The 135,072-nt window shown below is 46.2% G+C and overlaps 3 protein-coding genes and 1 long non-coding RNA gene across 7 annotated transcripts; 2 read left to right on the plus strand and 2 right to left on the minus strand.

The window, feature by feature from the left end:
- Positions 1 to 2,674: 2,674 nt before the first annotated feature.
- On the plus strand, positions 2,675 to 42,474 carry P2RX7 (purinergic receptor P2X 7). The gene is made up of 13 exons (XM_004429996.3): positions 2,675 to 2,867; positions 14,243 to 14,411; positions 15,547 to 15,615; positions 16,608 to 16,680; positions 17,689 to 17,785; positions 21,077 to 21,157; positions 21,799 to 21,928; positions 25,891 to 26,027; positions 32,588 to 32,678; positions 34,015 to 34,080; positions 34,168 to 34,317; positions 36,383 to 36,484; positions 39,712 to 42,474. The coding sequence occupies exons 1-13, from the start codon at positions 2,743 to 2,745 to the stop codon at positions 40,207 to 40,209; spliced, it is 1,788 nt and encodes a 595-aa protein (XP_004430053.1). The 5' UTR covers positions 2,675 to 2,742; the 3' UTR covers positions 40,210 to 42,474.
- Positions 42,475 to 62,785: 20,311 nt separating this feature from the next.
- P2RX4 (purinergic receptor P2X 4) lies at positions 62,786 to 78,818 on the plus strand. The gene is made up of 12 exons (XM_004429997.3): positions 62,786 to 62,966; positions 66,720 to 66,867; positions 70,010 to 70,081; positions 70,199 to 70,271; positions 70,722 to 70,818; positions 73,873 to 73,953; positions 74,055 to 74,196; positions 74,295 to 74,431; positions 76,916 to 77,009; positions 77,158 to 77,223; positions 77,570 to 77,665; positions 78,202 to 78,818. The coding sequence occupies exons 1-12, from the start codon at positions 62,833 to 62,835 to the stop codon at positions 78,226 to 78,228; spliced, it is 1,167 nt and encodes a 388-aa protein (XP_004430054.1). The 5' UTR covers positions 62,786 to 62,832; the 3' UTR covers positions 78,229 to 78,818.
- LOC147912475 (uncharacterized) lies at positions 66,690 to 67,759 on the minus strand. The gene is made up of 2 exons (XR_015549820.1): positions 67,576 to 67,759; positions 66,690 to 67,395 (listed from the first exon to the last, which is right to left on the minus strand). It is a non-coding gene; the product is annotated as an uncharacterized LOC147912475 (long non-coding RNA).
- A 1,999-nt stretch (positions 78,819 to 80,817) lies between the features above and the next one.
- On the minus strand, positions 80,818 to 114,372 carry CAMKK2 (calcium/calmodulin dependent protein kinase kinase 2). 4 transcript variants are annotated; one of them, XM_004429999.3, is made up of 16 exons: positions 113,864 to 114,372; positions 110,069 to 110,116; positions 109,317 to 109,370; positions 108,523 to 108,574; positions 106,360 to 106,493; positions 103,991 to 104,027; positions 98,858 to 98,879; positions 98,625 to 98,713; positions 97,274 to 97,473; positions 96,227 to 96,280; positions 94,089 to 94,162; positions 93,908 to 93,995; positions 92,656 to 92,784; positions 87,577 to 87,677; positions 87,002 to 87,044; positions 80,818 to 83,972 (listed from the first exon to the last, which is right to left on the minus strand). In XM_004429999.3, the coding sequence occupies exons 1-16, from the start codon at positions 114,305 to 114,307 to the stop codon at positions 83,808 to 83,810; spliced, it is 1,734 nt and encodes a 577-aa protein (XP_004430056.1). In that variant the 5' UTR covers positions 114,308 to 114,372; the 3' UTR covers positions 80,818 to 83,807. The 4 variants fall into 4 exon arrangements, with proteins under 4 accessions (XP_004430056.1, XP_014642608.1, XP_004430058.1 ...); XM_014787122.2 differs by lacking the exon at positions 92,656 to 92,784; XM_004430001.3 differs by lacking the exon at positions 87,002 to 87,044.
- Positions 114,373 to 135,072: the final 20,700 nt, after the last annotated feature.

The following is a 135,072-nucleotide window of genomic DNA, read 5'->3' on the forward strand; positions in this document are numbered from 1 at the left end:
TTAAGGGGAGAAGAGAGCCATAGAAAGAAAAGACAAAGATTCGTAGAGGTAAAAATGAGAAACCAGGAGAAGATGTGACCCACAGGAGTCATGGAAATCAAGGGAAGAAACTTCTCCAAGAAGTAGAGACTGGTCAATGGTGTTAAATGCGTCCAAGAGGTCAAGTAAAATAAGGAATAAAATACATCCGCTAAATCCAGCAACTGAGAATTCATTGGTAAGCTTGTTGAGGACAGTATCCGTGGAATGGCGGTAGTGGGGAAAGAGTGGACGGAGGGCCGAGGAGGTGGAGAGGGGAGAGCCTGAGGGATCAGTGTAAGAGTTTAGCACAAAGACTAGGAGGAAGTATATGTCTTTGAGTGGTGGCAAGGGGAATACTGAAGTGATCTGCCTATTCTGGACATTCCCTATAAATGGAATCATACAATGTGTGGCCTTTTGTGTCTGGCTTCTTTCACTTAGCATAATCTTTTCAAAGTTCATCTATGTTGTAGTAGGTATCAGTACTTCATTCCTTTTTATTGCTGAATAATATTCCAATGGATGGATATACTACATTTTGTTTATCCATTCATCTGTTGATGGACATTTGGGTTGTCTGCCTGTTCACTTCTACATCCACTAGTGACTGGTGCTTTTGGGAATGAATAGCTGTCCAAGGTCACAGAGGTGGTAAGATGGGACATCAGAAACCAGGCAATTTGTCCCTCAGCACCGATGTTCTAACCATGAGGCTTTACTGCCCTGTAGATCTCTTCTTTGATCCACATGAAGATTACTGTATCACTCAGAGTGCTGGTAGGAAAGCGATGGTGTACTCCAGTGGGGTAACTAACGAAGGAACCATTTACAAAGGTGCTGGCAGTGTTAAGAAAAAGTAATAAAAGGGGCCGGCCTGGTGGCGCAAGTGGTTAAGTGCGCACGCTCCGCTGCAGTGGGCCGGGGTTCACCAGCTCGGATCCCAGGCATGCACCGACGCACTGCTTGGCAAGCCATGCTCTGGCGGCATCCCATATAAAGCGGAGGAAGATGGGCATGGATGTTAGCCCAGGGCCAGTCTTCCTCAGCAAAAAGAGGAGGATTGGCAGATGTTAGTTCAGGGCTGATCTTCCTCACAAAAAAAAAAATAAAGAAAAAGAAAAAGTAATAAAGGATGATGAGCTGCCAGGACTGGCAACAGCAGGGGGCTCTTACCACCCCGAGGCCTGAAGGAGGGATTGGTGCTCAGAAGCCCTGCCATGTGCAACTGGGAGGAGAGGAGCCAGGAATATTCACATCCAACCTCACTGTCCTCCTGTTCTCCAGTCTCCTGAACTGGGAGCCAGAAGGTAAGGGAGCCCCTGACGCAGCTCACATGGGTGAGAATGTCAAATTTAGCTTAAACTGGAAAAGTAAAAAATGGAAAAGTAAAGAAATGGATAAAGTCCACCACAAAGAGAACAGGAAAAAATATTGCTCTGTAGCTGTAAAATGATAATACCCCCATTTTTTGTAAAATGATAATACCCCCCATCTTTTGAGTGAGAGACTGTTGCTTTCTTACTTACCGAGAAATGTTGTCCTCTAAAATCAAAGTCTATCAGAAACTTTGCTATTTGAAATTGCATCGGTAAGAATGAAATATTCCATTTTTGCCTGGAGGACCCAAGTCACCTTCACACAGAGAAGCGAGAAGCAGCTTCGATCTGCACCTAAGGTGCAGAGCTTCAGATAAAGGGATTCTGGACGCAATATTCAACATCTATTATAGTTTTATTGCTTCCAAGGAAACAAGGCCCTGGATCCTCTTTGCTATTCAGAGCTGAAGCTGACTGTTTTATACAAACGTGCTTTGCTTTGAACCTATCAAAACTGGGTTTCATTTAAATTTAATCTAAACTCCACCATCCCCCAGAATCCTCTGATAACTCTGTCCCTTTGTTTGATGATGCCCCACAGCTCCTCTGGCGCCCGTGCTCTCTCTCACTGAATGGGTCAATAAACCTAATCTTGTTGGACGGCAAGTTTGTTTCTGGCAGTCTTAGGCTGATTGGCCTAGGTCATGGGTGGTCCTCCTGGGACACAGAACAGGGCGGAGAGTGGACCTAGCAGGTCACGCAGGAAACATCTGGCATAGAAATAAAGTCCTCCTCTCCTCCCACCCCCCAGCAAATCTGATTCCCCCACCATCTACAGACCTGAGTGTTGTGAGGAAGTCGGGGGAGGGAGGAGAGAAAGAAACCTTCATTCACTCAGTGTTCATATACAGCTGGGTCTGAATAAAGGGTTGTAGAAATGAATCAATCAATCTCTTGAGTGGGGCTTGAGGCAATGGAAAAATCTAGGCCCTTTACTAAGGCACGAGGGAAGCACTGGGTCTCCTGACATTTGAAGGGCTGCCCCTTTCCCCCAACTGAAATGAGTCCAAAAAAGTGAAAGGAAAAAGGGGATAGGCAGAATTCTAAAAATGCCCTTCCTTTGAACACCATCTTTGTGCAGGCATCCGGGGGAGGCCAGCTGGGGCGGGGTCATCTGCCAGGCAGGACTGTAAGACTTGGCTTTTCTTGTTTATCTCCAGCCACATCTGGGGCAGTTGCCAGGGCCCGCCCCCACTCTGCTGTCATTGGAGGAGCTCAAACTTAAAAGGCTCCTGCTAAGAATCAAGTCGTTTCATTTCCTTCTTACTGGTGGTCCTGTTGTGGCCCTTGTGTGAGGGTTGAGCCCTGGTCCAGCCCCCAGTGAGCAGAGAGCGAGCATTTCACCATGGCAGCCTGCTGCAGCTGGAGTGATGTTTTCCAGTATGAAACAAACAAAGTCACCCGGATCCAGAGCATGAATTATGGCACCATTAAGTGGATCTGCCACCTGATCGTCTTTTCCTACGTTATGTAAGTGGGGTGTGGGGATGACCCCAAATCTCTGTAGTGTTTGACAGCACAGAAAATCCCAAGGTGCAGCTTCTGGTGCACATCTTGAATTTCCACGTGGTTTTAAAATCTGAGATGTGCATTTCACAGCAAGCTGGGGGTGAGCTGCGGGGGGAGGAAGCAGTAGGCGGGAGGAAGCAGTGCCAGTCTGCTGCAGAGAGAAGCCACGGGAGATGAGTGTGACACTTTGGGTTCTACTCCAGGCCTGCTGGGGCAAGCCAGGCAGGGCGTGTCTGGGGAAAGTGGGAAATGCAGGGCAACCCTGGATTCCCAGGAAGGAGGCGAGGATTCAGGGCACGCCCGGTGATAATGCTGGCATCTCTCTGAGTCATCACTGCTTAGGGGAAGGAATAGGACCAGACTTGTAAATGTAACTTTAGGTCCTCTTCAACGTCAAGAAGGCTCCCCTTGCTCTTTTTTTCCCCCAACAGCTTATTAAGATATAATCCACATACTATACCACTTACCCATTTAAACTGTACAATTTAGTGGTTTTTATTATATTCACAGAGTTGTGCAATCATCACCACAATTTTAGAACATTTTCATCACCTCAAAAAGAAACCCCACATCTCTTAGCCATCGTTCCCAATCCTCTTATTCCCCTGCAACTCCAGGTACCCACTGATCTCCTTTCTGTCTCTATGGATTTGCTTATTCTAGATATTTCATATAAATGGAATCATGCAATATGTGGTCCTTTGTGACTGGGTCCTTCCACTTAGCATCATGTTTTCAAGGTTTATCCATGTTGGAACATGTATCTCTACTTAATTCCTTTTTATGGCTGAGTAATATTCCATTGCATGGATATAACACTTTTGGGTGGACATTTGAGTTGTTTCCAACTTTCTGCTATTATGAATAATTGTGCTATGAACATTCATGTACACATTTTTGCATGAACATGTTTTCAGCTGTCTTGGGTATGTACCTACGAGTGGAATTGGTGGATCATTTGGTAACTCTATTTTCAACCCTTTGAGGAACCATCCAACTGTTTCTCACAGCAGCTGCACCATTTCATACTCCCACCAGCAATGTATGTTCCAATTTCTCCACATGCTCACCAACACTTGTGATTGTCTGTCTTTTGGATTATAAGCATCCTGTGAGTTGTGAAGTGGTATCCCATTGTGGTTTTGGTTCACATTTCCCTAGTGGCTAATGCCCCCTTGCTCTTTGTGATGATGGTGATGATGATAACTTGCATCTATGTAGAAAGACAGCATAGTTTACTAGCTAAGGGTTAGAGCAACCTATTCTATCATCCTGGCTAAGCTTCCTTGGCCAAGTCACTTAACCTCTCTGAGCCTCAGTTTCTGCATCTGTTCATAGAGTTGTTGTGTGATAATCAAACAAGAAAAGGCATGAAGAGCCCTTATCGATGCCTGGCATAGGGTAAGAGCTCCATAAATGGTAGCTATTTTTTAAAATAATCTTTTTTAATATAATAGGTACTTTTGTATACATCCTCTCTTTTGACCATCAGAGTAACCACACCCAAGCTTGTGATTTGAGATCTGCAAACATGGATTCAAAAATTCTTTACCTCTTTGAGCCTTGGTTTCCTCATCTATAAAATGATAAATATTTTTCTTTCATATGGTGAAGTCTTATCTTATTTTACATGCGTTCAATGCCCTCAAATTCAGTTACACATGTTCCACGGGAGCATGGAGCGAGAGCGCCATTTAAACAGTGCAATGATTCAGTGATTGGGCTCTGGAGTAAGTGTGAGATGGATGCTTTTGAGTTGGGATTCCCTCGGTCAGTCTCTGTTCTCACATGCTTCTCACCAAGTGAGCATCCTGCCGCCCTACCTATGAATCTAGATACAGATTTTCCACCCAACATATACCTTAAAATAAGCCAACTCCTTCACTTTCACCTGGAGCAAAACTGGAAAAACAGCAACTTGTTCCAGAGCTGGAGGAAAAATTGGGTCTGATGAAATCACTGAGAGGTGGAAGGTCTGTTTGCTATGCTTTGTGGAAAATTTAAGGGTTTACCAAAGGCAATTTTGACGAGACACAATTTTTACCTTAAGTGCTGACTTTAGAAGATAACCCCCATGTAAAATGCTTCTTCATTGTTTATATCTTAAAATATAAAATTGAAGAAAAAATATTGCTAACTTTGCTTTTTTCTTCTGTGTTAATGGAAAATCTATTTACATCTCACTGAATGGAGTCCCATGGAACACAGCTTGGGAAGTGCTGCCTTAAGTTGTACTGTGAGGTCTCATGTTGATGTAAGCGTAACTTGGCCACCTGTGAAATGGGTAGACCCACAATTAGCATCAAATAGGACTGGTATGGACCATAGGTGGAAGTCTAGACTAAGATAATATTCAGGATATACGGCAGCAGGTGATGGTTCTGGCCATGGGGTTCTGGGTTCAGATGTGTCCATTCTAGGGCTGAAAAGGCAGAGATCCAGGATCATCAAGTGAGATAGGGCCTCAGTTATTGAAACTGGGGTACAAGACAGGGACTGGCAATAGAGGAAGTAAGACAAGAGGCTGATTGGCTTCTCATAGTCCCTCACAACCAAGTTCAGATCTGGAGCTAAAGGCAGGGGAGGCAGCTACAGGTGGGGTCAAGTGGCTCCAGCTTCCAGGGTGGCGGAAGTGTATGGACAGGATGCTGAATAGTCTGTGTTAGTCAGAATTGTTTGGATAGTAAGTGACAGAAACCTAACTCAAGTTAGCCACCAAACCACACAGGGAATTCATTGCCAAGTAACTGGGCAGTGGAAGAGATCAGACATGGATGGTTATAAAAGTTCAAACTGTGTCATCAGGGCTGGGTCTCTTGGCTCTACTTGGCTTTCTTCTTGAATAGGCTCTCTACGTAGTGAGACAGCGCACTCATATCTTCCCCTTTTAGCAATCCCAGAGGAACAAACAAGTCTTTCCTGATAGCTCTGGCAGGAAAGTTCCAGGAAAGACTCTGATTGGTTGGGCTTGAGTTACGTATCCATCCCTGAGCCAATCACTGTGGCTAGGCGCTTGGTGTCACCTGCCTGGCCAGCCCTGGGTCATGTGCTCCCTCTTGTGGCAGGAAGTAGGGAGAGATCAGCAGAGCAGAATGAGCCCGACCTGAACCACATCCAGTATCTTTTCCTCAGGAAAGAAGAATTCAGTTGCCAGAGGAAATGGGAAAAGAAAGTGGGGAATGGGGTGAGAGAGACAGACAAAAACCAAGCATCCATTACAAGGTCTTTCCAAAAGCCAGAAATTCCAGGGACTTCTGAAGGCTACTGCTCTATCCCTGGCTTGTCTCAGCCCTGCACCTGGGCTGTGAAGACTCGGCCCCAGGTTATTGCCAAGGCTGGGCCCTTGGTATTCTCAACAGAAATTTCCTCTGAGAATCAGTTCCTGGAATTCCATAGAGTTTTCTAACCTATGATTCTGTTTTATCCTCTGGCCTCGATGAGTTGGGATAATGATGATTATACTCCCAGGAAAAATGAGATTCAAAAACCTGAATGACGGGCCGGCCCGGTGGCGCAAGAGGTTAGGTGCACGCGCTCCGCTGTGGCGGCCCGGGGTTCGCTGGTTCGGATCCCGGGCGCGCACCGACGCACTGCTTGGCAAGCCGTGCTGTGGCGGCGTCCCATATGAAGTGGAGGAAGATGGGCACAGATGTTAGCCCAGGGCCGTCTTCCTCAGCAAAAGAAGAGGAGGATTGGCAGATGTTAGCACAGGGCTGATCTCCTCCCCCCCAAAAAAAAAAAAACCTGAATGACAATAAAAATAACTTCCTTTTTTGTTGGCTTTATTTATATCATCTCATTTGATATGCTGGGACATAGGTATTCTTTTCATTATTTTACAGATAAGGAAACAGAAGCTATGAAAGATGGAGTTAAATTCTAAAAGATCATCCAGTTAGAAAGTGGGTTTTGAAAGGGATTCGAAGCCAAAGCCAATGCTCTTAACCCACAAATCACACTGCTGAATTGGTTACCTGTCAGACTGAGAAAGCCCAGACACTGGGTCTTCTCACTCCTTGGCCAATTGTTCTTCCTTCTTCACCATGATCTTCTTCGTCTTTCTGAGTTGGCCAGGGCAAGTGAAGAACAAGGAGGGAGGCTGGGATGAGCATCCCATGAGCTTGTCCTTCTCCATTACTCATTCATTCCCCAAATAAATTTTAGAGTATCTGCTATGAGTCAAGCACCGTTCAGTGGCGCCAGAGATTATAACAGTGAGTGAAACAAAGTTCCTGCAACTCATGGGGTTATATTCCAGTGGAGGAGGGAGACATGATACAAAAATGCAAAGAGACATCATAAAATGTCTGACGGTGATAAGTGCTATGAAGAATAAAGCAGGGTAGAGGAAAGAGAACGATGAGGGGCAGGTGTAAACATATGTGTGGTAGAGAAATTTGGGCTGAGAACTGTACTAAGAGAGGGAACAAGCTATGAAGTATCTGGGAGAAGAGGGAACAGCAAGTGTAAAGGCCCTGAAGTGGAGATTTGATAGGCTGTTCAAGGAAAAGCAAGGAAGTGAGTGTGGGTGGAGCAGAGTGAACAAGGTAGTGAAAGAGAGGTTGTAGGTGAGTTGGAGAAGTAACATAGGTGGGGGAGAGAGGGCAGACCATTCGGGTCCTTGAAGGCCACTCTGAGTTCTTTGGATTTTATTCTGAGTGAGTTGAGAAGCCATAGGAGGATTTTAAGCAGATAAGTAAAAGATATTTGCATTCTCTTGTGAAGATTTCCCTCTCCCTGGAGACTAGTCCTCTCAGAAGCTTTTCCAATGAATACGGAAGACTAGGGAAGGTTGAGAGAGAAACAGGAGAACAAACTCCACTCACAACTGCTTCTCCCTCACCTGGTCAACCTCCACTAGGCCAACAGCAAACTCAATATTGTCCTACACAGCCTCAGGCTGTCTGTCACCATGGCGACGGTGCTGTTATGCTAGTTTGTGGCCCTTAAAATGTAGATCCTGGCTGGCTGCCTGCTTCGTTGGAGGGTAGCCACACACCTGTGAGGCTGGGCCTCCTCCAGCTGAGTGGAAGTGAGTTCACCATGGAGGTGGGAGCAGGCACGAGAGGCTGGGGAGGGGCAAATCCAACCTTGGCATGGCCCCTATGGCCCCTGCCACTTCAGGGCAACAGAAATATGAAGAGATTTGCCCCATTCTCATCCCTCCCTGGACCCCTGGGTGATGTGATAGAGATGGCAGGGTCCAGAGAAGACCCACTTCAGGAGGAGACTCCCCCTTTAGGAGGAGAAGAATCCAGCCATTTGACACGTAGGACCAAAAGAATAGCAAATGCAAATGTCTGGAAGCAAAAAAAGGAACAGCCAGAAGGACAGCATGTTCCAGAACCCCGTGAGACAGGAGGGAGGAGTAGGAGCCCAGGTCAGAAAGGTAGGCAGGGGCCAGACCACGGGAAGAGTCGGGATTTGTTTCTCAACGTCATGGGAAGTCACTGGAAAGTTTTATACAGAGGAGTGAAACTATTTGATTCATGTTTCTAAAAGCGTGTTCAGGCCACTGTGCAGAATGTACATTGTATGGGGCAAGGGTGATGGTCGGGGGGACCAGTGAGAAGGCTGCTGGAGTCACCCAGGTGAGAGAAGATGGTGACTTGGTAGGATGGTGCAGCTGGAGAGAAGTGGGAAAAGTTGGGATATGTTTGGACATAGAACTGATGGATTTGATAGGAGGTGAAAGATGACTGTAGGTTTCTTGGTAGATGATGATGCCTTTTACTGACATGAGGACGACTGAGGAGAGGTAAGCTTGCCAACTAACATAGCATTGTTAACGATGTCAAGCAAGCTATTAAAATACCCCGACTACGACCATCTAGCAGCATCCCTTCATTACTGTCTAAACCAAAGCATTAAAAAAGCTGGAAGCACGTAGTCTAAAAAAAATAAGCACGATCCTTTCAAACGAATGAATTTAGCTTTATGAAGAGCTTGCCTTGTTGTCCTGGTTTTCTCATTTCATTGTGGAGCGGTGCAGGCTTCTCTGTGGACCAGCTCTCACGCACCCACAGGCTTCCGGGCACCACCACTCTAGCCTAGCCTCCCACCCGGGGCAGGAATCTTCCAGCCCTCCTGGGTTCTTAGCACAGTGCTGGGAAGAGGAAGGACCAGATTATATGGATTGTTCACAGGACTGCACGTGTGTCAGCTGGCTGATGTGCAAAATGCCACAGAAGGGGAGGCAAAGGTGGGACTGGAGAAGCCAGCAGGGATCAGATTGTGAACAACCTCGAACTTCATCCTGAGGACACTGGGAAAGCATGAAGAGTCTTCCCCACCCCACCACCAACACTTTATTATGAAAATTTTCAACCATATGGAAAACATTAAGGGTTTTATGCTCATATTTTTGTTTTAGAGAGAGCTTTCTGTTTTCAATATGGTAACACCTACTGAGTACTTAGCATGGGTCAGGTTCTGTTTTTAGCTTGTGACATGTATTAGCCTGTTTGATCATCATAAATAATCCTACAAGATTGGTTCTCATGGTGGGTAGTCATGATTTGAACAGCATAACTATGGGGAAATTCCCATGTTATGGGCTCCACCTCTCGACTACATGTCACAACTTAATTTCCCAGCCTCCCTTGCAGCTAGGACATACGCATGAGACCCAAGCTTTTCGAACACATGTGCTGTGCAACACTTTGGTATACAGGGAATGACATGGGGTCGTGGGCATGAGCAGAATTCATCTTTAGGAATGCTTGGAGGCAGTACCATCCTTGACCCACACAATAGGGACCCCTTCCCTGGACCCCATGCTTTAGAGACCCTGCTCTGGCCCTCTGCTGGCTGTGAGCTTCCCCATGGAGGAAAGGGCTGTATTAGTTTTCCAGTGCTGTGTAACAAATTACTACAAACTTAGTGGCACAAAACAACACCCACTTATTAGCTCACAGTTCTCTAGGTCAGCAGTTTGGGCATGGTGTGCCTGGGTTCTCTGCTCGGGGTCTCACAAGGTTGAAATCAAAGTGTTGGCTGGACTGAGTTCTAACCTTGGGACTCTGGGGAAAAATTCACTTCCAAGATCATTCTTGTTGTTGGCAGAATTCAATTCCTGACAATTATAGGACTGAGAGGTCTGTTTCCTTGCTGCTTGTAAGTCAGGGGCTGCTCTCAGATCCTAGGGGCCACCTGCATTTTTTGCCATGCCCTTTCCCTCTTCAAGCCAGCAATGACACAATGAATTGTTCTCATGCTTCAAATCTCTAACTTCTGGGATCAGCCAAAGAAAACTCTCTGCTCTTAAACAGCTCATGTGATTGGGTCAGGCCCGCCCAGATGATCTTCCTGTCTTAAGGTCAACTGTATAATGTAACCTAATGTTGAAAGTATATCCATCATACTCAAAGTGTGGGGGATTAGGCAAGATGTGACTACCAAGATACAGGAAATATTGCAGTCATCTTAGAAGTCTGCCTGCCACGGGGCAGAATGTGATTGACAGAGGCTGCCCCGTGTTTGTGACTTCCCACTTTAGAGCTCAGCAATGGCTGGCGGTGTTTTCTCTGTTCCCTGGAGGTTGTTCCTAGCTATGTAGTGTCTAAGTTAGCCTGGTTTTTGGTCCTCCAGGAGACTGTATGAATGGCCTAACATCCTTTAAAAATCTCTTTCTTCCTTTATTTTTTAAATAATTTTATTGAGATATAATTTGTCTAGCATAAAATCATCCATTTTAAGCATACACTTCAATGATTTTTAGTAAATCTGCTGAGTTGTGCAACCATCACCATAATCCAGTTTTAGAGCATTTCATCACCCCAATAAGATCCCTGATTCCCATTTGCAGTCACTCCTCATTCCTACCCCCCAGACCCAAACAACCACTAATCTACTCTCTGCCTCTACAGATTTGCTTTTTTCAGACAATCTTTCTTCTTAAACTCAGCAGAGTGGATTCTGTTATTTAGAATTAGAAATCCTGCCCAACATAATAGTAACATCACCTTATTATAGAAGAAGTGATGACTCAGTAAGGTTAAATGACTTACAAAAGGCCACGCACCTAGTAAGTGGTAGAGCGGTAGTGGTAACACTGAACCCAAGCGTCTCGCTCTAGAGTCCAAGCTCTGACTAAAGTAACATAGAGAATGGAGGAGACAGGAGTGCAAATGGAGGGAGAGAGACCATTTAGGCAGCTATGGGGTACTCCAGGTGAGAGTTGATGGTGACCTGGACTGAGAAAGTGACAGTGGTATACAAGTAGATGGATTTGAATTTAGGAAGATAAAACAATAGGATTTGACAATTGAATGGATGAGAGGAAATGAAGGAAAGGATGAGTTAAGGAGTGCGCGATGTCTCTGGCTTGGGCAAGGAGGAGGAACTTACTGGGATAGGAAATGTGGGAGAAAAAGCCCATTTGGGGTGGAAGATGAGTTTAGAACTGAAGGCATTGAGTTTGAGATGTCTACGGGACACACGAATGTAGATGCTTAGTGGGTAGTTGGATATATGAATCTGGAGCTGGAGAAATAGATTTACATATCACCAGCATATAGATGGTAACTAGCACCGTGGAAGTAGCTGCAACTGACCAGCAAGAGACGATGTAGATGAGAAGGCAAGAGGGCTTTGAACAAACCCTGAGGAATGCTAACCTTTAAGTGATGGGAAGCACAGAAGCCCCCGAAAGATTATCAGAAGGGATGGTCGTGGAGATCCAAAGAAAGTCAGGAGAATGTGGATTCCAGGAAGCTAAAGGAAAAAAGGGAGGGAGGGGGTGCATGGTCATTGGCGTCAAACGCTGCTGAGAGTTCCAGGAAGATAGGTCTGTGACGTGTCTATTGCATTTAGTGATGATGACGTTGTTGTTTACTTGGCAAGAGAAGCTTTAGAGAAGTGGTGGGGGCGGGAGCCAGACTGGAGTGGGCAGAGGAGTGAATGGAGATGTGGAAATGAATGTGGTGACTCACTCTTTCAAAGGACTTGGTTCCTTTCTGCAGAGACCCTTTTCCCAGATAGGGTAACATTTACAAGAAGAGAAGAGAAGAGAGGCAGCAAGTCGTGGTAGAAGAATGTGGGGTTCAGAGAGGGTTTATTTTTAAGTTGGGAAATGATGTTAAAATGCAGATGGAGAGGAGACCAGAGAGCGAGAGATGAGGAGATAAATGGAAATTATCATCATCATCATCATCACTGTCACTAACTAGCAACCACAGGAAAGCCTGTTCTGTTAGACATTTCCTCCTTACATTGAGCCAAAATCTATCTCCCCATAATTTTCCCCTTTGGTTAGAGTTCTGCTCTGTGGTCTCTTTTCTATTTGACACTCTTCAAATGGCTATACCCTGCTATTGTATTTCTCCTCTTCAAAAATAAGAGCTCTGATCCCTCCAGCTGTGTGCCCCCAACACGGTGTCCAGACCCTTTGCTATCTCAGCCAAGCCCGTACAACCACACTCTTGTTTGTCAAGGCCCTCTTAAAAGGTGGTGTATGCACTCTTGCTTTGCTGGTGGAAGTGTGAAATGGTTCACCCTTTTGTGGTTTGGAAAAATAAATTGAGATATAAAATGTGTACATCCTTTGACCCAGAAATTTATCTTAAGGATTTAACACCTTAGATGTGAAAAGATTCTTGTGCAAGTACATGCCTGACCACAGGGAACAGGAGGGTAGAGAGGAAATGAAGTATAGTGCTTAAGAGAATAAACTGAGCCTCAAGGAGGAAGACTGAATGCTTCCCCCCGAAGATCAGGAATAAGACAAGGATGCCTGTTTTCACCACTGCTATTCAACATTGTACTAGAACTTCTAGCAAGAGCATTTAGGCAAGCAAAAGAAATAAAAGGCATCCAAATTGGAAAAGAAGAAGTAAAACTATCTTTATACTCAGATGATATGATCCTATATATGGAGAAACCCAAAGAACTCCCAAAAAACTGTTAAAGTTAATGAACCAATTCAGTCAAGTTTCAAGGTACAAGATCAACACACAAAAATCAGTTGTGTTTCTATATACCAGCAATGAGCAATCTAAAGAAGAAATTCAGAAAACAACTCCATTTACAGAAGCATCCATAAGAACATAAGCTGTGGGGCCAGTGTTGCTGCTTACTATGTGCCTTAGCCTGTCTGGGCTGCTGCAACAAAATACCACAGACTGAGTGGCTTATAAACAACACACATTTATTTCTCACAGTTCTGGAGGCTGGGAAGTCCAAGATGAAGGTGCTGGCAGATTCGGTGTCTGGCGAGAACCCGCTTCCTGGTTCCTAGATGGCCATCTCTTTGCTGTGTCCTCACATGGCGGAAGGGGTGAGGGGTTTCTGGGTCTTTTTTATAAGGGCATTAATCCATTCATGAGGCTCCACCCTCATGACCCAATTCCCTCCCAAAGGCCCCACCTCCAAACACCATCATACTGGGGGTTAGGTTTCAGCATATGAATTTTGGGGGGGTCACAAACATTCAATCTATAGCACTCTGTGAACATAGGCTCACTTCATCTATGGCACAGTTTGCTCAGCTATAAGGTGGGAGTAATACCAGTACCTTCCTTACAGGGTTGTTTTGGGGGGGATGAGAATTGAAAGAGTTAGTATCTTATTAAAATATGCCTAGAAGAGTGCTTGGCACATAGTAAGAGCTATATCATAATTACCAAAAAAATGTTTATGTTTATATGTTTATAATTGAGAAAACCGAACAAAAGTTCCAGTTAAGTATCCATCCAGTTAAGTAAGAGCCTGGCTGGTGAATTATCACAACTCGCCTCCTAGGTGGAACTGCCAGTATCCTACTGTTTTGCACTACAAAACAGGCAATTTCTTATGTTCCAATCTGTCCAATCTGAACACTAGTTCAGGTTTTACTAGAATACTCTGTAACCATTAAAAATGATTACATATCATAGATCTATCTCTATCATACATTTATCATTACTATCCTGGAAAGAATTAATAACATGTTGCTGAGTAAAAATAGCAAGTTACAAAGCAGCGTGTGGAGTATGGTCACGTTTGTGTGTCCAGCTGTGGGCATAGAGAGATCTCTGGAAGTTACTCTCAAAGTTTCAAGTCTAAGCTCTGGGAGGGAGAAGGTTGGAAGCTTTTCATGTTCTTTGTGCTTTTCTGTGAAATTTACACTTTTACAACAACAAAAGGGATTTGGTTAAAAACTATTTGATTCATGTTTCTAAAAGTGTGTTCAGGCCACTGTAAGCAAAATGAGTTGCAGAGAAGGCAAGTCACTTGCCCAAAGTCACCCAGCAAAGCTAGGATTTGAACCGAGGCAGTCTTCGGACCCTGCATCCAAAACCACTGCATTGTGCCTCCCTGGAGAAAACCATTGATACTTTTTTGTGTCTGCCATTTAGCTTTGCCCTGGTGAGTGACAGGCGGTACCAATGGAAAGAGCCTCTAATCAGTTCTGTGCACACCAAGGTGAAAGGAATAGCAGAGGTGAGAGAAGAGATCACCGAGAACGGAGTGAAGAAGGTGGTGCAGAGTGTCTTTGACACCGCAGATTACACCTTCCTCTTGCAGGTGAGCACTTGTCAGCATCCTCCCAGGACTTGCCCCTGGTTACTGTTACCAGGCCTCATCCCCTTCCCCTGGGACCTAGAGCCTCACTCCAGAAAAACATTGGCCCTATTTAAAAAGCTCTGTGAAAATCCCAACTGAGAAAACCTAAAAATTGCAAAATTGGGTCAGATCCAGCAGCTCAAAGGAGATGATTCTTTGCTTTATCAAGTCCTACAGGGTTTCTCAAAATAGCAGTGTGCCCTGGTGCATTTAAAACACGATTTGATTCACTCACATTTGATTTATACACAGCTTTTTAGAAGCAGGGCCATCAAGTCTGCCTAGATTCAGAAGGGCAAAGAACTTTCTGCCTAGAAAGGACCAGCCATTCCATATTGTTTGTGATGCATTTTATCAACAAAAACGTCTCTAGGAAAACACTCTTGGATAAGTTTTTGCACAAAGGAAGGATACAGACGACAAAGAAAGGAAGGGTGTGGATCGCAGAGAAAGAGCACGTGGCTGTCTAAAGTTGCAAAAGGGAAAATTGAAAGTAGAATTATCAAAGAGGAGAAATTAAAGTGGGACTGAGAACAGCCAAGAACAGATGGGGGGGCGGGAGGGACAAAAGGGCACATTTGCAGCCCCTGGAAGCTGGAAAGCTTTGCAAAACCATAAAACCCAAGCTGCTATCTGTTTGTTTCTAGCAGTGGGTCATTAAAACCTCCAGCCATTTCCCAGGTGGTGGGATGCCCTCTTGCCCTTTAATTAAAGTCCTGGATAAGCTGAGGAGTGTTCTGATGAAGCCCACACCCCCACCTTCGCCTCCCCAGGTCTCTTGAGTTTCAATTCAATGGGATTTTACTGTGTCCAAAAAATTGAAAAGGCTGCTTTTGAGGCTGGAATGGGAAATGAATACTCAATCAGTTTGAATGTTCCTTTGCTCTCCCTCGGCTCAGCAGGGCGGCTAGTCCAGCCTTGATATTAAGCCCCCTGCATGGTCCGAGTTGCTCCAGGACCCTGATTTCTAGACTGAAGCTCAGAAGAGTGGGAAGGTTCGCCCCCAGGCACTTAGCAAACTGCATTATTATGATTAAGTAGTTCTTTCCAGCTTCTCAAAGGCCTTGCATTTGCCTTCTCTCCTTTTTCTCTGCAGGGGAACTCGTTCTTTGTGATGACAAACTTTCTCAAGACAGAAGGCCAACAGCGGGGGTTGTGTCCTGAGGTAAGGAGGGGACCCGGAGTGGTTGGATGAGTGATAAGAGTTCTTGCGGGAGGCACAGGTCAGAGGAAGATAGAGAGCAGAGGCTATTTTCACATCTATGTCACGTTCTGGTTTCCCTAGCACTGGCCGTTAAACCTGCTCCCTGGGAAACGGGCAGTCGAATAACGCATAAACCAAGTCATCTCGTTTCTCTTCTCCTTATTCTGTCCTCAGCCCTGAGACCTGACTGACATCGTTTTCTCCGCCAGGAGAGAGCACTGGCTGGCATCCCTTATTTCCACATTTCCTGCAGAGCCTCTGTGCCTGTCCGCTTCGCTCAGCTCTGCAGCCACAGGGCTGCTCAGAGCAGGGCCCCTGCTCACCACCCCACGGGCCCTCCCTGAAAGTGGTCCCTGGCTGCCCTGACATCCGCTTTTTAGATTTTTATTTCTTATTTTTTATCGAGATATAATTCACATACCATAAAATCCACCACTTTAAAGTGTACAGTTCAGTGGTTTTTATTATATTCACAATGTTGTGCAACTATCATCACTATCTAATTCCAGAATATTTTCATCACCCCTAAGAGAAACCCCATAGCCATTCGCCGTCACTCCCCATTCCCGCCTTCCCTCAGCCCCTGGCGACCACTGATCTACCTTCTGTCTCTATGGATTTGCCTATTCTGGACATTTCGTATAAGTGGAATCGTACAATATGTGGCCTTTTGTGTCTAGCTTCTTTCACATAGCATCATGTTTTCAAGATTCGTTCGTGCTGTAGCGTGGATCAGTACTTTATTCCTTTTTATGGCCAAATAAAATTCCGTTGTATAAATGCGCTACATTCTACTTCTCCATTCACCGGTTGATGGATATTGGGGCTGTTTCCACTTTTTGGCTGCTGCGAACATCTACATGCAGGTTTTTGTGTGGACATAGACGTCCACTTTTCGGTATCTTAGGGACATACATTGCTTACTCCCCACTATCCTGTCCTCCTCCCTGCAGTATCCCACGCGCAGGACGCTCTGTTCCTCTGACAGGGGTTGTAAAAAGGGATGGATGGACCCGCAGAGCAAAGGTACGTTCTGTTTTTTTTCTGGAATCCTGGGGATGGATGGTCTGGCATCTTAATGACATTCGCAATGCCCTAAAGTTCAGATCTTTAGCTCTGGCTCTCAGCTGCCTTCTTCCACCATCACCAGGCTGTGAGACAGCCTGTTTCTCCCCTAGGCCTCAGAGCACAGAGCTGCTATGAATATGACTCTAATTCCCCAGTGAGGGTAGCTCCTGAAAACCTCGAATTAGCACCTACAGGGTTCTAATTGTTAGAAAAATTGAATGGTAATCGAAAATCTAATTCATAAAAAATACTCATTTGAGTATTCTAAACTTTCCCACCTGGGTGCAATACCCGTATTAACCTGCAGAATTTCCATATCTTGTGTTTTAACTTGAAGAGGCACATGACAATAAAAAAACTACCACGAAAAAGAAAAAACCATCAGTGGTTATAACACACACATACACAAAAAGGCATATGAATGTTATATTCTATTCCATAACACACGTGTGCCTGAGCTGGTACAGAGATCATTTTAATGTTACTTACTATTTAATTTTCTCCTCGGAAATCTGTTAGTGACACTGATGTTCCAGGAAGATGTGCCATGTTTATTCCATGGTTTTGCACCTCCCTGGTACGTACTGTATACTCTTAGAAGGACTCAGATACCCATTTAGAAGCCAAGTTCTAGCCCATTTATACAGGCAAGTGAATACACCCTGTTCATCTCCCCTCTCAGGCATCTTTTCTTGCAAAGAAACCAAAAGAACCGACAGCATCCATGGTCTTTCTGTGTTCTCTGTGATGCTTTTTTAATAAAAGCTTACCGCTTGATGTGTTGCTTTGTTGTTTTGCCTTGTGTAAGTTTGTGGTTCAGATTGGGATTCACGGAAACCAACATTGCTTGGGTTGAAAAGTATAGTCTCTTGCTTGGGTTGAGTTAATCACGTGCCTCCTGGAGAGTTTCCTCCCCACAGTTTTTTCACACATCAAGGTGCTTCTATGACCCCTTGACCCTCACAGGAATCCAGACTGGAAGATGTGTACTGTACAAAGGGAACCAGAAGACCTGTGAAGTCTCCGCCTGGTGTCCCATCGAGGCAATGGAAGAGGCCCCCCGGTGAGTTGCAGGGTGGGGACAGACACCATGGCCCTCAGCAGTAAGCAGACGGGGCCTTGCCAGGCGCTGCTCTGGCTTCCCTTCTCAGCGAAGCCCCCAAAGTCCTGGGTCCTATCAGCATGGTGATCCTCTTTGCCAGCCATGCTAGTGGTGGTCTCTGGGAGGACTACACTAGTTAAAATATTGAACTAATTTTGTACCAACTGGTAAATAGCTATCACCCTAAGCACCCTTGGGTGCCCCTGCCCCCCTGGCTGTTCCGGCACCTCCTGGGGCACCTCCAGTGCTACAGCAGGGTCTGACTGGTCAGTGTCCCTACTGAGTGATTAAGAATAAGAAGGTGGGAGGGAGGAAAGGAGAAAAGGAAGGAAGGGGAAAGGAAGGGAAGAGAAAGAAAAGAAAGGGAAAGGAGGGAGGGAGGGAAGGGAAGTTTTCTTGAATGGTCACAGGTAACATACAGATTTGGTGGTCCCCTGTATTGATTCTTCTCTTTAACACTCAAGATCAGGCCCAGAAGGCAGAAATTGATGTTAAATCTCAGAAACCACAGGGACTGATTGCATTTCTGCAGAGAACAGAGAGACCTAGATTCAAATCCTGGCTGTAACACATCCTTGCTGTGTGACCTTGGGCAAGTGGCTTAATTAACCTCTCTGAGTTTCAGTTTCCTCATCTGTAAAATGAGGATAATAATTGCACCTACCACACTGGGCTGTTGGGAGAATTAAATGAAATGATACTTTTACAGTGATTGCAAAGTGAGCCCCATGCCTGGCTTATAGTGAATGCTCAGTAACACACACATATGCACACACAGACAGACACAGACACACAGACACGCACACAAATGATCTGCCCCTAGAAGTGTGATGGTTCTAGACCAGCACTGTCCAGTGGAACTTTCTGCAATGATGGGAATGTTCTGTACCTGTACTGTCCAATACGGTAGCCACTTGCCACATGATTGAGCACTTGAAATGCGGCTACTGCAACTGAGCAACTGAATTTTTAACTTACTTTAATTTAAATAGCCACACATGGCTAGGGGCTACTACATTGGAGAGTACAGCCCTAGATGAATGTGACTCAGGACCACACCATCAGCATCTGTGGGGCAAAGAGAAGATTGCCCCAAGCTGACTTTTTAGAAGGTTCAGGCAAAGGTTTCCCACGTCAGAGTGGGAAGCACTAGGCAGTGTCAGCCTGTCTGGCCCTCAGTCATTAATGGCACCACCCAGGTTCATTTCTAGGGCAGGGAAGTTTCTTTGTCGCAGAAGGAATTGCCCAGTCAGCCTACACTCAAATAGTCCCTGTTTCAAGGCAAGGGGCCTCTTGATTGCCTCTGGTTTTCAGTCCAGGCTCTGTCACCAACTTATTCATCAGATAAATACTATGCATCTCCATTGTGCTGGTCATGACCTTGGGCAAGCAACTCCCTGAAGTGCGATTTCCTCGTATATTATATGAAGGGATTTAATCATTCTTTCAACACATCCATTACTACATAGTGGGTGTTAGATATTTATTTCACATGTAACTATGCACAAGATATTGTGCTAAATTTTATGTAAAATACAAGAAGATATGGAGCAGGTCCCAAGTCTCTTGCAATCTAACCGAAGAGATAAGACGTGCCCAGAAAGCTGTAATTCCAGACAGAAAGGTATAAGCGTAATGAGAAAGGAATAAAAGGGATCTTGTAGTCGTCTGATTCTTAGAGTGTTGTCCAGGAAGCGTGAGATTTAGAACGCTCTACAGGCAAAGGTTCCCGCACATAGCAGGCATTTGTCGTAAATGAGATTTTTTTAAATGCAAGTGACAGAAAAAAAAAAGGAATGTTATTTTTTGGCTTGTGTTTTTGACTCCTGTAAATGAAGAGTCCAGAAGTACTGGTTTCAGGCAAGGCTTGATCCAGGCCTCAACTGATGTCATTAAGATTCCCTCTCTCTCTTCTTTTTCCGCTCCAGTTATTCTTTCTTCTATTTTGGCTCTCCTCACACTGTGGTCCAGGGAACTCCAGGTTTACACCGTCCTTACTACTAACAATCCTAGAGACATGGATTTTTTCTTTTCCAATAGTTCCTACAAAAGTCCTAGAAGGTTCTCATTGGCCTAAGTCATGTGAAAATCTACAAACCAATCGCTGTGGCCAAGAGGATTGGATTACACTGTTTGGCCAGCTCTGGGTCACTTGCTCACCCTGGGAGCTGTAGGGATGGGCAGGAGATGGACTCATCCTCACCCAACCCTCTGGACTGAGAGTGGAAGAAACCTGGCTTCCGCAAAGGGAGAAAATTGAGGAGCTACTTCCAGAGGGGAAATGGATGCTGGACTGGCAAAAAATTACACTGTTCACCATAGCTATATCCCAAATAGACCCAAAGCTGGGCTCTGGAAGTCCCGGAATAAAAAGCAAATCATTTTTGGTGCCCTCTTCCAAATACCCTCCATCCTCTCCCTGTGCTGCTCTCAATATATACCCGCCACCTACTCAGGCATGCCAAGCAACAAGGTAGCAGCTGTATCTTTTTATCCACAGCCAGTTCTCTCCATCTTTAACAGACTGTCAACTGCATAAGGACAAAACCTTGACTGTCTTGTTCATCACTAAATATTCCCAGGGCCAAGCCCCATCCCCAGTATAGTAAATATTTATTGAATGGATGGATGGATGGATGGACAGTGAGTGGACCTTCCTGCAGTCTAGAATTTGTGTTCCTCTAACTTACAGAGGCTACTCAGAGCCTCTAGAGAATGGCTGATAGAGTCAACTATATGTGTGTGGCCCTCTGCTAAAGGCTGAGGATGCCAAAATAAGAAAACTATAGTCCCAGCCCTGAAGGAATGCCAAGCCTATTGGGAAAAATACAAACAAGGGCATGCTGGAGCTGGCTTGTACCAGCTCCGAGCCAATTATGCTCATCCCTTCACAACTCCAAATTCAGTGATGTCCCATTAGTAGCTTGAAATCAGCCACAGTGGGAGTATTTATAACACAATAATCAGTAAATGCTACATATCAGGGCTTTTTTTTTTTTTCTTGGAGCTCTAGTTGTTAAACATTTACCAGCACACCACTGCACATACCTAAACATATAATTACATCAGAGTGTGAGAAGTGTTATAGTAAATGCTGTGGGGTCTCAAGAAGGGAGAAATTATTCCTAGAGGAGCTGGGGAGAATTTTAGAAGGTTTGGCCCACTAGATTGCATTTCTCTTCACTCGTCGCAGTGACCAAAGCAAGAAACCAGAAGCCTCTGGTCCTATTGGCCCACTGTTCTCTCTCTTAGGCCTGCGCTCTTGAACAGTGCTGAAAACTTCACTGTGCTCATCAAGAATAATATCGACTTCCCTGGCCACAATTACACCACGTAAGTGCCTAGAATGTCTGGCCATATTAGTTATCTACTGCTGTTTAACAAATTACCCCAAAACTTAGAGGCTTACAACAACAAACATTTATTATGTCACCCAGTTTCTGTGGATCAAGAATCTGGGAATGACTTTGTTGGGTGGTTCTGGCTCAGGGTCTCTCAGGCTGCACTCAAGCTGTCAACCGGGGCTGCAGTCATCTCCGGGCTCACCTGGCCCTGGAGAATCCTATTCTGAGCTCACACACCTGGTTGTCCGCAGGAGGGCTCAGTTCCTTACCACGGGGATCTCTCCCTAGGACTGCTGGAGTGACCTTAGGACATAGTGACTGGCTTCCCCCAGAGCAAATGATCCAAGAGAGACAGCGAGCAAGCAAGCAAGATAGTAACTAAGATGGAAGCTGCAGTCTTTTACAACCTAATCTTGGAAGTGACACACCACCACTTCTGCCATATGCTATTGGTCACAAAGAACGACCTTGGTACAACGTGGGAGGGGACTACACAAGGGTGTGAATCCTGGGTGGTGGGGATCATTGGGGGACCTCATGGAGGTCCAGCTACCACACTGGCTCACACCTATGAAAGAGATGGATCCCAGTTTTCAATAGTGATGTTTGTTTGCTTTTCATTATGTGCAGGAGAAATGTCTTGCCAGGTTTAAACATCACTTGTACCTTTCACAAGACTCAGAATCCACGGTGTCCCATTTTCCGACTAGGAGATATCTTCCGAGAAACAGGAGATAATTTTGCAGATGTGGCAATTCAGGTTGGTGGTGCCTTTGTACTGTGAGGTGTGGGGGTGTGCGCTGGGAGATGGAAGATGTCAAATGACCAAGAGGTTGGACTACTGGGTGTTAATCATGTGGTTCTCGTTATTGAGCATTTAGTAAATCCACACACAGTGCCAAAGACTTTCCCTGCATTATCTCATCTAATCCTACCACAACCCTATGAGTGAGATACTTGGTGTATTAATTTCCTGTGGCTGCTGTAACAAACTACCACAAACTTGGTGGCCTAAAAACAACACACATTTTTTTATACTTCTGGAGGTCAGAAGTTCAAAATCAGTTTCACTGGGCCAAAATCAAGATATCAGCAGGTATACACCTTAAACTTATACAGTGATGTATGTCAATTATTTTTTAATAAAACTGGGGAAAAATGAAAAATAAATGAACCTCAGCAAAACATTCATAAATTCTAACCTAAAATATTAAAACATGTTAATAATATAAAAAGATATTAGCAGAGCCATGCTCCCTCCAGAGGCTCTAAGGGAAAATCCATTTCTTTGCCTCTTCTACCTTCTAGAGCTTCATTCCTTCCAGTTCTTGGCTCATAGCCCCTTCTTCCAGCTTCGAAGCCAGCAGCACAGCATCTTGCTTCAGTGGTCACACTGACTTCTTATTCTGCATCAAATCTCCCTCTGCCTCCTTCTTATAAAGAGGGAGAATTTAGGGCCCACCTTGATAATCCAGGATAATCTCCCCATCTCAAGATCCTTAATTTAATCACATCTGCAAAGTCTCTTTTGCCATATAAGGTAACACTTTCAGAGGTTCAAGGGATTAGGACCTGAGATTAGGAATATCTTTGGGGGCCATTATTCAGACTACCATACTTGGATTAGTTGGGATTCTTCCAGTTACAAGTTATAGAAATGCAACTCAAATGAATGGGCAAAAAATAAATAAATATAAAAGTAATTTTGGGGGCAAATAACAGAAACCAAACTCAAGGCTTAAGCAAAAAAGGAACCATATTAGCTTATGTAAAACAACCAGGGGGAATGGACCTTCTAGTACACCCAAGGCATGTTCGTAGCTTGAGCGTTTTCTCTTGCTGTTCCCTCTGCCTGGAACAATCTTGCTCTAGACACAGCAGTAGCTATCTCCCTCACCTACTTCCAACATTTGCTCCAATATAAGCTCATTGAAGCTTTTCCTTTACCACTACATTTAAAATGACAATTTCCATCCCTATCCCAGCATGTCCTATGGCCATTCCTAGGTTTATTTTTATCCTTGGCACCTAGCATTATCTGACACACTATATATTTTACATATCCATTTGTTAGTTTTCTGTCTTCCCTGACTAGAATGTAAATTCCACGAGGGCAGGGATCTTTGTCTTTTTTTTTGGTTAATTATCTTGTAACGCTCAACACATAACGGACACTCAATCAATATTTGTTGACTGAATGAAGGGTATGATAGCTTTAAGCATAGCTCCATCCAGAAATTCAAATGATGCCCTCAGGAATCTGACTCTTGGTTGTTTCTTTAATGATTATGTCATTCTCAGGCAGATTCTCCACAGGTTGAGGCAAAGCCAAAGCTCTAGAACTGTGCTGTCCAATATGGTAGCCACTAGTCACATGCAGCTATTTAAATTAAACTTAAATGAAATCAAAAATTTATTTCTTTGGTCATACCAGCCACATTTCAAGTGTTCAATAGCCACATGTGACCAGTGGCTACTGTATTGTGCAGCATGAATATAAAGTATTTCATCATGGCACAAAACTATATTGGACAATGCTGCTCTGGACTTTCACACTCTATAGCTAGTGGTCCCAGCCAATAGAGGACGTCTTTTCCTATAGTTCTGGCAAAAAAAGTCTCAGGGAGGGCTCTGATTGGTCTACCTTGGGCCATATACCTACCCCTGAAGCAATCACCAGGTCTAGGCACTATCCTGATTGGTCTGGCCTGGGTCATGTGCCTACTCCTGGAGCTGGGTGAGGAGACAGCCCCATTCAAACTACTGAGAGTTGGGAGAGGTGTTTCCCCCCCAAAATTCCAGGTGCTTTTACCAGAAGAAGGAGAATTGGATGCTGAGTGACAAAAAATTAGATATTCACTATAGTACGTAGAGTGCTTGGCTTAATACCTGACAATAAATGGCAGTTGTAATTATTCTGTATTATATCCCCTTTCTCCAAGTCAGAGCCTGCTTGTTACTCATCTCTGTATCTAGCATACTGTCTTAAAATGCCATATTTCATTGATTCAAAGATACACTTTTTTTTCACATTTTAATAGTTTTGAAATCAGGAAATGCTTTCAATTGATAGAGTCTCATAGTTTAATCGATAGCGTTTTTTCTTAGAGGAACATAAAAAAAATGTGTCTTACAAGCAATGGTGTCTAAGATTCAATAAGGGCCCGGCCCCGTGGCTTAGCGGTTAAGTGTGTGCGCTCCGCTACTGGTGGCCGGGGTTCGGATCCCGGGCACGCACCGACGCACCACTTCTCCAGCCATGCTGAGGCCGCGTCCCATATACAGCAACTAGAAGGATGTGTAACTATGACATACAACTATCTACTGGGGCTTTGGGGACAGAAAGGAGGAGGATTGGCAATAGATGTTAGCTCAGGGCTGGTCTTCCTCAGCAAAAAGAGGAGGATTAGCATGAATGTTAGCTCAGGGCTGATCTTCCTCACATTAAAAAAAAAAAGATTCAATGAAATATAATAGTCAGTGCTCAAAAAATGTTTGTAGAAAGAAAGAAGTACCAAGTACAGGTAAGAGATTAAGAGTCCTTGGAAGTTCAGAAGAGATAAAAGTCACCTTGAATTGAGGAGGATAGGAGTGGCTGAGTGGATGAGGAAGGAGGTAAACTGGGTCTTGAAGGATGAGGAGAATTTAGCTAGAGAGGCAGATGGGAGAAATATTTTACTGGAAGAAAGGGCAAAGGCCAAGATTTAAAATTTCAAAGTACCCAGCAATTCCACTCCTAAGGATATACCCAAGAGCAATGACAACATATGTCCACACAAAAACTTGCACATAAATGTTCATAGCAGCATTATTCATAATAGCCCTAAGGCAGAAACAACCCAAATGTCCATCAAAGGATGATGAATGGATAAACAAAATGTAGTATATCCATACAATGGAATATTCTTCCACTACAAAAAGGACTGAAGTACTGATACATGCTACAGTGTGGATGAACTTGAAAAACATTATGCTAAGTGAAAGAAGCTAGACACAAAAGATCACATATATATGATTTCATTCATATGAAAGTTCAGAATAAGGAACTCTATAGAGACAAACAGTAGACTAGTGGTTGCTTAGGGCTGAGAGGGGATAAAAAGGTGATAACTAAAGTTTACAGGGTTTCTTTTGGAGGAAATGAAAATGTTGTAAAATTGATTGTGGTGACAGTTGCACAGATGCATGAATATACTGAAAACTGTTGAATTGTACACTTTAAGCAAGCAAATTATATGGGAACTATATCTCAATAAAGCTGTTAAAAAAAAGAAATGCAAATGCCAAATGTGTTTAGGAAAAAGTGTAGACAGTTTGGAATAAGAGCTTTCTCTAGGGTAGTATTGGGAGGTAAAGCAGAGAAGATATGTGATGGAGTGCCCCGAATTCCAGTCTAACAGATTTCAACTTAATTTTTATGGGGGGGTGGGTTAAGGTGTTTGATTATGGGAATGGTTTGTTGAAAGTTATATTTAAGGAAAATAAATCTAACGGTGGTTTGTCCCAGACTGGAGGAGCAGAGAGATGTGTCTGCAGCTGCCTCTGTAATACTTGTGTGAGTTAAACAGGGCTGTGCTTATGGCTCTGAAACCTTTAATAGGCATTTTTCCCCTAAAAAGAAAACCTCTCCTTCAGTGATCGTCACTATGCAGGGAGATGTCTGGTGGCTGCGTAACCCACACCCCACAGGACCTGGAGACTGTCTCTCATTGTCTTCCCCAGGGAGGAATCATGGGCATTGAGATCTACTGGGACTGCATCCTGGACAGTTGGTTCCATCGCTGCCGTCCAAAATACAGTTTCCGCCGCCTTGACGACAAGACCGCCAGCAAGTCCTCGTACCCTGGCTACAACTTCAGGTAACAGCGCGCCAGGTCAGACTGGCCACCCTTGGCTCCCCAGGTGCCTTTCCGGCTGAATTGCATCCCCAGCAGCCAGTAAGATTAGTTTTGGTTCCCAAGGCAACAAGATGAATGTAAAAGACTTCTTCTAAGAGCTAGGTGGTGACTGGATTTTTGCATGAATTTTTTTTCTTTTTAATTATTAAAGAGATGCACACTCTTTTTAAAACAAAAAAGAAACTCGGGAAACAAGAGAAAAACATAGAGAAGAGGATAAAAATCACCCATAATTCCTCTATCCTGAGATAATCGAGGATAACCCTCTGGTGAATTTTCCTTTGTCTAACCAAGTCTTCCATGAGGTTTATATGAGATCATATCATATAATTTGGTATATATAATTTGGTATTCTGTGGGTTTTTTCATACCCTGGTCACTCAAAATTCTCTGTGACCATCACATTAACGATCCCATTGTGTGAATAATAACAATAGCTACAGATGAGGGAGGGTCTTCTATATACCAGGCAGTCTACATCATCATCTCTACACCTCACAACAACCCTGGAAGGAAGATATTAGTGCTCCAGGGTAGAGCTGAGAAAGGTGAAATGATTTGCCCGAGAGGCTCCATAATCCTTACCTAGGTCACTCTGACCCCAAAACTCATACCCTTTCCCTTCCATCTCATGATTTTCTCATCCACTCCTCCATTCTTGGACATTTGAGGTGTTTCCAGTTTTTCTATTGTAAATAACTCTGCTGTGTATATCTCTTTACGTAAATCTTTGTTGGAATTCCAGATTATTTCCTTAGGATCAATTTCTAGAAGAAGAATTATTAGATCAAAGGTTATTATCATTTTACCATATGCTTTCAGGTTTAAAAGAAAACTTCTATGGCTATATTTTTCATTTCTTGGATTTATATTTGGTTCTTTTTCATAGCCATCTGTAATTGTTTCAATGAGTTCCATTCTTACCTTATGGATCCTACTTCTTCTGTCCATATATATACAAGTTACACAGTAGAAGTATAACCCCTTTTACACTGACCAATTATCTGTAGTAATCTGGATGGGATTTCTCCTTGTGGGGCTTTGGAATATTTGTTGGTGGGCTTCAGAAGGAATGATCCTGTGCAAAGTCCTATGTGTGCCATGGGATATGGAGACATTCCTCTGGGGTGATTATGTGATTTTGTAGCCTCCCGGGACTGTACGACATCTATCAATTATGAACCAGCTTTTAGTTTAATTTCTGGGTGCTGGATGATTTCACTTTGCTAAAACTATCCCGTTCTTGCTCCCTTGCTATGTATGGCTTCTGCAGCCTCAGCTCCCCTTCCCCAGAAGTATAAGACTCTAGCTCCTCAGATACAGATCCGGTTTGGGTACTCCTAGGGGTCACATGGCTTCAGTCCCCACTCACCACTCATCTCTAGCACCTAGAAAATGCCCTTCCTTGTTTTGAGCTCACTAATATATTGATATGACTTAAAAAAATATTTCATCTTGCATTTCTCGGTGTGTGGGGTAGGAGGTGGTAGTGGAGGTGGTGGGGTGTCCTGTGCTAGCTCAGGCTGCCAGTTTGACGGGAAGTCCTTTTGGTAAGAACAGCTTAAAGACTCTTGATCTCTTGGGCCACGCTGCTTCCTCACTGCAACCTTGTCTTACTTAAAGTTCTTTGTAGTGCACTGTGTATGCTTCTGGCTTCTGGACTTCAACCCTATAAATTTACTAGAATCCCGGTTCATTTTCACTCTTAAGCTGGCTGGTGCTAGTTTGGTGCTGATCTACTCTTGTTTTAACCCTCTGCACAGCTCACTTCTCTGCTCCTGACTTTTGCCCACTGGTGATCCTGTGCCATCCTAACCTAGTTTCCACATTACCTCCTCTGTCTGGATCATTTTTTCAGCATCTTCTTGCAACTCTGTCCCAACACTAACTTGGCCCTTCAGTTTGAGGCTTACAACACAGTCTCCATGACCCATCGTTGCCTGTGGGAGCCAGGCAGGTTTCTGTGACTGTGGTTATGGGCATTTTGCACCCGGGTTCCAGACACAAAGTAGGCTTATGCTGTTCCCTTTTCAGAGTTGCCAAGTACTGAATAATGGTTATACAATTTGCCTATGAAGCCAGTAGGAAACTGATATTGGCATTCCTCATTCATTCATTCATCACATATATATTGAAGAAAAAAATATTGTGCCAATTGGCTATATATTGGTAAACAAAATAGACAAAGTTACTACTTAGCTTATATCCTAGTAGGACATGAATATAAGTATAAGTAGAATATATATGTAGAATATAAGACAAAAATATAATATAAAACTCTGACAAGTCAACATCATTAGTCATCTGGGAAATGCAAATTTAAACCACAGTGAGATACAACTACATATCCACCAGAATGGTTAAAATTTAAAAAGACTGGCAATTCCAAATGTTGGCAAGGAGGAGGAGCAACTAGAAGGCTCCTATTTTCTTGGTGGGAGTGTAAAATGGTATAACCGTATTAAAGAACTGTTGGGAAGTTTCTTATAAAGTTAAACACACATCTACTCTATCCTCCAGAAATCTGACTCTTAGGTAAAGAAAAGAAACATATGTCCACACAAAGATTTGTACATGAATGTTCACAGCAGCCTTATTCGTAAGAGCCAAAACCCAGAAATAACCCAAATGCCCAACAACAGGTGATTGGAGAAACAAATTGTGTGTATTTATACAATAAAACACTACCAGCAGCATGGGCCTCACCTGGGAGCTTGTTATAATGCAGAATCTCAGGCCCCACTCTAGATTTACTGAATCAAAATCTGCATTTTAAGATTCCCAGGAGATTCATGTGCACATTAAAGTTTGAGAAGCGCTGGTCTAGACTATATCATCTAGCATCCCAAATGTACATTCTTCTGAGATGTTTCACTGTACTACATTTCGTCTCTATAACCAGGTTGTAACAGAAATGAGTGATGCAGGATGCTTTGAGTATCAAGGTTCTAGATCAGTGGTTCTCAAACTTGAGTGTGCATCAGAATCACCTGGAGAGCTTGTGAAGCCACAAGTCGCTAGGCCAGCCCCCAGAGCGTCTGATTCAGTAGGTCCAGGGTAGAGCCTGAGAATTTGCATTTCTAACAAGTTCCCACGTGATGCTGATTCAGAATAAAATGATGTGTCTACTTAATCTGTGCATGTGAGTGCATGCAAAAGTGCAGGTGTGCACACACACACACACACACACACACACACACAGTCACTGCTTCCTAACCCTTCTGCTAGCATTCTTACTGACTTGTAGAGAGGTCTGCTCAAGCAAATGGGTCTATTTCTATTTTACTTAAAGCAGCATCATAAACTGGCAAGTAGCCTTCAACTATATTTTTTTGTTTTTTTGTTTGTGGCCTACATAGTGTTTTGAAAGTTGAGACATTCTACACAAAAATCTGGACTTTCTATTTTTCTTAAAAAATTAAACTATTTAAAAAAATTAAACCATTTGACAACTCTGGGTTCATATCTTACATGGCAGCATTCGGCTAGAGCTGAACATCAGTGGTTCCTTTCAGGAAAGTCGTGTCTTTTGGGTTTGCCACTGTCCTCACCACTCCTTGCTGTCTTATACCTGGCTTGAATAACTCATTTCTGCTCTATGCCTGGCCCCTGTAGGCATCTGAGCTTGAAACCCTTGAAAAAAGCCAGCTGAGATCAAAACAGAAGAGGCTTTTTGCCTCCTGGGTCAGTGGAGTTTCATCCAGGGCCCTAAAACCAGCTCCTAGTTTAGGTAACTTTTTGATCATCCCCCGCTGCTCTACTGAATAAGCTATGGCCATTAGCAAGAAGAGAGGACCAGATCAGTGGTCCCCTGACTGCCCTCGCAGGCTGTTTTTTTAGCAAGCAGCAGAAGCTTGCAGGGCAATGTACCAACCAGATGTTAGCAAAATGTCCTTCAAGTTGCTGAGGTAAGACTGAGAACAACAGCTCCTGGAGAGATCTGAGCTTTCTGAAGAACTGAGGTGGTTATGATGTTAATATTCTTTTAGAACAAAGTGTGAGATCATTTGTTGTCTGGAACGAGCATCATAAGAAATCTTTGGCCAAAAATAAATTGTCGAGATCTGACGGGTAACCGGACAAGTTATCTTCAAATAGCCACACAGAAGAGAAGGAAATTACAGGTTATATGAGGTATATGAGAAAATATAACTTTCCAAAACATAGGATGTTGAAGAAGTTGGTCACATTACAAAATTTTGTCCTTTACCAAAAGATCCATGGCACGAGGTCCTTATTCAGAGAATATGTAATTCAGTTTAGTACAGCATGTGTAAAGGAGGGCACGTGCCTGATGCACTTCTCTGGTTCAGAATGTGTATGTATTAGATTCCTGTGGCTGCTATAACAAATTACCACAAACTTGGTGGCTTAAAACAATAAAAATTTTTTCTCTCACAGTTCTGGAGGCCAGAAGTCCAAAATCAAGGTGTCAGCAGGGACACGCTTGCTCCAAAGGCTCTAGGGAAGGATCCTTCCTTGCCTCTTCCAGCTTCTGGTGCCTCTAGGCATTCCTTAACTTGTGGCTGATCACTCCAATATCTGCCACCATCTTTACATGGCCTTCTCCTCTGTGTTTCTCTTTCAACTCTCCCTCTCCTTTCTCTATAAGGACCCTAGTCACTGGAGTTAGGGCCCCCCCTAAATCCAGGATGATCTCATCTTGAGATCCTTAATTACATCTGCAAAGACTCTATTTCCAAATAAGGCCGGCCACATTCAGAGGTACGGGGGTTGGGCACTTGGGTGTATCTTTGGGGGCCACTACTCAACCCATTACAATGTACAAAAAACATCTTTGTCCAGGGCCTGGTGTTTCTCAGAGTGTGGCCCACTGTCCACCTGCACAAGAAACACCCAGTACCTTTCCTGGAAACACAGATTCCTAGGAACATCTCAGACCTGAAACCACCCTTTGGGGGTGAGGCCCAGGAATCTGCCTTTTGGACACATTTCCCAAGTGATTCTTGCCCTAAGTTTGAGAACCACTGTACCAAAACACTGAAACAGAAATACAGGTATTTACTGTCTAGTGTTAACCTTCCCAGGCAAACCAACTTCATAGAGAATCTCAGCCCTGGGGCATGGAGTGGGATGCACGCTTGCTTTGTGTATTAAAAGACAAATTACTCAACAGAGCAGAAGAGGAAAGAATGGTCATGAAACAAGAACAATCAGATGCAAAGAAGTCGAAACCCCTCTGATCAAAAACAGGCACTGAAGCACCTGAGAATATCTAACCAGCCTCAACGTCAGCTTTTGAGAGTTAAAAAAGAGTTTCAGATGTTCCATACTATATTCTGGAAGAGCATCTGTCTTCTGTTTTCTTCTTTCCCCACACCTGTAAATAGATTGTGAATTAATAACTCAGAAAGAAAATATATACCCTTACCTAAAACCACCAGCAAAAGGTGGTAAGAGGGAGGGACACGTTTAAAAGTTTCGTGAGACATGTGGTTTAAACCTTCCTAATTATTCATTAAAAAAACATACCATTTTCCTGACTGCAGCACTGGTGAAAGTTGCATATTTGGGGTGATTGTGATTTGTGCCTGAGTCTTAATTTATAAAGGTGACTGAGTGATGACATGGAGAGGCCAATGCCATTGAAAATATTTTATTACTTACATTTCCTAAGAGGAGGGGGCATGCCATGCCAAACAGGGCCACAGGGGGAAGCACCAGATTTGGTCAGGAGGTAGAAGGACTGAGGGAAAAGCATGTTTCAGAACCTTTATTGTGTTTCTCGTGGGAAAGGCAAGGCGGGGGAAACAGCTTAGGACTGGTTAGTTTAGGTAATGTCAGCAAGCTCTGGGCTATAAGGGTGGCTTCTGGTCATTTGGTACCCGGCCCTGGGTGATTTAGTGTACCGTAGGTTGGGAGTGTGAGAGTTAGGTAAAGGAGATGGCTGGAGATATGGAGTCGGGATTGGTTGGAGGGTTTGTAACATGATTTTCACACACTCGCAAAAGCTGGATCACAGGGGAGATGTAAACAATTGTAGCTGTTAGTTTGGCCCTGTAATAACAGACGCGAAATAGACAAATACAGAATCTAAGAAAATACAATGAGAACAGATTGCCGAGGTGTATCTGTCCCCAATCCAATAATTAGAATCTAAGATTCACCCCTCCCCCTCCATTTGTACTAGAAGCCAAATCAATTTTTCCCTCACAAGGAATAATCAGATTGCTTAAAGCTATTTTTAAAAATTTCTCTGCCTGCTGTTAATCTTGTATTGGTTAAAAATTGTTCATTTTAATCTTAAATGAAAAGCAGCTTTTCCATGACTCTGTGATGGTGGAAGTAGAAGAGGTGACGTGGGGAAGTGGTGCTTCAGTCCCAGGTGGGCAGAGAGAGTAATTCGTGGGTTTGGATTGTATTCTTCCCTCTGCCAACTGCGGCAGAGCTGGAAGACGGACAAGGAAGACTAGACTGGCTGCTGTTTTGGTTTTTCTTTTCATAAAATACCAGCATCTTCAGATAGATCTTTATAAATATGGATCCTTTTCCTTCTACAGATATGCCAAGTACTATAAGGAAAACAATGTTGAAAAACGGACTCTGATAAAAGTCTTCGGGATCCGTTTTGACATCCTGGTTTTTGGCACTGTAAGTCTCTGCTCCCAGCCACTGGCACCTCCATTCCTATGACTGTGTCCTAATTATTGCTGTAGTGCCTCAAGGGGTGAATGCTCTGGTCACAGTCATTAGCTGGCACTGTGCTTCTTGCATGTAGGATAAGAGAGGGAGAAGACATGTCCTTGGGAGTCCTGTCCAGGAACAAGTCATCTGATGAGTACAAGAGTGGGACTGGGAAAAAAATCTAATATTCAACTTTAAAAATACTCTTATGTTAAAAAAAAAAAAAAAGGAGGAAGAAATTCCTCTGCAAAATAGTTTGTAAGTAACAGAATCCAACTTAGATTGGCTTAAGAAAAAAAGTCTTTTCTTTTTTAGCTCACATGGCTGAAAAATCCAGGGGCAATTTTCAGGCTTCAGGCATGGCTGGATCCAGATGTTCAAACAACATCATCGGGAATCTGCCTCCCTCCATCTTTTACATCTGTTCTCCTCTGTTTTGGTGTTATCCTCAGCTGGCCACCTCTATGTGGTAGTGTCACAGGCAGCTCCTTATATCTTACCAATTTAGCAACCTCAATGAAAAGAGAACATCTCTGCTGGAAGTGTCAGCAAAGGCCTCAGACAGATGCCATTGGCTCTGATTGGCCCAATATGGGCCGCATGCCCACTGCTGAACTAATCACTGTGATCAAGGCCATGCTGTACTCTCAATGGCTGGTCTTGGACCAGCCCTGAACCAGCTCCTTCCCCCTAAACTACACAGACTGAGTATGGACAAAGATGGTTCTCCAAAGGCAAATTGGGGTGCTGTCTCCAGAAGAAAGAAGGAGGGGATGCTGGGCATAGAAAAATCAATAGATGGCCACAACAGCTTGTCCAACAGCATATTATTTATGTAACAAGGTGATAAGCGGCATAAGAGTCAATGAGATATAAGCTGAAAGGATAGAAAGACCCTTGAGAATAAGAACCACAAGCACACCCGAGGGAAGGGTTTGTGCAGACATTCCATCCCTCTGCTTCCAAAGTAATCTCAAACCACTTTTAGGGAAAGCTTGTCTGAAACCCTCCCCTTGTATGGAAAAACAACAACCCTTCAGTGGTTCTCCTCTGAATGTGTGGGTTCCAGCGCTTCTTTGTTTAAAACATTCATGCTTTCAAGCACATCCCAGAAGGCAGAAACAGCACGAGTGGGAGTCATATTTCCAGTCTCCACAGTCTCTGTTGCTGTGAACACCTTGGATGCATCTATCAAAGTCACAGCCCTGGGCTCCCTCCTCTGCTAGAACTAACAATTACAGGTTAGAGCAAAAGAGCATTGCTCTGAGTTTCAGCTCAGTAACCTTTCCCACTCTGTTTTCAGGGAGGAAAATTTGACATTATCCAGCTGATTGTGTTCATCGGCTCAACTCTCTCCTACTTTGGTTTGGTAAGGGATTCTCTTTCCCACGCTTGATGAAAATAATTGGGCAAAAAGAAGTTTCACTAACATGGCACTTGTCTGGGTTTTTCCCAGGCCACCTTGTTCATCGACTTTCTCATCAACACTTACTCAAGTAAAGGCTGTCGGACCCGTATTTATCCCTGTTGCAAGTGCTGCGAGCCCTGCTCAGTCAATGAATACTACTACAGGAAGAAGTGTGAGTCCATTGTGGAGCCAAAGCCGGTAAGGCTCAAGGTGTCTATAGGACCCCAAAACACCCATGGAGTCCGTTAGATCACTGAGAAATGTGCAAGAATAAGGCCAAAATCACAGGTGTAATCCCATGGTGGACAGGTCTCTGGACTCTACCCCAATCCACCACCTCTCAGATGAATCCTTTGGTCTCAGGGAAGAATAGAAACAAAAATGGAGAGGCAAGATATAGGGAAAACAAATTTTTATGTTCCAGGATTTGTCAATTTTGACAGATTTATTAAATTGGTATAGCCAAAAAAAAAAAAGATAGTATAATGACTTTGGAGAACAATCTGGCAGTATCTAATAACATTTAAACAGGACACACTTTACAGCCTGGCATTTCCGCTTCTCCATACCTGCCCTAGAGAAACATCCACATGGGTACTCAAGTAGTACACGTGTACAAGATGTCCATCGCAGCGCTGTTTGCAACAGTGAAGAAAGAGCACCCACCCAAATGTCCAATAGGTGAAGGGTGAAATAAACTCTGATAAATCCATAGTAAGGAATGCCTGTCACCAGTTGATAAGAATGAGGTAGATAGTAATAATAGCAAATGTTCATATAGCACTTTGAAGTGCTTTATATACATTAACTCATTGAATTTTCACAATAACCCTAGAGATAGATAGGTTTATGTGATTACGTGATTATTAGTAGCATTATAGATAGGTGTTACTATTATCTCTTTCTATAGATGAGGAAATTGAGGCACAGGTAGGTTAAATAAGTTGCCCAAAGTCATACAGTTAGTAAGTGGCAGAGCTGAAATTCCAACTTAAGCAGGCTGGTTCAGAATCCATATTCATAACTACCTATGTTACAGGTACTGGCATAAGAAGATATCCAAGATATTTGTTGAGAGGAAAAATGCAAACTCTAGAACAATATATATGGTATGATTTATAGGTTAAAAAACAACTACAGGGCAGGTCCCGTGGCATAGCGGTTAAGTGTGCGCGCTCGGCTGCTGGCAGCCTGGGTTCAGATCCTGGGCGCGCACCGAAGCACTGCTTGTCAGGCCATGCTGTGGCGGTGTCCCATATAAAGTAGAGGAAGATGGGCATGGATGTTAGCCCTGGGCCAGTCTTCCTCAGCAAAAAAAGGAGGATTGGCATGGATGTTAGCTCAAGGCTGATCTTCCTCACACACACACAAAAAAACCCAACTACAGACATAAACTAATTCTATGTATTTTCTACATGTATATTATATATGTACATATATATACATACATATATATTCTATATATTTTATATATTCTATACATTTTCTAGATGCATTATATGCACACACATATATATGTGTAAGGGTGGTAATATATGTATACAAAAAGGTATTGGATATACACAAAAGTGATAGCAGTGATTGCCTCTGGAAAGGAGTCTAGGATGGGGGAGTGGTCAAAGGGAATTTTAGCTCATCTGTATGGTTTTGATTTGATTAATTTGGACTTTACTAAGCAGGTCCTCTACATTTGACTCCATGATTTCCTGCAATCAAAGAGAAATCTCTGGTACTTAAAAACAACAAAGAGGGTTTCTTTGTCTTTCCCTCATCCAAGAACATTACTGTCCTTTTCCAGCAGCTGAATGCACGATTCATTGTTCATTGTACATGTATTTGCAATTTAAAATAAAAGTTCATCTTTGCAACTAAAAGCAATCACCATTTCATGGCCCAAGATGGGATGAAATTTAATGAAAATATAAATAATTTAAGTTGCAATAGTCTAAATTTCCAGAGATATTCAATCTAGAATAACTAAAATTGAGGGAACACAATAGCACCTGGGGGATGTAAAAATATTGGGCAGTAAGCTGTGGATACTCTGCGTCTACAAATAAAGTGCTTGGGATTGGGATTCCATTTCTGATTTACCTTTAGATTCAAAATCATTCACTCTTGGTTAGCAAGAGTTTTTGGTTAGCTTGTTTAACAGTTTGTCATTTGGTGAATGAGAATAACAGTTGCATTACATATGTTCAGATATGCAATTCTTGATAATTCTATACAAAAATGGGTAAATATTTTAATTTTATTTTCCTAGACATTAAAGTATGTGTCCTTTGTGGATGAAGCCCACATTAGGATGGTGGACCGGCAGCTACTTGGGAGAAGTCTGCAAGATGTCAAGGGTGAAGAAGTTCCAGTAAGTTAAGACATTTAGTCCATTTTTTTAAAAAAAGAAAACTTACTATTCAATATAAATACCTCTAGAAATTTGTACAAATCACAATTGATGAATTTTAACAAAGTAAACACATGTAACCAGCACCTACATTAAAAAAGTGAATATTACTACCAGAAGTCCTTTCATGCCTCCACCCAATCACTACCCTCCCTTAAAAGTTGTCATTATTGAGGCTGGCCCGGTGGCGTAGTGGTTAAGTTCGCACGCTCCGCTTCAGTGGCCCAGGGTTCGCAGGTTCGAATCCCAGGCATGGAGCTACGCACCACTTATCAAGCCATGCTATAGTGGCGTCCCATATAAAGTGGAGGAAGATGGGCATGGATGTTAGCCCAGGGCCAATCTTCCTCACCAAAAAGAGGAGGATTGGCAACAGATGTTACCTCAGGGCTACTCTTCCTCATGCACACACACACAAAAAAGTTGTCATTATCCTGTATCCAAAGGTTAGTTTTACCTCTTCTAGAATTTTATAAAATTTGAATCCTATAGTATATGCTTAGTACCTAGTCTGTTGAGTGTCTGGCTTCTTTCACTCAACATTATTTTTGTGAGAGTCATCCATGACGTTGCATATAGCAATAGTTCATCCTCATTGTTATATAATTTCCATTTTATAAACATCCAATTTATTTATCCATTCTACTGTTGGTGGACATTTGGGTAGTTTCCCTTTTGGGGTTCATGCTGCTGTGAGCTCATGCACGGGATGTTGCTATGGTAAACATATGGCACCTAAAAGTGGAACTGCTGAGTCATAAGGCAGGCATATGTTCAGCTTTAGTAGATACTACCAAACAGTTCTCTAAAGTGGGTGTTCTAATTCACATTCTCCCCAGCAGTTCTGATTTCTGGACATCTTCACTGTTTTAGTTTTATATGGTGGCCATAATAAATTACCACAAACTAAGTGGCTTAAAACAACAGAAATTTATTCTCTCACAGTTCTGGTAGCTAGAATTCTGAAATCAAGGTGTTGGCAGGGCTGTGCTCCCTCTGAAGTCTCTAGGAGAGGATCCTTCCTTGCCTCTTCCAGCTCTAGGTGTTTATTACACCTGCTAGGACCTCCAGTACAATACTGAATAGAAGCAATAATAGCAGACATCTTTGTCTCATTCCCTATCTCAGGAAGAAAGCTTTTTATATTTCACTATTCATTATAGTATTTGCTGTAGGTTTTTAAAGATTGCTCTATACGATTAAGAAAATTCCCTCTGTTCCTAGGTTGCTAAGAATTTTTATCATGAATGGATATTGAATTTTTATTTATTTATTTATTTATTTATTTATTTATTTATTTTCTGAAGAGATCAGCCCTGTGCTAACATCTGCCAATCCTCCTCTTTTTTTGCTGAGGAAGACTGGCCCTGGGCTAACATCTGTGCCCATCTTCCTCAACTTTATATGGGACGCTGCCACGGCATGGCTTGCCAAGCAGTGCATTGGTGTGCACCTGGGATCCAAACCGGCGAACCCCGGGCCGCCGCAGCGGAGCATGCACACTTAACCGCTTGTGCCACTGGGCCGGCCCCTGAATTTTTAAATAAACTTTTTTCTACTTCTTTTGAAATAATCAATGAGGTTTTTTTTTTTTTTTGTAGTGAATTACACAGATTGATTTTCAAATATTAAGCCAACCTTGCATTCCTGCAATAAAATCAATTTGAAGGTGATGTATTATTCTTTGTATTTATTGCTGGATTCAATTCACTAATATTTAAGATTTTTACATCTCTTCTTGAGAGATTGATGAGAATTTTTCTATTCTTGTACAGTCATGTGTCACATAACAAAATTTCTTTCAATGACAGACTGCATATACAACAGTGGTCCCATAAGATTAGTACCATATAGCCTAGGTGTGTAGTAGGGTATACCATCTAGGTTTGTGTAAATACACTCTATGATGTTCACACAATGACAAAATTGCCTAACAACAGACTTCTCAGGATGTATCCTCGTCGTTAAGCGACACATGACTATAATGTCCTTGTTGGGTTTAGGTGTAACAAGAACTTGTGTGTGTGTGCGGTTAAATACATATAACATAAAACTTATCATTTTAACCATTTTAAAGTGTACAATTCAGTGACATTTAGTACATCCACAATGCCGTGCAACCATCACCACTATCTAGTTCCAGAACTTTTTCATCACCCGAAAAGGAAACCCTGTATCTATTCAGCAGCCATTCCCCATTCCCACTTCCCCCTAACCCCTGGCAACCACTAATCTGCTTTCTTTCTCCATGGATTTGCCTATTTTGGACCTTTTGTATAAATGGGATCATACAACATTTGTCCTTTTTTGTCTGGCTTTTTCTTTCGCTTAGCATAATGTCGTCAAGGTTCATCCATGTTGTAGCATGTGTCAGTACTTCATTCCTATTTTTTGGCTGAATAATATTCCACTGTATGAACATAACATTTTTTAATCTATTCATCCATTGATAGACACTTGGGTTGTTTTCATCCTTTGGCTATTGTAAATAGTGCTGCTGTGAACATTCATGTACAAGAACTATTCAGTTTTAATGTACTGGCCTCAGGCTTGCTTTGTGTTTGTATGTCACAAACAATAGACATAAATGATGGCAATTACTGCAGCTTCTCTTGGAGGATAACAAACATAATTGCCAGAAGAGGCAGCCTGGTGGGAATGGAGAGAGTGGAGCTAAGTCAACAAATCTACTATGTGCTGGGAACTGTGTGAGGCGATGAGGATACAGCAATAAACAAATGCTTTCATGTGGAAGAAGAATCAAGTAGACATATCAATTAATAGGATCATTTCAGATGGTGATAAGTACTATGAAGAATGTAGAATCTCGTGATGTGCTAAGAGAATGACCTGGGAGGAGGGGAACTACCTAAATCAGGTGGTCAGGGCAAGAAGTTCTCTTTGAAGAGGTGATATCTGCATTGAGGCCTGATTTCTCTGAATTTCACTTTCGAAATGTATAAAATGGAGATAAGGACACATATCTCATGAGGTTCTTCAAAGGCTTAAATGAGGCAACGCTTGTAAAACACTAGCACATGTTCTGATACATACATTTAATAAATGATAGCTACTAGTATTAACATAATATTAAATGTAATTTTATAAGTTAATAAAATTAAAGAACCTAGAACCGAGAACCCTAGGGCTTGTCATCGCTGATGGGTTTGGAAACTTGACTTTTTCAGAGACCCTCGATGGACTTCACAGACTTGTCCAGGCTGCCCCTGTTTCTCCAAGACCCACCCCCAACTTCTCAACAACCAGAGGAGATCCAGCTGCTTAGTGAAGAGGTGACTCTTAAACACAGAGACAGCCCGCACTGGTGCCAGTGTGGAAACTGCCTCCCATCCCAGCTCCCTGAGAGCCATAGGTGCCTGGAGGAGCTGTGCTGCCGGAAAAAGGTGGGTGCCTGCATCACCACCTCAGAGCCGTTCAAGAAGCTCGTCCTGTCCAGACGCGTCCTGCAGTTCCTCTTGCTCTACCAGGAGCCCTTGCTGGTGCTGGACGCAGATTCCACCAACAGCCAGCTGCGGCACTGTGCCTACAGGTGCTACACCACCTGGCGCTTTGGCTCCCAGGACCTGGCTGATTTCGCTATCCTGCCTAGCTGCTGCCGCTGGAGGATCCGCAGAGAGTTTCCCAAGAGTGAAGGCCAGTACAGTGGCTTCAAGGGTCCTTACTGATGGCATGGGACTGAGCAGTCATATTAACATTACCTTTGCTTGCACTTGGAGCTTCACCTGCAAAGATCTGTGGCCAGATTTTCAGCCAAAGGGCAATGTGCTTTCCTCTCCTACAGCTATGTGTGTCAGAGAGGAGGGTGGCCGGGGTAAACAAACAAACAAACCAGAATTCCTCAGCATGGACTAAGTGTCAAGAGATTCAGATTTATGTCTTAATTTTGTCCCTAGGAAGTTGTGTGATCCTAGGCCTTTAACCTCTGTATCTCAGTCGCCTTGTTATCCAACCTACTATCTCACAGAGATATTGGCAGGATAAATTGAGACAGAGTACATGAACTTTCTCCTTAATGCATACAGAGCTACATGAACGCAAAGCAGCTCGTTATGAGGTCAGACTAGGATAATGTCCAACTATGAACAAACCTTTTGGGTTCTGGTTGGAGAATGTGGAAGATTAAAAGTGGCCACAAATTCTTTGGCACTTGTCCGTCAAGACCTGAAGGTTATGTCTCCTCCCCTCGCATCTGGGCAGCTCTGCCTGCTTTATCCAACAGTGGAAGTTAAGCTGTGTCAGCTTCAGGGTCTTGGTTTTAAGAGGCTGGCAGCTTCCACTTCCTGTCCCTTGACACTCTTGCTGTGAAGAAAGTCAGCCCTCAGGTAAAAGTCTGACTATCCTGAAACCACCCTGCTGTGAGGAAGCCCAAAGAGCCACATGGAGAGGAGAGACACCCAACCAGCCCCCAGCTTTCAAGCCATCCAAGCCCAGTCACTAGACATGGGAGAGAAGAAGACTTCAGAGGATTCGAGTTTGCTAACATATGACTGCAACTGCAGACACCCCAAGTGAGAGCTGCCCAGTGAACCCACAGAACAAAATGGTTGTTTTAAGCCACTAAGTTTTGGGTTGTTTGTTACACAGCAACAAATAAGTGGGACAGAGAGCAAGCCTGACTCATGGGAACATAGACTCAGCCCATACCGGCCCTGGTTCTAAGGTTCTTAGGGAGCCTGGACCACCCCTGGACCCCCTCAGGGGCTTAGGTTTCTATTTGGCAGTTCTAGGAGGGCCGCAGACCAAATCAGGTAACTCACCAGACGAGCCCTGGAATCATCCCATCTAACTGCCGAGCTACTCAATACATTCCAATCTGCATCATGTTTCTATGACTACAAGTAACTACTGCTGTTAAAAACTGGAAAAAGCCACCTTCATGCCTTTAACATCCTGTACTTTGCAGCAAATTAGAATGGATGCAGTCTGGATGCTACTTAAAAAGCAACTCCCACCCAAACCTTTACCATTTCTATACATCAACTGCTAAGAAGATGAAAATGGATAGTCGTAGGTGTTAGGATCCTCTGCAGCATTTCCTTTTCATGGGTTTGGCACTACAATTGACTAGTCATCTATTTCTAAACAATGACTATTTCAAAGAATAAATAGAAACCACTATTTGATACTGTGACTGATGAAGGATCTGTGAGGTTTTTTATGCATACTCTAAGATTTACCATTTTGATACTTTTTAAAACCAGCAGCTTTCTACTGTATTAATGTAAAATAGTGTGAACAAAAATCTTTTCTTGACCCAGGATTTTATCTGGCTTTAAACTCAGGAATCAAGTTACTTAGACCAGATTCAACTTTCATTTTTACTACCTTTCAGAGATATTTTTGAAAAGAGGATTATATATGACTTCTTCAGCAATGAAATTTTTTACTCCTAGAATTCTATGTAACTGCTACAGATTTCCATTTGATGGCCTGAACCTTTATACCTTATTTTGGGTGCCTTATTCCTAGCATGTTTCTATCACCTTGTAGAGGCCCCAGATAGAATTTAGCATGACAAATACCACTGGATCCACCTACTGTTTTCCTTCACCTTCCCCACAGATGCTTTGGGTAAGAGGGTGAGAGAGTGATGTGTTATGTCAACTCTGTGCAAAATGTCTGACACTTCCTACAATAACATGCATCATATTTGTATTCTTATTTTTAGTCTACTGCATAAAATAATGTCATTGCCAAAGGCATCCCAAGGAGAGTCACATTTTGTAGGATCTGTTTTCTCGTACTTACATCCATTTTTCTATCATGGTAATTGGACAGTATTCACTACTTCATCTCTGTATCAGAGATCTGCTTTCTTGTATCACTGGCTGATTTCATGTAGAATTGGTAATGGACTTGCATTTCTCTCTTTAGAGGGAACCATTTTTTAAACTTTTCCTAATTCTAGCTTGGTAATGTACATGTCTTAACCTGACTACTTTGATAATAAAAAATAATGTATAATTCATGATTATTGAGTGTTCCTTTTAGATTCTTTTCTCAGAAGATCCCCAAATCACAGTTAGCTCCTTCATTGACACATTCATTCAACATATTCATTGAGGCACTACGACATAATAAAATACCTATTTTGTCTCCGCCCCTGGTTCCTGACACAGAGCTCCTAAATCCTTTGGAATTTCCTGGGTGATATGAATGTCTTGTGTTCTAATGAGGCGACTCTTGGTGGGCTCCTGGACAACTTCAGGATGGGGGCTGGTCCCCAGAAAGATCAACCCATGATTAGAAGCTTGGAACTTTTGGCCCCACTCCCTCATCCTCTAGAATGGGAAGAGGTTGGAAATTGAGTTAATAATTGATTATGGGCCTACACAATGAAGCCTCCATAAAAATCTCTAAACTATGAGGTTTAGAGAGCTTCTACATGCTGGGAGGGTGGTGCACCCCAACTCCACAGGGACAGAAGCTTCTGTGCTTGGGACCCATCCAGACGTCGCCCTCTGTGCCTCTTCATCCGGCTGTTCATCTGTATTTTTTATAATATCCTTTATAATAAACTGGTAAATGTAAGCAAAGGTTTCCCTGAATTCTATGAGCTGTTGTAGCAAATGATTGAAACTGAGGAGGGGATTATGGGAACCCCCAATTTATAGCCCGTTTGTCAGAAGTACAGGTGACAACCGGGGACTTGTGACTGGGATTTGAAGTGGGGGACCATCTTGTGGGACTGAGCCTTTAACCTGTGCAGTCTGTGCTAACTGCAGGTAGTTAATGTCATAACTGAATTGTACCACACCCGGTTGGTGTCTGGAGCCTTGGAGAATTGGTTGGTGTGGGTGTCGGAAGTGAGTCAAGTATAGGAAAACAGGAGTTTTTTTTCACACACTCACTAGTCACCAATGATAGATAAGGTTGCTGCTGTCATGGAGACGTGAGGAGATGGACATTAGTTAAATAATTCAAACAAATGTAAACTTGCACCTTGTGTTGAGTATCATGATGAAGAAGATAAATGATGCTCTGAGAGCCTATAATAGGGGAATTTGACCTATTTGCGGACATCAGAGAAGTCCTCCCTGAGGAAGGAGCCCTTCAACTGAAATTTGAAGGATAAGTACTAGATAAGTAGGTAAATAGGAGAGGAAAGAGCATTCTGGGCATAGAGAATAACACGTACAAAGTCCCTGGGGCAGAAAAAGTATAGCAGGTTTGAAGAACTTAAAGGATACCTGTATGACTGTTCTATAAATAGTAAGGGAAGTAAGACATGAGACAAGACTGGACAGGGAGGCAGGGGCTGGACTGCATCGAGCTTGTAGGTAATGACAAGGAGTTTTGTCTTTATCCTAAGAAAGACCAATGGAGAGCCACTGAAGGGTTTTAAGTAGGAGCCTGGTGAGAGTATATTTGATTTTTAAAAGATTAGTCTGATCGCTGTGTGAAAAATGAACTAGGAGTGGTGGTAGATATAATTTCTTCAGTCTTTCCCTATTCCATGAAACATCTGCCCCAAATATGAAGCAAAATGGACTGACTCTCTTTTCTCTCCTCCTCTTCCTCTTAGGAAATGACAAAAAGATCAGCAGCAAAAAAAAAAAAGGAAAAGCCTTAGTGTACCTTGATTTTTAGAATATCTCCTGTCCCAAGTTGGTGGGACTTGTTGAGCTTCGAGTCAGGGGCAGCAATGTGCCAAATCTAGAGACGAAGGGCAGTCAACATTGCCTACTGATGCATTCCACCCTGTGATGTAAGGCCTGAAAGTGAGGTCTAATATCACATGCTGCCTTGACATCTGGTGAAATCAGGAGGGACTAGAATGGCTTAACCACAAGTTCCTCTCCTCAGTCTGCTCCCATGGAAAAGGTCACCTAGTTAAAAAAATCTTCCTTATCAAATGGACCAGATGCAGTTCCTTCTTCTCCCTAAGTAGTGGGTCTGAGTTTGCCACGAGCCCACAGAATTATCCAAAAGAGCCAATCACATCCTCCTATGGGAACCACAGAGCACCTCACCCTCTTGATACTACAAAGTAAGCTTGCCTTCCACTGCTTCTGGATGTTCACTCTGTTCCTAAATGCCATCCCCATGTGACCCTGCAAGGCATGTGCTGTCCTTATCTCCCCAGCTGGGAGTATATGTGACTAATAAATTGCTGTCAATTTCATTAGTCCAGCATTGGGTGTCACGTGTTTAGCCAACCTCATAACCCTAGGGTGGGAATCCCTCCCTCACCAATGGAGTACAGAGGAGGAGATTAAGGTGCTCCTAATTCCAGCAGCCTTCAAAAATTAGAGACTTGGCTTCTGCACAGAGTCACTGTCTGCACAAAGTGCTGCCTCCTAGAGCCCATAAGAAACTGGGAGCGTCCACCCCCAACAGCATTTATTCAGATGAGCCACTAGAGTGCACTGGGCGTGGCTTCACTCTCTGCTGCTTGTACTCTTCTCAGCCCATATTCTAATCCCACGCCGTCCTCACTCTGGGCATCTCTGTGTGTCCGACTGAACACCTTCTGCTCTCTCCTGGACAGATTTAGACATTGCTACCTTCTTTCACTTTTACTGTGATCTCTCCATTTCCTCTTCTCCAGTCCCAGAAGGTTTATGAACCATGTTTCCAAAACAAGTGATGATCTGTGGAGAGGATTTTGCATTTCCAACATCCTTAGTTCCTCTTAATGATCATTATATCACGAAGGTCACAGGAGCCTGAGTCTTCAGTAATTAGAGGAGGAGGTGGCCAACTCTGACTGGCCCTTTTCACCAAATAATTGCCAACTTGACAGGCTTGGCTCAGGGAAGTACGCAAGCCTGTGGAGATAGTAAGTTATGAGTTACCTTTTATTTCCCCAAGCAAACAAGCTCCTCAATGGCAAAAGGCTCGTCTTGGGCTTGTGTCCTTACATGCCTATTCCACACACTGGTGCAGTGGGGGAGAGCTGGGACACTGGAAACAGACCACCTGGGTTCAAATCCTAGCTCGCCCACTGATTAGCTGAGCGGCCTTAGGCAGTTTATCCAATCCTTAGAAACCTCAGTCGTACCTTTGTGTCCTAGAGTTGTATTAAATATTACATGTTACAAGTGTAAATGTATGTAAAGCACTCAGCACACTGCCTGGCACAGAGTAAGCACTCAATAAATCCAGCTATTATTATTAAAGTGTTAATCACATGTCTAACGATGCTGTTATTGTCATTTGGACAGTGCCCAAGCATCACTCCTAAGCTCTAGGCCCATATATTTAACCACCTGTGGATATTCTACTTAAATAGTTTAGAGACAACTCAAACAGGTACAAAGCGGAAATCATTACCTCTGCTCCCTCCACCCCACCCACATGTGCTCTTCTAGAACCCCCAAGTTCAGTTCGTAGCATCACCTGCCATCAGCTCAGTTTCCCAAGCCAGAAATCCGAGGGATAGCCGCACGCCTCACATCTCCCTTCTCCTTCCCCTTTCCATCCAATCTCACCAATTCGTTCAGCAAACACTTATTGAGCACCCTGGCACAGTGCAGGTGCCAGGACAAACAAGTGAACAAGACAGGCTCTCCTGGAAGCTAGGTGCAGTGGGGAAGATGGGCAAGCAATGTGTAAAGAAATGAGGTGGGAGCAGCTTGTGATAAAGAGTCTGAAAGAAACAAGCAGCATGCTGGGATAGAAACAATGGAGTTACTTCTGATAGGGGTGAGGGGTGGCCTATCCAAGGAAGTAACATTTAAGCTAGATATGAATGCCAAGGAGCTGGCTGTGACAAGATGGGGGAAGGGCATTCCAGGCAGAGGGATGGCAAGGGCAAAGCACTGAAGTGGGAAAGAAATGAGTGTGTTCCAAGAATGGTCAGATGGCCAGTGTGACTGGGACATTTACGACAAGGTCCCTACCTTCTAAGTCTAGCCAGGGAGGGACACAGGCTTACTTGTTTTCTTACTGCTTCATAAACTGTGTGGTCCCATCTCAGTGAAACAGAAGCTCAAAGAAAGGCAAAATAAAATCCGTACAGGCAAGAGTAACCACAGAGGGCTTTATGATGCTCGTGAGACGTGAGCTGGCCCTTCCGGATGAAGAGACTGGAAACATTCAGTGGGATGAGAAGAGAAATTCCCAACAGGACCAGTGGCATGAGCTAGGTCCAGAAAGAAATGAATATGGTATGTGCTGAGATGACAAGTAGACTTGGCTGGCTCCCCAGACTAGGAAGGAAGTGGACAAAGATAAATAGAAACTGATTTGGGAAAATCTTAAAAAAAAACAAAAACGCTGAGGTGTTTGGACCAATTGCAAAGTCAAGATAGAGCCATTCTTGGGCTGCCAGAGGACATGAGGAAAGCAGTCAGTGACTTAAGAACATCCTTCAGACAGCCATGAGGATGTTGGGTGGAGGTGGAAACCCTGGGAAGGACATTACTTAGAAGTCTGCAGGGATCATACAAGAGTGACTCAATAAGCAACCAGGACTAATTGGGTGGTGGTGATAGAAAGAAAAGGAAGAATCTGAGAAAGTATTTTTTAAATTCGTTTAAGTCCAACAATAGAGAACTGGTTAAATAAATTATGGCACATTCATATAACAGAACAGTATGCAGCTATTTTAAATGATGCCATAGAAGGATAGCAAATGACACTGAAAGATGTTCAAGGCAGAACACAATCTGCATGACATTTCTTGCTTAAGGAGAATGTGAGCCTTTAATTAGAGCTTTTTTTTCCCTGCAAAGATAGTATTTATTAAAAACCTTTAACCCTATAATATTTATTAAAAACCTTTAACCCTGAATGCACATTTAAAGAGACAAAGAAGAACCACCTCATTGGAATATGTCATGGATAATGACAAATGTAATCATTCAGAGATATCAGAAAGGATAACTGGCATTTCCTGAAATCCAGAAATCAAGCTTAAAAACCTTCTTTTGGGTTTTCCTCTACTATGATTTGTTTTGTCAATTAAGAGTTGGCATATGGCTGGCTCTATACTTCTTATTATGGGCTGAACCTTGCCCACCCTCCCCCAGCCACCCCCATGCATATGCTGAAGTCACAACTCCATTATCTCAGAATATGACTGCATTTGGAGATGTAGTCTTTAGTGAGGTAATTAAGGTAAAATGAGATCATATAGGTGGGCCCTAATCCAATCTGACTGGTGTCCTTATAAAAAGAGGACATGAGGACACAGGCACAGAGGGAAGATCATGTGAAGATACAGGGGGAAGATGGCCATCTATAAGCCAAGGAGAGAAGCCTCAGAAGAAACCGTCCCTGCCAAAACCTTGATCTTGGACTTCCAGCCTCCAGAATCATGAGAAAACAAATTCCTGTTATTTAAGTCACCCCATCTTTTGTGGTGCTTTGTTACAGCACCTCCACAAAGACACCTCTCTTCTTTCTTTTTAATTGTGGCAAATATATTTTGAATATGAAATCTAATGCCAGGCTTGGCAGTTCCTCAAATATTTAGATATAGAATTACCATATGATCCATCTATTCCATTCCTAGGTATAGACCCAAAAGAATTGAAAGTGGGGACTCAAATAGACACTCACACACAAATGTTCACAGCAGCATCACTGAAAATGGCCAAAAGATGGAAACAACCCAAGTGTCCATCAACAGATGAATGGATAAACAAAATGGGGTATATCTATGCAATGGAATATTACCTGGCCATTAAGAAAATGAAGTTCTGATACATGCTACAACATGGATGAACATTGAAAACATTATGCTAAGTGAAATAAGCCAGACACGAAAGGCCACATACTGTATGATTCTATTTATATGAAATACCCAGAAGAGGCAAATCCATAGAGACAGAAAGTAAAATAAAGGTTACCAGAGACCAGGGAGGAGAAGGAAAGGGGAAGTTAGTGTTTAATGGGTACAGAGCTTCTGTTTGGGATGATGAGAAAGTTCTGGAAATGGACAATAATGATGGTTGCACAACGCTGTGAATGTACTTAATGCCACTAAATTGTACACTTAAAAATACTTAAAATCATAAATTCATGTTATGTATATTTACCACAATTTTTAAAATTGCCAAAAACTAATACCTACGTAACTGTGGGATTTTTATATTTTGTGGAAATTTCTCTATATTATTAAAAAATGCATACTTTTTTTTGCAGTGTCTAAACACTCTGAGTCTCAATTGGAGGCTTGGGTCAGCTTGCTGTTCAAATTTCCTAGTGTCCTCCAAATGCATATCCGTCTGGTAAGAAAATATCCCACTGGAGATCCCCAGCACGGCCAGCAAGCCAAGAGTACGGTATTTGCAAGGATTTGCAAGGAAGAAGGGATAAGCCAGTGGCTGGTGGATATAACTCTTACCTTTGGCTCTCTAAGGGTGGAATTTGAGGCACAGAACTTGCCTGAGGCATTGACTTTGTCATCCATTACTATTTCTACTATTCCGATGGGAATAAATTTGCCTTCAATTTCAGATAAAGCACTAAACGACGAGGTTCACAAAGGCACTTGCTGATCCCTGTGTTGAGCATGCAGGTAAGCATTGAATGTGCGCCGTGCCCATTCAGTTTGAGGACTGCCTGACGCAATGCCTGGCATCAGCTTTTCCTTGCTCAGAGTACGTCCGCATTAGTTCCTGTGCCCCTGGGAGAGCAAAGTGGCTCAGCCTCCAAGGTGGGTGAGGTGAGGAAACCCACACGCAGCCAGGCAGTGCCAAAGGGTAATTACTGTGAGTGTCTCTGCGAGGTGGAGGCTTCTGAATGTGCCATAGAGGCCTCATCAAAACGGGCTGGGACACGTCATCCTAGAAATGAAGGTGGCACCCAGGGGAATATAGAGTGGGCTGAAGCTGCTGCCTCATAGAAACAGATTCAAATGTCGAAATGAAGCAGTGAGGGGTAAAATTAGAGTAAGCAGAACATTTTAGGCGAGGAAAGAGTCCCTGTGGGAAACTCACTTTAAATAAACCCGATCTATAAAAATCTAGATTCACTAAATAAGCAAATAGGATGGGTAAGAATGAATTTTGCTTATAAAGGGGCTCATAACAAGATAAGATTCCTTTCAATAACATTTGAATGAAATCATATAAAAATGGAGTCCTTTTTAGGAGCTTATCTATCAAAGAAAGAGGGGGATGTCCAGAGCGTGGGCTTTGACTGACTAGCTGTGAGACCCCTCTAGACCTCATCTTAGTTTTCTGATTTGCAAAAGAAAAGGACTGGGCTCAATATGGTCTTAACGTACTTTTAATCTCAAAATGCTCCCTCCATTGTATAAAATGAGGTCAATTTGTATTTGGCATTAAGCTTATATAAACTGCTTAGCACATCACCTGGTAAGTGGTCAATGAATGTACTATGTTAGTTAAAATCAAAAGTCCTTACCACAGCCTCTGAGGCCCCACCTGATCTGGCCCCTGACTACCTCTCAGGACCTTAGCTTACCTCACTCTCATCCTTGCCTACTATGCTCCGTTCATATTAGCCTTCTTTCTGTTCTTGGAACACACCAAGCTTGTTCCTACCTCAGGGCCTTTGCACTTGCCATTCCCTCTGGCTGGCATCCTTTCCCTGAAGATTTTCAGAGTTGGCTCCTTCCTGACATTCAGATCTCAGCTCAAATGTACTTCCTTAGAGAGGGCCTCCCTCGAGCTGATAGATGGATAGAGAATTCAACACCCAACAGAGAATGCGCATTCTTTTAGGGGGCACATGGAACATTTACAAAAACAGACACACATTAGAGCATGTACTTCCTTCAACACATTACCAATGATCAATATGATACAGACCAGGTTCTCCAACCACATTTCAATGAAATGAGAAATTAATTTTTAAAAGATAAATGTAAACCATATTTGGAAACTAAATAAAATATTGCTAAATGACCCTTGGAAATATTTAACACTGGATGATAATGAAAACGCCACATGTCAAAATTAGTGGGACACAGTGAAAGTACCACTTTAAAGGGCAATTTATAGCTTTATATACATATATCAGGAAACAAGAAAGGTTAAAAAAAGACATGGGCTAAGCATTCAACTCAAAACATTGGGAAAAGAGCAGCAGAACCAACTGAAAGAAAAAAGAAGGAAATAATAACTATTAGGGCAGAAATCTATGAAATAAAGAACAACTGAGACAACTAACAAAACTAAAAGCTGGTTCTATGAAAACATCAATAAGATAGAAGTCTTGCCAGAGGTGTGTCTAAGAAAAAAGCAAATAAATTACAGAATAAAAAGTAGACTATGATGGTCACAATAGAGTTTTTTTAAATATTAAGACTATTGCAATCACACGCTGATAAATTTGCATGGCTTTCCCTGACTGCCCCTACTTATTATTTTTATTGTCTATTGTCTGTCTCCTGGCACTGGAATGTAAGTTCCTTGAGGCAGAGATTCTTGTCTGTTTGGTTCCAGATAAACATCCAACACCAAATAACTATTTGATGAAAGCACAGATGAATGTCCCCAATAAGCCAGCACAATGAGGTCAGATAAGTTCTTCCCAATACAGATGTCTTGGTTTGTCTTCAGCAGATCTGCCCAGGTACCAGGGCAACTGCAAAGGAATCCCAGTAAAGGTCTCTGGGATCTGATCATACCAATGGCACAGTGTTACTGCGCCTTGATTATTTCTGGAGCCACTCAAAGAAACTGAATTTCTGGGTCAGCGGGCTATAGTTGTGCATATATCCTGGGTATGAAGGGTAAAGGGGGAAAACAGTTTGACGGTCCCTCAAAAAGTTAAACATCGGGGGCTGGCCTGGTGGCATAGCGGTTAAGTGCACGCGCTCCGCTTCAGCGGCCTGAGGGTTCGCAGGTTGGGATCTGGGGCGCGCACCGACGCACTGCTTGTCAAGCCATGCTATGGCAGCGTCCCATATAAAGTAGAGGAATGTAGGCACGGATGTTAGCCCAGGGCCAGTCTTCCTCAGCAAAAAAAGCAGAGGATTGGCATCAGATGTTAGCTCAGGGCGAGTCTTCCTCACCAAAACAAAAAAAAAGTTAAACATAGAATTAACATATCACCCAGAAATTCCACTTTTAGGTATATACCCCAAAGAATTGAAAACAGGGACTCAAATTAATACTGGTACAGGCATGTTCATAGCAGCACTATTCACAATAGCCAAAAGGTGGAAGCAACTCAAATGTCAATTAACTGATGAATGGATAGGCAAAATGTGACATCCATACAACAGAATATTATTCAGCCATAAAAAGGAATGAAATACCAATACATGCTACAATGTGGGTGAGCCTCGAAAACATTATCCTAAACGAAAGACACCAGACACAAAAAGTCACATGTAATGATTCCATTTATACGAAACATGCAGACTAGGTGAATCCATAGAGACAGAGAACAGATCAGTGGTTGCCAGGAGCTGGGAAGGAGAGGGAAGGGAGAGCTACTGCTTAATGGGTACAAAGTTTCCTTTTGCGGTGATGAAAATGTTTTGGAACTAGATAGGGGTGGTAGTTGCACAACATGGTGATTTACTAAATGCCACTGAATTTTTCACTTTAAAATGGTCAACTTTATGTTACGTGAATTTCACCTCAATTAAAAATAATTAATAAAAAGGGTAAAGGAGTACCAAATACACATCTCGCCAAATGGCTGAGTATTAAAATCAATAACCAAAGACTAATATTACTGCCACAGTACAAGAATCAATCTGAAAAATTTCCAAAAGTTTAATTATTATTTCAATTTTATTACATTTTACTAATCGAATTTTAAAGTTTGATTTTTATAACAGAGGGGCATTAATTCCTTAGGACCCCTCCTGTGATTGCTCCACTGAACATCCGGACATTGATCAGATATTCACTTCCAACTGTTCAAAGATGGAGCTAAGATATTTTTTGGCAGCTCTGCCAGAACAGGACACTGTTGATAGCGATACTGCCACCAAATCACTAAATTTTCCCTCCTCCTACATACTACACAACCATGGTAAAGACTTATGTCCTTTGGGCCAGCCCTGTGGCTTAGCGGTTAAGTGCGCGCACTCCGCTGCTGGGGGCCCCGGTTCGGATCCCTGGCGCACACCGACTCACCGCTTCTCTGGCCGTGCTGAGGCTGCGTCCCACATACAGCAACTAGAAGGATGTGCAACTATGACATACAACTATCTACTTGGGCTTTGGGGAAAAATAAATAAATAAAATTAAAAAAAAAAAAAAAAGACATGTCCTCTTCAACTTGTATACTTGAAAACTGGGGGGATGATGATGCCGTAATTTCATTGAAACAATCCCACAAACCGAAGCTTTGCACACTGCTTGAAGATACTTTCTGAATATTTTCTTTTTTTTTTTTTTTTTTAAAGATTTTATTTATTTATTTTCCCCCCAACGCCCCAGTAGATAGTTGTCTGTCACAGCTGCACATCCTTCCAGTTGCTGTACGTGGGACGCGGCCTCAGCATGGCCGGAGAAGCGGTGCGTCGGTGCGATCCCGGGATCCGAACCCGGGCCGCCAGCAGCAGAGCGCACGCACTTAACCGCCAAGCCACGGGGCCGGCCCACTTTCTGAATATTTTCAAGAGCAAATTAAAGATTATTTCTTCACTCACATTTTAAATTTCTAATATTTTTAGACCTTTATTGTTAGTCAAATTATTATCTAGCCAAGAAAAATCTTTCCTAATAGTCTGTCCATCAATTTTTCTATTAAACTATTTGAAAGTTTAGTTATTATTTTTGAAAATAAAAGTTTCCAATCATTATTTTAGCAATAACAAATCTAAATGTATACTTAAACTACTGATAAAATTTCAACATATAGAGTACCTAAGGAAAGTTTTTTCACTTCAGTTACAACTAGAATGCTCACTTACATTCGAAAGTGAATATTCACATATTAACAACATATCCCAACAACAGGCCTCATTCATATCACTGACATTGATACTCTGATTCGAGATGACGGTTACTTATGTGATCCCACATTCACAGATCACGTACAAGTTCAGAGAGGCCAGAAATGATGTTGAAGTAGTCATTTGACTACTTGGCCTTCCAAAGGCTGAGACCAAAACCAAAGCCAAATGGCAGATTTGGGTCAAACAGAAGGCTGAGGCTGATGGTGTTTCACCCCTAGTAAAGAGGCTGGACACAGGGAGCAGGAGGAGGTGAGCACTCTGGATAATTCTCAGGGCAGGAAAGAAGCAACCTGTACCCTCAGCTGACCCAAAGAAAGTGACTGCAGTCTGTCATCCCTCTTCCTGTTGAATATCCTGACGGAAACATGGGAAAACCAGAAAAAGGGAAGCAACCGAAGAGACAAATGCTACCCTCCACAAACACTTCCTGTTGGTTGTGCTTATAACTGCACAACATATCTTACGTGTCTCAGCACGGCCCTTGTCGTGCACACCTAACACGTGAGAGTTATAAAACTACCCAGACGCACAGTGTTCACTGATTTTTCGGAGGCTACACTTACAATAGAAAAGAATTGGGAAAATCCCAAGAGAATGCTTTGTGATTTGCTTACATGAATTAAAGAGGTTATTCTTAATCTGCACCCAGACAACGGAAATTCAAACTGTTATCATTATCAGTTGATGGTTTTGGAGTCTGACCAGTCCTTCCCTCTGTGCTTTTGTTTTCTCTTAGCCACCAATTTGCATCAAGAAAAATCTCTTATGACAGACAGAGGGAGGCATAGCAACTAGAAAAAGCAAGACCTCCAGAATGTTTTATCAAACACTAATGAGGCTGAGTTTTTACTCAACCATAAAACGGGATTCTGAGTATCAACTCACGTGAAGGTAGTTTTCAAAATAGAAACAGCTGTGCAGAGCTGGAGAAACCTGGATTCCCACTGTGTTGGATTAGGATCTACTGGACACTGTTTGGCTAAGAATCCAATAATTGTTGTTGGGGGTGGAAAAGATTAACACACAGTCTGTGTATTCCAGAAAACTCTGTCTTCACTAGAGTTCAAAGCAGATAGGTTTGATTCTTGTTGTTGTTTTGTTTCATTTTTATTCAGACTTCCAAGTAAGCCTGAAGTTGTCTGATATAAGATCAGAAGTACGGGTTAGAGGTTACATCTCTTGGAAAGCCTTCTTGCTTCTTGCGACAGCCCCTTCTCTTTTTTAACAGATCTAGTTCAAGTTTAACCAGTACAACTCTCCCGAGAGTGAAGCTTGGGATTGATGAGGGGAGTACAGTAAGCAGTGTCAATGGCCTGCGGAGTCCTGGCTCAGAATTCACGTTATCATGAGCCTTCCTGAAGCTAGTCAACTTAATCCTTCCAAGGTCACCAACTCTTCCTGTTGGGCAGGGACTTTCCCAGTTTTAGCACTGCAAGTCCCACGTCCTGGGAAACTTCTCAGTCCCTGGCAAACCAGGACAGTTGTCACCTAAAGATTTACCTCCTTTGCTTGAAGCTGTACCATATACAAACAAGACATCCTGAGTGGGACTCAAATCGTTGTAAACTTTTCAAGTCAAATCCACGTGCTCTGCAGCCTTTGTCTCTTTTCATTACCTATCACAGCATCAATATTTGGCTACCATTGACTAAGATTCCCACCTAGTTACTATAAAAACATCATTAAGAACATTAAATGAGGCAAACATTTCTACTCTGTTAAAAAAAATCTTTATTTTTCCACTTATTTTTTAAGGGAAAAAAAATCTAAATTCATACAAATGGTTTTGAATTTTTTTTAAAGCTCTTATTTTGTTTGGGTAAGAGATTTATTTTCTGTGCTTACAAAAATTATTTTGTAAGGGAATAATCATTTACCTAATAAGTTAGCTTTGTATTTCTCCCTCAAGCCCTGGCCCCTTCCCATGTATGTGAGTGTACATAGAAAAATGTACACCAAAATCCTCCCAAAAGAAAACAAATCAAACTGTCCTAAGATTAAAGACTAAAGATAGTAAATGAAATTCTCTGTAGCTTAATTGGAATTAAGAATTTTATGTTTATAATGTTTCCATGGAGTTAGTAACTATATTAGTTTCCTGTTGATGCTGGAACTACCACAAATTTAGTGGCTTAAGACAACACAAATATATTACCTTACTGTTCTGGAGGGCAGAAATCCAAAATAGGTCTTATAGGCTAAAATCAAGGTGTCAGCAGGGCTGCGTTCCTTCTGGAGGCTCTAGGGGGAATCCACTTCTCCTTTTCCAGCTTCATTCCTTGGCTCATGGCCTCCAGCTAGCCATCTCATCACTCTGACCTGTGCTTCTGCTGTCACAGGCCTTTTCTGACTCTGACTCTTCAGCCCCTCCCTTCATTTTTTAAGGACCTTTCTGATTAAACCAGGATAATGCAGGACAAGCTCCCCATCTCAAAGTCCCTCCCACATCTGCAAAGTCCCTTTTGCCACATAAGGTAACATATTCACAGGTTCGATCCGGGGATTAGGATGTGGATATCCTTGGGGGAGGGAGGGAGGGGGTCATTATTCTGCCTCCCACAGGAATTAAGATAGCATCTTAGAAAGTTCTCAGATTTGACACTAACGAGACTGTATCTTTAGGTCTTATTTTCCTGAGTCTGTTGGGTAATCCTTACAAATATTTAGGTATCTAATAATTTCTAAGTAAATTTGAAAAGATATTTTATTACATTGTATGCTAATGTCAGGAAACATAATGAAATCCATGGGATTCCAATAACTATCATCTCCACAAACAAGATTTCTCCCATTTCAAGGTGACCCCCTACAATCCTCATTATCTCTTAATCTTGGTACACTCCAAGCAATGGAACCATAAAAACAGTCCCACATAATATTACACAATGATTTAGAGTGGACAAAATGATTTCACAGCATTTTAAGGCTACATAATGAAATAGTTAAGAGCAAAGATTCTGGAATCAGACAGACACGGACTCAAATCCTGACTCAACCACTTGTATGATCTAAGTTTCAGTTTTACTCCTCAGTGCCTACCTCACGCTTCATGCACAACTGAAGGACATGAAGACTATAAAGCATTTAGCAGTGTCTTAGCTGTTGTTATTACTATCATAAAGATGATTTCATACTTGACACAGTAACACATATAAAGAAACAGACTCCCAAAAAGTAAATAGCTGTCTAAGGATGCACACCTAGCAAACAATCTTATATCTATCCCAGTGCCTGGCACACGTAGTGTCCACTCCTGAATACCTTTGTTTCCAGTAATATCAGACCCAGTCCCCACAGGCTGACCGACCTCACAACTGCTCCATCGCCTCTTCTATTCCTAGCTTTTTTTCCCTATCCATCCTCTATTCTCTGTAGCCTATTGGAGGATGTGGTCTCCAAGGTCTTTTCACATCCTAGAGACCAAATGCTAAATGTGCTGGGATTTCAAGACAGAGTTACAGAAATAGGTCCAGTTCATCTGCAAGAATATCATACTTGCCGTTTTCTCCATTTCAATAATCTGGAATTCCTCCTACCCACTGAATGGGAGAAAACATTTGCAGATCATATACCTGATAAGGAATTGTATCTAGAACACATAAAGAACTCTTACAACTTAAATAAAGAGAAAACCCAATTAAAAAATGGGCAAAGGGGGGCCAGCCCGGTGGCGCAAGCGGTTAAGTGCGCACGCTCCGCTGCAGCGGGCCCAGGGTTCGCCAGTTCGGATCCTGGGCGCGCACCGACGCACTGCTTGTCAAGCCATGCTGTGGCGGCGTCCCATGTAAAGTGGAGGAAGATGGGCACAGATGTTAGCCCAGGGCCAGTCTTCCTCAGCAAAAAGAGGAGGATTGGCAGACGTTAGCTGAGGGCCGATCCTCTTCAGAAAAAAAAAAAAAAATGGGCAAAGGGTCTGAACAGACATTTCTCCCAAGATGTACAAATAGCCAATAAGCACATGAAAAGCTCAATATCACTAATCATTACGAAAATACAAACCAAATATATATACATATTTACATATATATACATATTTGAGTGTAGGTAGATTATATTCCATATTAATTTCTTTCAAGGCTCCTAACAGGATATTAGAAAATATTTCTTTTTAAAGAGACATTGGGTCTGATAGGGTTGAGATCCACTGATCTAGCAAATAGCACAGAGGATTATCTGTGATCGGCACATGGCCTATTAGATAAGTCAGGGGTTTTTTTTCTTCTATGTTCCACAACAGCTTCAGTCTCAAGGATTCCATGGGGAAAGCAACAGCAAAATTATAAAATAATTCACTCCTCACTTTTTCTACCAACTTGTTCTTTATTTAGGGGATGTGCTGTTTTAGGAGGTATATATAATTAAACATTTGGACCACATGTATCTATCATTATGTTATACAATGACGTATTTCACAATGTCTATGTGTCAGGTAAGTGAATCTTACATCTTTTTTTTTTTTTTGGCTGAGGAAGAGTGGCTCTGAGCTAACATCTGTGCCTATATTCCTCTTTTTTCTATGTGGGGCACCACCACAACATAGCTTGATGAGTGGTGCGTCAGCCTGTGCCCAGGATTCAAACCTGTGAACCCCAGGACGATGAAGCAGAGCACATGAACTTAACCACTACGCCAGTGAGCCGGCCCCTGAATCTTACATCTTTAAATGCCTCAACATTTAAACACTTTTTCATTGAAGATACTCCTGAACTTCATTTGACTGGCCTTTTGTGGCTCAAGGCCATTGTAACAACATCATTCTTACCAGGCTCTAACCAAATGACGCCCTACGGTGCACCGAGGTCAGCCTGTCAACTAAACGGTCCCAGATTGATGAGTTTTTAGGAGTTCTTGGCTCTGCTTTTTATAGGGACTTATTTCTTTTTATGGGCTACTTATTTATTGCTGCTGTTAGTATAGGTGGCCTCAAGCAGGGCATCCCACCCCTAGTTTGCTGCATTCATACAAACACTTGTTTTAACACCCACATTACTGGCAACAGTACATGTTTCATCTCTCAGAACCTTGCACCATAGCCAAAGTCCTTTCAATTCCAAGTTTCCAAAGCCTACTAGCTTACGAAAAAAAATGAACATTATAAGGTTTAGGGGTACCTTAAGCGCAAAAGTGAACCAAGGGGGCAGAACCAGGAACTCAGCAGAAACCAAAGAGGCCATTTTTTTTTTTTTTAATAATTTTATTTATTTATTTTTCTCCCCCAAAGCCCCAGGAGATAGTTGTATGTCATACCTGCACATCCCTCCAGCTGCTGCACGTGGGACGCGGCCCCAGCATGGCCGGAGAAGCGGTGCGTTGGTGTGCGCCCGGGATCCGAACCAGGGCCGCCAGCAGCGGAGCGCACGCACTCAACCGCTAAGCCACGGGGCCGGCCCCCAAAGAGGCCATTTTCTTAGTCCCCTCACCTTTGGGTCCCTTTGCCCGTCTGTTTCTTTCTTTTGCTTCTGCCGACTCCCCTTCTCGGCTTCTCCATGAACGTGACTCTGCCACAGCCCCGAGGTTACGTCAACTCAGTTCCAGTCACTTGGAGAAAACAAAAAGCTGCCTCTCTCCCAGTGCCACAGTCCCAGAGAGAGAATCAGATTGGCACTTTGGGGTTCAGTTCCCCCTGTGGTCCAAATGATAAGGTCACACAGCATAAAAATGGCTGCTGTGGCACCTCTGTGAGGAAGGGCAGTTTTTAGAGGAAGAACTTTGTGGTAAACTGGCTTAATATGCAACAAAGGAGCCAGATAACTCAGACGGTTAGAACTTTATCTAAAACAAAGGGCCTGAGGTGCTCCCCTACGAAGAAAGAACATAAGGTTTGGCCCCATTATTGTGAGGTATGAACCTTTTTTTTTTTCTGAGGCCTTGGTTGTCTACTCCCTGTTTCTTTTTTTTTTTAAATTTGATATAATTCACATACCATGAAACCCACTCACTTAAAATGTACAGTTCAGTGACTTATAAAGTACACTCACAAGTGTTCTGCAACTATCACCATTATCTAATTTCCAGAACATTTTCATCACCCCAAATAGAAATGTTGTACTCATTAGCAATCTCTCCACCATTCTTTCTTTCCCCTAGCCCTAGGCAACCACTAATGTACTTTCTGTCTCTATGGATTTGCCTATTTTGGACATTTCATATAAACAGAATCATATAATAAGTGGCCTTTTGTACCTGGCTTCTTTCACTTAGGATATTTTCAAGGTTCACACACATTGTAGCATGTATCAGTGTTTCGTTCCTTTTTATGGCTAAATAATATTCCATTGTATGGATGTACCACCTTTTATTTACCCATTCATCAGTTGATGGACATTTAGGTTATTTCTCCTTTTTGGCTATTATGAATAACGCTATGAACATTCATGCACAAGTTTTTGCATGAACATATCTTTTCAGTTCTCTTGGGTATATACCTAGGAATGGAATTGCTAGGTCATATGATAATTGTTTAACATTTTGAGGAACTGCCAAACTGTTTTCCAAAGCAGCTAGACCATTTTACTTTCCCACCAGCAGCTTATGAGTCTCCCAATTTCTCCACAGCCTTGCCATCTTTTAAACTGTCCATCATTTTGATTATAGTCGCTAATAGGATGAAGTGGGATCTCGTGATTTTGATTTGCATTCCCTAATGACTAGTGATATGGAACATCTTTTCATGTCCTTATTGACCATTTGTGTATCTTTGTTGTAAAATGTTTATTCAAATCTTTTGCCCATTTTTAATTGGGTTGTCATCTTATTGATGAGTTATAAGAGTTAAAGAACTCTTAGTTAAGATGTTTACGATACTAGACCCTTATCTGATACATGATTTGTAAATATTTTTCCCATTCTGTGGGTCGTCTTTTCATTTTCTTGATGGTATCCTTTGAAGCACAAAAGTTTTAAACTTTGATTAAGTCCAATTTATCTACTTTCTCTTGTGTCGCCTGTGCTTTAGGTGTCATATCAAAAAAAACATTGCGTAATCCAAGGTCACAAATATTTACACCTATGTTTTCATCTGAGTCTTATAGTTTTAGCTTACATTTAGGTCTTTGGTCCATTTTGAGTTAATTTTTATATATGGTAAGAGGTAGGGGTCAAACATCATCATTTGCATGTAAATAGCCAGTGGTTCCAGCACCATTTGTTGAAAAGACTATTCTTTCCTCATTGAACTGTCTTGGCCCCTTTACTGAAAATCATTTCTTTTTAAACTCAATTCCCAAAGTTGCTCAATAACTGACTATACTCAGTCAAGCTATACAACAAATATGCAACTGAAGGTAATTAAGACATATGTATGTGAAAAGTCCCAACTGTATTCAGCAGTCACTTTATATAAACTAAGATTACTCTGGCTAGGACATTGGATATATTCACTATCTTGACTGTGGTGATGGTTTCATGGGTGTACACGTCATACTTAGAAAACTGTACACTTTAAATATGTGCAGTTTATTGTATGTCAATTATACCTCAAGAAAGCTGTTTTTAAAAAGAGATAAACTAAGGGCAAAGGTGTAAATGAAATAACTTTCTTTTCCTAATCATTTTTCAGGACTGGTTTCTCTGGTTGGGTCTAAGGATATGTTACCAACTAGTAATTTAGGAAAACTTGTATTTCTACATTTCTCTTAATTGACTTTGTTCCAAAATGCAGGCATACCATTTAAACTCAAGATCTGTAAGGCTGAGACCATCTCATGACTATGGGATAAGTATTAAAGAGAGCAGGAAATGTGTTTTGACTCTTAAGGAAAAGCATTTTTAAGTTCCCTTTCAATGAGAATTTAGCAGCTGGGTTTTCCTTTTCTATATAGAATTTAAGCCCTCCCAACTGCACCAAGCCCCACTTCAGCAGACTTCATCTGTCCATTCACTCTCATATCCCTAGCATCAAGGACACGGCCAAGCAGACAACAGGCACTTAGTAAATATCTGTCTAATGAATGAATAAAATCCACTTAACTTGTCATCACCTTTTCCTGGGACCATTTTGGACTGAGGCAGGTGGCAGCTCTGTTCCTCCCTCTAACTCAATAATTCCATCTCTAGAGGCAGACGCTGTTTTCGTCAAATTGTCTTATTATTCACCTTTCTCTATTTGGAAGAACAAGGTGGTGTGGCTTAGTAATCTCAATCCAGGAAATGAACTAAAATGTTGTATCAAAGATTATGCATAGGATCCCCAAACTAGAAGCAATCAGATGAGGTCAGGGAAATCATGGCATACCCTCTGGAAGAAGCAGTCCATAGATTAAAAATGATCATTATGATGAGTCTGCAGTAACATGGAAAATAAGTAGTGTGAATCAGGAAATGAAAAGCACCATCGTTGACTATGATTATGAACTAAAATTTTATACACAATTACCTGCTAGAATGTATACTCCACAAAGGCAGGCGGCTTGGGCTTGTTCTGTTCACTGGACAGTGCCTGGCATATGGAGGGCACTTACTAATACTTGTTGAATGAATTAAGGAAACTAAATATGAAACATCCCTATGAAAACACACCTGAAGAGAATGAACAAACATGGAAAATTATGTTCAAGTGGTGGAACTCTGGGTGCCTCCTCCACTTTCCCTCTATTTTCCAAGTTTCCCTAAAGCTGTGATAAAACGTTCTCAGTTGAAAGGATGGCCGCAGACACCCTCCTCTCACCTAGCTCTGACTGCTTCCTCCCCTGTCCGGCAACTAAGGAAGTATCTGAATTGGAGTAGGGACGCGCCCTGGCTTCAATTCCAAGAGGGGCGTTTTAGGGGATGTGTGGCTGTGGCCAAGGGCTCCTAGGTCACCTAATATTTCGGCTTTTCCCCCAGAGGTTGAGAAAGCAGCACTGCCCCCGGCTCCCCCAGCACCCCCAATAGAGCCCGCACAAGTTTGGACCTCCAGAGTGATTGCTCTTTCTCCTAAGCTGCCCCCCACACAAGGTCACTCGTACCTCCGGGACCCCCTAAGGGGGTCGCTCGTTACACGCCTACCTGGGCCCCCCTGAGGAGGTAACTCTCCTGTCTCCTGGAGGGCTTTACCTCCCCTAAGAGGCTCACTCGTCCTCCCGGGCGCTCCGGAGGGAGTCATTCCCTCACCTTGCCACTCCTGAGGCGGTCACTCATACCCCACTCATCCCCTGGCCCCGGCCTCTGAGGGGAGTCATTGGTTCCCCAAGAGGAGGTCACCCCTTCCCCGCAGAGCCCATGCCACTTGAGGGGGTCGCTCCCCGGCCATCCTGAGGCGTCACCCGCACCCGAGGGGAGGTCACGCCTTCCGCCTGGCCCCATCCCCCGAGGGCCAGCGCCGCCTCCTTCCGGGCCCTCCCCCGCGAACGGCGACGCGCGGGCCGGCCAGGCCGCCTGGGCGGGGCTCCCGGGCGGGGACGAGGCGGCGGGCCCCTGGCCCGGCCCAGAGCGCGGAGCCCGGGCGGCGCGGCGGCGGAGGGCGCGGGCCATGGCGGGCTGCTGCGCGGCGCTGGCCGCCTTCCTGTTTGAGTACGACACGCCGCGCATCGTGCTCATACGCAGCCGTAAAGTGGGGCTCATGAACCGGGCCGTGCAGCTGCTCATCCTGGTCTACGTCATCGGGTGAGCGCGGCGGCGGGCGCCGTGGCTCCGGGGGCTGGGGGTGACCCGATGGCTGGGAACACTCCCTTCTGGGGCCCGGCCATCCGCCTGCTCATCCCGGCCTAGGTCGTCGGGTGAGCCCCGCGGGCGCCCTCCATGCGGGTTCTGGGGGCGGCGACCCGAGGCCAGGGACACCCACCCCCCTCCCCGGACCCTAGCCACGGGGGTTGGGGGGGACGGGCTCTGTGCCGGGCTCCGGGGCAGGGGACTGCTTTGATGTTGTGTTTTAAGGACAAAGCCTAACTAGACCTTCATCCTCACCTTTCCTGCTTCTTGTCCTTCTGACTTGCTCCATGATGTCCTTTGGCTGCGTGGCGGCTGTGCCCTAAACGTCTCAATCTTTGCTCCGCACTTCCCATTCTGATGATCTGCTGACAAACCAAGGTTTAGAATTTCCGCTTGCTTCCTTTTGGGTCTGTGGCTTCTGGTCTTTTCCTTTGAGCACCGTGTGGTAACCCAGGATAGTAGAGCGGTCACACTTCCACAAAGCGTTTCAAGTTCGCTTCCTTTGTTTTGTGGAGTTGTTAGGGTTTTTTTGTATAGTTACCGGCCTTAGCCTCATCATACCCCGTGCTGCCCTCTTATGCTTATATGGGCCCTACCACCCATATAAGAGAACCTTCACTTCTCACCAAGTGCTTAATTTTAATTGAATGCATGCGTTACAATTTAATAAAACTCAAGAGAGGAGGTGGAAATTAGTTTACCAACTGAGGTAAGGTCCACCTGGTGGTTATGGTGTTTACACCTGCTGAGCTGACAGATGTTATGTACTCGGTCATTCCTTTTGCAATGGCCTAATGCAGTGGTCCCCAGCTGCACATTAGAACCGTTTGGGAATCTTTAAAAAATTCTGATTGCTGGCACCCATCCCCAGACCTTCTGATTTAATGGCTGTAGAGTATGACCAACTCCCCAGGAGATTCTGATGTGCAGAAAAGTCTGGGAGTCAGTGTTCTAGTGTTTCCCAAACCTACCTGATCATGACTCACCTGAGTAATTGTTTAAAAGTAACAGATTCCCCTACCCTGAGATGAGGCTCCGAATCTATTAACACTGCCCAAGGGAATTTGCATGATCCCACGGTTCTGGCTTCTTACATCGATCTGCCCAGCAGCAATAGGTACTGACAGTATTCAATAAAATGGCTTTCCAGGCATGGACTCTACATCAGAACTGCCTAGACCTCCCCCAGGTTTGGACTCATTAAGTACAACTGCAACCAACTCCTTGCCCCCTCAGTGATTGTGACGTACCCTTAAATTTTGAGACCCACTGCCAGCTGGTTAACTAAACTCACATTGCTTGGTTGGACTTGAAGCATTTGGAATCAGGAGCTCTCCCACAGCTCTTTCCTCTTGGCTTTTGATGCTCATGGGAGGCTCGGTTTACATCAACCTTAGGGTATCTGTAAAGTTTTAAACTGCAGAAAGTATCTATTTCTGTGCTGCAAGATATGGTAGCCACTAGTCACATGTGGCTGTCGAGCACTTGAAATGTCCCTACTCCAAATTGAGATGTGCTGTCACTGTAACATACACACTAGATTTCGAAGACAGTACAAAAAAAAAGTAAAATATCACATGAATACGTCTTACATTGGTAACACGTTAAAATATTTTGATTATGTTGGGTTACATAAAATGTCGTTAAAATTAATTTTACCTGTTTCTTTTTACTTTTTAACATGGCTACTAGAAATGTTTAAACTACATATATGGCTTGTGTTATATTTCGTTTGGGCAGCTCAGCTTTCTAGGGTTCTTGTGGAGTGTTCTCTACCTTGATCGTGAGGGTGTTTAAAGCAGTAAATGCTTTGCTTTTATCCACCTTGCTATGATCAAAACTAACTCAGGATCTGAATTAAGAGGTGTTTTTTTTTTTTTAACTTGTCTCTTAACTTCCTGATCCAATTCATCTTGGTGAAATTGTGGTCTCTTCCCATAGTGACCTACAGCAGTCCGTCCTCCAAAACATACATTTCTCAGTTATCTATTTCTCTTATCAGTCACATGAAGAAGAAATAGCGATTCCTGTGAAACCATGTATCTCTGATTTAGCAACTCACTGTACTTGGTGGTAAAATGAGTGATCTTCTTGCCCTAAGTTTCTTTGTGTCCAACTAGAATTAAATGGAATCTTATATTGCAGCTGAATTCCTAGAACCCCTTGAAGAAGAGGACTTGTTAGGGGGAAAGCCCATCTCTAGGATGGGCAGTGAATTTGGAAACTGCTCAGGCTGGACAAACCCATAAATAAGGGACCAAAACCAGTGAATTTCTGAAGTCTCAGCATCTAGGGCTTATAAGGAGGGGAGAGGGATGCTAGCATTTCTTGATTCTAGAAACAATAACAATAGTAACAGTTGCTGGTAGATGTTGAACAACAGCTCTGGTGGGGTGGAGTTCTGATTTGTAGTATTGGCCAATTTCCATAGTGTAAATACTCCCATCATGGCCAATTTCATCCTACTGATGGCGACTCACAAACATTGTTCTAAGCATTTGACATACATTAACTCATTTTTTGTGTGTGTGAGGAAGATCAGCCCTGAGCTAACATCATCCATGCCAATCCTCCTCTTTTTTTTTTTTTTGCTGAGGAAGACTGGCCCTGGGCTAACATCCGTGCCCATCTTCCTCCACTTTATATGGGACGCTGCCACAGCATGGCCTGACAAGCAGTGCATTGGTGCACACCTGGGATCTGAACCCAGGCCACGAGCAGCAGAGCATACGCACTTAACTGCTACGCCACGAAGCTGGCCCCACATTAACTCATTTAACCTCATAACAATCCTGTGAAGTCTTATTATCATTCCCATCTTATAGATGGGAAAAACTGAGGCAAAGAGAAGTTAAGCAACTTGGCCAAAGTTATGCCTAGTGCATGGTGGGGCTGAGACATGAACTTGTGTTCATGTCTTCAGTCTGTGTTCCAGTGTCCTAACCACTATGCACTAATGCCTTTAGATTTTTAATTATTCAGGCTGGTAGTAATACCCCCACTTTGGAGGAGAAAAGCATTAATGTGACCTGAATTCTTGGAGAAAAAGTAAGAAACTACTATAAAAAGTTACCTGAATGGTGAGATTCTCCCTTCTCCAGGGATTTTAGCATAGAGGGCAAGAGAAGAGGCTTCAGAGGCAAAAGGCTTGAGTTCAAATCCTGACTCTGTCACTTACTAGCTGTATTACCTTGGGTAAGTGGCTTAACCTCTCTGTTTCTCAGTTTCCTGCTCTGTAAAATGGATAACAATAATGATGCTTGCCTTATAAAATGATCAGTATTAAATTAGTTAATACATATAAAGACCTTAGATCAGCACCTGGCACCTAAAAACCCTCAAATGGTAACGGTTACCATAATTTTTATTATCTCTTGGTGATTCCAGAGGTCACAGTGCCTTGAAAGTGCTCCAATACCTAATAATAAAGACAGCACTCGTTGAGTATTTTCTTTGTGCTATTCACTGTGCTAAGTGCTTTACCTGCATCATCTCCTTTGTTTCCCAGAAACCAGCCGGTGGTTTAGGTGCTATTATCCACATTTTGCAGGAAGTGGAAATGGAGCCCCCAGAAGTTAAGCAGCATTTGCAAAGTCACATAATTAGTAAATGTCATACTTTGAGCCTCTGCCTATCAGAGGCTCCCTAGCATCATTTCAAATTCATGGAATCCTAACGGCAATTTAAGAGACCTGTTTTATTTTGTAGGTGGGTGTTTGTTTGGGAAAAGGGATACCAGGAAACGGACTCAGTGGTCAGCTCAGTTACTACCAAAGCCAAGGGCGTGACTGTGACCAACACTTCTACGCTTGGATTCCGGATCTGGGATGTGGCCGATTATGTGATTCCGCCTCAGGTACCCCTCTCGCTAGGACTTCTGTCTAACACTAAGGCTTTTTTTTTTTTTTTTTTTTTTTGGTGAGGAAGATCAGCCCCGAGCTAACTGCCAATCCTCCTCTTTTTTTGCTGAGGAAGACTGGCCCTGTGCTAACATCCATGCCCATCTTCCTCCACTTTATATGGGACGCCGCCACAGCATGGCCTGATAAGCGGTGCATCAGTGTGCGCCCGGGATCCAAACCGGCGATCCCCGGGCCACCGCTTAACCACTTGCGCCACCGGGCCGGCCCAACACTAAGGCTTCTAGTTAGCTCCTTTCCCTTCCCTCACCTTGCACACTTGATTAATGATTGGCACGGCCAGAGTTCTAACATCACCAATGCCCAGACTGATCGTCTTAGTCGAGAAAGCAGTGCAGACAGATCTCTTTTTGGCTTAGGGTCTAACTGGTAATATCCAATCAGCTGTGTTTCTTCAGTTGTAAAATATGGCTGGCTTAAACACAGGAAGCTTTCCATATGGACATCTCGGTGTGTCTCAAGCCCTGAAAGATGAAAAAAGCAAATGTTTTAAATCCTGGGAAAAACTCAGGTGGAAATATCACCTTTCCACATTTTGTATTTGCTGTATTGTTGTAAACGAACAAGGTAAATCTTTTCAGACAGTGTAAAAACTTTAACGGCAATTAGAGACCAAAAGCTACACGAGAAGGAAACAGACATACCCACGTAGGATTCCATCAGGAGCAAAGGTAAGGGAAGAAATTGTCTGAGGCAGCATCCTAGTCTCCAGGCTGTTAATCCACAAAGCTCCAAGTTAAATATTGACTCAGCCAAACCCTGACATATCCCTCCAGATGGCTTATGTGCCAAGGTGACTAGGGGTGCCAAATGAAGATAAGCTGCCAACTCTTGGCTCAGAGCTCTGTGAGGGAAAGCAAGGATTTCAGAAACTCTCTCTTTTTTCAAGTGTATTCATATTCCCCCCTGCCTTCTCAAGAGGAGGGTCTTCGGGGGGGTGCCCAGAGAGAAGACAGAGCTAATGAGCTATAAACATCAAATGGAACAGAGGATTCGTAGTTTGTGGGAGGTGGGTGGTCCTGTTGGCATGCACCTGTCTCGACAGAGAGACTTCTGCTTCCTAGGAAGGCACGGCCTCGTCCTGGCAAGCTCTGGGAGTATCACACTCAGTCTGTTTACTGGAACCAAGGAAAGGTCTGGGCCCCTGCTTCTGCCGCTCAGTGGAAAGGGACATATGCAGCAACTCGGCCTTCCCTCACGGATCTGGGCTGGGGGCTGTGTGAGTTCCACACGGCTCTCTGCATGAGCTTTCGTGATGTCCTTCTGCTTCTCTGAAGATGGAAGACAAACATGTGTTTGCACCACATCTGCATGGCTCATCTCCAGACGGAAAGTTCCCTAAACTTAAAATACAGTCATGCGTTGCTTAACTTTGGGGATACATTTTTAGAAATGCATTGTTAGGCAATTTCATTGTTGTGCCAACATCATAGAGTATGCTTCCATACACCTAGATGGTATAGCCTAGTACACACCTGGGCTCTGTGGTACTAATCTTATGGGACCACTGTCATATATGCAGTCTGTCATTGACTGAAATATCGTTATCTACAGTGCATGACTGTAGATAAGAAATAGGAAACCAAAAGTAGACCCTACTGAATTGTTCAAGTCTAACTCAGGAGAGTCATAGGAGCAGCCTTCTGTAAACACCAAGTAAGCATATATAAACACCAAGTGTTTATATATGGAACACCTGTGCCAGGAGAGCCATTCAGGTGTCATGCCACATCCTCATACCTTGTCTTGTGGCCATTTCCTCGTCTCCCAACATGATTTGTTCTAGCCCTTTCTTTGAAAGACACCAGCTATTCCCAGAGCTTCCACCACCTTGTCAGATCTGGAGGTGGAGATATCTTCACCTTTGGTCCCTGAGTTACCCTGAGTCAATCCTCTAGATGGCTCCCAGCGCTGACTCCGCTCTTCCGAGGAGTGTAAAATGTGGAGAGAAAGCTTCTGGCGTTTCATTTTAGAATGCCAGCACCCAGTGAAGGGGAGGTCCAGCTAGGATCTTTTGGGGTCTTTGTCTTTTACTCCTTGTACTGGGAGGTCATTATTAGCAGTTCTTCAGTCTCATCTCCAGTGAATTGCTCTCCAGAACTCTAAATAACCATTTGACACCTTTATACTTATAGGAAGAAAACAGAACCTTCTCAAAGGGAGAAGTGTCAGTTGCTGACCCTGATTGAGTCTTCTCCAGAATGTTTTATTTATTTTAATTCCAGTTAGGAAAGAAAACCAGCCAAATTTGAGACCTTTAAGGCCTCATGTTTTTGTACCTTCGAGGTAGTCTAGTTGGCAGAGAATTTTAGAGCACTTGTTGGCTCTTTTCCCTCAACAAGTCAAACTTTGTTAAGGAACCATTTCAGGTTATAGACTTTTTTTTCATTGAGATGAAATTCCCATATCATAATATTAACCATTTCAAAATGAAAAATTCATTGGTATTTAGTGCATTCACGATGTACAACCATCACCTCAGTCTAGTTGTGGAATATTTTCATCTCCTTAAAAGGAAGAGGAAACCTCATACTCATTAAGCACTCCCTATTCTACCCTCCCCCTTACCTCCTGGCAACCACTAATCTACTTTCTGTCTCTATGGATTTGCCTGTTCTGGAAATTTCATATCAATGGAATCGTACAATATGTGGCTTTTTTCTGGTTTCTTTGACTTAGCATAATGTTTTTGAGGTTCATCCACAGTGTAGCATGTGTCAGTGCTTCATTCCTTTTTATGGCGGAATCATACCCCGTTATAGGAATAGCCCACAATTTGTTTATCCATTCATCTGTTGATAGACACTTGGGTTGTCTCCACCTTCGGGCTATTGTGAATAATGCTGCTGTGAGCGTGCATGTACAGGTATTTGTTTGAGTCCCTGTTTTCAGTTAGGTTATAAACCCTCGTAGGAGAATGGGAGACCATAAGATCAGTTTTTTAAATTATTTTCTGCGTGGCATGTGGGAGAAGTAAAAGGTACTGTCCAATAAGTGGACATCGGCCTTCCTTGTGGTTCTGCTTGACTCCTCTGAAGGTAATACGGCAGTGCTCTCTCCCCTCTGCCCACTCTACAGGAGGAAAACTCCCTCTTCGTCATGACCAACATGATCATCACCATGAACCAGACCCAGGGCCTCTGTCCTGAGGTAGGCAGCTTCTCCTGGAAGAGCTTTGGGCCTCACGCCACCCCTGCTCCATGCCCAGCGGCTGTGTGTGGAGCCAGGCCTCGTGGAACTTGTTTTCACTTGTTCTTCTTTTTCCAGATTCCAGATAGGACCACTGTGTGTAAGTCAGATGCTGACTGTGTTGCTGGCTCCACAAGCACCCACAGCAGCGGTACGAACACGTGTCTGTGACCCCACGGTAGACGCTTAGCCTTGGGGAGGGCAGCCCCCGACCAGATGGCACCCCCTGTGGGGCTCTCTGATAGAGAAATCTCCAGGATAAGGAAATCCCCCACATCCCCCAATGCATGTGCATGATCCTGGGTGAGCCTGGTGTCCTTGACATGCACCTCTGTCACCTGTGCCCCAGAAGCCGTCCCAGATCTTGCCCTGTGCTGTGGCTTGGCGTCACTCTAGCCCCGCGGTTGGTAGAGCAGAGATGTGGCTAGGACTCAGGCACCTGTTTTCTTCCAATTCCAATTTCGAGACACTGTCTAAATCCCAGAAGTGGAGTAGCTCAGGATGGATCGCATAGGATGCTGTGGTGGGGCTTCCACTCTCCACCTCACAAAAGCAGAAAACAGGAAACCCCCATGGACCTGGGTCCTCCCTGCCCCTGTAGGAGTCGCAACAGGAGGATGCGTGCCGTTCAATGAGACTGTGAAGACGTGCGAGGTGGCAGCCTGGTGCCCGGTGGAGTATGATGCACACGTGCCAAAGTGAGTCCTGACCGAGGGAGGGAAGTGCCCTAAACTCTGATTCTCAGGCCTGAGGGAAGGTGGCAGGGGAGTTAAGCCTGTGTGTTGTGGCTGTGTGCTCTTGGTGTCCGGATAGTCAGGCTTCTCTAGGCTGGCGGTTCTCAACCACAAGTCAGCAAGCATCAGTGGTGAGATGGGCCACAGTGTGTGTCACTCATGATAAGAGTACAGATGACTTATTTCTATGTTAGGACTCTGTCAGTTGCAAATAACTGACAGGAAACTGTTCTCGGTGCCTTAAGTACGCATGTGCACACGCTGTGGCTACGGCTTCTTGTTCAACTAACGACAGAGATCCCAGCATGTCTAGCTCTGGGGCTCAAAGGACAGCATCAGAGTCTCCACCTTGTGGCTCTGCGGCCCTTGTGTTGACTTCACTTGCAGGACCTCGTGTAGTCCCAGGAGGCGGCTCTGGGCCTACATCCCTCCAAGGCCGAGTGTCCCTGCCCAGTTGTCCATAGAGATTCTAGACCTGTCCAACATCACATCTTAGGCCACATTTCTTAACCCATCACTGTGGCTGGGGGATGGATTTTGCTTATCAGCTCGGGCCTGAGTCCCATGCTCACTTATGGAGCTAGGAGTGGAGTCAGCCCCATCCAAATGACACAGGCTGAGAGTGGGGGAGCTGTGGCTTCTAAAGGAAATTTGAGATTCTGTTACCAGAAAAAGGGGGAACAGATGCTGGGCAAGAAAATAATTAAAGCCCACTATAAAGTGTGTTTCATAAACTAGAGCAGGTTTAAGGTTGCTCTAAAATAACATTCTTCCCTATTGTAATTTGCTGTGCTTTGAGTGGGTGAAGTTAAAGGTAATGCTCTCAGAATTGCTTGCAACCGCAGCCTGCCTTACCCAGAGTTCAGACTGAAACCTAGATGAGCCCTGGGGGAGCAGGTAGCCACATGAACCTCATCTTGGGGGCATTGCAACAGAAGAAAAGCTTGTGAACTGCTGATTTAGAGATTGCCGTGGGCAGTAGCTCAGGCTAGGGAAGGAAATACTAAAAGAAAGGGAGTCCTGGCATTTTAGAGCTGGAAAGGGTCTTATGGAGCCGTGTTGTCCAGTGTAGGAGCCACTGGCCATGTGTGGCTGTTGAGCATTTGAAATGTCGCTGGGTCCAAAATGCACTCCAGATTCCAAAGACTTATGAAAAAATATATATAATATCTCAATAATATTTATGTTGTTTACATGTTGAAGTAATATTTTAGATATATTGGGTTATTATAGAAAAGTTAATTTCACTTGTTTCTTTTTACTTTTTAATGTGGCTACTAGGAAACTTTAAAATACACTATGGTTTGTGTCTCACAGTATATTTTCATTGGACAGTGCTGTTAAAGATCTAATCTAGTATAGGATGATTTAGTGTACACTGATTCATGAATTAACATTGAGTTACATGGGGAGAAAGACATGCCCATTTCCATTCTAATTCAGCCCCTTAGCTTATACCAAGGAAGAAATCCTGGTTTGGAGTGTCTTTAATACCTTTCTGTCACTTGCTGATTTCTATTTCTCACAAAGAACAAGCCCCGGATTCAGCACCTTGGGCAGAAAATAATATTAACTACAACTTTTAGTAACATTGTTTTGACTTTGTTATATTTATTTGAACAATGACCTCTGACTTGTGGCAAATGATATCTTTTATGGCCACGATGGAAAGTTTCATTTCAAAATGAATGTCAATGAAGAAGTGAGTTGATCCTAAAGGTGGAAACAACCCGAATGTCCATCGGCAGATGAAGAGATAGACTAGTACATCCATACAATGGAATACTACTCAGCCATAACAAGGAATGAAGTTCTGATATACATGATACAACGTAGATGAACCTCGAAAACATTATGCTAAGTGAAAGAAGCCAGACACAAAAGACCATACATGAAACATCCATTCATATGAAATATCCAGAATAGACAAATCAGTAGAGACAGAAAGCAGCTTGGTGGTTCCCAAGGGCTGAGGGGAGGAGAGAATAGATAGTAACTGCTTAATGGGTACGCAGTTTCCTTTTGGGGTGATTAAAATGTTCTGGAACTAGATGGAGGTGATCGTTGTACAACATTGTGCATGTACTAAATGACACTGAATTGTACACTGTAAAATGGTTAATTTTGTTATGCGAATTTCACCTCAATTTTTTTAAAAAGGTGAGTTAATCTTAAAAGTATTGCATATGAAGTACACAGATGTGGGGGGAAGTTCATGGTATAGGGAATGACAAAGTTTGAAAAACCCTGATATAATCCATCCCTCTTGAAACAGGGATGAGGGAATTTGAAGCCCCGAGAGAAGTGCGTTGGTCAAGGCCTGTGCTTGTCATCAGTGGTGACAGGCTGAGCTCTCTTCATTGTGTGGCCTTGTCATTGGCCTTGTTCCTGTCTCAGGTTTGGGAAGACGGTTGGTATTGTTTATAACTCCCCCACAGAGGAGTCAGCCTACAATGCCAGATTCTCCTGTAGAAATCCACCAAAGACGTGGGGTCCCCTTGGGGACAGATTCAACTTGCATTGTCAGCCGGGAGCTGACGTGGCACTTCCAAGAAGAGGCAGTGTGCCAGCAGGCAGGCACTTTTTGTGTACTTTTGCGATGAGGGCAGAATCCAGCCTGCAGGTGGATTTACCTTTGCTGTGACTTGTGAAACCAGATCCCTTGAGCATTCCCCTGAGAACACCTGAGGGAGGCAAGCCCTGAAATCCAACAGCTGCCGGCTGAATGACTTCCAGTGAGGCCCCCAGGCACCACCCCTTGTTAGTTATTCCTCAGGCTCTTAAATTCCCACCGCCTTGGGCAAGAGGCCATGAGAGGAAGAAACCGGAAGGCCTGGCTTACAGTCTCCTCTCTTGACCTAGTGTTTATGCAGAGAGTAGAAAATGCTAGAAATGTTTCACTTTCTTGACAAAATGACATTGTAAGACACGGGTTTATGCTTTTTAAAAATATTACATAAGTATGCAAACGTACCTATATTTGTACTTTTATTAACGATATGTTATAATTTTTTTCAGACCTGCCCTTTTAAAGGCTGCAGAAAACTTCACTCTTTTGGTTAAGAACAACATCTGGTATCCCAAATTTAATTTCAGCAAGTAAGTGGAGGCCAGCCGTGTGAGTTCACCAAGGTCTCGGAGAAGCTTCTGGCTCTTTGAAGTTTTCTTCTCTCCTATTTTCTGCTTCCTCCCGACTTTAGGAGGAATATTCTTCCCAACATCACCACAGCCCACCTCAAATCATGCATTTATGATGCCATAACAGATCCTTTCTGCCCCATTTTCCGTCTTGGCAAAATAGTGGCGCATGCAGGGCACAGCTTCCAGGACATGGCTGTCGAGGTAGGCACGGGTCCTGGCTTTTCTACCACAGTCTTTGACATCTCGTTCTAGAATGGGCTCTGAGGAAAGCTTGCTTTGTCTCTGCTCACAACCCATAGGGAGGCATCATGGGCATCCAGATCAAGTGGAACTGCAACCTGGACAGAGCCGCCTCCCTCTGCTTGCCCAGGTACTCCTTCCGCCGCCTGGACACCCGGGACGTGGACCACAACGTGTCCCCCGGCTACAACTTCAGGTGGGCATGAGCCTGGGCCCCGTCTCTCATGTGTTGGGGGTGATGGTGGCTGGATCACTCCCCAGTGGGGCATCCACGCCCACCAAAGACCAGCACTCAGGCAGCACCCCAAGGGCCGGTGGGAAGGCAGTGCACCAGGGCGAGTGTTCCAAGCAGGGCCTGGTGCCTGTGGCATCCTGGCCCGTGAGAGCCCTCCTTGCCGTTTCCTGCCTCAAGAAACATGTTGAGACAATTTGCAGAGCAGCCGAGAGAGGCTGGCTGCTTGAGCCTTCTCGGGCCAGCCTCAGCCAGGACCTCTGCTCGCTAATTTTGAGGAGTGGATGAGCTTGTGATCTTCCAGTCCAAAGGCCTGTGGGGCCTGAGCCAGGAATTGGTTTCTCAAAACCTGAGTCTGCCCCTGGAATCTCCAAGGTGCAAGGGATACAGATTTTAGCCTCAAGAAAGGCCTTTGCTGTTATTTCCCTGCTGAAGTGCTGTGTATTAGGGCTGTACTAGGGCTGCCATAACAAATTACCACAACCTAGGTGGCTTGAAACAATAGGAATTTATACTCTCACAGATCTGGAGGCTAGAAGCCTGAAATCAGTGTGTCAGCAAGGCCAGGCTCCTTCCTGGCCTCTTCCAGCTTCTGGTGGCTCCGGCCATCCTGCGTTCCTTGGCTCGCAGACACATCCCTCCAGTCTCTGTCTCTGTCATCACATGGCCTTCTCCCTGTGTGTCTGTCACTGTGTGTCCTCACCTCTTCTTATGAGGACACCAGTCATCTTGGATTTAGGGCTCACCCTAATCCAGTATGACTTCATTTTAACTAATTACATCTGCAGAGAGCCTATTTCCAAGTAAGGTCACATTCTCAGGTTCTGGGTAGACATGAATTTGGGGGGACAGTACTCAACCTAGTACAGCTGGTAATCTGATGAGAGGGCCGAGGTGCCAGGGTCATGTTTGCCACTTTCTCAAGGCAGTGACATCTATAACTATGTACATTTTCAGGTGCCCTTTGTTGCATCTTTCACACAGCCCCTCTTAAAAGTAGGCCCTACGGGGGACCTGCTGAGTAGATCAGTGGCGCTGTTGTGTTGCCTTTGTCTCCCTCTAGTGGTGACATGTGGAATCAGATGCACGTGGGATCTGCTCTCCTTTTGAACCATCGAACTCACTGATAGGAGGGCAGATATTTGAATTTTTTTCCCAGTAAGGGAGTTAGATTTGTGTCGCTCTATCTCTGCTGTTACACAGTTCTTGTAGAAACCACTGTCGAAAAACTCAAGCTTGGGTTGGAACCCAGAAGAGAGAAGCTAGTGGGACCCTGAAGAGAAGGACACCCATCCCCCTGAGCTCTGCCAGCATCAGGCCCGCCTCAGTTCAGTTCCTCAGGCGTGGACTGTGACATGGAAGTTGTGGACTGGACAGATCAGGGGCCGAGAGTGCAGGCTCCTGGTGGATCCCCTGTATAACACGGGGCAGCAAATGGTGTCGTGTCTCAGCGGTTCTCACCCCTCCGTGTTTTCACTCCCCCTGGTGTTTTTTTTTAATGGCATTACTGAGATACAGTTCTCATACCACACAGCTCACACATTTAAAGTGTAGAATTCAGTCTTTTTCAGCATTTTCAGAGTTGTGCAACTATTACCATAGTCAATTTTAGAACATTTTCATCACTTCAAAAAGAAACCCCATACCCTTAGCTATCACCTCTCTATCCTCCCATCTACCTCACACTCTGGCAACCACTAATCTACTTTCTGTCTCTAGGGATTTGCCTAACCTGGACTTTCACATGAATGGAATCATACAATATGTGGCCTTCTGTGACTGGCTTTCACTTAGCATCCTGTTTTTTTCAAGGTTCATCCATGTTGTAGCATTTATCAGTACTTCATCCCTTTTTATGGCCAAAGAATATTCCATTGTGTGGACATACCACATTTTGTTTATTCACTCATCCAGTGATGGATCAGTGGTTCTTGAAAAAAAAAAAAATGTCCAGTGCTGATGCTAGTTTCATGGCTGGCTCCATCCCTCCCCCCACCAAGCAGTCATGGAGATTGCTGCTGGCTGGCCACATTCTCTCTGTCAGTGGCCAGGGTCTCCTTGAGAGAGGCAGGTGGCTCAGCTGTATCAGGAAGGACTTCCAGAGCAAGAAGTTCCAGTTTAAGCCGTAGGAGGCAACAGTGATGACGGAGAAGGGAGCGCCTCCTGTGCCCTCGGCGAGCATTCCAGACCCTCTGCCTCTGTGGGGCTTGGCGCCCTCCTCATCAACAGGCCAGCCCTCCTGCTCTGCAGCCCACAGTAGCCGGGAGAGGCCCTGAGATGCTCAAGTGTGGTCTGTTCAGCAAGCAGAGCAAATCTGTAGCCAGTGCCAACTCTGCCAGGGCCTCGGGGAGTTCTGCTCTAATGTCCCTCGCCCACACCGAGCGGCAGATCCAGCCACTGTCTCATGCTGCTCTGTGCCTTCTCCTCTAACCTGCCTCCTTTCCCCAGGTTTGCCAAGTACTACAACGACCTGACGGGCACAGAGCACCGCACACTCATCAAGGCCTACGGCATCCGCTTCGACATCATCGTGTTTGGAAAGGTAGTCCAGCTGCTGGCTCCTCCTGTCAGACCCCACTAGTCCTCTTCTGGGTTGGCTGGGGCAAGGGGCCCTCCTCACCCTGGATCTGCTCTCATGTCTTGCCCACCCCTATCGCAATTCTTTTTTCTTTTTCTTCTGTCATTTGCAGGCGGGGAAATTTGACATCATCCCTACCATGATCAACATTGGCTCCGGCTTGGCGCTCTTAGGGGTGGTGAGTGACTTAGACCTCTTTGTCCCCCGCCAGGGCTGGGGCCCTCCTCAGCAGTAGTTAGCACGCAAGGTGAGACCCTCAGCTGATGCCCTGGTTCTTCCCCTTGACCCTAGACTTGTTTCTAGACTTGACCCTATGGGATTGGTTCCCTTGACCCCCATCCCTGCCTCCACCTTCCCTTCCCCAGCACCACACCCCTCAAGGCCTAGCCTTCTCTCAAGACATGGAGGAGACTTTCCTTTCCATGGAAGCAAGCAAGATTCCAGGCTTCGTGGGAGGGGGCACGCACAGAGTGACAGTGACTAAAGCATCCTGGCTCATTGTTTTTCACCCGTGCTACATTAAGGCAACAGTGCTGTGTGACATCATAGTCCTCTACTGCATGAAGAAAAGATACTACTATCGGGAGAAGAAATATAAATATGTGGCAGATTATGATCAGGTAGGCCACCCCCTGCACTCCAACAGGCATCTGCATGAGGTGAGGCGCTCAGACCTTGAACCAGTGCTGAGAACCCTGGGCGGCAGGCTGTCTGGGGGAGGCCCTAATACAAAAGTTGGCCCTCTTTGGGCCTGTCATCAACCCAGGTAGTCACATGCCACTCTCATCATCTGCGCCACTTCTAGACCATCTGTACTAGTATTTATTTCTTACTTTTCATCAAGTAGACTTACTCCTCAAAATATAGCCTTATTTTAATTATTCCCATCTCAGGTTAGTTATGATAATGGATATTATGACAAAATCTATATACACACATGCCTTGCATAGCAAGAGGGGTGGGATACCATGCTTTGAGACCCCAGCAACTAGCACCAACTTGAGTATGCTCAGCTGTGAAGAGCTGTCCAAAGTCTTCAGGGAAAGTGCCTGGTTCTCGCCCACCCCAAATGGTCCAGGCTTGCCTGCGGGCAGCACGAGGTAGGTGTACACTTACCTATAAGCATGTCAATTAACAAGTATATTGTTCTTTGCAGGGTCTTAGCAGTGAGACAGACCAATGATGCCTACCTCACACCTGGGCTCCCCAAAGCCCTCATCAAAGCACAGCAAGGAGGGAGAAAAGGCTGCCATGTCACCCCAGAGAAAGCTCCAGGTTCTGAGTCAGTCTCCACTCCATTAAGTACTTCAGAGTTGCCCAGCTGCTCCTGTGTTTTGTGTGTAGGGTTTGCATAGTAAACCACGCTGCACAGTGGGTTACCCTCTGTTCTTAGCTGGGTCACCTCTGCTGTTCCTTCATCTTGGGGTCATTGGGGCAAGGTCTGTCCCAAGGGCACTGACACTGCTGTGACTTACAGGCCTGGGGCCTTCTCCAGGACTGGCTTTCCTCAGAAGCTCCCATCTCCAGCCCCCTTTGAGACAGGTCCAGTCCTCTGGGGCCCAGCAGCTCTGTTCAAGCACCTTATGAGGAAAGGAAGGACACCTGGGTGTGGTCGCTAGACCTTTAGCATGCCCGGGTGGCTGTTCCTCTTCCCCCACCACAGACTTCATCCGTCCCCGCAATCGTGAGGCAGAGTTAGTGTTTCTCCTTCGAGAAGAGCTACGTTGAGATGATTGAGGACCAAACATTAAAACAAATGATTTTTTTAATCTTCGTCTGTGTTGTTTCATAGCGTGTGCTAGAACATTCCTTCCTTTCCTTTTACTTCAACCGGTAAATCCATTTGTTGTCCCCGCTCACTGTGCTCAGAAAAGGTCCCTGAAACAGTTGGCTGCTGGAGTTTAGGCATTTTTTTTTTTCCTACTTTAACCTCTTAAAGGCGTAAGAGTTTTGTTTTTTTTTTTTTTTTGTGAGGAAGATTAGCCCTGGGCCAACATCTGTGCTCGTCTTCCTCTAGTTTATATGGGACGCCGCCACAGCATGGCCTGACAAGCAGTGCATCGGTGCGCGCCCGGGATCTGAACCCTGGGCCGCCGCAGCGGAGCGCACACTTAACCGCTATGCCAGCGGGCTGGCCCAGGCGTAAGAATTTTGATCTTCGTTAGGTTGTGTTCCTATGAAGTTCACATGATTTTTTCCTGTGGTGACTACTTGCCTTACCTGTGCTTAGATTTTACATGAAATTGTGATTGTACGCTATAGGGAACACAATTTTAGGCAACATGAAAATGGCTTATCCTCCCTCCTCCCCATTTGCTTCCCAGAAGTCTCCCACCAAAAGCAGCACCACTTAACACCTACTTTGCCACCAGTTTGAAATGTTAATGAAGCTACTTCTAGCTTAGCCTTCACACCGACTTAATTCTGCATCAGGTGTTCAGGATCTCCGGAAAGAAAGCAGCTTGCCCCTCCCCCTTGTCATGAGTTCATTTCCAAGGACTGAGGCAATGTTTATTTTAGAAGTGCTCTGCTTCTGCTGGATAAATGTCCAACCTGGGCTTTTGTTGCTTTGGGGAAAAAAAGTTTACTGAACCCCTTTGAAAAAGCTCTGGTTCCTGCTGCCTTTCTGAAAAATGCCTGCTTGAACCCATGGGTCAAATGGAGCTGCAGTTTTAAGGAATGGCTTATCATCTTGCAGGCTAAGGAGTGCTGGTTACTGGAGTGGGGACTTCCTCTGGCCTCCACTTTTCTAAGAACGCTAAAGCCAGTGGGGGTGAGGAATGGGGGTGGGGGAGGCATTGCTTATTTCACTCACCAGAGTCACCTTGCATTCAGCTCCATCCCCACTGGTTGGCACTCCCTGGCGCTGCCTCTTAAGGAGGGGTCCTTCAACCTTGCATCCGCGGATGGGCTTCCAGGAGTCTCCGAAACCCCTAAAACTCTACAAAGTGATGCACCTGTGTGCACTTCCTGTCGCTTTCATGGATTCTCAGTGGGTCTTTGAATAGGAACACCTGCTCTCGACTCTCAAAGCCAGTGTTGCAGTGCTGTGTGTCTGCAGTGGTGGGACAGGAATCTTTCAGGCTTCATCTGCTGTCCTTTGATAACAAAAAAATGAGGTGCGAAACCAGGAAAGCAATGCCCTGGGCCAGGCTGGAACACAGGGAACCCTCAGCCTCCAGTCTGGAGAAAGCATCAGTTCTGAAACAGTTTCCAGAAGCCATGAAAACTGGCAACCGTCGAGGCTCTGTAGAACACTGAATTCACTGACAAACTCAGAGCCCTTAGACAACTTTCTGAGGCTCAGTTTACAGGTGTTGATCCATAAAATGGGGTTAATACCTACCCCAAGGGGTGAAGTGTCACGGAGCAGGACGTGTTCCCTGTGTGATTCCAACAGCTCCTGTACCTGCTCACCTGTTTGGTCTCCACCTGAAGAATCTAGCAATGACCTGCCTGCTGCAGCAGTGCTTCTCAACCTTCAGCATGCAGACGGGTCACCTGGGGATCTTGTTTAAGTGGGGCCTAAGGATCTGCATTTTAACCCACTCCCAGGTGATGCTGATGCTGCGGATCCAGGGACCGCACTTTGAGCAGTGAGGAACTAGGACATGCTTAAGTGAAGAATGTAACACTGACTACATTAGCCCCAACCTGGGCATGTGATCTTGCCGTCAGCCTCAGGAAGGAAAACAGACACAAGGACAGACCATCTACAGAGCGCTGACTTAAATAAACAACGACCAACAAAAAATCCCAAAGAGGCCCAGGCTTTGCACCATTTTGCTGTCTGTTTATTTCAAGTTTACAGAGAAGCTTAAACATCTGTGGAAAAACACCAAAGGCTTATTTTTCTCAAGTTCATGTACTTTTAAGTGATAAATACACAGTATTTAACTTTGTACACCTGATAAAAGGAAAATGCATAGTAGAAAGGATCAGGAATAAAACAGAAGCGTCGGGCATTAAAGCAATCACAGAATAGAAAAGTCAGCAGTCCCACGAAACTCGGCCCATAAAGCTGGAGAGAAGATGGGAACCGACAACCTTGAAACCTTCCCTAGCACCTTGGGAGCAAGTGGTGGTCATGGCTCTTCCCCCCCAGCAACGTGAAGCTCCCCTTTGGAAGATGGGTGAGAGCGACGTTGACCTCTGTGTCTAAACGCACAGGTATTTGCCTCCTTGTGTCAGAAAGGCTTTGAGAACAGGAGCCCTAACGCACCTGAACCAGTAGGGAGATGGCCTCTCTGGCCCCAAGTGCCAACAAGGGGCTAGATAAGGCTTTATGGGAGCCACTGTCAAGGCTGAGGACTAGATGCGGGAAGTGGAACAGGACGGAGGAAAGACGGGTAGAGAACTTGTGCTTCCTTCAAGGCCACAGGTGCAAGCCACAGGTTGCTTACACCAAATTGGTCCCACAGATGAGCCAGCAACGGAAGAAACTGATAGGCATCCTTTTTGCTCACCCGGAAAAGCTGCTCCTAACAGCTTCTCCCCTTTCCTGAAAGAGCTGGCTTTTGAAAAATCAATGTTTGTGCTCCAAAAAAGTGGTAGCTCTAATGCTTTATGTTACAGCCCTGTCATACTTTTCAGGGGTGATGGTTCCTTTCTATAGCTTTCTTTGGTGTTTCTTTGTTAAAAAAAAAAAAAAAAAAAGTTATGAACTTGGGCCTCCCCCAACCCACCCGCCTAAACAGCGGGGTGCTGCCTGATCGCTGGCATTCCACCTACGAAATCTTACATGGGGAGTTTCGTGGTGGAAGAAATGGCGTCGCCCAGTATGGCTGTGTAAACACAGGGGGAGTTCTGCAGAAGCTCTGCGTGCTGCCCGCCCTCCAGGCGAGCCGCGGGAGCCACTCGGCCAGGCCAGAGTCCACACAGACAGGCTGGGACTAAGACTAAGGACCAGTTGACTTGAACCACTGCAAGGTGCTTATTGCAAACTAACCAGACCCCATCTGCTCCCAGAAGGGTGGAGCCCATAAATTTAAACAAGCACAGTAGGGCGAGAGGAAGTAGTGGGTTACAAAAACAAAGAAAGCAGGCCAGACGGCCCTCCATCAGACGGCTGTCCTCTGCTCTTGGAAACGAGCATTCCCTAATTCTGTACTGTTTATAAGATAGCGAGAAAAGTCTAGCTAAACGACAGTCAAGAGCTTATGGAGATCTATGGAAGCCAAGAACGCCCAGGCTCTGTGAATCTGCTGGGCAGGGGGGCACAAGGCCTTGCTTCTCTCTCTGCCAAAAGTCCTCGGATCCACACGAATCAGGTAAAAACTACAGGAAAGCACGTCCTTCTGAGCCCAGTTACTGACACTATTTCCCCCAAGCCAGATTCCACAAAGACTGGGAATCTCCCAGGGCAATGTCCTCCCCGTTTTCCTCCCTCTTGAACTTCACTCTCACCCATCTGTGACTCTGGAAGAAGTCACACTTGAACTACAACCAAGCTTCCCAACACTAGTTGGAAGTCAAAAAGGTAAACCTTTTCTTTCTGGACTTTTGGCCACAAAAGGGAACTTCCTGTGCCAGGCCTAGTTCCCCTGGGCCCTGAGAAGTGCTCTGGGTTTCAACAAGCTTCTAGAAAAGGGTGCCCCAAAGTTACTGTGTAGATCCTAACAGAGCTTTGCCGGTAAGGATGATCATTTGTGTCTCCGTTGAATGGAAGTACTTCCTAACTGGCCCTCCAGAAACTGAGTAAGTTTCGCTGGCTACAACAATCAGCTAGTATTTAAGAAGAAAACAAATCCTTAGCAGTCTCTAGAATACAGAGGTTATAAACAAGCTAAGCTGCTAATATACAGGCATAGATTTCATTGGCTCTAACTCCGATCACATACCTGAAGCCGTGGAATATATCCTGGAAGCTCTAAATGATTTCTGAACTACTCTAGAGTTCAGCCTAGTCAGAGAATTGAAAATGGTTTTTTTGTTTACTTGTAAGCCATGTAATGTACATGGAAGTGTAGGATTTCACCCTGAAGTTTTTGTAATTTAACAAGAGATTTACTAGAGCTCAGTCAACTATTTCAGAAACCTGCTTTGAGTGGTTGTCCTTAAGAAACCCGTTCAGTCCTTCAGGCGAAACTTCTCCCACCAAATGCCCTTCCAGGGTTGGAAAATCCCCTTTGCGAAGCAATTAAACTTTAAGCCCTTTCCGTTTTCCTGACTACAACTCTACCCATAAAAAAATTTAAAAGTCTTTCTTATGAATAAGTTGTATTGAAGCTCCCTGCAGCTACTGAGGGCTAACCCTGCCCTGACCCCTTGAGTCCACGGTTCTGGAAGGTACCACGGTTTAGGATTTGCACGAGGAGTCAGATCCACTCTTTCTCTCCCTTTCAAATGCAGAGACTAACTCTGTGGTCTCAGACTACATCGCCGGAGTTTTCTGCCCGTTTTTCATGATTTTCAAACCCCACACACATTCACTTGGTGTATCGGACATGGTTCTGAGTTCACAATGAAGGATTTTTGGCATAAAAATGTTTTAAAAAGCAACTGTCCCGAAACGCACGTAGGTTTGGGTCTGCAACTCCTCACACTCGCCTGTTCAGCCAGCCAGCGGCCAAGGTCGATGTCACGGAGTCAAGTCTTTTTTTTTTTTTTGTCCCCTTTAAAACAACAAAGGAAAAAAAACAACCATAGATGACAGTCAAGGCTCTACACACGTGCTCGGTTTCCGTAGGACATGCTGCTATGGAAACTCAGGAGGCAGCCCCGAAGGTGAGACGCCTGCATGCGAGGTCGAGGTCCAGACAGCTACTCCATCACCTCATCAGGCCGCAGAGGGTGCATGCGTGCGTGGGAGCCGGGGCCTGGGGGCCCCCAGCTCTCCACTCGGGGACCGCCTTTCACAAGAGCACTTCCTCCTCCCCTACAGGGGGCGGGGCGGGGCCCCGGAGGCTGTCTTCGCTGCCTTGCTTCCTGCTCACCGAACAGAAAACCAACGTTAAGACCAGGGCAATGCAGGCACAGCCTGAACCAGCGTCGCCCGTTCCCGCACTGCCTGGAACGTTATTTACTTAACTCCCTCTAGATTCGCTCCCCCTTCTTTCTTGCTTATGTAAAAGTTTCAAAGGAGACTTTGTATCCCCTCTGTAAATGGAAAATCAGCATCGTTTGCCAAAAATAGAACTATAAAAATAAATGCGAACCTATCTAACACCTAAAATCATCCCACATAAGTAATGTGCAGCCACTTTGGGGCCTGTTCACTGAGGTGTTTTAGGCATCTTGACTTTCTACCCCCTTTAGGCTAAGACTGAAGATTCTTCAGTCACCAGAAGGTGAGCTTCTGGGGGGCAACGAGCAGGACCGCCCGGGCTTGGCCTGGCACATAGCCTTTCAGAAACGGTTGTCAACAGAACTGCCCCCAGCACACAGGCCCAAGGTACACCTCAGACGGAGAAAAGGGCCCTCCTGTTGGCCACGTGAGTGATCAGAGCAGAGCAGACTGAGGAAGTGGGAGGAAAAGTGTCCTTGTGTCCCCAAGAGGCCATATCCTGAAGTGCCCCCAGCTCAAGCTCCCTGGGGTGACAGCCATCGCAGACTGATGGGAGATGTGAGGGAAAATCTCTAAGGAGAGGTCCAAACCCCTTGCCACCATCAAACAAAGATCGCCCCTTCTAAGGGCAGCCGTTGGGCTTGCCACACAGGACTAATGTCCATGGTGTGCCCCTGGCCAGAAGGGAAACTCTGCCCCCACCTCAGGGAAGAGAAAGCACTATGTCTATACTCTCCTAAGAAGAAACCCCTCTGTTTAAAAATCACTAGCTCAGGGACCGGCCCCGTGGCGTAGCAGTTAAGTGCGAGCGCCCCGCCACTGGGGGCCGGGGTTCAGATCCTGGGCGCGCACCGCTTGTCAGACCATGCTGTGGTGGCGTCCCACATAAATTGGAGGAAGATGGGCACGGATGTTAGCTCAGGGCCATTCCTCCTTGGCAAAAAGAGGAGGATGGGCATGGATGTTAGCTCAGGCCTGATCTTCATCACAAAAGAAAAAAAAATCACTAGCTCATTGGCTTTTTATGTTTCTGCCAAAAAACAGAGGGTCAAATCTCCCAGGGAGGACAGCAGTAACTAGATGTCAAATCAGGCCCTCGATTTCTGCCCTAGCAGCTGCCTGCTCACACCGGCTGGCTCTCACTGCAGACAGCTGGTGGGCCTTGGGCCCAAGGCCTCAGACTAAATAAGCCCTATGAGCTCTCCAGTGCCAGATCATTTGGACAACCAAAGCACCCCAGACACAGGCTGGGGGCAGGTGCAGGTAATCCCCAGGTGTTGCTGGGACTGCAGGGGAGGGAATAAAGGGGCAGGAGAGCCCTTTGGGCCAATCCCAGTCTGTGTCTTGCAATTTTGATCTCATTGAAAACAAGAAAAGAAACAAATGACAGACTTGCACACAGACAGGAGACAAACCCTAAAACTTGAGGTTGAGAAGGGAAAGGCCGAGTAAAGGCCAGCCCACTAGGCTTCCACTCCCTGTCACCCTATGAGACTCAAACACTAGGTGGGGCCACCTCGTCATCTGGCTGCAGAAGATCTGGGAACAACCCGGCAGGTAAGAGGCAGCCTTCTCAGATTGTGGACTGGTTCTGATTGCTAATTGCCACTTTCCCTGCTCCAGAAAAGCATAAATAACCCCCAAACCAGTGTTCTTCCTACACTACCATATAAGCCCCTGATTCCTATGTATGGGCGTCAATAAATTTCATCTCATAAGCCAACTCCTAACAAATAGAAATGGCTGCCACTTGTACATGAATGTTCACAGCAGCATTATTCATTTGTGATAGCCAAAAAGTGGAAACAACGTCCATCACTTGATGGACGGGTGAATAAAATGTGGTCTATCCATACAATGGAATACAACTCAGCCATAAAAGGAATGAAGCACTGATATATGCTACACTATGGATGAAGCTCGAAAACATTATGCCGAGTGAGAGAAGACAGACACAAGAGGTCACATGGTGTATGATTCCATTTATATGAAATGTCCAGAATAAGGAAATCTATAGAAACTGAAAGTAGATTGGTGGTTGCTGGGAATGGGGGAGTTGGTGGTGATAGCTAATGGTGCAGGGTTTCTTCTCGGGCTAATGAATATTTTAAAATTGATGGTGGTGATAGTTGTACAACTCTGTGAATATATTAAAAACTACTGAATGATACACTCCCAGTGGGTGAAATGTATGGTATGTGAATTATATCTCCATAAAGCTCCTCTTAAACACAGAAATAGCTGCCTGAAGCTCCCAGTTGAGGACAAGGTGGTGAGTCGGGCTCAGTGGGAAGAGGACTGGGATGTCCACCCTGCCACAGGCACTGGGGGAATGAGCAGCCAGCAGCGGTGCCAAGTATTTATCATCTCAGTCTTACAGGGACAAAAATTCTCATCTGTCCTAGGAGGTACTGGTAATGCTGACCTGGGTGTGCTTGGAAGAGGGATGGCCTCAGGGAAAAGGTCTAGATCCTCCCCAGGGGCAGCGGCTGGAAGGGGACTTATTTTTCTAGGTCTCAATCCATCAGAGAAGAAAGGGTGGATGCTGGAGAGCCCCAAGGGAGAGCCACAGAGTGCAGCATGCCTGATCTCTGCTCTGACCACGCGGACCCAGAGCAGGGGCAGCCATGGGGCCCTGAGACAGAGCTTCAAGGCCATTGACGTGCACGGAGCATGTGTGGGTGCCAGCCTGGGTCGTCAGACCTGGGTGAATTGACAGGCATTCCAGGTGGAGCGCCATGCACCCGCAGCCCCAGCCCACATGCATGACCCGCCATTGGGTCCCAGCCCCTAGATGCCCCTCGTTTTCATCCTGGGTCCGGAGGCCCAAGAGCCTGGGCACAGCAGCGCAGGCTGGAAGGAACCTCCGCCTGGGTGGGGACGCCCCGTGCTCTGCAGCTGTCCCCGCCCCCAGGCCCCAGCAGAGGCCATGCAGGCAGGCAGGCGTTACCTTGGGCCCAGAGAGGGGCTCACACTCCCTGGTTGGTTTTTTGCTGGAATGGCCAGAGAGGAGGGAAAAGGGAAGTGAGAAGGGGCCCCTGGGATCCATGGGATGCCTGCCCCCCACCCCAGAGACACTCAGACCCCAAACACCAGCTTCACAGAGCTGTTGTCAGGGCAGTAATGACCTGGACACCTCTCTGCTGTGACACGTGGGGTCCTGTGAGTGGGATGGGCCTTGCTCACTCATCACAGGGTGGAAAATTCCACTGTCAAGCACACATGCTTCTGGGCCACAGAAGCGTCTCTGATTGTCAAGAGCCCTCCCAGTTCAAGTGCAAATCCCCCTGAGAAAGGTAAACCTTCAGTGGATTAGCTGTCAGCAAAAGAAGGCGGCTGAGCCCAGGGTGGGGTGAAACCAAAGCCAGCAGCTGCTCTCATCTTCCCAGTGTGCCCGGCGGGTCTGGTCTGCATCTTTCCAGACAATACCGCTCCAGGGACGGGCCCAGGCCGAGTGGCCTGGGCAGGGCTGCCGTGCAGTCAGCCTCCATCTCCCCGCCAGGAAGAAGGCAGGTGGACACTCACGTGAGCAGGTTTCCAGGTGCTGACAACGAGCGCTCCTCCCGCCGGCTGCCCTCGAACGGGTTCCCAAAGGAGCGTTTTCGTATCATGGTCTTCACCAGGATCTGAAGGAGAGAAGAGGAGCCTCAGCCACCTGGGGGAGATTCCAGGCAACGTCCTCCCTCGTGCCATCTCCCTCCTACTCTCCCCCCAGGCCCCTGCCAGCTCCCAGGGCTTGTGGCTGATGACAGGTCATTGAGAGACACTGGGCAGCATCCTTCCCACCCAGCAGCCGAAGCTATCACCAAGTCAGACTGGTCTGCTTCTTTGCTCCAAAACCTTCAATGGCTCCCCGATAGCCAACAAGATAAGGCCCAAACTCCTTGGTCTGACATTCAAGGCCTGTCATAACCTAGTCTCAGCCTATCTGACCCCAAGGGAAGTTGACCTTGATTCTCCTTCCAGTACACCTGCTACCACCTGTCTCCTCTGAGCCATCGCCAGATGTGCCCTCCTGGCCCATCCACCTGTCTTGTCTTCAAGGCCAAGCCTTTATTTTCAGTGAAAGCCATCTATGACCATCCCAACGAGAAACCAATTATTGCTTCCTAGGTATAATCTGGTGTGAGGGGGGGTTACGCTTTTTTTACGGAAATATAATTCACATAGCATAAAATTCACCATTTTAAAGTGCCCCTGGCAACCACCAATCTGCTTTCTGTCTCTGTGGATTTGTGCATTCTGGACATTTCATATAAAGGGAATCACATAGTATGTGAACTTTTGTGTCTGGCTTCTTTCACTCAGCATAATGTTTTCAAAGTTCATCCATGTTATATCAGTACTTCATTTCTTTTCATGGCTGAATAATATTCCTTTGTATGGACGTGCCACATTTTGCTTAGCCATCCATCCACTGGTGAATATTTGGGTTGTTTCCACTTTTTGGCTATTGTGAATAATGCTGCTATGAACATTTGTGTATAAGTTTTTGTGTGGATGTATGTTTTCCACACAAAATGTTTTCATTTCTCTTGGGTATATACCCAGCAGTAGAATTTCTGGATCATATGGTAACTCTATGTTGAACATTTTGAGAAGCTGCTAGATTGTTTTCTACAGTGGCTGAACCATTTTACATTCCCACGAGCAACACACAAGGGTACCAATTTCTCAGGGGGCTGCATTTTAGTGGAGGGTGGGAAATACCTGTCCAAGTCTAAGGAGCAGAGGAAGCATCCCAGGACAGAAGATGGCCAGTCCACAGGCTGGCGTGGTGTGAGGGCAATGGAGCTCAGAGGTCCTGAAGGTCATTCCAAATCTGAGAGATGCTGAGGGCTGGCCTTGTCCATTGCCGGGGATGGGAACTCTTTGGTGCCCCCTCCCCTCACCCACTCTAGCACACACTGGGTTCACAGCTTGGTTTGGAAACAGCTGCCTGAGGAGAGGATCCCTTGGGAAAGGTAATACCCCTCGTCACATCCTTCAGCCACTGCTCAGCTCCCCTCCTCTGCCTCCCAGTTCCCCACCTCACCCCGCCAATCTGCCCCCATCCTTTCTGAAACCCAACCTCAATCTCTCACTCTACGACTCACAATCCTCCACTCATAGGAGTTTGGAACTTATCCTGTTGCCAGCCAGGGAGCCATGGAAGATTCTGGAACAAGGGAGTGAACTAGTCACCTTTGGTGACGCTTTTGGCTGCTGTAACCCGTGAAGGAATTTTCAAGAAAATGGCCTCAACACCCGATAAGGAGTCACTGAGAAGCCAGGCTCTGGCTCCCATCCCCTTTGAGCAGAGCATGGTGCCTCTTCAAGCTGTCTCATGTACTGACTGAGCTTCTGAATTTCCTTTTTAAAGGTTTGCTGCTAAGAACAAAAGTAAGTGTAGGGGCCAGCCCAGGGGCGCAAGTGGTTAAGTGCGTGCGCTCCACTGTGGCAGCTCGGGGTTCGCCGGTTTGGATCCTGGGCGCGCACCAACACGCTGCTTGGCAAGCCATGCTGTGGCAGCGTCCCACATAAAGTGGAGGAAGATAGGCACGGATCTTAGCCCAGGGCCAGTCTTCCTCAGCACACACACACACACAAAAAAGAGGATTGGCAGATGTTAGCACAGGGCTGATTTTCCTCACACACACAAAAAAAAAAGTGTTTAAAAAAACACCAATTTACCAAAAGGTGGAAACACCCAGATGTCCACCAGCTGCAGAATGGATAAACAAAATGTGGTCTATCCACACAATGGAATATTATTTGGCTATAAAAAGGGATGACATGCTACACCATGGATGAACCTCAGAAACATTATGCTAAATGAAAGAAGCCAAACACAAAAGGCCACATACTGTGATTCCATTGATATGAAATGTCCGGAACAGGCAAATCCAAAGAGACAGAAAACAGACTGGTGACTGCCAGGGGCTTGGCAGTGTGGGGAAAGGGGGAGGTTGCAGAGTGACCACTAATGGATACGGAGTTTCTTTTGGGGTGATGAAAATGTTTCAGAACTACAGAGGTGATGGTTGTATGATATTGTAAATGTAATAAATGCCACTGTATTGTTTTTATTATTTTTGTGTGTGTGTGAGGAAGATCAGCCCTGAGCTAACATCTGCCAATCCTTCCTCTTTTTTTTGCTGAGGAAGACTGGCCCTGGGCTAATATCCGTGCCCATCATCCTCTACTTTATATGGGACGCCGCCACAGCATGGCCTGACAAGCGGTGCGTCGGTACGCGCCCGGCATCTGAACCGCGAACTCCGGGCCACCGCAGCAGAGCACGCGCACTTAACCGTTTGCGCCACCGGGCAGGCCCCTACTGTTCACTTTAAAATGGTTAATTTTATGTTACATGAATTCTATCTCAATAAAAAAGAAGAAAAGAAAAGAAAAACACTGACTTGGTGAATGAAGGCACACCCCTCGCCAAGGCCCATGCTCCAGGGTTCCTGGAACACACCAGCCCCTTTCCTCTGGCCCTTTGCAGGTGTCGCTCCCCCTGGCGAGACCACCCTGCCCCTCCCCTGTGGCCTTGTCAAACCAGCCAACCCTTCCTGGCCCTCGGGACCCAGCGGAAGGAGCTCCTCCTCTGTGAAGCCTCCATCTTAGCCCTCTCTGTGCTGGCCTGTCGCCACGTGATGGCACAGGAGGGTGATTCTTTCCGGGTCCATCTTTCTTCTGAGGCCGGGAGCCCCATGAGGGCTGGCACTGCACCTTGTTCATCTCTGTAACCCTGTGCCCAGCACACACTGGGTGGCAGGAGGGGGCCTAGACCTCCCTATTCCAGCCCCATCTCCCCAAGACGGCTGCAGTAGCCCCCACTTCCTCCCTGGCCCCCACAGGCCATCCTCCCCATAGGATCTTTCCAAAGCCAACTCTGATCATGCTGCTCCCCTGATTCAAACCCTGCAGGTGCTTGCCACACTCTTGGGACCAAGACTTCAATCTCCGCCGTCGCCGCAGTACTTGTGCGGCCCCACCTCCTGCCCAGCCCCATGCCACCCTCCCTCCACCTTCCTTGCCCTGCTGCAGGCCCTGGCTTTCTTGAAGCTTCCCGTGGGCCTAGCTCCCTCCCACCAGAGCATCACCGCAGTTTGCTGTTCCTTCTGCAGGGAACACCCTCCATCCTCTACCCTCTCTTGGCCCGGTTAAGGCCCTGCCATCCTCTCCGTGCACGTCCACTTCTTCCAGGAAGCCATCTCCGACCCATCACCTGGGCCACGCCCCTCCTCTAGGGTAGGGGTATACCTCGCGGCCCCTGTTACATTGCACGTTGATTTGTTGGCTGTTTGCCCAGCGTCTGCCATCTCCAGGACAGCAGATGCCATGCTGGTTTTACTCATCACTGGACCCCCTGCTCCAAGCACAGGCCTGAGAAACCACTCGGTGTTCGTGTTCCCTGAATAATCAATGACTATTTCAGACCTCTAGGGTCAAATCCCTTCTCCCGAGAACATCTCGAGCCTGGAACAAAATAACCCGTGGTGGGCACCAGGGTCCGACGCCAGCTGCCACCATGGTGGGCGCAGGACATGGGTGCAGTCGGTGGATGAGAAAGAGTGAGTGGGTGTGGGTGAGTTTTTAATAGTGAAGGTCATGCAGAGGCCCCAGGTGGGGGAAGAGGAGGGAGATGTGAATGGATGCCCCATCCCGGGGGCTCAGGCTTTGGAAGGAAGAGAAAAAGTGTGTGGGGAAGCAGGAGGGAGAGGTGCAAAGCTGGGAGAGACGGAGCCAGCATCTGGGCTCCTAAAGGGGCAGTCACTCGAGGCCGCACACTGTGTCTTTGTAGACAGTCCTACCGGTCCCTTCCCAGAGTCAAGGCCCTGCCTACCCGCTGGGCCAGTCTGGCCTAACGCACTCTGGGGCTTGTGAGGTGGCCGTGGCGGGGTGGCCAGCTGGATTCTGCTGCCTGGAGCCTGGGCCCCTGAGGGTCCTGGTCTCCCTCCTCGAGACAGACACTCTCTTGGGCAGAGGCTTGGCAAGTGGGTGATTTTCAGAGTCCAAGGTTAGGCCTCAGGACTCCACATTCGGGCTCCTTCTTTTTGGTTCAGGACCCAAACGTAAGGCCACAGAAGGGGGCCTCGTGGCTCCTGAGCAAACTCTGACCCTCAGGAGTCAGGAAGAACTTTGTGAGGCATGTGAAGTGGGAGCCCCTGCCCCAGCCCTGGAAGCTGCCCACACGGCAGATGTGAGACAAGCTAAGCCATCCTCTCTAGAGACTGAAGATCAGCCGGGTGGGAATCCCATGTTACAGACCTTGGCTCCTGCTCCCACACTTGGCACCTGGCCTGCTCCTCCTCCTTCACCTGCTCCCCATGACGTGCTCTGAAAGCAGGGACTCCAGAAGAGCCAACAAGATCCCTGGAGAGGGACTACTCCTCTCTCTGGTAACATGGGACGTGGCTGTAGACAGAACTAAAGCTAGAAGATGCAGGGGCCGCCTGGCCTGATGTGTGACCAAGGCCCAGAGGCTGGTGGCTGTGGGTTAGGGGCAGACCCGGCCATCCTCTGATTCTCAGGCCCAATGTCTGCTTCTCACATGCCCGTCCTCGCCGGGCCCACCTCAGCTCTCTCTATCTTGGTCAGTGGTTCCTCCCGCCTTACCACGGTCGCCAGGCTGGGAATGTGTTTGACCGAATTCTCGACCTCCTCTTCAGTCACCTCGACCAGCGTGCAGTTCTCGTCCTCCGATGGCAACGGCTCCGCCCCGTGCCTCGTGACCCAGGGGTGCAGCTTCAACGAATGACAGGAGGGGTGAGGGGCGGGAACGGCTGGCTCCCAGAGGCAGGAGAGCAACGCCAAGGCCCTGCCGGTGAGCGGAGCCAGGGAGGGAATGCGGGAGGGGAGAGGCAGTGGCCTGAGGTCAGGCAAGCAAGAGAGCTGGCAAGCCAGGCAGAGGGTGGGGTGAGCGAGATGGGAGGAAACGTGGAAAAGACAGAGAATGGGAGGGAGCTAGGAGGCTGGGATGTGCACTGGACCAGATTCTCCATCTGACCCCAGGTCTTGGCAGAAGTGACTGGAATTTGGCATCTGCCTTGCATAGTTGCCCAAGGAGCACCCTCAACAACTCTGCCCAATGCCTGGAAGGCTCAGCTCAGAGCAGGCAGCATCCTCCCCATTTCACAGAAGGGGGAACAGAGGCTCAGGGAGGCACAAAGTCAGAAGGATACAATCAGGAGAGGACCCAAGCAGGGGTCTGCCCCCCCATTACCCACTCCTGGGGTCCAAGTCCTTAATGTAACCTCTTGGGCTGCCTCCTCTTCAAAAGCTAGTTAGCTAGGTGCCCAGGAGTTCCCGCAGCAAATCTCTAGGTTTCTTAAAGGGCCAGATGTGTGGATGTGGCATTGGTGGGCGTGTAGGGTTGGACGGGGGTCTCTCCTAATAGTGCTTTCTGCAACTAGGTGGAATTCAGCAGGCCGAGGTGGGAGGGGGTCAAATTGCTCACTAACTTCCTCCCACCCTCACTCAAAGTGATGGGCAGGGTCAAGGAAATGACCCAGGACTTTGGCAGCCAGGGCATGGAGCACACAGAGGCCCCGGTCTGGTCCAGTCCAGGGAGGGTGGGTGCATCAGCCCAAGCCAATCAGAGTGAGCGCTAGCTGCCCTGCTGGCAGCAGATCCCACTTCTGCAATCACAGTCAACACAAGTCCTAAAGCCTCCTCCCAGCCCCCACCAGCCCCCAGCAGCCCAGAGGCCCCAGGGCACAGGAGGGCAGCGGTGCCTAGGAGGGCGGGCACTGTGGATGGAGGGGCATGGGGCCTGGCCAAGGCGGGGCTGAGCCAAACAACTCCAAGCAGAGAACACGGGCCAAGCCCCCGGCACACACCCAGTGGGGCAGCAGCGACCCCCAGGTACCTTGATCTCCGGCACCACGATCCTGGACTCGGGGTTCTTGTCCAGCATGCGGGTGATCAGGTCCTTCAAGTCCTCGGCTATGTCGGGCCTGGGGGTGGGAGACACAGCAGGAGAGGGAGACACACACAGGACCACCAAGGGCTTGGAGAGGGGCAATTTGGGATAGACAGATGATACTCACTGATCTGGAAATTCCAAGGCCTGACTCTTGATCTTACTGTGTAGACACATGATCCGCTCGTCCATGAACGGGCACTGCAGAGAGACGTCAGGGACAGAACGGCCGTCAACGGCTGGCACATCCATCCTGCAAGGGCCGTCCTGTGCTAGTGTCACTCCATATGGGTTACAGCAGAGAAATAAACAGCCCAGGGGCCCAGTGTAGAAAAGAAGCAGTTCCCATCCCTCTAAGTTCTAGAAGGACCAGGAATAGCCTTCTAGAAGGGCTAGAGCCCATCCCAACCACATGGCGGCCTTCCTCTGTAGCTGTGCTGCAATTTACCCACTTATACGAAAGGAAACACTCTTTTTCACCCACCTGCCAGGTGAACAATAATAATACTAAGAACAATACAAAAGACATACTAGTAACAGCAGTGATTTGTGAGGGCTGAGCCTGAGCCGGTCCCTGGACTGAGGTTTCTCAGCACCAAGACTTCACTGGCTGTTCCCTCTGCCTGGAATGTTATTCCCACCAATATCTGCACAACATCATTCAGGCGTATGATCAAAGCCAACTTCTCAGGGAGGCCTTCCTGGGTTCCTGGCTAAAACAGACGCTCCCTCCCACCGCCCTGTGATTTCTCATCAGAGCACCTATCCCTGACGTTACATCACATGTGCATTTGTCTACTGTTTAACTCCCACACTGCAAGGCCAGCCCCAAGAGGGCAAGGATTTTCATCTGTCTTGCTCACTGCTGACTCCCCAGAGGCCAGGCACACCCCTGGCACAAGACAGGGGCTCGACAGATACTTGTGGAATTAACAAACGCCTGAATTATTTCTGTCGATCCTCTCAGAAGCCGTAAGAAACAACAAGTATTATTCTCCTTTTACAGAAGAGGAAAACAGAAGCTCAGAGAGGTGATGTGTCCCAGGAAGAGCAAAGCTGAGATTTAAGCCTAAATTGGGCTGACTCTGAGGCCACCTCCCGGGTGACAAATTGATGCTCTCACCCGGCAGAGGGCCTGACCAGGAGGAGCTCAGGTATTCTGCCGGAAAAAGGACGCTTTATGTGGGGTGCTCAGAAGGTTGGAAAAGGTCACAAAAAGTGACCTGGTCCACTCCTGTCCAAGGAAAATGATTCCATTAAGAGCAGTAACTTGAGATAAAAGTTGTATCCATTTGACAGAATTCCTTAAATAGTACACTTAGGATCTGTACATTTCATTATATGTAAATTTTACCCCAAAACAAAAAAAAGAGAACCACAAACAAACAGTGAGCTCTAACTAATGACTGCATTCTGCAGCATTTGGAAGGAAGTGTAGAGATGCTGGCAACTTACTCTGAAATGTGTAAAAAAATAAGACAGATTGAGGATGGACGGACATGTAATAAAGCAAGTACAGTAAAATGTTTGTGGGAGAATCTAGGTGGTTGCTGCGTGGGTGTCTATTGTATAATTCTTTCGACTTTGCTATATGATTGTAAATTTTCTAATCAAATGTTGGCGGGGAGGAGATTATAAACTCCTTTACTTTCTCACAGTCTCTTAAGCTTTCCTCAATAGGAGCAGAAGCTCATAAAGAGGAAAAATCCATGCTTTTATTGCTCACATAATCAATCAGAACTTCAGAGTTAAAAACAGAAGCCCCTAGATATCAATAATATAAAAACAACAACAGTAAAAAAAAAGACAAAACAGCACTCCCTAAATCAATAATGCTAAATGGATTCTAACTTCCATTCCAATTCAATCCCTCCAACAACAGCTTCCAGGAACACTCTGTTGAGAAGAACATCAAGCAGTATTGGGCTCAAGAGGAAAGAGTGCAGTTATTGATTAGTGATGTCTGTCTCGGGTTTAGGAGTGGGCAGAGGTGGCACATTTGCTGTCCTTGCCTTAAATTCATCAATTATTTACAACCTTTAGAGCCTCTGCCAATCCTTCTGTTTCATCAGATCATTTTTTCACAGATATGACTATCATATATAGATATGTACATTTGGGAAGGCATCCTTTTTCATATTCAGATCTAACTGTGGAAATAAAATGATATAAGGTTTAAATGAATAAGTACTGTCTCCCTGCAAGGGTGACTATTAATCTAAGGGGGCCACCCAGCATCACACAGAAGACACCCCACTGTGTTACCTGGCCAAACACAAAGCAGTACAACGTCACACCCATGGCCCAAACATCCAAGGCCTGAAAGAAAAAGAGAGCTTCGTGTGAAGGGACAACAGTGAAGGGCATCTACTGCTTTTGCCTGTCCAGCATCTAGTCCTCCAGCCATCCTTTGGGGAACCACCTCTTCTTTACTCTCAGTTTACAGAGTTGGGGTAGAGCTGATCCTGCCCCCTGGCCTCTGGGTGGGCACATGATCCAGGCCCAGCCATTGAGAGCACCACTTCCCCCAGCAATAGTGATTGGTTCAAGGATGGGCACATGACCCAGACCTGGCCAGAGCACCACTCCCCCTTCCCCAGCCACAGTGATTGGTTCAAGGCTGGGCATATGACTCAGACCTGCCCAATCAGAGAACCACTTCCCACCCAACACACACCCCCCTCCCCACTGCCACAGTGATTGGTTCAAGGATGGGCACGTGACCCATGCTGGACCAATCAGAGCCAATCCCAGGATTTTCGCTGGAGCTCTCCAGAAAGAGGAATGCTCTTTCTTTTCTTTTCTTTTTTTTTTTTTTAATTTTATTTATTTTTTCCCCCAAAGCCCCAGTAGATAGTTGTATGTCATAGCTGCCCTTCCTTCTAGTTGCTGTATGTGGGACGCGGCCTCAGCATGGCTGGAGAAGTGGTGCGTCGGTGCGCGCCCAGGATCCGAACCTGGGCCGCCAGCAGCGGAGTACACGCACTTAACCGCTAAGCCACGGGGCCGGCCCAGGAATGCTCTTTCTATTGAGGTTGGTAAACTGATAGCCAAGTAGCCTGGAGCTGCTGGTGACCAACCCTCCTGGGCAGGAAACCAATTCAGGAAAACAGAGCTGAGAGATGGAAAGACAGATTCCTATTTGAATCCCTGTATCTAGCTAAGCCCAAAGCCAAATGTACCCCACTCCTCATCTACATGATCCAATGGATTCACTGTTTAAGCCAGTTTGAACTAGATTTTCGCTGCTTTCAACCAAAAGGACCCTAACACGAGCACAGAACTCAGCATCTCTGGCAGGTCCAAACCTACCTTCCCAGAGAAGATCTTCCGGGTCTCCGAGAGTGACTCGGGTGCCATGAAGGCGGGCGTGCCCACAGTGTTAGAGAGAAGCGCATCACTGCCCTTGAACTCATTGCTCACACCAAAGTCGGCAATCTTGATGTGCCCATCTTCTCCCACCAGCAGGTTGGAAGGTTTGATGTCCCGGTGGATGATCTTCTGGTAGTGTACTGGGGGCAGGGTAGACAATGGATGGGAGAGAGGGGATAGGAAGATCACGTGAGGAGCTCCACATGGCCCACACAGCCCAGAGACACAGGCATGGACCTCTCTGCTCTCCCATAGCCCCAGACCCTTCCCAGCCTTCCCTCCCAAACCTGCTGGACACCCACAGCTCTGAGGGATAAGGGGGAAAGGGTGTCTTTAAGGAAGTTCCTAGTCCTCAAAAATGAGGAGTGAAACACCAACTGCCAAGACCCATTATTAACTGCCTGCTATAGTCGGTGTGAAGGTGCATGGAGAGTTTTCATTGAGCTTGGCTCCCAGCTAGAAGCCTCAAGACTTGTGACAGTCAAACATATTTTCACTTACTAATGCCAACACTCAACGTATTCACCAAACCAACAAGGACTGGAACAGGCAGATTTGAAGTGTGAACACACAGCAGGATTGGGGTCTTGGCTAAGTGTTCCTGCCTGAATGTCAGCCTATGGCAGAGGACGATCCTATGGTCTGGAAGAGCCAACTGCATCTCCGTGGTGATGATGATGATGGAGATGATGATATTAGTAACAGGAGCAGCAGCACCCTTTGTTCAGTGTCCAGTCCGCAGCCTAGCCCTGTGTTAAGTGCTCCCCATTTACCCCACTTAAATCTCATAACAATCCGATGTGATCGGCAAGGGTAAGAGTCAAAATGTTTAACAAACAGAAGCAGAAAGGACACCTGCCAATCAGAACTACTGACATGTACTGGCTGATTTCAGCCCTGGTGAGAGAGACTCTATTCCCATTTTACAGGTGAGGAAACTAAGGTTCCAGGAGATTAACAGGATCCTCATCCCAGGGTTGTTGGGAGAAATAAGGGACGATGCAAATAAAGCTGCCAACAGTGACTGGTACACATAGAAAATGCTGGATAAACAGTGACTATAGTTATTGCTCTTAATTTTTCTGTGTGGCAGAAAGAAGGGTGTCTGCTCGCCAGGGTCACGGCCCCAGCAGGGCTCTCTGCAGCCATCCATGACTCTGCATCTCAGACAATTCTGTTTCCCTCCCACCTTCCTGCGCTCCAGGAGGGAAACAAGAAACTTTCCACTTTCCACCCACTACCTGGGAATGCTAACCACCCTGAGGTGAGTCCTCCTACAGGCCCTGCTTACAGTACTCGATGCCCTTGATCAGATCCTGGAAGTAGAAACGGGCCTGATCTTCAGAGAGCGGTTTGAGGGTGGGCACTTCCATCACAGGCCTGAAAGGTTGACACACGTATGAAAAGCAAACCAGGCACACCGGCCTTTGCCCTCTCTCACCGGCAAAGCCCAGTGGCATCTGGCTGGGCTTTGCAACTCAAGAAGCTTCGGGCATCAAGCCCACCGGAAGCTGGGACACTCACCCTTGGTTGACCAGTTCAAACACTGTAGGGAAGAGAAGGGGGCAAACTGTCACATTGAGAAATCCGTCTTCCTTCCCATCCTCCCCACCTCACAACTGCCCCTAGAAACACCAAGAAGCACAGAAACTAATGGGGCTGGGGAGAGAAACAGTCCACCAAACCAAAGCCACTCAAGGTCCTGCTTTTCTAAGTTCCCACCAGGAGGCTAGGGGTCAGAGATTTCTGGTGTCCCTGGGACCCCAGCCTGGCTGTACTTCTAGTCCTCAAAACAGCTGAAAACCCTCCAGCCAGAGCAAACAAAGCAGGGAGACAGAAGACAGGTAGAGACAGTCATGGGCTCCTTTCATCTCTCTACTCGTACCTTGGAGGTTCCAGGGATATGACTGATGCTAAACTATGTCCTCTTAGTCACGCCCAGGTCCTGAGCCACCTTATGCCAAAGAACAGGTCTAAGGGGACACAACCCAAACGTCCATTTTCTTAGGCACAAGTAGCCCTAGCAGTCTCCAGAATCCTAGAGAAGTTTCGATTCAAGAAACATCAAGAACAGGTTTCAACAGCCTCTCCCACATTCTCCCAGCTGCCAGGTGGTGTCAGGCCACACACCAAGAAAGGCTGGATAATATTGTTCCAACTCTTCAACGCTCAGTGCTCAGCTGGCCCTCGGACCCTTTCCCATGACTCTCAATCCAAACCAAGACTTGGAGCTAGAGGTGGGGGTGGAGATTTCCCACCACCTCAAAAGCCACCTCATCCCATCCCTCTGAAACAGGCCCTTCTTGACTCACACCCACACACAACACGCAAATGCCTCACACCGTGCCAGCTTCTTCCCAGCCCTGTGTATGTGGGGAACCCCCACCAACAACCACCAAGTATTAGATAAACTGTGTTCAGGGAATGCAGTTTTTCTGTTGTTGGCGTTTTTTGTTGGTTTTTGCATTTTTAAAAATTGAGGTGAAATCTTCATAACATAAAATTAACTATTTTAAAGTACATAATTCAGTGGTATTTAGTATTCACAATGTTATGCAACCATCACCTCTATCTAGTTCCAGAACATTTTCATCCTCCCAAAAACAAACCCCATTAGCAGTCACTTCCCATACCTTCTCCCCCAGCCCCTGGCCACCACTAATCTGATTTCTGTTTCTATGGATTTGCCTATTCTGGACATTTCATATAAATGGAATCATGCAACCTGTGACCTTTTGTGACTGACTTTTTCACTTAGCATAATGTTTTCAAGGTTCATTCATGTGGTATCATGGATCAGTACCTGATTCCTTTTTATGGCTGAATCACATTCCATTGTGTGGATATGCCACGTTTTGTTTATCTACTCATCAGCCAATGAACATTTGGGTTGTTTCCACATTTTGGCTGTTGTGAATAGTGCTGCTATGAATATGTGTACAGCATTCACATACGAGTATTTATGTGGATATCTGTTTTCAGGTTTTAGTTATACACCTAGGAGTGGAATTGCTGAGTCTAGGGTCATAGTTATTTTAATTCTGTTCTGCTTGGACAAACATAACTGGGAATATGAAGCTGCACTTTAGGAAGTGAAAAAATAGCGCCGTGGATTTCAAAATCCAGTGGAGAATAACTTCAGAGTTGTCTGTTGTTCTGGAATCATCTACCCACATTGGAGTTTCCTATGGAAGAAATCAAAGGGTTGTTTCAAAGCTCTCCAGGGGCTGAGGTGGCGGAGGAGAAAGAGCTGGCTGCTCAGACAAGAAGAAGGCTTACAGGTTCTGACCAGGAACTTGACTCCCCTGGGGCCCCTCCCTGTCTTCAGGTCCATCAACCATTGCTGGGCAAACCCAAGCTAGGGCAGATCTGCCATGGCTTCAGGCTGTGGTTAGCAGGAAAGGCGACAGTGCTGAGGGAAAGGCTTCCACAGATAGGAGCACCGGTCCCCTCTGCTCCAGCCTTTCCTGCCTGGGTTATGGAAGTCTGAACTCTCGAGAGCTGCTTCATGAATTTCTGCACCTTCCTCCCACTCACCCAAGCATCACAAGTCAGTTGGTTTGGGGGAAGTTGGCCTGTGGAAACAGGTCTATTTTCAGTCACTAACAGTTTAACCTCTCCTGGGGCTGAGTGGTGGGTGGGAAGTTTTTAACTTCTAGAAATATTGATCATGATCTCTAACCTTTTAGGGTCAGACCTGCAGCTGCAGGACCCTCGCTGATACCTGCTGCCAGCCTCACGCGCTACCCTGTCTGTGCTCGCCACACATGGCTGTGGCTGGAAAGATTTTCAAAACCACTGGAATCACAAACCAAAAGTCCACACGCCTCCTTTCCACACGGCCACCTTGAGAACAGAAAAACTGTGAAGCTGCCTCATTCAAATGGCTTAGGAAACTCCCCTTTGGAGCTTGGGTCATTGTCCTTTTTTTTTGCTGAGGAAGATTTGCCCTGAGCTAACATCCATTGCCAATCCTCTTTTTTTTTTTTGGTGAGGAAGATTCGCCCTAAGCTAACTCCCGTTGGCAATCTTCCTCTTTTTTTTTGTTTGAGGAAGATTAGCTCTGAGCTAACATCTGTGCCAATCTTCCTCTATTTTGTACATGGGTCTCTGCCACAGCATGGCTTGACAAGTGGTGTAGGTCCACACCTGGATCCAAACCCACGAACCCGGGCTGCCAAAGTGGAGCATGTGGAACTTTAACCCCTCGGCCCCAGGCTGGCCCCTTGGTTCATGTTCTTTTTATACTCATTCAACTCCTCTGCTCAAAACCCACCAATGGCTCCCTTCTCGCTCAGTAAGAGGCAAAATCTTACAATGGTGTAAAGTGCCCTCTACCATCCGGTCCCCATTGTCCTGCACAAACGTCCCCTCAGTGAGGCATCTCGATGAGCCACTCTATTTCCCAATCCCCCAACCTGGAACTCCTGGCCCCCCGACCCTGCTCAGGTTTGCTTTTTTCCATGGTGTCATCCCCTTTGAAGCCTATGCGTAATATGTAGGTACTGAGTGTCTGTCTGTCCTCACAACAGCAATATAGTACTCTGAGGGCAGGGAGCTTTGAGTTTCGTTCCCTGAAGAACCTACAACAGGGCCCAACAAACTGTAATGTTTGTTGAATGAACCAACAAACTCCTCAGAAACAGCCCAAAGCCATGCAGTCAGGTCTGGAGCTCCAAGTGAGCCAATTACACTGGGGATGCCATTCTGGGCCAAAAACTATCTTTCACATTTTGTGATTTCCGCTGTATTTCTCCAAACTTCTCTCATTTGCCCACCATGTTTATAATCTGGCCATATCTATATACCATGTAAATTATTATTTGTTTTACATTTTTCTTTAAATCAACTCAGTTTTTAAATTTTTAGCCTTATCCTAGGTAATGAAATCATGAGTTTAGTTTGCTGGTTATAGTTTTTCCTATACAATGGTAAATTAAATCTAAAAAAATTTTTTTAATGTTTGTCCATGTCCTACTTAAAATAATCTCACAGATTTAAAGTGGTGATGGTATCACATTTTGAGAAATATTGCAATTCTGTAACGTTCACATTTTTATAATAAATGTTTCTCGCTCTCAAAATTTTTAAAAAGTTAACATATCTGATATTATTTATTGTGTAGCTTCTAAATTGTTTCTAAAGGAAAATTTTAAAAGTTCTAACATTTGAATATGGACTGCACACTAGATGCTCTCAAAGAACTGGCATTAACTTTTTCAGAAGTGATAATGGTATTGCGGTCCTGTAGGAGAATGTCCTTATTATGAGATGCACACTGAGTGTTTAGGGGCTTAAGTGTCAAGACATCTGCTACTTTACTTTTAGATGGTTCAGCAAAAAACACAGAGAAATGGACGGGTGGGTGGCTAGACTGATAAAGCAAATACGACAAAAAGTTACTAACTGTTGAATCTGGGTGGCAGGTATACAGGTATTCATCGTACTAGTCTTTCAACTTTTCTGTAGGCTTAACATTTTTCATAATAAAAACCTGGGAGGAAAATAAAATGTCCTACACAACAGCATCCTCAGAATTGAACCACAGCAAGTATTTTAGGGGAAACTGAGCTCTGAGCTCTATTTGCAAACCAGACCCATTACTTTATGATCAATCACTCCTTGTGCAGCAAGGGACCATCCCCTTGCTCATCCAGGAGACTTCTGGATTCCAGCCTGACCTTGGCCACGCCCGTTTCCCTCATCTCCTTGATACCCTCCTGCTGTCATCTGTACCTGCTCAAAATGCACAGGCTTGTCTGAATGCCCACCCAAGCCAGACATTACCAGCACATGTGACCTGTCGATCAGGCATTCCTGGACCCGACAGTCTGCTGTCCAGTTTTAAATTAGCCCTGCCCTTCCTCCCCTTGTCAGCACTTATGCTGAGAGCTGACTGGGGGCTGCCCCAAGTCCTCATCATTTTAAAAAAATGAGGTCTCTAAGGACACGTCTGAGTCCTTCCATTTCCATGTGAGTGCCAACACTCCAAATGCCCCCACCATGGCCTCCCAGACCCTCCACCCTCATCCCCACCTTCTCTCCCTGGTTTACTCTCTCCAGCCACATTTTTCTCAAACATGTTAAGCTCTCACCAGCCTCAGGGCCTTTGCACCTGCAGTTCCCTCTGCTTAGAATGCTCTTCTCCAGATTTAACAGGGCTGTATCCTTGACATTCAGGTGCTGAATGGTCACCTCTTATCTGAAGTGGCCCCTCCATCCCTCTCTCTCACATCACCCAGTTTAATCTTCCTCAGAGCTTCTACCTGAAGTTGATTATCCAGTTTATTTACTTGTTGATTATCTGTCTTCCCTGGCTAGAATGCCAGCTTCATAAAAGCAGAGGCCTTGTCTTTCTTACTCATCACTGCATCCTTAGTGCCTAGAACGGTGCCCGGCACACAGTAGGTGCTCAATAAATGTTTGCAAATGAATAGGACATCCAGACAAAGTTCCAGCAAGAATTCCCTCCACCTCCTGCTTCAAACCAGAGGTAGGGCCTTCTCTGTGGTTCACTGTGGGGCCCAGCTGGAGCAGGAAAGGGGAAGCTATCCTTGGTGGGAGATGTCAGGGGCAGAGGATGCCTCGAGAGGACCCCTGGGCTTTGGCAGGCACAGCTGCCAGAGCGAGGGTGGCAGAAGGCAAGGGCTCTCTTACCCATGTACAGATGGTCCTCATTGGGGTCATCCAGGACCTGTTGGCAAGCCACATGGAACAGGCGGGAGACAAGGAGCAGGGGAGAGGAAGAGAGATAAAAGATATGAGCAGGGAGGAAGCAGCATCCACATGACTGCATTTGCCAACGGGAGGGCTGTGCTCTCCACTGTTTTTTCTAGTTAAGACGAAAGGCACTGGAAAAAACCCAGTGTGCGATCCAAATGGCCATCTGGAAAACAAGCACCTTCTAGCCCAATCCTCAAGGGTCCAAAACACCCAGAAAGGAGGTTACAAAAGGGAAGGGACAATTTCCTCCCTTGGCAAATGTCTCAGCTTACATAAGAATCCCACTGTCTCCTAAGAGACAACGGACTGATCCTCAGAGTGAAAATTCAAGCCCTGTCTGGGCTCTTCTGACTCCTCTATGAAGCGCCCCCATTACCTGCTGCCCCAGGAAGTGACGCCTCCCTGCCGGGAACTGCCACCGCACTTTCCCCCTTTCCTTCCTCATGGCCCTCCTGCTTCCATTTTATCCCTATTTCTACCTTTCTCCCTCTCTCCAAAGGGCAGGGAGCAGGCAGTCTCCACCTGGTTGCCTCTGTGGTCCCCTGTACAGGACAAGGCATACGGCAGGAGCTCGGGAAACGTCTGATGAATGAACAGACAGGCGGGCAAACGGTCTTGTTGGGTGGAGAGGTCAGATGCCACAGGGCAGTGGGGAAAAGGGAGAGCCCGCCAGGACCCAGAGCCACTTGCTAACCAAGTGCCTTTGGGCTTCGTCTAAGATGGCCGACTCAAGCATCAGCAAGTTGAGAGTGTGAAACTCCGAGTGACAGGTGGAGATGACCTGCAGCCACCATCTCTCTTGTTTACGGAGAAACAATGGCAGGCTCCTTGGCTAGACTGGTCCTCCCGTCTCTTCCCACATCACATTCGCCTTCCCCAGCCACCCAAGATCCACAGGACAAGAGCCCTGAGAAAGGGATGCACTCTAGGCAGAGGCCGGGGGCAGCCAACCTGGAGCTCTGATCCCTACGCCCTGCCCTGTGGGGGGAGTCAGACCCAGGGCCTGGCCCACCTAGAGCTCTACACCTGATGGGCCTCAGGCAAGGCATGGCTGCTAAGCCTCACATCTAGCAAAGGCAGGGACATAACCCCCAAATAGAGGCCTCCAGCCCTTTGCACATGCTGTTCCTTCCCATGATGCCCTTCCCTGTTCCTTCTCTGTCTTCTCCATCCAGGGAACAACCAGGGTCATCTCAAACATCACTTCCCCTGAGAAGCCTTCCGCAGCCCCTTCAGGCTGGGTTGGCTGCTCCCACTCCGTACGCCCACAGAACTTTGAACATACGTCCAGTAAAGTACTTTATCACATGCAGTTTACAAGTCCTTGTCATCTAGACCAGAGGTGCGCCAAACGTGTTCTGGGGACTTCTGGGGGTCCCCGAGATGCTTTCAAGGAGTCCACAAGATCAAAACTATTTTCGCTCTAAAACTAAGACAATATTTGCCTTTTTCACTCCCATTCTCTACTAGTATACAGCGGTTTTCCAGAAACCACGTGACATGTGATGACACAACAGGAGGAAGGCAGAAGCAGACATGAGAATCCAGCCATCTTCTCTCAAGCCGAACATTAACAACAACAAATTTGCAAACATGTAAATTCTATGCCATTCTTCTCACTATATTTTTTGTTTCAGAATATAGTTATTTTTCATAAAAATATCACTTATGTTAATATGTAGCAGGATTATTGTTTTTAAATGAACTAATAAATAACGTTTAGATTTCTCAGTTTTAAACTCTAATGTGGTAAACATTAATAAATGTAACCCAAATAAGCAAAAGCTTTTCGGGGTCTTCAATGATTTTTAAGAGCACAAAGGGGTCCTGAGACCAAGTGTGAGAACTGCTGATCTAGAGCAGGGGTTGGCAAACTACAGCGTGCACGCCCAATACGGCCCTCTGTCTGTTTTTGTAAATAAAGCTTTATTGGAACACAGCTACGCCCACTTGTTTACACGTGCGTGGCTGCTTTTGTGCTACAACTACTCATATGTGTAGTAGGAACAGGACCAGCTCCAAAGAGACAGAACTGGGTGAAGGCCAAGCCTCAGTATCCCTCTGACCCTCAGTTTCTTCATCTGTAAAACAGGAGTAATAAATAGTCTTAGGGAGGGGTAAGGATTACATGAAATAACAGGGATGAAGGAGCCTGGAGCAATAACCACTACTCAGCCCCACAAGAGGCTGTGTGACGTGACATGGCTCTCCCCGGAACTCGCGGTGTGGCATTTTGTTAACAACAGAGCCAGGGCTGGACCATCACCCACCTCCCCTCCCTCCTCCACATCCCCCCACCTCACCTCCACCAGCTTCACCACGTTGGGGTGGTCCAGCTTCTTGAGGATGGCGATTTCCTGGTACACCTGCTCAATGGGGCCCCTGGGCTGGATGCAGCCCCCCGGGGCTGGCCGGGTGCCTCGGGGTGGGGGGCGACCTGGAGGAGACATGAACCATCCCAGGGTCAGGGCAGAGAGACTTTCCCCCGCAGACGGCAGATGCAGGTGGGACAACCAAAGGGGAAGGGTCTCAGCAGGGCTGGAGTGGCTGATGCTACCTGGGGCTTTACACAGCCTTTTTCTCACCTGTCTCCTCTGCTGCTGGAAATCAGTGAGACCAGAGACCCAGCCCCGCTGCTCAGCTGTCTGTGAATCCCCTCCTTCCCATCCCATGCCCCGGGCCACACTGAAAATCAGGAGTTCACTGAGGTATGGGGAAAAGAAGTCTGGGGTCTGGCTCAGCAATCTCAACATCCCAGGGTGAGCTGATCACTTCCCCTCTTTGGGGCTCAGTTTTCCCACTCCATAAGATGGACAAAAACATTACCCCTCACCTCCTTAACTCATGGAACTAGTAGAGAGATAAAATGAGGTCAGGGATAGGAAAAGACGTAAGAGTCAGTGAGAGGAAAAACAAAAGACTATGCCAAAAGGGAGAGGCAATCAGTTCCCTCCTTGGCCCTGCAGTGACTAAGAGTCAAAAGGTCACAGTGACGGAAAGGCCCATAGTCAAGACACTTATTATGTCACACACTACATGTAAGTGAGGATCTAACTGTGATTAACAGAACCGAATGGAGATGTGTCAGCCTTGGAAAAGTCAAAGCAAAGATGCAGGTGTCAGAAGTGGGATACAAAAGGAGGAAAGACAAGTTCAAAGGAAAGACACTCGCTACACCTGCTGGAACAAGGAGGAAAGTGACAGGTGTAGTAACAACAGAGGAGCTAAGCATCACAGTATCATGTCATTGCCTGGCTGGGGAAAGGAAGGTAAGGAGTGGTTTAAGCTGTCCTCAGAGGAAGTCAGAAGTAAATGCCAAAAACTGATAAATCAAGAAACAATGGCACAAGGATATTATCTGGCTCAGAGGTTGGATAAGCAGGATAAACCAGGGTCCTGGTGCCAGGATGGGGTTTATGTTTTTCCTTATTGACTTTCTCTTTTTGGCCCAAGCCCCCATTTTGCCCAGCATTGCTGGCAGGGAGCTCACACTGGAGCAGCCTCTGATATGATCACCTACAGGTCTATCACCCGACCACACACAGTAATCACCAGCTGCTAAAGTGGGGGCTGCCTGTAGGGAGAGGGAGGAGTATAGCAACAAACTTGTTCTCCATTCTAAGTCCTCCTGTTTTTTTTCCTTTTTTTGTAGATATAAGTGAAATGCCTTGTGATATTTAAATTTTTTTAATTCACCATTTTAAAATGTGTAATTCAATGGTTTTTAGTACATTCACAAGGTTGTGCAACCATCACCACTATATAATTCAAGTACATTTTCATGGCCTCCCCTAAAAACCCCATACCCTATTTGCAGTCACCCCCACTCCCTTTTACTCCCAGCCCATTGAAACCACTAATCGGCTGTCTCTACGGATTTATCTATTCCGGACACTTCACATAAGTGGAATCATACAATATGTGATCTTTTGTGTCTAGCTTCTTTCACTAAGCATAATGATCTCAAGGTCATCTGTGTTGTAGCATGTGTCAATACTTCATTCCTTTTTATGGCTGAATAATATTCCATTGGATAGATAGACCACCTTTTGTTTATCCATTCATCCACTGACAAACATTTGGGTGGTTTCCAAACTTTTTGGCTATTATGAATAGTGCTGCTATGAACATTCACATACAAGCTTTTGTGTGAACATGTGTTTTCAGCTCTCTTGGGTATATATACCTAGGAGTAGATTTGCTAGGTCATATGGTAACTCCATGTTTAACTTTTTGAGGAACTGTCAAACTGTTTTCCTTGAATGGATTTTTTGACTTGATATCTATATTACTTTAATAAATATTTTTTAATGAAAATGAATAAAAATCCTCAGCAGGAGGCCCAGCGCTGTCTTCGGGGCGTCCACCCAGGGCACTCTCTGCAGGAGACACCATCCAGTGGGATCTCTTCTGTCTTGCCCCAGCCCCTGCACCTAAGAACAAAGGCCCTGGCCCACCAAACTCACGTGGAAAGCCCGCCTGTCGTATCAGCTTCTTTTTGGACAGCACCTTCATCGCCTGTAGGAGAAAAAACCCGCAACCTGGTTAAAATGGAGAGAAGGGTAGAGGAAGAGCTCCCTCCACGCCTAGGCCTGCCCAAGGACTTGCCGCCCTGGCAGCTTCAGGACAATGTAGTGAGCACCTCGTCATCCGAGCGGGTCAAGCAGCTACAGGCTGTGTGGAGGCTAAACTCCCGGGGTCCCTCTAGCCCTGAGGTGCTTCCAAGGTTCCAGGTCATCTCTCCCAGCTGGGAGACCCCGAGCCTTGGGACTCGCTACCACTGACTCAAGACACGAGTGAGCTGCAGTGATGGGCGAGGGAGGGGTATGACTGGCTGTTTTACATACGGGGAAACCGAGGTTCAGCAGTTATGTCACTTGCCCAAGAACACACAGTTGGCACGTGGGACAGCCAGGATTTGAACCCACACTGGACTGACCCCAAAGCCTCAGCTACAAGGACAGTTTGTCTCGCTACCGCCCACTTTTCGGTGCGATGGAGGATGCAGAAACGCCAGCCCAGAGTAAGGATATGAGACATTGCTGAATTTACTCATTTTCTTCCTGAGCCAATCACTTTACCTCCCCACTTCCCCATGTGTAAAACGGGAGCACCACTTCCTTCCTAATGCACAAAATGAACATGACCTAAGAATAAAACGATACAGCAGCTAAGAAAACCTTTCAGGAAGCCAAGTGTTGGAAAGGAGGCTTTTTCTTTGGACAAGGATGGGGGCGGGGAGGGGGATGTGGATACTCACATAGTAGGTATTGTCATTTTCATTGTAGGCCAACTTGACCACGCCATAGGAGCCCTGGATAAAGGGAGATGCCTGTGACATACTATCCAGAAGTTATGATCTGCAAAATGAGGACCCTAATACAGAGGTTGCAAACCAGCAGCCCAATGGCCAAATCTGCCCTGAAATTGTATTTTGTTGGACCCGCAGTTTTTACAAAGTTTGAGTTAGTTGCCAATGTTTAAAAACAGAAAGATTGAATATAAAAATCCAGACTCCCAGCTCCTTTCGAAAAAATCGGAATATTGGGCTGTATGGAGCCCTCGTGTCCATATGTTAACAGTTCGCCATAGTTCTCACCACTCCCTATTGTCTCATACCTAGCCCGCTTCACTCATTTATATCACTCACTGCTTCTCTACTGGCATTTGAGTTTTTGACCCCTGCTATGATACTGCTCAGGGGCTGAAACAAAAGCAAAAACAGATGTGAGAGTACCAGAGGGGGGAAAAAAACTAACACTAATTAGGGGGGATGTAACCACCACCATGATGATATGGGATTTCTCTAAACTTTCTGAGCTTTTGCAGAAACATATTAATACATTACATTACAATGTAAAAACAAAACAAATGGACCATTAATGGCAAAACTCTCCCCCACAGCCTGTCTCCAGTACTCAGCTCCTACTCCCAGCCCTAGCGGGTTCCCTCCATAGTATCTGAGAGGCCTTGACAGCTGTGGAAAGCCAGCCTGGCTCCTGGCATACTTACCTTTCCAATTTCATCCTTCAGTGTGTACTGATTCAGCTGTACACAATCCTGAAAAGCAAGTAGAAACATATAGAAGTGCACTGTAAGTCTGCAGCTAGATACATTTTTCACAAACTAAACAAAGACATGTAACCAGGACCCAAATGAAGGAAGAGAACATTTCCAGCTCCCCAGAAGCACCTCCCAGTCACTGGTCCCTCTCCACAGTGACCACTATCCTAGCTTCTAACAGCTCAGTTTTTGTACATTGTAAAAATGTAATCATACAGTATGTACTCTTTTAAAACCCACTTTTTTAAAGGTTGTTCCCATTTTTAAAAGTTAATTTTAAATTAAACAAGTAATCTATGACTATATTGTTCTGTAAAAATATAAGGTAATACAACAGGAGAAAATCTGTGTGATCTTGGGACAGGCAAAGGTTTCTGAGATAATACACAAAAAGTACAAAACATAAAAGGAAACCAATGATAAACTGAACTTCAACAAAATTAAAACTTTTGCTCCTCAAGACACTATTAAGAAAACGAAAGGCCAACTACAGACTGAAAGAAACTATCTGTAACACATATATCAGACAAAAGACTAGAATCCAGAATACATAAAGAACTCTTACAACAAATTAATAAGAAGACAACCCAATTAAAAAATGGGCAAAAGATTTGAAAAGATACTTCTCCAAAGAAGATATACAAATGATCAATAAGCACATGAAAAGAAGTTCAACATCATTAATCTCGGGGAAATGTAAATTAAAACCACGCCCATTAGATCAGCTAAAATAAAGAAGACTGACCAAACCAAGTGTTGTCAGAATGTAGGGCATATAGAACCTTCATACACTGCTGGTGGGAATTTAAAATGGTACAGCCTCTTTGGAAAACAGTTGGGCAGTTTCTTAACAAACACCCACCATACCACCCAGCCACTCTACTCCTAGGTATTTACCCAAGAAAAATGAAAACATGCGTCCATGCAAAGACTTGTATACAAATGTTCATAACAGCTTTATTCGTACTAGTCAAAAACTGGAAACAACTCAAATCAACACGCGAATGGATAAACAAAACTGTGGCACATCTGTACAATGGAATACTATTTAGCAATAAAAAGGACTGAACTACTGGTTTATGCAACAACATGAATAAATCTCAAAATCATTATGCTGTGAAAGAAGCTAAGCTAAAAATGGGTACATACTAAATGATTGCACTTATGTAAAATTCTAGAACTTGTAAACTAATCTATTAAAAAGCAGATCAGTGGTTACCTGGGAAAGGGGAAAGTAGGGGGAGGGACGCATTTTGCGTATGCTGGAAATGCCTGCAATCTTCACTGGGGTGATGGTTTTGCAGATGTATACATACATCAAAACTGATCACACTGTACATTTGAAATACGTGCAGTTTACTTCAATTATACCTCAATATAGGGGGAAAATAATACAAGAAGTAACACTGGGAAAAGAAACACGAGAGAAAACAAAACTTCAAATGTGACAGATAAGCCCAACATTTCCCCTAACTGCCCCTCCCAATTCTCACCCTCCCCCCAAACCTTGCTATCAGTTTGCTGTATAAAGGTCCAGGCCTTGTTCTAGGTAAACGCACGCATACATGCCCCTGTGGACAGCACAGAGTACTGTTTTGGGTTTGGAGAGGCATAAACGGTGTCACAGTAAATCATTTCTCCACTCCCTTTTCTCACTCAACAACATCCCTAGAGACAGCTCCATGTCGGAACGTGCACACGGAGCAGGTCCGCGTGTCTCTGCTGTCCAGCACCCCATGGCTCGCAGAACCCGCCCCTCACTGGTGGACATTTTAGGTTGTTCCCAATGCTTCTCTCCAGTGTTACTTTCATTCCCTGAGTCCTAGAGGAATGTGACAGGCAGAGGGCGACCCTGCGGAGCTGTCCTGAGGGGGTCTCACTGCGTCCTATTCCAACCCCCACACACTGCTGAATTCATCTTCTGAGAGTCCACTCTGACCACGTCAGCTCCAGCTCCCTGCTGCTTCCAGAGTCAAGTCCTGACTCCACAGCCTGGCCTTCGAGGCCATCTAAAGCTCTGACCTCAGCAGAGTCACCTAGTTGCCCACCAATACCAGTCGCCCCTTTCTTCCTTATAAATGGAACTCCGGGTGGTAATGTTCCACCGGCTAGAAGAGTGAATTTCACAGCCTCTCTTACAGCTTGGGGTGGCCATGTGACTGTGTTCCGGCTAGTAGGAGGTAGGCAGAAGTATTTGGGTAGATCTTCCAGGAAAGAAGACTGACTTAGGAGGCAGACACTTTTTGCCCTTCTTCCCTGCTCCTTCTTTCTGCGTGGAATGGAGCTGTGAAGGTTAGAGCCACAGCAGCCATCTTGAGACCATGAAGCTAATCAGTCCTGAATGCCTAGCTCCAGATTTATTTTACATGATAAATAAGCCCTACTGTGTTAAAGCCACTGTTGTTGGGGGGGGGGGGTCCTCTATTTCCCTAAGCTGACTCAATTCTAATTGATATAAACCCAATCTCTCCCTCCAGCTCTGTTGCCACAGTGGCCCCTATTATGGGCCCCATACTCCAGCTAACTGACCTGGACCTAGCTGCCCTTCCCCCTATATCATGCCTTCTACCTCTGGGCCTTTGCTCACGCTGTGCACTCTCCCTGCAGTGAATTCTGTTTACCCATCCCTAACTATGAAAATTCTACCTAGCCCTCAAAATGCAGTTAAACATCAGTCCCCTAAGAAAACCATTCCTGATTTCCAGGCTACTCCCAATTAAACTCATTCATTCCTTCAACAAATATTTTTGAGCTCCTACTATGCACCAGGCACCTCACTAGGCATGGGTGATGGTGGCAGACAAGACTATTCCTACAGAGCTCACATCCTAGCTAGGGGAAGACAAGCAGCACTTAACTTACACACACGGATAATCAGACAGTGAAGGAAAATCAACAGGGCAACAAGCTAGAGGGGGCTGGGGGCCGAGGGCTGCTTAGAGAGGGTGGTCTGAGAGGCCTTTTGGAGGAGGTGACATCTGAGTTGAGACTTGCGCATCAGATGGAGGTGGCCTTGCAAAGGTGGGGGAGGATGCAAGGAGAGCGGACAGCAAGAGTGAAGACTAACAGAGGGGATGAGCGTGGATATCTGAGCAGTATAAACAAGTGGGGATGGACCAAGCTCTGCGAGTCGGCAGCAGAAAGGCAGGAGAAGGGGCAGGGGTGGATCGCGCGGGGCCCTGGGAACCCTGAGGGCGATGTGAGTTCTAACCTCCCTCCCAGAAGTTTATGGAAAGGAGCCAATGAGAAATGCACACACAGTGCTGAGTGCAGTGCCCGGTGCACACCCAGCCACAGGGGCCACGCGGGTAGGCCCGAAGGCCTCTCACTGACCCGCCATCCCCACTCCAGGGCCCCCAGCACAAGTCCCAACCGCGAGCACCTGCACCTCCTCGCTGGAGGCTCTCTCTGGCTCCGCAGCCGCTCTGCCCACACTCAGGGCAGGTCCCCGGCCAGCAGCCCTCACCAGTGACTGCGGGAGCCGCTGTACAAGGCCCCGCTCCCTCGGCCCTCAGGTGGGATAACTCTGGGGCTCATGTTCTACGCTGTCAAACAGGGTTCCCGAGAGATGGAGCCCCAGCTGCCCATGGCGGTAACTGACTCCATCGCGCACCCTCTGTTGACTTCTTCCGGATTTCCTGGGGTCACCTCCCAAATCAACTGGCTGCACTGGAACCCTTCCCGGGGAGCCCAGCCCCGCATGGGGACGCGCGGGCAGCGCGCCAGGGCCGCCGGCTCACGCACCTGCATGCCGGTGATGGAGACGTGGTGGGACTCCACCGTGGGCCGCCGGGGCAGCCGCGGCGACAACTGCGGGGAGCCGACGGGCGAGGAGGGCAGGGCGGGGTGCGCGCAGCGTCCATTCGCGTCCAACTGGGACCGCTCCTGCAGGGAGAGCTTGCGACCCGAGAGGTGGGGCCGGGCCTGGGACCCGGAGGCGTCGAGGGGGACCTCTTGGCCATCGGCCTCCAGGGCCCGGGCCCGGGCCAGGCCACGGTCTACGGCACAGCCCGGCTCACACTCGGTGACCACGATGAAGGACTCCATGCCCAGGCGGATGCTCAGGGTCGAGAGGCCCCGCAGGGCCTCACAGGGCTTCTGGCCTTCGCTGCTGCTGCCCCCGCCCCCCAGCTCATCCTGGGGGGCGGCCCGGTCACTGCTAGGCTGGCTAGAGACGCATGATGACATGGTGCATGCGCCGGCCTCACCCAGCGCGGACACACCGGGGCACTCCCATCCGGCAGCCACGCCACCTGCAGAGAGAGGAGGGCTCAGTCACCTCAGCCTGCGGCAGGGCCAGGGAAGGGGCCGCTCCTGCTGCCCAGGCTGGCGCCCCAGTCCTGCCTCCGGTCTTGTCCTAAAAAGAATCTTGTAAAATGCCATGTGATCTGATCTCAGTCTATACAGAAGAGCATACTCTAACTTCCTTATTTTAAAAGCCCCTCCTCACACTTAACAAGAATTCCCGGGGACTCCGAGCGGTGTAGCTGTCAAGCGCTCGCGCTCCGCTTTGGTGGCCCAGGCTTACTGGGTTCAGACCCCTGACATGTACCGATGCACTGCTTGTCAAGCCATGCTGTGGCAGCATCCCATATAAAGTAGAGGAAGATGGGCACGGATGTTAGCTCGGGGCCAATCTTCCTCAGCAAAAAAAATAAAAAAATTAAAAAAAATTCCAAACTCAATTCCTGTAGGAACCAAGCAAGAGAAAACCCCAAAACACAGCCCCCACACTGCCTACAGAGGCAGCAGCTACTCTCAGCTCAAGCCAATTGCTGGTAAGCAGGGATTCCGACCTAGTATTGCCTGGTTTTCCCTCCCTCCCCCCCAGAGAAGCCCTAAACTGAGGATGTTAGGTGATATTTCTTGATTGTTTTTTTTTAATTAGCAATTAATTCAAATGTTTTTAAACGCTGAGCAGGCCAAATGAAATACTTCCACACGGCGACCTCTGGGCTGCATCACTTCACAATGGCAATGACCCAGACAGCACTTCACAGTTTACAAGACATCTTCTACACATCAACATAATCTTACAAGCACCTGGGGCTGTTGGTTTGCTATTATACCCCAATTTTGTAAATGGGGAAACCGAGGCTTGAGAGAAAGGAATTTGTCCAAGGACTCCTAATGCAAAGTCCACACGCACAGCAGTCTGGTCTCCTGGCCTGGCCTCAGGCCAATGATTCCCAACTGAGGAGTGCGGTGGGGTCGGGGTCACATCAGAGGAAGGCCAGGGGCCCGAGAGTGTGAGCCAGGGCAGTTTGTGTTGTCTGAGGAGCCGGGCTCGACACATCTATTATCTAATGTTTTCCTGGTTCAGCCCCGAGCTGGTGCCCGCCAGACGTAAAGCAAACATGAGGTCGAAAAGGCTGACGTCAAATAGCTTTGTGGTTCCTCAAAAAATTAAACAGAGAGTCACCATGTGACCCAGCAATTCTGTTCCTGGGTATACATCCAAATAGCACTATTCACAATAGCCAAAAGGGGAAACAACCTACACGTCCATCACCAGATGAATGGATAGGCAAAATGTGGTCCACCCACACAATGGAATATGATTCAGCCATAAAAAGGAATGAGATACTGACACCTGCTACAACATGGATGAACCTCAAAAACGTCACACTAAGTGAAGGAAGCCAGACCCAAAAGGTCACATATGTTTGATTCTGTTTATATGAAGCTTCTAGAATAGGCAAGTCCATGGAGACAGAAAGTAGATTAGTTGTTGCATAAGACTGGGGAGACGTTGAGGGGGAAGGGGCAGTGACTGCTAATGGGTACAGAGTTTCATTTTGGGGTGATGAAAATGTTCTGGAACTAGATAAAGGTAGTGGGTGCACAACACTGTGAATGTACTAAATGTCTCTGAATTGTACATTTTTAAATGGTTAATTTTATGTTATGTGAATTAAAAAAAAAAAAAAGACTGACTCACTCCCTTAGACTGTCAACTCCTTCCGTCTCTGGGACAGAACATTAACCTTTGGTTCATGTGTTTGACAAATTCTGCTGGACAAATGTCACAGGTGCCACTGGAACTCAGGGAGTACATCTGTGGATGTGGATGGTGGCGGCTCTGTGCTGATTGCCCACATCACGAAGATGCCAGGAAAGCACTGGGTGCTGAGTAGAGAGATTTTATGAATGAATAAAATTATATCTCTTGATGACACTGGGTGGCAGTGAGGGAGTAGAGAGGAAGGTACAGATGGGAGCAGAAAGCCAGTGCTCCCCAGGGACCTGGTTGAGGGGCAAAGAAATGCCACTCGCCCTCTTGGGACAGTCCTACAAGAAGTATTTATGGAACAGCTTCTACATCAGGCAATCTGCACAGTGATGTAGGCAGATGGGGTCCCTGCTCTCGTGGAGCAGAGAAAGACCAATGGGAAAGGCACCAAGAAATAACTACAGCGTCCCCACCTGGACATGGGCACAATTTATGAACACAGAGTTCACTGTAAAGAAATGACCGAGAGGGGCCGGCCCAGTGGTGCAAGCAGTTAAGTGCGCATGCTCTGCTGCGGCGGCCCGGGGTTCGCAGGTTCAGATCCCAGGTGCGCACCAACACACCGCTTGGCAAGCCACGCTGTGGCGGTGTCCCATATAAAGTGGAGGAAGATGGGCACAGATGTTAGCCCAGGACCAGTCTTCCTCAGCAAAAAAGAGGAGGATTGGCAGATGTTAGCTCAGGGCTGATCTTTCTCACAAAAAAAAAAAAAAGAAAAAGAAAAAGAAAAGAAATGACAAAGAACCCAACTGTGTGACAAGATGTCCAGCCTCGAGTATAGTAAGAGAAGTGCAAATTCAAACTACAATGAAATGTTTGGTGGGTTCTCAAAAACTTAAATGTAGAATTATCATTTGACCCAGCAATTCCTCCCCTAGGTATATGTCCAAAAGAATTGAAAGCAGTGATTCAAGCAGATACTTATACATCCACGTCCACAGCAGCCTTACTGACAATAGCCAAAAAGTGGAAACAACCCAAGTGTTCATCAACGGATGAATGGATAAACAGAACATGGTGTATCCATAGAATAGAATATTATTCAGCCATAAAAAGGAATAAAATTCTGACACATGCCACAACATGGATGAGCCTTGAAAACGTGCTAAGTGAAACAAGCCAGATATTAAAGGACAAATATCGTATGATTTCACTTATATGAGGTATCTAGAATAGGAAAATTCATAGAGACAGAAAGTTTAGAATAGAGGTTAGCAGGGGCTGGGGGAGACGGGGATGAGGAGTCATTGTTTAAGGGGTACAGAGTTTCTGTTTGGGGTGATGAAAAAGTTCTGGAAATAGTGGCGACAGCTACACAACATTGTGAATGTGGTTAATGCCACTAAACTGTAAACCTAAAAATGGTTAAAATGGTAAATTTTGTTACATATATTTTACCAAATTAAGAAAATAATAATAAAACTACAATAAAATATCTTTTTTTTCAACTATCAGACTGGCAAAGACAAAAATATATACAATAATAGCACAATTTTGGTGAGGCTATGGGGAGTATGAATGGCACCATCCTTATGAAGGGAAATTCACCAATCTCTAACAAAATTCCAAATGCACACACCTTTGACTTAGCAATTCCACGCCTGAGTATTTATGCTACGGACAATTTCACACGTAAAAAATGATGTATGGGGCCGGCCCCGTGGCTTAGCGGTTAAGTGCGCCCGCTTCGCTGCCGGCGGCCCGGGTTCGGATCCCGGGCACACACCGACGCACCGCTTCTCCAGCCATGCTGAGGCCGTGTCCCACGTACAGCAACTAGAAGGATGTGCAGCTATGACATACAACTATCTACTGGGGCTTTGGGGGAAAAAATAAATAAAATTATTAAAAAAAAAATGATGTATGCACGAGATTATTTTGGTAGTGTGGTTTGAAATGACCATCCACAGGGGACTGAGTAAATAAAATGAGGTACATGGATCCCAGGAGAAAACCATGCATTTATTTGAAAAGAGGTGACTCTATCCTAACGTGAATTAGCTCCAAGACACATTGTTACATGGAAAATAATTAAGCATTAGTATGCTGCTGTCAACATTGGCGGGGAAAACCATACATGTGTACACAGTTGCATATGCATACCATATTTCTCTGAAAGGTACACAAGAAAATGGTAACAGTGGCCTCAAGAGAAAATAACTGCGAGTGGGAAGACAGGGTGGGAGGAACTTACTTTCACTGTATTTACTTGTATTTTTTTTTTGTGAGGGAGAGCAGCCCTGAGCTAACATCCGATGCTGATCCTCCTCTGTTTTTTTTTTTTTTCCCGAGGAAGATTGGCCCTGAGCTAACATCCGTGCCCATCTTCCTCTACTTTATATGGGACGCCGCCACAGCAGGGCATGACAAGCAGTGCGTTGATGCATGCCTGGGATCTGAACCCTCCAACCCTGGGCCACCAAAGCGGAGCGTGTGCCCTTAACTGGGTCGGCCACCGGGTTGGCCCCTCCTTGTACTTTTGTACCATGTGCAAATAGTAACTATTCAGAAAGGAACTTTTAAAAGAAAGAAAATAACTGTAACCATTAGAGAGTGGGTCCCATCTCCTAATCCTCTATCCCACCTTACCGTGTCTGAGAAAGAAATCCATGACTGTGTTCCTGTCTTGGCTTCACTATCAGTGAAAGAATACAAGCCAAGTTCAATGTTCTCTGTGGCCCCAGCTGCTGTGACTTTATATAACCTTTTTATGATCCTACCCCCTAGGAGGAGAAAAGCCAGGCCCCTGAAGTATGAGTGCTTGGGCCCTCAGTGAACAAGTGACTTAGCCTTTCTCAGCCTCAGTTTTCTCATCTATAAAATGGGCGCTCACCAGGTAGTCATGAGGATTAAATGAGCTAAGCACTCAATATCATGCCCGGTGCATGATTAAGTGCTAAAAAAGCTACTCTTTCAACAAATACCTACTGAATGTGGACTACCTGCTGGGCTGTGTTCCAGAATGTTCTTTCTTCCTCCTGCCTCCCCAAGGGCAGGGGAGCTGCTCCAGTGGTCCATCCTCCCTCCCAGAGCCACAGAGGGAGGGAGGATGTTCTGACAAGGCTACAGAGTTCCTGAAAAGAAAACTAGTCTGGCAGCACCCTAGAAAGTTAATGGAGAATTTTTTTTCTTGCCAACAGAAAAACAATTGCTTATCGATCTCCACTCCAGGCCAAGGACATCAAGCCATCCACCCCCAGCAAAGCTGCTTTTAATCAGTCTCCTTGACAAGCTGGCGTCTGGCCCAGGCCTTGGCCCTTGACGTCTGGAGGAGGGGAGAGGAGAAATGCGCTGGCTGGGATGAAGGTAGGGCCCTCTGTGCTGGAGGGGCAGGTGGGGACCTCTGTGCTGGAGGGGCAGGTGTGTCCAGGTCTCAAGAAAGAGAATCCCAGGGGACACAGACCTCAGAGCCTCAAGGCCACCTGGAGGCCGCTGGTCTGCAGCGAGGCCTGGCAGGCAAGGTCTCAGCCATTCAGCCTGATGGAAGATCTTTCGCCACTGACCACTTCGGAGTGGAGTCTCAGCCAGCGTTCGGAACTGTTTTGGAGTCACAGACTCTATGAGGTCACAGGCCCTTTAAGGACCTGATGAAAGCTACCAATACGCTTCCCAGGAGAAAAAAATCATAAAAAAAGACAATGGTTTGCATAATAACAGCAATAGCTAACATCCAACCAAGCACTTACAAGGCACCAAGCATGGCTAACTGTTCTGCGCTGGTCATTCAATCCTCACAGGCCCTCTGAGAGGGAGGGACAGCTAAGCATTTGATTTCAGGGGGCCCCAGAGCAAGACGACCTTTCCGCAGAGCTGCCCGGGTTTGACAAAGTGCCAAGAGCCCTCTCCTCTGAGCCTCCTGCCCCAACCTTGGGTCCTTACCCTGGCCCCCAGGCCTCCCCCACGCCCTGGCTGGCAGCCCCAGCTCCCCTGCCCTCCCCTCTCACAGGGCGGCTCAGCTGACCGACCAGACCCTTCCTGGAGCAGATGGATCGGCTCAGGGCCAGGATGAAGGGAAGAGCTCCTTCCTCTGCCAGGAAGCCAAATGGCACAGGCCTCGAGGAAACGCATTCCCATTTCCTGGGGGCAGTTCCAGCCGGCGCCTGCTCACCAAATGCAGAGCCACACGGGAGCCGCAGCGCGGCAAGTAGCCAGCAAGCGCCAGAGACGTGCCCCAACCCGAGACACCCCCTGAACGGGGTCCCATGAGGTCCCAGGCACCATGCGACAACAAAAGGGGCCCAAAATAGCTGTGAGGACCCTGCCAAGGTGAGGGTCAATGTCATTTCCTGGGATAACAGGCTTGGGCAGCTACCTCTTCACGTGGGGAAACTGAGGCCCACGGAGGTCCTAAAGGAAATTCACTCATCCCTTTGTTCTTTCAACAAGTAATCACTGAGGACCTACTATGTGCCAGATAAACAAAACAGACGTGATTTCTTAAAAGAAGGCACACAAGTCACTATAAGCACAATGAGGTCACTATGATGGGCCCTAACCCAACATGACTGGTGTCCTTATAAAGAGTGGGAAATTTGGACACAGAGACCGACCCGCACACAGGGAGAACACCAAGAGAACATGAAGGCAGAGATCCAGGTACTGCGCCTACAAGTCTAGGAATGCCAAAGATCGCCAGCAAGCCACCAGAAGCTGGGAGAGAGACAGGGAACGGATTCTCCCTCACGGCCCTCAAGAGGAACCAACCCTCCATCTGGGACTTCTGACCTCCAGAACTGTGACATCATATATTTCCGTTGTTTAAGCCGCCCGGTTTGTGGTACTTTGTCATAGCTGTCCTAGCAAACTTAACACAGCTCCCACCCAACCAGAGAAGCTGCTGCCTCAGAGGCCACAGATTCAGAGGTGTCTCCAATGCCCGAGGGGGAGACCTGGGAGGCTCGGCCATACCAGCCAACACAGTGCTGAGGTTTGAGGCCAGATGGAATATTCCAGATCGGGGCCCCCGGCCCAGCCAAGCAGTCTTATCAGATTCAGTGACATCAACTCTTACAACTGTCTCTCCTTGAACACTCTCTAGTTTGGAGTCACTGAGACCAACTGTCTCCCCAAAGAGAAAAGCCCTCCCTTGGCAGACGGCAGGAGGGATGGTGCTGGCTTCAGAGGGCAGAGACCCCATCCCCATCATAGGCCCTGGAGCAAAAAGGTGGCAAATGGTGACTCTTGTGTGACATCTGGCCACTGATGTATCCTGCTTGGCCTACACTGTGTTTAAAACTATCTGAATGAGATACCAACATTTCAGAGCCAGGAGATTTCAGATAAAAATAAAAATTTCCAGAGTCTCCTGAAGAACTGGATGCCCTGATAGCACTGGGTCTACACTCTCTCCTGGCAACAACGTGGGCAGCTCTGAATAGGAGATACACTCGCCAGCATGCCACTGTCCTCACCACTCCCCACTGCCTCCCCAATGCCGAGGACAGGCTGAGAGCCGCATTGCATGCCCTCCTCTTTCCCATGACCTATTTCACCCCTGCAGGCCCTGCTTTGAGATGCATCAAATGTTAGTGCTAAAAAGGGCACACATCAGTGGTCATCTGCCCAACCATTTTATTTCAGCAATGAGAAAACGAAGGCTCAGAAAGATTTACTGATTTTCCCAAAGTTACACAGTGGTTCCAGGCAGAACTAAAATTGGTCTGAGTTTTTCAGGAAGGGGCTAAAAATTACAGGTACGGCCTTGCAATGTCCACATATTGTGTCCTGAATAAAGTCCATGATGGGCCAAAATCTCCAATAAAGGGGAGCATACAGTCCATCCCTCTGCCTTCCTGAGACCTCCACCTGTGTGAGAGGAGAGAGTGTGAAGGCACAGTGTCTTACGGTGCTCAGAAAAGAAATGCATAGGATTTGGGCACAGAGATATGGATTTGACTTAACTTGTGAGAGCCATGGCTTTGCCTTTCTTGTCTACTGCTGAACTCCAGGACCTAGAACTTTCTAGAACACTGCTGGCACTCAATAAATACTGGCTAGAGGTCACTGTTTATTTCACTTATCCCAAGGCCGTTCAGAAGGTCAGATGCTTTCTTTAGCTTGCCTAGAATCTATTTTCCTTCAGTTTGATAACAGCAGCCTGATTTATGTCTGGGAACACAACCTTCCATGCAAAAAGTGACCCCACAGAGATGTCCACACCACCAGATTCAGGGGTTCCATGTGACTCAAGCCTGGTCAACTGGGCATCAACTGCTCTGGTCAACTGATTGATTCTAGAGTAGATGTGTGACCCAAGTCAGTCTACCGAGTCTTATTCTAGGATTTTGTGGAAGCATTGAGAAGAAAGAATGTCTCTTTCTGTGAAACAGAGAGCAGTGAACATGTACTTCTAGAGTTACCAGGGGCTAGGGAGAACCCTGCCTTAGAATGAAGTTGAGAGAGAGAAGAGAGGCAACAGATGGAGAAGAACTGAGGTTGGAGACATTGGGCACAACGATGCCTGAAGCCCACGTACCCCAGGAGTTTTTAACTACATGAGCCAATAAATTCCCATTTTTGCTTAACTTAGTTTGCGATTAGTTTTCTGTCACTTACAACCAAAGGTCCTGACTGACAGATGACACAGAGCTGACTGACAGAGAAACTTCTCCCCTAAGCTCCCTGCCAGATGATCAGTTCTCTATACCTTAAGGCTCCCAACCCGGCAAACTTGCCAGGCAGCTGCAAGTGCCCCGGTAAGCTGCACAGCCTTCACCTTGACAGTCAGGAGGAAACCAGAACTTCCAAAATCCCTTTTTTTCTTAAAGTAAAAAATCAAGGGGGCCGGCCCCGTGGCTCAGCGGTTAAGTGCGCCCGCTCCGCTGCTGGCGGCCCGGGTTCGGATCCTGGGCGCGCACCGATGCACCGCTTCTCTGGCCATGCTGGGGCCGCGTCCCACATACAGCAACTAGAACTATGTGCAGCTATGACGTACAACTATCTACTGGGGCTTTGGGGGAAAAATAAATAAATAAAAATCTCAAAAAAAGTCAAGGAATAGAAGGGCTAAGGAACAGGACACAGTAAAGGGAAGAAACTGACTAGCACTTTCGACACAAGAATCACATCATTGTAGCAGCAACCACAGTAGCCACAGACATGGTAATGGTGACGGCTAGCCTTGTTCAGTGCTTGCCAAGTGCCAGGCACTTTGCATGTATCATCTCATTTAATCGTCCCGATAACCTTATACGTTAGGGACCGTCATCATGCTTATTTCACTGATGAGGGAACTGAGGCACAGGGAGTCCGAGGGACTTGCGGGCAGTCGCACAGTGCTTTGGGAGGGCACAGGTGTGAAATCACAGGCTCCAAAGTGGAGGAACTCCATGATCAGGGCCACATCCCTTCTCCTCAGCTGTGCGACCTTGGGGATAACAACACCACCTCACCAACCACACGAGCCCCCGCACACAGTAAATGCTCCCTAAATGGAAGCTGTTGCCAAGAAAGCACTTCAGCCGCGATCAAGTTCAAGCCCCTCAACTGGCTTTAATCTACATGAAAACAAAATTGTTTAATCTCTAATCCTACCACGTTAACTTAACCCTTCATGTTCCTCTTTAACTTCCGTCCACATGCAACACTTGTTACAAAATTAAAAACAGAGGGTGCCTACACTTTCGCACGCTTGCTTACTTGTGTCGTAAGAACCTGCGCACGCTCTCACACGGCTTTCACAATCAACGCACTGGGGCTGCAGGTGGAGTTCCGGAGACCCAGGGAGGTGAGAGGACCTGGTTTGAGGCCAGGCCGGGGTGAGAACCAGGTGTCCCCTGCGGCCCCGGACACTTACAGAGCAAGAAGCTCAACGTTTTAAGAGCTCTGAGGCAGCTCTTGTTCTGTCAATGACAAAGGATCACGGAGAGAGCGGCCCCAATCACACATCCAGGTATCGAAAGCCAGGTATGGGCTGGTGGCCCTGCCTTGAAGAGTGAGAAAGTGTGAAGGTGTGGGCGAGTGGGGGCCGGGTATCTAGACAAGGGAGGTAGGAACCACCTCACTTCCTTCCTCTTCTCCCACTGAATCCCTCCCAGGCTTTCACTGAACCAAAGGAAGACACAGGGAAACAACTGAAATTTCAATTTGTAATGAAAAGAAAGACTTCGACTTCAACATTCTGCAGCTCGGCACATCAGAGATAGAGGGGGCCGGCTCGGCATCCACAGGCATCCGTGCCTTGGCCACCCACGGCCCTCCTCCCTCCCTCTTCCCTGCCATTTGGAGGTAATGCTAACTCGAGCTCTCTCCCTCCCCAGCCTCCAGCACAAAGGAACCCCAGCCAGGGCAGGCACGGCTCTGGGGGTCCAACCCTGTCCCAACCCCTGGACCCAGAGGGCGGGAGAATCGTCTGAAATGAATCTAAATAAAATCTCTTTCCACCAGAGGCCCTGAAGGCAAAATCCCAATAAAAACCTTTAAAACCCATAAGGGAAGTGTCCCTTCCTCCACACCCTGCCCCAACCACTAGTTCCCCATTTAAACTCCTCCAGCAGAAGGTTATCTCAGGCACCACCCACAATGCCCCTTCCCCATCTACTCACTTCCTATCTCATGCCCAAGCCAAGTGGGCAGAGGGGCAAGACTTTGGCCTGGGGAGGGGCGCATTTTCTTGGGGAACCATCCTCTCTCCTCTCCAGGTTAGAATTAGCATTTTTATCTCTGCAACTGCCATCTCTCAACTATTTACAGAAGCCAAGAGGATAAAAAGAGACAACACAAAAATAGTTACTCAGCAGCTTTCAGGATGGGATGGGGGTGGGGGCACAACACAGAATCTTCCTATTTTCTTTCTCTCCTTTTCAAAAGGGAAAAATGCTAGAACTGTTTATCTTTTCCAAAGCACTCCCTAACAGTTCACAGACCACTTACCTGGGAGCTTCTTGGGGACAGGGACCAAGTTCCAGCGTTCCTTGTCACCAGCCCCCCCAAAAAGTGTGGGTTCCATGCAAGATCATGAAGGTTCCAGAGCCATTGCTAAGTACAGCGCAGCGCCCTGCTCTGCCCTGTTTCCATCACCTCCTGGGCCTCCTTCCAGCCTTCCAAAAAAACCAGCCAGTCAAACAAAACAAAACAAAACTCTGGCTTTTCTCTATGCTTAAAATGTTTCATAATTGAAGAAAAAAAATTCAGTGGCAACACTACAAACAGGACAGAAACTGAGAATACTGGTGGCTAAAATAATTCCTTCCCCATTTTGGTCACTACCATCCCCCAGCAGGGAATGCCAGAGCCAGAGGTCTTCCCTAGGAAGTCGAAGAGCACTCACCTCCTTTTAAATATGCTATTTTTTTTGGTTTTGTTGAGGCAGCGATGCCATCAGGGAAGAAAGAACAAATAATCATTCAAAATCCTATTTTTCAGAGAGCAAAACCATTCAGAAATTATTTCTGCACCATAACCACCTGGAGAGGGTGGATTCTACTCCATGAGAAAATGGGCATCCTTTGCCAGCATAAGGAGAGCGAGGGAGACACAAGATCGCGGGATTAGAGGGTGTGTCAGGATCCTACGGGACCTGAGGGTTGGTTTTCTCTTCTATAAAATGGAGCCACCCCAGCTTACCTAGCAGGCAGCTGTAGCATCCATCCTCTATATGAAAGTGCCCAGCCCACAGCTCGGCTCCTAGTCAACAAATGAAAAGATCGTGATTTCCCTTCCTCTCTGTGCTCCACCTTCCCCAGGTCAACTGGGAGGGGCTGATGCCCCGTCTTTTCTGGGCTCCCTCCCAGCTCTGTTTTCACGCTGCTCCATTTCCGGTCCGTGGTGGGCATTCCTGGCAAAGCTATCAGGAGAGACTGAGCCGACTCCAGGCCCGGCCACCGAGTTACGGCTCGATTTGTCTGGTGAGGCTTTCTCTACTTTGTGGATTTACTTACCCGACAGAAGTTTCACAAAATATATACCAAGAAAATCACACAGGGACCTACATTTAACGAATTGTCATCACTGAAAAGAATGGAGCTGAATGAAATCCAGACTCTCCCTGACAATCACACTTCTAACACCTGTGACTTTACCGGGGCGGCAATGGGCTTAGAAGGGAGCTAGGACTCCTGCGGAGGAGCGGGTGGCAGTGAAATTAAGGGAGTCCTGAAAACCTTCCTCCAGGAAGCTGGTCCCCAATTGATTTCAGAGACCCATCCTTGCATCGCCCTCTCTCTGCAAATGGAGAAGATAATGTCTTATGCCCAGAGGTTTATTAATTGGGGGCTGCCGAGGCAGAGGAATGGATACAGTGGCCTGAAGAGGATGGACATTAAGAACCCAAATGTCCATCAATGGATGAACAGATAAACAAAATGTGCTGTATCCACACAGGGGAATATTATTCGGCCATAGGAAGGAAGCGCTGATATATTCTACAAGTTGGATGAACCCTGAACATATTATGCTCAATGAAAGAAGCCAGACACAAAAGGTCACATATTATTAGCAGGTCAGTAAGGTAACAAGCACAGCCTCAAAGAAGAAAAGTCCATTCCAAAAGGCAATGCAATCTCCTCAACTTCCAGGAAAGAAGGCACAGAAGCCGGGGTGAAGGCCACTGCAGCACCACAGAGCCAGGCCGCCCTGCACCCCACATCCGGGTTCTCTAACCCAGTCCAAAGGGGAGGAGCTATTGCAAAAGCAAAATATCTGGCAAAAATAGCAGTGAAGGCCTTCTGACCCGAAGGAAAATCTGAAATAGCATTTGCCCCAAATCTCCAGGATCAGGAAAGGAAATGGGAACCATATGCTTCCCACAGCCACCAGAAGCAGGCATGTTGGGGAGAAGAAGGTCACAGGTGGACCTGAACAAGTGGCCACCTCTCTGAAGAGACTCAGCCTCTCTGAGCCCTTCCACAAAATCGGTTCATGGAGGGGTACGGGTGACGCTGTGCCCCATGTTAAAATCTGAGCCAAAGTGCCCTGAAAACAGGCTTGGCCTGCCCCACCCAGCCCACCCCTTCCTCCTGAGAAAGGTGCCTCCACAGCCACTGGCCTGTCTTGGATCCAGACTGAGGTCCTCAAGGAGGGAACTCTGGGTTCCTGCAGAAAGTTCCCTCTGCCAGGTCATCCCGTCCTATCTCCCTTCCTCCTACTCCCATCCAATCTCCACTTCTTAGCCCATCCTTCCAGGCTCAGCACAAACAACACCTCCTTCAGGGAGCCTCCTGGATTCACACTAGCCGGAAGGGATTTCTCCAGGACCCCCACTGCCCTCTGCTTCCTTCATCCCACAGCACTTATCCCTCCTGGCATTTCTCAACAGAGGCACTCCTGGCATTTAGGGCAGGGCAATTCTTCATGCCTGCTGTGGATGTCTGCTGAGGATCTGGCCGGCTTGCAGGATATTTGGCATCCCGGCTCCTGCCCACCAAAAGCCAGGAGTGCTCAGCATCATTTTGACAACCAAAAGTCACCTCCACACTTTTCCAAGTGCTCGCCAGGAAGGTGAGACTGCCCTGGCTGAGGGCCACCGCATAGTTATTAGTGAATACATTTGGCCACCAGCCCCCTAACAACCTGGGAGCAAAGACAAGCCCAAGCCAATCAGCATCACCACCATGCCTGCTTAGATGTGTTCTCACAGGCTAGTTTGGTAAACAACTCTGGGCTCCTCAAGAAGCTGAGGGCAGCCTGCAAGGGCCCCGGTTCTAGAACAGGTGGTAAAGTGCAAAGGCTCTAAGGCCTGACATGCCTGGGTTGCTGTGTGACCCTGGGCAAGTAACTTAACCTCTCTGAGCCCTTTTATAAAATGGGACTAACTCCTAGCAACACTGCAGGACTGTTTCCAGCCTCAGTCTCCTTATATCTACAATAGGGATAAAAATTTGCCTTGTAGGATGTTGGCAGGCATTAAATGAGATAATGCATGCAACACATCACACAGTATCTGGCACCTAGCAAGAACTCAACAAATATGAGTTATTCACATTATTAGTATTATTATCCAAGTTACGGGCTCATCAAATGACCGCTATTACTTCTTATTACAAAAATATGTTGTGTGCTCTCACTGCGAATGGCTGCTTTCTACACAGGAAGAGTTTATGAGCAGCAATCTGGAAGGAGGATCCAGACTCACTAGAAAGCTGCACTTGCATAGCATGCACACTGTTTATTCTTAAGCTGCATGTTTTCGTGGGGGGGTTTGGGAGGAATCTAACTCCCCCAAAGCCCTCCCCTTGTTGCTGCCCCTGCCTCCCCTAGCAACAAGGCAGCCTTTGGGGACCTAAGTCTATCCTCTTTTCTCCCCTGGGGGCAGAGGCAGGGGCGGGGGAGTGGTGAATGACAGCACAGCTCTAGGGCACAAGAAGTTTCTATCTCTAGGATTGTGGAGACTTCCAGACCGAGGAAGGTAAAAGTTGCCTCTAAGGAAAAGGACCCTGCATGTCCCATCCCGAGGCCAACACGCCCCTCTCTTGCTGACTGGCACTGAGATCCCGTCTGCCCCAACCTTCTGCGGGATATGGGGCAGAGGTGCAAGCTCTTCAGCGCCAAGTGAGAGCAGCAGGGCAGCTGGCAGAGCTGTGAAAACACCCGGCTTCCCAAACTGGGCAGTGCAGGGGGTGGGGGAAGCCAGGAAAAGCTCGAGGCTGGAGCGAGTGGCACCCCAGGCATGCAGAGCGGGGTTGGGCCCAGCACCCCGCGTCCCCGAGAGTCAGGCGGAGGGTGCCAGTGAAGGCACCTCTCTGCGTTCACAGCGGAGCTGCGTCCCCGAGGTGAATTTAGGTCAAAAGGACCAAGGCTGTGAGGTTCCGGCTGCGAGAAGGTGGGCGGGGGCAAAGGGCCCCGCAAGTGCTGCTCTGGGGTCCTGCCGCCTGGTGTCCAAGCCCCCAGGGCCTGGGTTTGCCCCCAAGACACGCGGGGTGCGGGGGTGAGATGCTCCAAGTCCGGTGGCCTTCTCCCCTGCGCGCTCTAGTTTCCCCACCTGTCAAACGTCGGGGGTGGGCCTAGGCCGCCTCCAGCATCCTTGACTGCCCCCGCCCGCGGAGACAGCGGTTCCAAACTCCGGGACCGCCCCTGCCACCCCGGGCCGGGCGCGGCCCAGCCAAGGAGGCCACCCCCAGGCCCCGGGCGCTCCGAGGACGCGGGGGAAGGGGCGCCAGGAGCCGCGTCCCCCACGTGGCGGGGCGTGGGGCGGCGCACGTGGGGTCCCCCCGGTGGGGGAGCCCGGAGCCGGCCTCGGGGCTTTGTCTGCAGTCCCGGCAGTGGTCCCCCGCCCCGAGAGCGCGAGGCCGCCGGGAGCTGCGTCCCCCGCCCGCCGCCCGCCGCCCGCCGCCCGCCGCCCGGCTCCCAGCTCCCGCCCGCTCACCTGGGCTCCGCGCTCGGCGCCCCCGGCTCGGCTGCGCTCGGCTCGGCGCGGCGCGCTCCTCTCCGCGGCCCCGGCGGGCGCGCGGGGGCGGGGCGGGAGGAGCCGCCCGGTCCCGGCTGCGGCGCGACGCCGCCGCGGGCTGCGCGGGGATTGGCCGCGGCCGCTGGAAACCCGGGCGCGCCCCCGCCGGCTCGGCCCCGCGCCGGGAGGGAGGGGCGGGAGCTCGCGGAGAGGAAAGCAGCGGCGGGGCGGAGGCGGAGGAGGAGACAGGGGAGGAGGCGCAGGGGAGGGGAAGTGCGGCCCGGCGGGAGGGGTCGGAGGAGGCGGCGGAGCTGCGGACACGGGGAGACCTGCCGGGCGCACGAGCCCCGGAGGCTGCGCGGCGGCTTGGCCCCCGCCCGCGGCGCGCACCTGCCCCGGTTCTCCCCGCGGCGGCCGCGGCACCCTCCGGCAGGCCGGACGCGCCGGCAGCGCTCGCTTTGTTTTAGCCACGGGCGGGGACTGCAGGGCGGCGGCTGAGTCGCGGAAAGTTCCCCAAGCCTGCGGGACACCCGGGGGCCCGCCCCGCTCCCCGGCTCCCGCCCCGGGGCTGCTACCCCTGCCCCAGGAGCCCCCGGTGGATGTGGCCTGGATTTCGGGTCACCATCCATTTGGAGAAACCCCTTCCGAACGCGCTTCCTCACTGACCACTGCTCAGGGCTCGCCCTAAATTAGGCTGGGGGACGGTGTTCCTCTCCCACCCCGACTCCGCCAGGATACACCAAACTACACGAATCCCAATGAAGTTCTGGCTTTTCCCCAAGACTACTTAGATGCTTTTTGTGAAATACATCATATTCTTCTCGAACATTCTGCTCCTTTTGGCGCCCTACTTTGCTGGAGCCTTAAGTGTGTGTTTAGTCTCCCAGCTGGGCAATAGCATTGCGAGGGAGGGGGCGGGGGAGAAGAGCTCAAGGGCTGCCAGACGCGGGTCTTCGGTGTTTCGAAACCCAGACCTGAACCGAAAGTTACCCAGGGGATGTCTCGCTTACCCTGCCAAGCGGCCGGAAGGGAATCAAGAGTTGAGGGGAGAGTCAAGGGCCGAATTAAAGGTTGACAGGTTTCGTCACCCCTTCTGATGTTATCCAACACGCACTCGTTCGTTGGTAACGGTAAGAACTCGGGAACAATCGTCCTAAATGTTCATCAGATGAATGGATAAATGAAATGTGTTATAGTCATTTGATGGAATACCACGCAATAGTTCAAAGGAATGCATTAGGTCTATTTGTACAGACATGAGGAGATCCCAAAAACAAAGAGTAAGTTGCAGAATACGATACACACAAATATGATGCACAATTTGTGTGTACTATTTTTAAACCCCACACAGTCTATATTGTTCATGGCCGCGAGCTTATATACAAGTGTTTTAAAAGTCAGAGGGGATGAGTGCAAATTAAATTCATGAGTCTGTCCCAAAGGAGGAAGTAGGGACAGAGAATAGAGAGGAAGAACACAAGCAATGTTGTCCATTTTATGCCTTTTATTTATAAATGGATTTGAAGCAAATGGCAAAATGTTAACAGTCAATTCTGAATGGTGGAGGCATAGCTCTGTATTTTTCTATTTTCTCCCCCAAAATATGTATCAGGGCTGATGGGGAGCATTTTGGACATTTCTGACTCTATGTTAGGGGTCAGCAAATGTTTTTTGTAAAGGACCAGATAGTAAATATTTTAGGTTTTGCAGGCCATACAGTGTTGCAACCACTGAACTCTGCCATTCTAGCAGCCATAGACAAAAGTAAATAAATGGGCATAGCTGTGTTCCGATAAAACTTTATTTACAGACACTGAAAGCTGAATTTCATATAATTTTCATGTGCCACAAAATATGAGTTTTGATTTTTCTTCAACTATTTAAAAATACATAAATCATTCATAGCTGGCAGGCCATATAAAAACAGGTAGCATGCCAGATTCGGCCCATGGACAATTGTTTGGCAACCCCTGCTTTACTAAGGAAACCAAAATAGATATTGGTTGATGTCTTTTCCTGTTACTTGTTAAAACATACAATTCTGTGTTTATATCATGTTACTAAATTGCCTATGTTTTATTAGAATGCTGTAGCTAACACAGGCAGAAACTTAGATATACATACAGCTATGTAAAGTTAGAAACCAGTTATGTAAGAAAGGTTAGGAAGAGCCCATCGAAACCCTAGCCCAAGATTCACTTCTTTCTGGAAGAACTTCCTGGAATGCTGTGGCCCAGGCCCTCCTTGACGTCTCTCCTCTCTGATCTCCTATAGCAAAGACTGTAGCTTATTTCACGCTCAGCCACCATATCTTCTTTATTCTTTACCTTTTCACTCATATGCTTTGACTTGCCAATAGAGCTATAAATTCCTGGAGTATAGGTAGGTACCATATCTGAAACATTTGTATGCTCTCAGCATTGTGGCTGAAAGACTTTGGAGCCAGAGAAACCTAGTTCAAATCCTAGCTTTGCTAGGTACCAGCTCTGTGGCCTTGCACTTGATCTCTCCTGGTTTGGTTTCATCAGCTGTCAAATGTTGCCCATCACAGCACCGAGCTCACAGGCTCGGCTTGGGGTTTAAATACAATAATGTGTGCCACGATAACAGCTCGGTGCCTGGTACATAAGTGCTCAATGGAGCTAACTATGAATATACTTAACACAGAGCTAAAAACACCATCAGTTATGTGCCTTTCCTATTAAAGTGAACGAAGCAGAGAACATCACAATTGTCTCTCATTGACGTTCGGGCCCTCTTATGATAGAAATTATCCCACTTAAGGAAACCAGTTTCTTCTTAGAGATATGAAAATAAGAATTGGCTTTTGTTTTTTGAGTTTTCTCCTCCAAGAACACCAGAAAAACCTATTCTAGGCAAACAGATCTTGTTGTCTTGACAACACAGATTGCCAAGAAAATAAGTAAACAAAGCATCTGAATCTTATTTTTAAAGAAAACTTTAACAGTACAAGGGAGGGGCTGAAAAGTAAGACTTGAAAATTATCCCGCCCACTAGGATGGCATCACAAGCTCCTGCCAACACTGTCTTTCCTTTCTGAACTGTTCTGTGTCTACTCATGTTCACTGGAATGTTCCGCCTCCCAAACCTTGAACATCCAAATAGAGACAGCAGGATTAATCACACCAACGTACTTTATTTGTTGAATTCTTTCCCAAAACAGTAGAAAAACGCTGGCCAAAAAAAAAAAAAAAAAAACCGAGAGGTTTCCCTTCAACCAGCAGTGAGATTATGTTTGTTAGTCCCCAAAATAAATAACCACATAAAAGAAGTCGGCTGGGGCATAGATGAAGTTCTTATTTGTCTTAGATGTACTACGAGAAAGAAAAAAGTCAGTGTAACCACCCAAAAAGGTCAAGACAAAATTTTAAACACTCTGAACCAGCAGAAATATTCAAGGTACATAGGTGAACACAAAGGCAGTCTGGTGATGGGATAGCGTGTAGGTTGAGGAGCCTGTCACACCCAGAACTGAATCCTAACTTTGGTCCTTACTAGTGAGGGGGCTGCGTCAGGCTGGATCTCCAGGGCTCAGTTTCCTCACCTATAAAATAGTATTTGGCTTACAAGCATTAGAGACGGTATGTGTGAAAGGATCTAGCACAGTGTCTGGCCTATTTGGGGCACTAGGTAAATGACAACCAATATTATCAATTATGCATTCAACAAACTGAAAAAGAGTATTCACAAAAACAGTACTTTTTCAAAACTGAGAACAGGCAGCTTTAGGATAATGCACCAACTAGGTTGGATTCCCAGCTCTGCAACCTACTAGCTGTGTGATCTTTTGTTTGTTTGTTTATTGCAGTAACATTGGTTTATAGCATTGTATAAATTTCAGGTGTACAAGCCGTGTGATCTTGGGTGAGTGACTTAACCTCCTTATGCCTCAGTTTCTACATCTGTTAAATGGGATTAATGCTATTGCCTACCTCTTAGGATTGTTATGAAGATTAAATGTGTTAATATACATAAATCACTCACCCCAAGGCACTGTGTAAGTGTTAGCTATTTGCTTCCATCTGTCTCACAGCTGGAAACACTCGGCACCAAAGGTGCTAGGTAACGAGTTCCCACCATGCCAAGCCACTGGCTCAGGTCACTACACTGTTTTTCTCTTCCCCTTTGAGGATGGATCCTAAGGTCTCTGGTATAGACCTGATGCCCATTGGCTGTTTAGCTTCAATTCCCTCCTCACCAAACCTTTTCCCCATTTAACCATTCATCAGTTCTTACACCCCTAAATTAAACCACCCATAACTACACCAGTCTGACTCTTTCTTCCTCCACCAAATGCTCCACCAGGAAAAAAGCCAATTAGCTGTTACCCAGACAGTTCTGAGTTTTGGGGTCACTCTGATGTTTCCAACTTTCCATTTGACCTACTATTCCTTCCTGGAGGAGATGGGCCCAGCCAAAAAGTCTCAGTCACAAATGGCAGGGGGCCACAGACTCTTCATATTGGCTTGGGATTCAGTCCTGCCAAGGAGAATGTGCAAGCTGAGAGCAGGGTCAGGCAGGCTAGCTTCACAGGCACGCAAACCGTGCAGTCCCACAGGGCTCTCTGCTTATAAGGGCCCCGTACCTGGTTTAGTGCTCTGCTTAATATAGGCCTCATATTTTCACTTTGCTCTGGGCCCCACAAATTACGCAGCCTGGTCAGGTTTGATTTCTGGTTTTCATGTTGATACCTATGGGATCGGCTGAGCAAACTTGCCCCATCTCTTGGACCTTCTTATGAGGCAGTGATTAAGATCACTTCTTAGACTGGAAAGATCTAGTTTAAATACATTGATCAAAACTGACATCAGATGAGAGAATATATTTGAAAGAATAAAAAGAAACGGATAATAGTGGTTACCCTCTGGAAGGAAGAATTACTTTTTACTATACAGGCTTTAAGAATATTTAATTTTTACCATCTACTTATATAACCTTTCAAATAAATTTAAGGAAAGATTTTTAAACATCAACATACCATAGAGATAGTGTCTCTATCTCTACATTGAGTCTCTTGTTTCCAGAGCAGCTGTCTTTGGCCAGCAAACGCACCCTAATGAGTGGGAGTTGTTTTACACTGTTTCAAAGAGCTCTGGAGATAAACTATTTCCCATCAGAAGGTTTAAATTTAACGGAGAAAGAGCCAATGATAGAAGCTGCAAAATTTGGTTGGTTCCTTGTTGCTGTTTTGGACTCGAAACACAGGGATTTTTCTGTGAATACTCAAGGATAAGATAAATTCAGGAAGACAAAGCAATAACCAGCTACTGTTAATTGCAGGGTTGAAATATGTAAATTATATACACTGTATATTTGAGTGATGGCATCCACATGCCTCTGAGCTTCGGATCCTTCCTTAATTTATAATCACCTTATTCATGATGAATTCTTAGACTTAAGTTATCATCCCTCATTTATATAGTTAAATATAGAAAAAAATATACCCACGCAGAAAATATAAGAAAGCCAACACCCAGAAAGTGATTGAAATATGCTTCTTGTCATTGGTCCAAAAACCGTAAAAAGATCTTTTCCTTCTTAATCTCCAGTCAGGAACCAACATGTACTTGCGAGCATGCACAGGCCCACCACAAACAC

Source organism: Ceratotherium simum, chromosome 35 (assembly GCF_057802395.1).
Source record: "Ceratotherium simum simum isolate JZ-2026a chromosome 35, ASM5780239v1, whole genome shotgun sequence".
Taxonomy (NCBI): domain Eukaryota; kingdom Metazoa; phylum Chordata; class Mammalia; order Perissodactyla; family Rhinocerotidae; genus Ceratotherium; species Ceratotherium simum.

Bases quoted from the DNA above. Each gene is read 5' to 3' on its own strand.
- P2RX4 (XM_004429997.3), top strand. From the start codon at position 62,833: ATGGCGGGCTGCTGCGCGGCGCTGGCCGCCTTCCTGTTTGAGTACGAC. The intron at 66,868-70,009 runs GTACCCCTCTCG...CCCACTCTACAG, and splicing joins ATTATGTGATTCCGCCTCAG to GAGGAAAACTCCCTCTTCGT. The intron at 74,432-76,915 runs GTGGGCATGAGC...TCCTTTCCCCAG, and splicing joins TCCCCCGGCTACAACTTCAG to GTTTGCCAAGTACTACAACG.
- CAMKK2 (XM_004429999.3), bottom strand. From the start codon at position 114,307: ATGTCATCATGCGTCTCTAGCCAGCCTAGCAGTGACCGGGCCGCCCCC. The intron at 87,045-87,576 runs GTGAGTGTCCAC...TGGCCATTCCAG, and splicing joins GCACCTGGAAACCTGCTCAC to CAAAAAACCAACCAGGGAGT. The intron at 83,973-87,001 runs GTAACGCCTGCC...TTCGGTGAGCAG, and splicing joins AGCCCCTCTCTGGGCCCAAG to GAAGCAAGGCAGCGAAGACA.
- P2RX7 (XM_004429996.3), top strand. From the start codon at position 2,743: ATGGCAGCCTGCTGCAGCTGGAGTGATGTTTTCCAGTATGAAACAAAC. The intron at 15,616-16,607 runs GTAAGGAGGGGA...TCCTCCCTGCAG, and splicing joins AGCGGGGGTTGTGTCCTGAG to TATCCCACGCGCAGGACGCT. The intron at 34,081-34,167 runs GTAAGGGATTCT...GGTTTTTCCCAG, and splicing joins CTCTCTCCTACTTTGGTTTG to GCCACCTTGTTCATCGACTT.